We start from the raw sequence: 144,179 nt of genomic DNA, 5'->3' as shown, positions 1-144,179 counted from the left end.
ACTGAAGGCTCATAAAGCCCGGCAGGCAGCAGTCCTGGCCAATGAGTTTGCTCCCATTTATAGGTCAGTTTCCAAGGGGACAACCTTTCCTAATCACCCCGACAAATCCGAGAGGTACAGAGGGTGGGAAGGTGATAGAAGCCCATGCAGTCCTGGTAGGGGAAGTAAAGCAGGAGACACAGGGGGCCCTCCTTCAGCCAACAAGGAAGGTGCTATATGTAGGAGTGAGAGCCAGAGACCTGTGTACTTCCATTGTAATAAAGCAGGGCATTTAAGAGCTGACTGCTGGAAACTAAAGGGAAATCCTGTAAGGTTAATCAGGGCATACCCGCTCAGTGATGACAGGACCCTGATGGAAAGCACAGCAGAACAAGCTGTGGCTTTAACTGCAGTAAAAGTGAGACCCAGGAAGACTACTGCTGCAAGTGCAGGAAAATTTAATAGGATTCCTGAAGGTTATCAGCGTTTTGTGTCTGAAGGGAGAGTAACCCCATACCCCTGGAGTGGGGTCGGCAAGCCCATAGTAATTCTCAGGGACACAGGTGCCACGAAAATCCCTTTTACCGGGAAAAGGCATGACCTTTTCCCCAGAGAGTGCATTAAACTCCAGAATGGTAGTGAATGGTAATGGAGGGCAACCAATGCCTGTACCTTTACACCGGTGCACTTGGAGGGCAACCTAGTTTCGGGACCGGTGACCATAGGGATTGTCCCTAGTTTGCCCGTGGACGGGGTTGACCTGCTCCTAGGTAATGATCTGGTGGAGGCGAAGGTGATAGTTTCCTCAGTAGTGAAAGAGAGACCACAGGAGGTCAGAGAGACAGGGGAGTGGCAGGAGACTGTCCCCTGCAGTTTCCCTGCATGTGTAGTGAATCAGGCCATGATCAAACCAGCTCACCCAGAGGAGACTGAATTGGCACTGCAGGCAGATGACCATGAGGTCCATCTGTCTGACACTTTCTTTGGAAAGTTAGAAGACCCAGGGAATGAATTAAATGAATTTTCCCTAGCTGAGGCTCAGCATGCTGACCCAGTATTGAGAGAGTTAGTACAGGCTGCCCAGTCTGAATGTGGAGCCGAGGGAGTCCCTGATTGCTACTATTTAAAGAATGAGGTACTGATGAGGAAGTGGAGTTCTCCTCACAGACCTGAAAGCAAGGAGTGGACACTGGTTCACCAGTTAGTGGTGTCACAGATGTACCAGACAGAAATAGTAAGAATGGCCCATGAGGTTACCGTGGCTGTACATGTCAGTATACGAAAAACCAAAGCCTGCATAAGACAGCAGTTTGACTGGCCAAAACTCCACAAAGATGTGGTGAAGTACTGTAGGAGTTGTCACTTGGGCCAGGTTGAGGGGAAACCCCAACCTACAGTGAAATCTGCACTCCTAAGTCTTGTATCGATGTTTGGAGGACCCTCCAGCAGAAGGGTAGTGAACTGTAAGGGACCCCCACCAAGAACAAAAGGAGACAGATAGGCACAAGGCTGGCAAAAGTTTAGAAAAGAAAGGGGAAAAAGGGACCAAGAGGGCAGGTTAAAGGAAGTCTGGGAAGAATCCCAGATGAAAACCTGTACTGTCTGGTCAGACAACCCTGAAATATTTGAAAAATTAGACTCCACATCCTCCTATGTAAATGCACACATTAGAAGCACCCCACCAGAGTTGCTAGCAGCATTTATAGGAACCTGCAGGGACAAAGAAAGTCCTCAAGAGGGCAAAGAAACCATGAGGGTGATGCCTCACCTAGTCGAAGTGCCGCAAGGGAGTGCAGCAGAATCTGGACAAATACATGCATGCAGGAGTGTCCCAGAGGACAAAGGGAGGAATCAGCAAAGAATCCTTCCGACACAGTCAGGAAAAAGGGAACCAGCCATCCCCTGAGGTGAAAAGCCCTTGTATGACTCATCAAAGCACTGAAATAGAGTTCAGAGTGGAACCGCCCACTGCCGCCGCCCCTGAGCAGAACTCCAACCTAGGGCTAATTAACACTAACCCTCCCCCCCCCTTCAGACCTCAACAAGAACAAAGACAACTTAGGCAGTCATGGAAATGTGCAAACTGGGGGAAAAAACTTACCCAAAAACCACATGTTTATTGGGATGCCAGAAAGGGGTATTTAAAGCAGCACTGCAGCAAGAAAGGACAGGCTGTAACAACTGTTAGGGTTCTGAATGAATGAGAGTGATGCATATGTGTGTTATTGTCCTTATCTTCTCTCTAGTCCCTTTTAATTAAATGCTCTTTTTTAAAAATCGCATTTCATTCTACTGGGTGTGGAGGTGTCATTGCAGACCCCCACCTGCCAAGAATATGAACATTGATTTTAAACTGATGCTGGAGTGAAGAAATTACTTGTTTGAAGATCACCAGACACTTGGCTGGAAAAACATTTGCATACTAACAGACAGTGCTTGGAGTGACAAAGGAATATTCCCTGCTCCGATTAACCCCAAATGGATTTTGATCACCAGACATTGAAGGTGTAAGGAAGTGCATTCCAGGCCCTGCTAAGATGATACAATACACAGAGCCAGGACTGGTTAAACTAGCTGCATGACTGAACTAAACTAAACATGACTAACTGGCTGGTTCAGGTTTTTGAACTAGTCACAGGACAGTTTGAATTCAGAAGGCAGTGTGCAACTGAAGCTGAAGCTGAAACAAGCAAGTCTCCTGCCTGGCTGTCTCTCTCCCTCTCGCTTTCTCCCCAAGCCCCCAGACCCACGGAAGACACGTAAACCTCAAGAGAGAAAGGACTCCTACATTGGAACATGTTGAAGCGTGAACTGGACCCCAACAAATTGCAAGACCTATTTGCAACCAAAGACTCCACATGGAACTTAAAGGACTGTAACTACCAGATATTACCTCAAATGTTTCCCCTTCATTCCTTCTACTTTTTCTGTCTCTATCTGCATGTGTGTTTATCGCATATGTATGCTAGCGTGGTCACGTTGCATATTCGTAGTTGTTAACCGGATTAGAGTTTAAGATTAATAAACTTCTACTTTTCTTGTTTAAATCTAAGGAAACCTGTTTGATTTCTTTGCCTTATAATTGGAGCAGTGAACAAGGATTCACTAAGGGGGGGGGGGGGGGGGGGGTGCGCTAAAAACACAGTGTTTTCAAATTAAACCCTGTTACGGTTAAACCAGGCAAAGGCTGAGAGGGAACCCCTAGACCTCTTCTCACCTGGTCATAATAATATGCATACTTGATACAACAAGTGTGGTCTGAGATTCAGTGAGCTATTTTGTAACCTGGAAAATGTGCTGCTGATGTCATTTGAACTGAGCTCATACAGCACACTTGGTGACATCTAACCAATATTTATTAATTATCTTTATCTCTTTTGCTCTTTTTGACTTTTTTGGTATTCCTGTTCTTTAAGTCTGGCTCTTGGTTAGCAAATGCTACCTTAAGGATCTTGAATTTTAACGAATTATGTTCATTTTATCGATATACTATAGTTTGCAATTCCACAATAATTCCCAATAGTTTCGACATTTTGGAGTCAGTGTAACTTACTGCCTATGTAACGCAAGTTGGCATTAAAATCCCAGTTACTGAGCAAATCCAAGTGAGAACAAATATGCTTCAGCTACACACAGCCCTGGTTACCTCACCTATGAGCAGTTCTGGGCACCGCACCTTAGGAAGGATATATTGGCCTTAGACCAGTGCAATATAGATTTACGAGAATGATACCTGGATTCCAAGGGTTGATTTACAAGCTAAGATTACAAAGTGCTGACGTTGGGGCTCATGGTGGGCGAGGCTGGAAAATGCCTCTGGCAGAGGCCCGCCACGGGCCTCGATGCCGGGAAGGCCCAGCCCAATATTGTCGGCGGCAGTGAGGCCTCATGGCAGCCCCACCCCGCTGCTCAGCGACGGGACCAAAATTTAAATATGTTAATGTATTAAAATTAACGAATTAATTACTTACCCATTCCCGCCGTCCATTCCAGGGCGATATTGCTGCTGGTGGCCGGCACTCCCACGCCTTCAGATACCCATCCAGGTATCCAAGGAGGAACACTGGTGGGGGGGGAGCAGGTAAGTTCTTCAGTGCAGGGGGGTTGCTGCGGGGACCGGGGTCAAACTAATTTCGTTGGTCTAGGGGGAGGTGGGAAGGGGTAATGTTTAAAGTTGATGAACTTTGATGGGGGAAGGTCGGGAGCACATGGCAAGTGTTTTGTAGGGGGGAAAGGGCAGTTAATTACTTCTATGCTTATTGGGGGGTGGTGGGAGAGGGTCAGGATCACTTCAAATCATTACTCCTTTAAAAATTTAAATGGCAATGTGGGGCTCAAAGCCCTTTAAAAATGGCGTTGGCGCCTGCGCAGTGGAGCCTGATGCCATCGTCAGGGACAGACCACCCGCCCCTTCCACATCAGCCTGGGGGCGGGGGGGGGCGCGCAATCTTCCCCAGCCATTTAAATAAGCCACTGCGTTTAATATCACAGTGGCTCTGCGAATCATGGCGTCGGCAACATAACTTTCAGCCCAAAAACTGGGGTTGTATTCCCTGGAATTTAGAAGGTTCAGCGGTAACTCAATTGAAGTTTTCAAGATATTCAGGGCACAGATAGGGTAGATAGAAATAATTTCCATTGGTAGGGAAGTCTAGTACTCAGAGGAATGGACTAAAAGTTACAGTCAGGCCTTTCAGGAGTGAAGTTAGGAAACATTTTTACATGGTAGAAGTTTGGAACTCTCTTCCGCAAATGACAATTGATACTAAATCAATTGTTAATTTTAGAACTGATACTGATAAATTTTTCTTAGCCAGAAGTATTAAGGAAAATGGAGCAAAGGTGGGTATACGGAGTTAGGTTGCAGATCGGCCATAATCTCACTGGATGGCGGAACAGGCTCGAGGGACAAAATGACCTACTGCTGTTCCTATGGGCAGGATTTACCCGCAGGCTTCGGGACCCCAATGTCGGGACCAAATAGGGGTCCCAAGCCTGCACTTGCTGGCAGTAAGAACAGTGTTGCAATATTCCTGGAGACGGCCTCCTAATTGGCTGCCCGAGGGACGGCAACTCTGGAGCCTCGGCAGCCCCACCAGGACAGGTGCGTGCCACTGAGGCAGGTTGGGGACCGCAAGGACGCCTCAACATGGAGGCGCCCTTGGAGGCGTAAAATTAAATTCATAATGCGGAGCAGGGAAGGTGGAAGGCCCTGTGGAATGGAAGGGAAAGCCCTCCGGGGGCATCACTGGGGTTGCGAGGGGTGGCGATTTCTTCCTGCAGCCCCGAAAATAGGGCATGGAGCCTCTGGTTCGGATGTCTCCCCAGAACTGCCGCAGGCAGGCCTCCTCTGTTGAACTGGCGGGCTCCCCAAATGACGGGATGGCCACTCCACCACTGACAAAATGCCGAACAATCGCCCTAATTGGGTCCTTACGTATTTATATTGACTGCCTGCCTCTATGCAGCAGGCAGCTGATCCGCATCCTGGCCCACCTCTGGAAAACTTTCCCGGTGACAGGAACCCATCCCGACATGGCTGCCCCCTAATTTCCTGCCTCTCCCTGCCTCTGACCCCGTTTCCACAGGCTGGGATAATTCTATATTCCTAAATCACTTGTCTTATAGACAAGGCTATCTGGGAGGAGGACAGAAATTGGAAAATAATTCCACTTGTGACATTCGAAGATATATCCACATTCCATTTGTCTTCCAGCCTATGGAGTAGCCTATGGAGTTGCCTGTTCCCAGCATCAATTATTTCCCTCATCCCACCATTATTCATTGCCATCACCATGCATACTGATCCTTTGATCATTCATTCTATGCTTAGGTATATTGTGGGGTATTTATTATATTGTATGCCTTGTCATAACATCTAAAATATTCTGGCTCTAAGGACTATAGTAAAATGAGCCTGGAGTGTAATTGGATAGTTTAAACTTACTAACCAAAAAGTTTACTATCCAATGGAATCCAGCTGAGCAAATGAATTAAAGGAGGTTCTCTACTGAATAGTTAAGTTGTTTCAAGATATAATTATTTGCTTTTACAAGTATTGTGATTAATGGACCACAGGAAAAGAAATCTGCAACTTGAGTTACCGTTTGTTAAATAGGTTACTAAAATCCTTTTTTTAACTGGCTCAAGGAAAGAAAAGAATCCAGAGAATTCTATCCATTTTAATGCACCATAGGAATGAACTGTGCTGAAGTGTAGCTGTTGACTTTTCAGTAATGTGTAGCAGTTGAAAATTAAAACATATATGTAATATTTTGGGACATTAGCAGCATGAAATATCAAACCTTGTTAGGAGTCGAAAACCCACCCAGCAGCGGATATGGCAACGTATATCAAGGCTTAAAGAAAAATCACAGGGCTGAAAATTACTCTGTTGGTACAAGTTTGGCAACATTTAATTTATTTGCACTGAGTTCCTTCCTGAATTATTTTAAAGGATTAAGTAACTGATGTATTGCAAAAGGGTTAACAGCCCTTTAAAAACAACAGTGGAACAAATTTCGGACAACTATGTTAAGCATTCATAGGCTGGTATCTGATGGTATAATTTCACAGTGACAGAGTGACCCACTGGGTTAGCATGTTATATATTCAGCTCTGGTACCTGCATTTGAACATAATCCAGACTGGTGGGTTGAAAGTCTCCTTTCTCTGTTAACACTAAGAATCCATGTTGGATGAGGTTGGGTAATCTTACCCACTTCATCGTGGCTGTGGGTGCAGAGCGTAACAGTGTCCCTAAACTTCTAATCTCACTCTTACGGGCGGCGGGCTAAAAATTTTCACTTGCCCCAATTTTTTGGGTGCAGTGGTCACACTTCACAACCTGCCTGCATGGTTCATTGGAGGGTGGCAGCAGTAAACTTGTTGCTGGAGGTGGCACTAAGGAGATGAATATCTTGCCCCACAAGTTCGATTGAAGTGTGAAATGGAAATGTTTGACTGATATAAGATGCCATCCAAAATATTTTAAAACAACATAAAAATCATATGTAAACTGTCAGAGATTCAGACACATAATGGACACTGCAGCACAGAGGCATTCCCTCTGCCCCTCCTGTACGGTCCCCAAAGACATGGCCATATACAGCACTGGACTGGCAAAGAACTAGATGCACATTGACGCTAAAGGGTGATATTTTAGCACCACAGCCTCACAGCTCCAGGGACCCAGGTTCAATTCTGGGCACTGCCTGTGCGGAGTTTGCAAGTTCTCCCTGTGACCGCTTGGGTTTTCGCCGGGTGCTCCGGTTTCCTCCCACCGCCAAAGATTTGCAGGTGATAGGCAAATTGGCCATTGTAAATTGCCCCTAGTGTAGGTAGGTGGTAGGGAATATGGGATTACTGTAGGGTTAGTATAAATGGGTGGTTCTTGGTCGGCACAGACTCGGTGGGCCGAAGGGCCTATTTCAGTGCAGTATCTCTAAATAAATAAATAAATAGTTAGGCTGATTCTGGGCTCTTCTAGCAAGGTTTCATACCCCAGTGTACACAATTACAAGTATTTAATGTATTTTATCAAATACATTTTCCTATACTGGAAGAGACCTAAGAACAAACAGTTGTATGTCTAAAACAAAGAGATGGATAAACATAAAAATACAAGTATAAACAAAGAGTTAAGGTTTGGTGTTTCTTCCATAGTTAGAGTCAAGATCCAGTTAGTGTGGAAAAACTGAGAATTTTAATCATCGTTGTATTCCTTTAGGTGCAAATAGTCTATAAAATGCACTGAGTGTGGCATTGTCACCTCACAGAAGATTCATATATGTATTTTTCAAGGTAATTCTTAGATCCCTACTTACGTTAATATTTTCCTTATAAGACATCAGAATACATATTAGCCAAGCATTTCATGTCATCATGGCTGACGTCACACTGCCCAATAAATTATCACTTTCTAGGTGAGAATTGTATTGTCACTGCCAGTGCATAAGCTTATGTACAGAGCTCTGTTCCAGACCAGTAGATTTGTAATTTTTTAAGAGATTGCTTTCTCAAACATTAAAATAATTCTGTTGAAGCTTATAAAGTGACCTGGAGCATTTTTGAACTCAGCTTGACACCACACTGAAGTTGGACTGCGTTCGAATATCAAGCCCAAGTGTTGTGAGATAGCCTTCTTGAGGGGGTCTCACATTGCATGTTCGAAGTCAAACTGGGATTCTGACTTGTACATGCCTACACTTCAAAGGTACTTTGGTTGTTAAAGTGCTTTGGGACATCCCGAGGTCATGAAAGGCAAGTTCCTTCCTGCTTCCTTAATAAGGTGAGAGCGTTGGTATGTAAGCCCTTAGACCTCAATTCCTTCTTTTTTCACAGAAAAGTGGGTAGCGTAATTGTGTTTGTAGATTACAACAACAACTTGTGATTCCATAGCACCTTTAATGTAGTAAAACATCTCAAGGCATTTCATAAGAGCGTTATCAAACTAAGTTTGACACTGAGCCACCGAAGGAGATATTAGGATGCTTGACCAAAAACTTGGTTTTAAGGAGCGACTTAAAGAAGGAAAGAGAGGTAGAGAGGTATAAAGAAGAAATTCTTGAGTTCAGGGCGGAAGCAGCTGAAGGCATGGCTGCTAATGTGGAGCGATTAAAATTAGGAATGCGCAAGACGCCAGAATTGGAGGAGTGCAGACACCTGGGAGGGTTTGAGGGCTGAAGTTGATTACAGAGATAAGAAATAGGAGCAGAGGAGACCATTCAGCCCCTTGAGCCTACTCCATCATTCAATACAATCATTGCTGATGTTTTACATCAACTTCACTTTCCTGCCCGCTCCCCATACAGGTTGGGGTGAGGCCATAGAGGGATTTGAAAACAAGGATGAGAATTTTAAAATTGAGGCATTGCCGGACCGGGAACCAATTTAAGTCAGCGAGCACAGGGGTGATGTGTGAATGGGACTTGCTGCGAGTTACGATTACTTACAAAGAATATAATGTCCTTGTTGTGCTGATGCTTTGAAATTTTGCCATTCCTTTGTAGAACTAACACTACATCTGAGGTAGACTTCAAAAGTGCCTTCCTTTTTTAGATCATTCCTCACCCCAAAGCAATTTGCACATGTTTTGCTTAGTGGCCTTAAACAAAACATTTATAAAGATTTTTTCCTTACCCTAATTTAAAACTGGAACCAGACGCAGAGTAGCAGTGGAAATATACAAAAATTCTCCTATGGCTTTCTGCCAGGTTTTGTTCACGTGCTTACTCAGATCTACTTTTATTTTAAAGTTAACACCCAGAGGAAAGTATCCCCAAGTGCCTTAACTTACAAACAATGAGCCAGTAATGCCAAGCACAGTAACATCAGCTAGTTATTCACTCTATTTCTAAATAAACCACAGTTTTAAGACGCACCGTTGCAAAATTGACAAACATGATCTGATTCCATAATACTGGTGTTAACTTGGCGCTAATTTAATTGTGTAGTAACAGCAGGAATGTATGTGTAACAACATGTATTCTTATTACATGGAATATTTATTACTGTCGCAACTTCCCTGGTAATAAGGATACCTGGTGATGCGGCGATGATCTATCTGCATTGTTTCAGTTGCAAAATATGGGGTAGATTTCACAAAGTGCCAGCAGCACTTTGTGGAAATTCAGACTCGGAAGTTAGCAGGAGCAGGAATTTGTAAATTCCACCCTTGTATTTTGACATTCTGTCATCAGCCCAATATTCCTGTTACTCCTCCCACCACCCCCAGACCACTCTTCCCACCCCACTTCCCCCACCCCTCTACCACCATCATTTCACCTTCAGTTTAGATATTAGGAATATTGCACCTGGATTGGCGGGAGGAAGAGGGCTGACATAAATAAGAGGGAGATGCAGTGAGCATCTAGTAGGGTGTTTCCTTTTGCCTGGAATACTCAAATGAGCTTGCTGACCAGTGTGAAGGGGTCTAATCATTGTCCATCAATGATTCAGGGAAGGAGTCCAGTAAATGATTTTGGGATTAGATTCCTCACTGCAACAAAGAATGGAGATGTCTATTCCTCCCGTGGGAACCTGAAATGGCCGCTGAGACTCGGGTCATTAATATTGGGGGGGGAAGAGTTTGGGGCAGTGGGCTGCTGTGGTTCTTCCCATTGTGGGAAACTCAAGGCCAGAGTCAGAGAAACAAATTCTATGGCAGACTGACACATTCCATCCTGGGAATCTCATCCTTCCAGCGTGTAAACACAGATCAATGCCAGGAAAATGGAGAGTTCACACTGTCCATCAAGAATCCCTTCTTGGGTTATCATTCCAAAACAGTTAGTTATTTACTGGTGATCAATCAATGTGCTGTGTAACACTGGCAGCTACTTGCTGAGGCAATATGATGGTCTTACTGCCTCCTGTAGGTCCCCGCTGGCCTGCAAAATGCCCCCATGTGAATGGCACTAAGCAGGGCTACCAGCTTTCAGCAGCTTCTCTTTCAATGGCAAACTTCAAAGAAGTCACTGGCACTAAATGCAGCAAAACCCATAAATTTCAAATCTGCAGCTGCTCTACTGTAGAATGTCAGGAAATGGGGAGATGCTGCCAGGCGATGACATAATGTCAAGATGGTGCCAGGGCCACACACCACACAATTCCACATTGTAAATGGTAAAGATGGACATCTATTTAAAAGAAATTGAGGCCAAAAATAGTTCCAGCCTTTCCAAAGAGAGCAAATACTTCAGATTTATTTATCAGCCACTCCACTGTATAGAAGAAAGAAACAGCTGACAAAAGAAAAGGAAGGCAAAACAAATTTGCAGGTAGAAAATAAAGTCTGCAGGCAAGTGATGAAGCAACACAGCACCTGAACTTGTTTGATGGCTTGTGAAATGGGGGTGCCATTGCATGTATTGAGGGCAAAGCGAGTTTACTCTGTCACTCAAGGGCACACTCCCCAGTAATGTGCCTGGAAGGAGTCAGAGATGTAATGTATTCCTTGTTATGAGCATGCCCAGTGTGTGATGGCATCATTAAACATGTGATTGGCCATCTTGGTGTCTGTGTTTCTTTCCAAGTTCCTCCAAATATATAGGATTTGATGTTATATTTTGGGAGGAACTTATAAAGAGAGACACACACCAAGGTGGCCAGATCACATGTTTAATGATGTCATCACACACTGGGCATGCTCATAACAAGGAATACATTACAGAGTTCACTACCTGTGTAGCCTGGGAATAGATACTGAAGAAAATGGCACATTCAACAGTACCTTTTACTAGTTAGCTGGCCCACGTATGCATTCATGGGTTTAATAGAACAGATAGGGAGAAACTGTTTCCACTAGCAACACTAACTGTAGTGTTGACAGCCAGAGGACAAAAAATTAAAACAATGGGCAAAAGATTAGCTGAAGAGGATTTTGTTTTTACACAGCAAGTTGCTATGATCTGGAATGCATTGCCTATAATTGGACCTCTATTTAAAAGGAAAAATGTGCAGGCTGATTGGGAAAGAGCAGGGGAGTGGGACTAATCGGTAGCCGTTTCAAGAGAGCTGACACAGTGGGCTGATTGGCATCCTTTTGTACTGTATGATTCTACAAGGAAATCACTCGTCAACCTGTTGCACATTTACTGCCAGCGCATGTTAAGCACTCACACAACCTTACAGCTCTTTCACTGTTGATCATGCATACGCACAATCCAACAGTTGCACATTCAGGCTGCAATTTACAACTGAAAACCTTCACACTCACACCTTCAAAGGTCTTCACAGATACTTAGCTGCAAGGTCTCATACTGACACCAGGATGAGCTGCAGTTTGGACACATGTCTGACATTATGTATGTATGCCTTCAACTTTATACCATGCCAAGAACCCTTTCCGCTCCCATGACAAGATGATACTTAACACAAGGGAAGAGATCTGAACAGGAGGAGAGCTCAGAAATGACAAGCGAGGTAGACCATGCTACAGCCTGGAGATATGGTTCGTGTCTCCATAGCAGATGCAGCCACTCCAACTCTGGTGCCCCCTGGCATTCCGAGGCCCTATCTGCCCTCTCAGGTGGACGTCAAAGATCCCATGGCACTATTTCGAAGAGGACCAGGGGAGATATCCCAGTGTCCTGGCCAATATTTGTCCCTCAGTCAACCATCACAAAAACAAATTACCTGTTCATTGCCGTTTAAGGGAGTTTGCTGTGTGCAAAGTGACTGCTGTATTTCCTACATAACAACAGTGACTACACTTCACAAAAAAACTTCATTGACTGTAAAACAGTTTGGGACGTCGTGAGGTCATGAAAAGTGCAATATAAATGTAGGTCTTTTTTCTTTCTTTTCCCTCTTTTCTCTGGTACCAATTCAATTATGAAATATTAGAGTAGATTTCACAAATTAGTGCTCCCGGCACAGACTATGAACAACAAGAATGCACAGGGATTCGGGTAAAGGTCAGCACTCTCCTGAAGAATTCCTATCCATTCATTTTAAAGCCATTGTGCAAACTCTGCACCAGGAGCAGTAACTCATAGTCTATTTGACTGTATTTGGGGTGCATTGAAATTAACTGCCATCATTAACTTGAACTTGATTTGCCTAGAGACCCTGTGTCTTGCTCTGAAATTCCTTGTTACTCCATGATCATTTGTTTTTCAGGATCTCCTTTTCCAAATCCCCTCTTTTTGTTTTAACTCTTTACACTCTTAAGCCTTGTAAGGAGTTCAGTTACAGTCAGCTTTCCGGTGAAATTGCAAATAATATTTTTGGGTCAAGAAGAACATTCTCAACTGTACTGTTCAAAAAGATGCTGATCTTTTTTTTTCAAAAGTGAAAATAAAATTACAATAGTATTCAGAAAAATGGACAAAATCAAATGAGCAAAAATAACTGAAAAAATACTTGGAAAATGAAAATCCAAAAATGATTGGAAAAAAAAAATCTGACCCATTAAGAGCTCTTTCGTATATGAAGCTTTACTTTAATCTATTCCAGATGAATGAACAAAACACATACAGTGCAATTTATCCTAAACAGAGAGGAAATTGTATGGTGCTTCATTTTAACTGTACTATAACATTAAAATTGAATTTTGCAATAAAATTCATTATTTAATAGAGCAGGAGCTCCCTCTTTAGTACAAGTGAATAACTGCATGAATATAACAAAGGCAGCAGTTTTTTCCCCACAAAATTCCATCAACTTATCAAGAATCTCCACCAAGCAGACAATTATAGGTAAGTATAGTACAAACATTGACTGTAGTTTTCAGGTTTCAATAATAATTGATTAACCTACAGGTACAGATGGACATTAAAATGTTCAGAAACTTGTATACTTCCATTTACACAATAACTTATTGCGTCAAAATACCTCAAAATGCTTGACTTAACGAAATACTTTCGAAATGCAGTAACTGTTCATTGTAAGCAAACCTGACAGCCATTCTGGGCCAGTAACACCCCAAAACAAGCAATAAAATGAATAAAAACAGAAAATGCTGGAACCACTCAATGTAACTGGACCAGCCATATGAATACTGTGGCTACAAGAGCAGATCAGAGGCTGGGAATTCTGCGGAGAGTAACTCACCTAACTCCCCAAAGCCTTTTCACCATCTACAATGTATGAATCAGGAGTCTGATGGAATACTCTCCACTTGCCTGGATGAATGCAGCTCCAACAACACTCCAGAAGCTCGACATCATCAGAGACAAAGCAGCCTGCTTGATCGGCACCTTAAACATTCGCGCCCTCCACCACTGGTGCACAGTGGCAGCAGTGTGTACCATCTACGAGATGCACTATAGCACTTGCCCAGGCGCCAGCAACAACACCTTCCAAACCCCCAGCCTAAAAGGACCAGGTCACAGAGGAACACTACCACCTGCAAGTTCCCCACCAAGACATGCATCATTGTGACCTGTAAATATATTAATGTTCCTCCATTGTTGCTGGGTCAAAATCCTGGAACTCCCTTCCTAATAGCACTGTGGATGTACCTACAACACAGGGATAGCTGCAGTTCAAGAAGGCAGCTCACCACCACCTTCTTAAGAGCAATTGGGGATGGGAAATAAATGCTGGCCTTGCCGGTGATGCCCACATCCCATGAACAAATTGAAAAAAAGGTCAGGCTCTATCCGTAGAGAGAGTAGCAGAGTTAATGCTTCAGATCGATGAGCAGGTCTAATGATAGGTCATCGACTTGAGACTGGTTCTCTCTCCACAGATGCTGGTTATTCTGCTGAGGACAGCATTTTCCTTTTTTATTTCAGATTTCCAGCATCTGCAGTATTTTGCTTTTGTTTTGGTGAAGTGAATAACCAGCTAATCTGTTTTTTGGTGATACTGTGTGAGGAAAGAACAGAAAGCTCTCTGTTTCTCTTTGAATTGTGAGTCTAATGGCATTTTCATGTCCAACTGACTGGATCAGATGGATGGGACCTCAGTTTAATACTCCCCACATAGGTTAGTAGCTCCAGTAACACAGCTCTCCCTTGGTACTGTGCTAGAATGTCAGCCCAGAGCATAGATTCCGACCCACAACTTTTTAGACTCAGCAACAAAGGTGCTATTAAACAAGCTGAGCCAACATGCACTCACTGGCAAAGTATATTACACAACCCTTATCCAACTTGTGTTACAACCAGGTAAGGAAGGGGTCTCATGTTCCCCTCGAACCCCTTTCCTAGTTTGGCTGTAACAGGATTTAACTTTTAAAAGCATAGTGTTTTAGCTTCACCTCAGTGAGTCCTTATTCACTGCTCTCTAATTGTAATTGTAAATGAGCCAATCAGACAGGCTTTCTTAGGTTTAAACAAGAAAGATGTAGGTTTATTAGCCTTAACACGCTAACTCAGTTAAAATTACTAAAAATATGCGACACAACAACAGTAGCATGCATACACGATAAACACACACACACAAATAGATACAGAGGGGGAGAAAGAGTAAAGAGGGGTGTGGGTTTGGAGTATTAAATGGAATTCAGTTACTGTCTTTGGCTTGGATGTAAGGACCTTGATTGGAATTAAGTCTTGCAGTTCTCATTGGGGCCCAGTGCACATTTTAAAACTTGTTTCTCTGGTACTAGAAGGCTGCAGGAGTCTTCTGCCTTAAGGCTTACTGCTTCCGTGGGTCCCTGGAACTTTGCTGGAGAGAGAGACAGGGAGATTGCGGTGCTTTCTTCTTGAAGTTCAATTGCAGTCTGCCCCAAACCTTTCACAATTAAACAGTTCCCAGGTTGGCCATCAGGTTAGTCATGTGACCAGCTCTTTGTTTGAAACAGCATCGCCTGCGAGGGTTGTTGATTCAGACAATGGCTCTCAATGTCTTTTGATCATCATTATTGGCAAAACCCATCTCGCTAATTGAATCAGGAAGCATTCCCATTGTCTCTCTATGCAACTGTCTCTCAGAATGCAAATGTGCAGCCATGCTTTCAGCCATTCAGTTCTGTGGTCTTTTTAAACAAGTTATGTTCAATGTCCAGTAAAAGTTCAAGTCGTGTTCCATATGACGAAATTAATATGTTTCCATTTGGCAAGTGTGGTTTCCATCACACTTGTAAAACAACAGTTGTCCAATTCTAGACCACTAATAAAATCAATTTGTTAAATAATACCCTTCACAAATTATTACACTAAAAACAGAAATGCTGTTAGTTTCAGTTTCTCTCTCAGCCCTTGATGTGTCTCTCTCGGATAAAATCTTTTTTGGCTCCTTATTTTTCAATATATTATTATGGTCAATGCTCTTCTGTCCTTTTCTCTCTTGTTTCTAAGTTCCAAGTAGACATCCTACAAACTCTTTATTGCTCTCTGCAATCAAGACTCTACCCACCACCTCCTGCTTTATATTGTGTGCCCAGCACCTCAAATCTCTGGAACTCCTTACCTCTCCCAGACTTTTATTGCTCTTACAACCTCCGGGCTTTTAAAATCCAAAGTTAGCCATGCTTCATCAGTATTTTTCAATTACCTCAAATTCTCTATGACTCTTTTGAATCTTGACAGAGTCCTACACTATGGGACTTTAGCCATTCACTTAGGTTCACGAAATAGCTGCTCAAAGATTGGCCTACTAAAGACACCAGTTGCTGTTGTTCAGCCCCTGATGTGTCTGTCTGTCGTACAAATGACAGTGATAATGAATCCTAGTAAAAAGCCACCTTCTTATGAAAATATGCTTGGCAGGCTTTTCATTTGTTCTCCTACAATAAGAACATAACAAACTAAATTGAGTTTAAACATATTGACGTGCCTTTTGTGTAAGATGTCATCGAGATGATGATGATACACTTGGCTTCCTCGATATATGCTGTGTATTGACCCACCCACTGTGTTATGACACCTTACAGACTTGGTTGGACCCAGAGTCAATCCCCAGTACGTACTGTTAGTTCATCGCAACCTGAGCAGTTTATGTAGTGCTATATTTGGCAACTGTGCCCCTGACTGCTGTCCAATGACCCTTGCTACAAAGCTCATTTGTGTGGAACATCCTCTCCCACCTCATCTCCATGCATGCACTTGTTCCTTGCCTGCTTTAGGTCCTAGTTGGAAGTCCATCCCTTTGGGGAAGCTTTGGAAATCACAGAGCATGGTAAGGGCCGGGACCAATGTGGGTTTGTGTTCCTTTTCTTCTCTGTAGCACTTGGGAACTGAATGTACTTCAGAGGCTACGGAGAGGAATTTCAAGGCCAATGTGTCAGAAGAGGAGGAAAGTAAAGAGAAAATTGGGTGGAAAATAGCACCTGACTATTCTCCTTCTTTTCCCTCCCAAACAAAAAAAAATGACTAAACACATTTTTATGAAAGCAGTGTCATTTTAAGGAGCAACACCAGCAAAGATGGTGGTTTCTGTGGGTTGGTACTAAAGATCTGAAGGTGTTGTAGCTGCCAGTGAGGGTAATATGTAGTTGTTGAGGTATGAAAACTAAACCATTATACAGAGCAAGCTGGTAAGTATTAAATGCACAATTCTAAGTTTGGACTTGGTTCTGCAAACGTAACTGCAAGTCTTTCAATAATTAATCTTGTGTGAACTAACATTGCAATAACACTGCTGTTCTACGTAATAAGATTAAAACAATCAATCCCACTTTAGATAATGTTTAACAAGCTTGTTTTCATAGTGTCACATGCTACAGTTGTAACCATTGCTTTTTTTTCCCTGTGCAGCTTTTTCATGGGTGAACTCTCCAAGGGTATGCCTCAGCTGTTAATCAGTCAGCATTAGTATGTTTGCAATGATATTGAATAATTTGCATTATTAAATAATAGCTTGAACGTTCACCTCATTGTAAGTAGTGCATAGTGAGAAACTACTATTTATTTTGGATGTTCTCAGTATAATCCCTGGTACATTTAAAGGAGAGGGTTGTTTTATTCTTTCATGGGATGTGGGTGTCGCTGGCAAGGCCTGTATTTGTTGCCCATCCCTAATTGCCCTGTGTCATGTGAAGAAATGGTTCAGAAATGGAGTGTACAACGACAAATGGGTGATTAAAAACAGAAAAGGCTGAAAATGCACAGAAGGTTAATCAGCCCCTCAAAGAGGATGGGTTACCATTTTGGGTAACCCTTCATCAAAAAGCGCTGATATATGCCAACCGTTTCGCCCTGACATTGTTTTGGGGGCCTGGTTAGCGTGTAACTGTTTACTGAACAAAATCACTGGTCTCCCCGCAGTCTCTCTCCAAGTTAAGCCCAGCTGCTATAACATGCAGCTGTTTACCTCTGTCCTCTCACTGCCCTTGTCAGCACTAATAGCAGAGATTGCAGCTTTTGTATTCTGTCGATGGGCAACCCTCGCAACAACAGGAGTTGCCACCACAGCATACAAAAGCCACAGTCCCTGCAATTTGTGCCAAGTGGCACAAAGGGCAGAGAAGGGCCCAGTCTGGTGCATTAACAGCTAGACTCTGATAGATGCCAAACAAAGAGGGTGGCGGAAAATGGAAGAGGAATTTTGTACATAAGCATGAATGTTTTGATACTAATATCACACCATTTCAACCCTAGGCTTTTGGACGAATTAGTGAAAACTATAATTTGAAAATATTAAACTTTATCCAAATTCTTTCATTTCCGACAGGAATTTCCAAATTAATTTGCTATCCCAAGATCATCATTGTCCTTCTCTCTCTCTCTCTCGCTCTATGCGCCATCTAGTGGCCAGCACAAATCATCTTTCAAATTTCATAAATTCAGAGTTCTGTTATATTTTTGAACTTTTCAAATATTCAAAGGTGGTTTCATTTTTTTGGTGGGGGTGGGAGAAAGAAGATGATATTTTGTAGCCATAAAGATATATTGGAGATTAAATATTCCAGTGGTTACTAAATTTCATGTCCCAGGATGCAGATAATATGAGCATTTTTGTAGCATTGCCTCTGGGATGTATAAAAAAGCATATTATAGAAGTCAGTGCATTTCAGTTGGTGGCTTTATATGAGCCTCTGATTGATGAGAAATCCAATGTCAGTTGTTGCAGAGGTTAAAGGAGGAAAGAAGGGAGGAACTGTTGGTGAGGAAGTGGGTTTGGAAAGGCAGTAAACAATGAGGATTTAAAATGAAAGGAGTGAAAGACAGTGAGATGCTTGAAGGAGCTGATGTGGCCAAACGTGTAGGGGGAGAAGCCAAGACAACACTCAGCAATATAAGCTGCATCACCAATGCCATAGTTTGGGAAGGGCAGATGATGGAATGTGTAGGTGGACGTGTAGGCTTTGATGAGGACAAGAAAGTCACCTCCTTTAAGCATGGCTTCGATTAGTGGCAGAATATCAAAAGATTCATCCACAACGTGGCTCCAACTATTTCTTTGCTACTTTCACAAGTACTGGTTTAGAGGGAGCAGAGGAGCAACTGCTTGGGGAGGTCTCGACAGTGGAGTTACAGCCTACTTGTCTGCGTTTGCACTTAAACTACCAGATTAAATTTCTCACGCATCAGGAAGCCATCCTATTACTCACCACAGGCTCCCAACCCTGCAAGTGCAGGAATTTTGAATTTGCTGAATTTTAATGGGATGTCTGCACTTGCCGCTAAACCGGGTCCACCCATTGGTAGCATCAGTTCAGACTGCATGTTCATCTGAAGTCTGCTCCTCACTGTTTCCCATAAGCCAAAACAATGGTTATTTTACCAATAGTATGTTGGAATATGCAAAAAATACAATCTGTTAAATGCAAACTTTTTCTGCACATGCTTCCAATTGTTTGGAAAATGGTCTTGTGCAAGTACCCTAGAATATCAAGTCACTTGCAAATATAATTTATACATTGAGAGATGACAAAACATTCTTTATGCTGCAAAAAAATTTTAAAAATCCAATCCTAAAAGTTTTAGTGTAAAGATAACTACCATCAAGGAGATGATAGGAATAAAACTTATGATCACTAATAATGAGATAAATTGGAACTCCCTTTAAATACATGGAGCTGTGTTTACATTTTGAGAGTAACGCGAGTAAAATAAGAAGACCAATTTTGTCTCATTTATTCTTGTTTCCAATCAAGCTTCAATCTGTAAACAGTTGCTTGCTCTCTTCTTCTTCTTCTTCTTTGGCCTCCTTGTCTCGAGAGACAATGGGTAAGCGCCTAGAGCACTCCATTTGGTTCTTTGGAATTCTGGTTTATCCTGGTGCTTCCTTCCTTCAAATGTCTCAAAAAACCTGTGTCTTCAACTGTGGCATCTCATTCCCTTGTTTAAATTACAAAGTATTTACAGCACAGAAACAGGCCATTCAGCCTAGCAGGTCCACGCCAGTGTTTATGCTCCACACGAGCCTCCTCTCACACTTCTTCATCTAACCCCATTAACATATCCTTCTATTCCTTTCTCTCTCATGTGCTTATCTAACTTCCCCTTAAATGCATCTATGCTATTTGCCTCAACCATTTCTTGCGGTACCAATTTTTCCACATTTTAATCATTCTCTCGGTAAAGAGGTTTCTCCTGAATTTCCTATTGGACTTATTAGTGACTATCTTATATTTGTGGCCCCTGGTTCTGAGCTTGCAGGTTTCTTGTTGGGCATACTGCTCCAAGACAATTTATGCATGTGGGTTGCCACATTAAGAACATAAGAAATAGGAGCAGGAGTAGGCCATTTGGCCTCTTGAATCTGCTCTGCCATTCAATAAATCTTGGATGATCTGATTGTGACCTTAACTCCATTTTCCTACTTGCCCCCCATAACCCTTGACTCCCTTGTCAATCAAAAATTTGTCGAATTCAGTCTTGAATATATTCAATGACTCAGCCTCCAACGCTTGAGGAAGAAAATTCCAAACACTAACGACCCTTTGAGATTCCTCATCTCCATCTTAAACGGGAGGCCCCTTAATTTGAAACTGTGACCCCTAGTTCTTTATTCCCCCACGAGGGGAAACATCCTCTCAGCATCTACCCTGTCAAGCCCCCTCAGAATCTTACACGTTTCAATAAGATCACTGCTCAATCTTCTAAACTTCAATGAGTATTGGCCCAACCTGCTCAACCTTTCAGTTATGAAGATAGATTGGAGAAGTTAGGACTGTTTCCTTGAAGAAAAGAAGGCTGAGAGGTAATTTGATAGAGGTATTCAAAATCATGAGGGGTCTGGACAGAGTAGATAGAGAGAAACTGTTCCCACTCATGAAAGGATTGAGAACAAGAGGGTACAGATTTAAAGTATTTGGTAAGAGAAGCAAAAGTGACATGAGGAAAAACTTTTTCACCCAGCGAGTGGTGAAGATCTGGAATGCACTGCCTGAGAGTGTGGTGAAGGGAGGTTCAATTGAAGCATTCAAAAGGGAATGCTCTTATGTGCAAAGGAAGAATGTGCAGGGTTATGGGGAAAAGGCTGGGGAATGGAACTGAGTGAATTGCTCTTTCGGAGAGCCAGTGCAGACACGATAGGCCAAATGGCCTCCTTCTACACTGTAACAATTCTGTGGCTCTTTCCTCATAAGACAAACCCCTCATCTCAGAAATCAGCCGAGTGAAACTTCTCTGAACTGCTTCCAATGCAAATATGCCCCTCCTTAAGGTGACCAAAACTATACAGTACTCGACAGGTGCAGTCTCACCAATGCCCTGTACAGTTGCAGCAAGACTTCCCTACTTTTATACTCCATCCCCTCCCTTGCAACAAAGGTCAACATCCACTTGTCTTCCACATTACATGCTGCACCTACATGCTGAATTTTTGTCATTCATGTACAAGGACTCCCTCTGTACTGCAGCATTCTGCGGTCACACACCATTTAAAAATTATTCTGTTTTTCTATTCTTCCTGTCAAACTGGACAATGTAGTTCAATTCTAAAGAAAATTAAAATACTTTTTCTTAAATAAAACGTAAAAACTAAATGCTGGAAATGCATAGATCAGCATATATGTAAAGAAGGTGTCTTTGTTTAAATGAGTTTGAAACGTTTTGGGCACAAATCTCACTCCCAACATTTCCTGATAGCAGCTTGAGAATGAAAGCCAGAACTGTGAGTGAGAAATGGAGTTGAAGGGCCTGCAGGAGGGGAGGGACTGTTTGCAGTGGGACTCTTTGAGTTGGTGCGCTGATGTAGGAGGGAAGCTGGAAGGCGGCGGCACCTTCCTGTTCCGGCCTCCGCCATGAGCTTTGAGTGGCCCTGGCAGTATAACTTCCCTCCTTTCTACACGTAAGTCGCACTTTGATCGTTTCTCTCCCAGGAGGCGCGGATTTAGAAATAAAACTATAAAGAGGCGGAGAGTCAGAGGCTGTTCCCGGGGTTTGCGGCCGAGAGAAAAATCACTTCCGCGGGGCGGAGTTTCCCGAATGAGGAAATTGGGCGAAAGGAAAAAGAGAATAGATCTAGAAGCTTCTCCCCCTCCCGCCCCCATCTTGTGCCCCCCTGCTCCCACCCCCTGCCTCTTGCCCCGCCTCTTGGCCCCGCTTCCTGCCTCCTCCTCCCCCCCCCCCCCCCTCTGCTTCCTGCCTCTCCCCACCCCCCCCCCCCGACCCCGCCTCCTCCACCCCCCCCCCCCCCCCCCCCCGGCCTCCTGCTGGATGGTACAGCTCCCACTTTCCCCAGTGCTGGTACCAGTGCCCTATGAATCACAACCCCTATCCCCATGTCATTCTTTCAGCCATGCATTTAACCTTCTAATCTGTTTGTCCCTATGCCAATTTGCAAGTGGCGTTGGTAACAGTCCAGATTGTTCTGCTTTTTAATTTTGACCCTACTCTTCAAGTCTCTCAGCAGAACCTCATTCCTAGTTTGACATATGTCTTTGGTTCCAATGTGAACCATAACAACTGGATCCTCCCACTCCAAGTTCTTCTCCAACCTTGGCACCAGACAAGCCACACAACCTTCAGAACTTCCAGTTACAGCTACGGAGAGCATTATGTATTCCCTTGACTATGTACTATCCTCTACCACATTCCTTTTCACTCCCTCCACTTGAATGGTTTCCTGTACCACGATGCCTTGGACAGTTTGCTCATCCACCCTGCAGACTTTGCCCTCAGCCACATTGGCAGCAAGAACCTCATTGGATAAGGGCAAAAGCCGAGGCTCCTTCAACACTGCACCTGGCTGACTTGCAGTCACACCCTCCTGTTCCTGACCACTAACCAGACCTGCACCACTTCCTAATCTAAGCTGTGTGGCTGCTTCCTAAATAAAAGTGCCCAGATAACTCCCCCTCCCTGACGCTCTGTAATGTCTGCACCTGGGACTCCAGCTCACGTGAGCTGAAATTTCTTGAGATGCAAACACTTACTGCAGATGTGGTTTTCTAGGATAATGATGCTCTCCACGAACTTCCACATGCTGCTGTTGTGGCACACCACCTGCACTGCCATTCCTATATAACCTTGCTTTATTTATTAATTGAAGTTTATATATTTAATCAACTTTTTTTAAGTTTTTAAACTAATTACTTAATCTAATTTCAGTTATAGGTTGGTTAACTTGCAAGTTTGTCTGTAAACTTACCCCACCCCACCCCCACTGTACTTTAACATCACTCTGATTTTCTTTCTACCACCTCTCTCTGCTGCTGCTCTGCGCATTTCGTTTTAAATCTGGGACTTCTTCAGTCGTGCTCCTTGCTCTCCCGTGTCTCAGGCTCGAGGCAGCCATGTATAAACTATAGAAGTAATGTTTTGAATTATCTTTTTTTGTTCCAGTTCTTGCAGTACATTAGTGGTGTTGGAAAAATCTCTAACACAATTCATTGTTTTCAACATTGGTGGGTTGAGCAGGCTTCATGTACGTGCAACCAAGGATTTAAGGGAGTGCTTTAAAGGAGTGGTATAAATTAACAACTTGCATTCTTACAGCATCTCCAAAGTGATAAAATATCCCAATAACAGGTTGAACAACGATAGAGTATGGGCTAGTTAGTAGAGGCGACCCAGTGCATGATTGGAGGGATAGAGAGGAGCAAGTTGGAGGGAGAGCAATTAGGAGACTCACACATCTTGTAGATGTGACTAATAGTTTTTCTCTCTCTCACACATGCACCGTCGTGTATTCTGAGCTGATTTCTTCCTGGAGCCCCTCAAGTATCTGCCAGTTTCCTTGACAAAGTTAAAGACTATAAAATAAAGCAAATAAGCATATAGCTATAAAGCTATAGTAGGATTAGCACCTGATTCCTATGCTAAATGAGCACTGCACCCATTACCAAATCTTCTAGTTCTGCCAATATAATAGAACACGATTCTTTTTACACTCATGATCCACACTGTAGGCTGCAGAAACCATCAGATCTGTCACAGGATGCTGTAGGTTACTAGTCTCAACCAGTCACTCACTATTGCATTGATCGCTCCAGCTGTTAACAGAAGTGGGGGTTTAAACTTATTTGGCAGAGGGATGGGATACAGAGTGGAGGTACAGTAGGGGGTGATGTACAGTCAAATATAGAAGAGAAACTAAGTCAGTCTGGAAGGCAGAGCAAATATAGACTTGTTAAGGCACAAGCGAATAACGGAAGGCTGGATTGCATCAATTTTAACGCAAGGAGTCTTACAAGTAAAGCAGATGATTTGAGGGCGTTGATTAACACATGGGAATATGAGATTATTGCTATCACAGAGACATGGCTGAGGGAAGGGCAGGACTGGTCGCTTAATATTCCAGGGTGTAGAATCTTTTGGGGGGAGGGGGGGTGCGGGTGTTAACGGGGAGGTGGCATTGCACTATTGATCAAGGAGTCAATTACTGCAGTAAGGAGGGATGATATCTTAGAAGGTTCCTCAAATGAGGTCATATGGGTAGAACTTAAAAACAAAAAGGGGGTAATCACTTTGCTGGGAGTGTACTACAGGCCTCCAAACAGTCAGGGATAGATAGAAGAGCAGATATGCAGGCTAATCTCAGAGAGGTGTAAAAATAATAGTAGGGGATTTCAACTTCCCCAGTATTATCTGGGATAGTCTTAATGCAAAAGGCTTAAAGGGGACGGAATTCTTAAAGTGCATCCAGGAGAGCTTTTTGAGCCAGCACGTAGAAAGTCCTACAAGTGATGGGGCGGTACTGGACCTAACCATGGAGAATGAAGCCAGACAATTGGTAGAAGTGTCAGTGGGGAGCATTTTGGGGATAGTGACCATAACTCTATAAGATTCAAGGTCGTTATGGAAAAGGACAAAGATGGACCAGAAATAAAGGTACTGAATTGGGGGACGGCCGATTTCAATATGATAAAACAGGATCTGGCCAAAGTGGACTGGGAGCAGCTACTTGTCAGAAAGTCTACATCGGACCAGTGGGAGTCATAAAAAAGGAAATAGTGAGAGTTCAGGGCCAACATGTTCCCGTAAAGTTGAAGGGTAGGACTAATAAGTCCAGGGAACCCTGGATGTCAAGGGATATAGAGGATTGGATAAGAAAAAAAGGAGGCTTATGGCAGATTCAGAGGGAGGGGGATTGTGATACACTTGAACAAATTAGCATTGAAAGAGAGGAGATATTAGCGGGCTTAAAAGTGGATAAATCCCAGGCCCAAATGAGATGTATCCCAGGCTGCTATGTGAGGCAAGGGAGGAGATTGCAGGGGCTCTAGCACAAATTTTCAATTCCTCTCTGGCCACAGGAGAAGTGCCAGAGGACTGGATGACAGCGAATGTGGTACTATTATTCAAGAAGGGTAGTGGGGATAAACCAGGTAATTACAGGCTGGTGAGTCTAACATCAGTGGTAGGGAAACTATTGGAAAAACCCCTGGGACAGGATTAATCTTCACTTGGAGAGGCAGGGATTAATCAAGGATAGTCAGCATGGTTTTGTCAGGGAGAGATCGTGTCTAACAAATTTGATTGAATTTTTCGAGGAGGTGACGAGGTGTGTAGATGAGGGTGAAACAGTTGATGTAGTCTACATGGACTTCAGTAAGGCTTTTGATAAGCTCCCGCGTGGGAGATTGGTCAAGAAGGTAAGAGCCCATCGGATCCAGGGCAATTTGGATCCAATATTGGCTTAGTGGCATTAGGCAGAGGGTGATGGTCAAGTGTTTTAGCGATTGGAAGCCTGTGACCAGTGGTGTATCGCAGGGATCGGTGCTGGGATCCTTGCTGTTTGTAGTGTACGTTAATGATTTAGACATGAATATAGAAGATGTGATCAGTAAGTTCGCAGATGACACAAAAATTGGTGGTGTTGTAAATAGTGAGGAGGAAAGCCTTAGATTACAGGACGATATAGATGGGCTGGTAAAATGGGCAGAGCAGTGGCAAATGGAATTTAATCCTGAGAAGTGTGAGCTGATGCATTTTGGGAGGACTAACAAGGCAAGGGAATATACAATGGATGGTAAGACCATTGGAAGTACAGAGGGACCTTGGTATACTTGTTCATAGGTCACTGAAGGCAGCAGCACAGGTAGTTAAGTTGGTAAGGAAAGCATATGGGATACTTGCCTTTATTAGCCGAGGCATAGAATATAAGAGCAGGGAGGTTATGATGGAGCTGTATAAAATGCTTGTTGGGCCACAGCTGGAGTACTGTGTACCGTTCAATCGCCACACTATAGGAAGGATGTGATTGCACTGGACAGGGTGCAGAGGAGATTCACCAGGATGTTGCCTGGGCTGGAGCATTTCAGCTATGAAGAGAGACTGGATTGGCTAGGGTTGTTTTCCTTAGAGCAAAGAAGGCTGAGGGGGGACCTGATTGAGGTATACAGAATTATGAGGGGCGTAGATAGGCAGAAACCTTTTCCCTTAGTGGATGTGTCAATATCCAGGGGGCATAGATTTAAGGCAGGAGGTTTACAGGGGATTTGAGGAAAAAAAAGTTTCACCCAAAGGGTGGTTGGAATCTGAAACACACTGCCTGAAGGGGTGGTAGAGGCAGGAACCCTCACAACATTTAAGAAGTATTTAGATGAGCACTTGAAACGCCATAGCATACAAGGCTACAGGCCAAGTGCTGGAATATGGGATTAGAATAGTTAGGTGCTTGATGGCCGGCGCCGGCACAGACACGATGGGCCAAAGGGCCTGTTTCTGTGCTGTATAACTCTTAAGGTTGGAGTAGCTGATTAATCAACTCATATTTTTAAGAGTTTCACAAGCATGAAAGTATGTCATATTTTTGTTTTAAAAGAAGTACAAATAAACCCTTTAACAGTTTAATCACGTTAGTTATAAAAATAATTAACTCAGTTCTGGTTAAGCACTCCTCCTGGCAAACCATTGCAGCTGAATATCACCCTCTGTGCAAAGCAGTACTTCTGTCCTAAACTTGTCCTTCATAACCTTGAGCTGTATGAACCTTCTTGTTCTCCCCAGCATATCTGATGGTATTGTTTTGGGTCTACTTTGGCTGCCCAATAAGTATCATATACCTTTATAAGGGGTCCTCTGAGACATTTCTTCAGGAATTGTTTAGCATAGTGTTCATCATTACACTTCCCACTCACACTGTCATTTGGCCTCAATATTTTCTGCATTGCCTCTATAGATGTAACTGTACTGAAACAGATTGATGTGTGAATGTATTTACCTGTCAATCTTATTGCTGTCAGTTTTCTAAACTCTGAAGAGACAACAAACAGGAAGAACTTACATTTATATAGAGCCTTTAACATAGGAAACTGTCCCAAGGTAATTCACAGAAGTGTAATCAGACAATAATTGACACCAACTGCTGGAAAATGGGATTAGAATAGTTAGGTGCTTGATGGCAGGCACGGACACGATGGGAAGGGCCTGTTTCTGTGCTGTATAACTCTATGACGCTACCAAGCCAAAGAAGGAGATGCTAAGCCTCAAGGTTGATCAAAGAAGTAAGTTTTAAGGAGGGTCTTAATGGAGGAGAAAGAGGTGGCGAGACGTGGAGGTTTAGCAAGGGAATTCCAGAATTCAGGGTCCAGACTGCTGAAGGTACTGCTGCCAGTGGTGGAGCAAATGGCATAGGGGATGCACAGGAATCCTGAGTTGGAGGAATGCAGAGTTTTTGGAGGGTAGTAGGTCTGTTAAAGGTTACAGGTAAAGGGAGGGGCAAAGCTATGAAGGGATTTGAACACAAGGATGTGACACCATCAAGTTATACTACACTACTGTCCAGTCAGTGTAGTGCATTGCACTACTGCTGCCTGTGAAATTTCTGCTAAACTGGATGGGACAGTTAGCTATTACCCTACATTGGAAACTTTAAGGCTAGGTTTTCCAATTGCTCACTTAATTATGGTAGTGAGCAATTGAGTCCTACAGATTAAAAGGGTGTCTTGTTTCCAGTCTGAGTTGGCTAAACTCAAGTCAAGGCAGCAGTAGGGGTGCTACAGTTGACCTCAGGATCAGTGGGTTAGGGAGGGAAAAACCCTCCAGGGTTCCCATTTCTGATTGCCATCCAGCAGCTCTTGTATGTGGATGTCCAGTAAGTACAGAATCAGGCTTGTCTGCAGTTGAATAACCTGCCAGTATTATCTAGCCTCACACATGAAGAGTGGCCAAGATACCGAAGTTTTGGTTAATGCCCACGGAACTGTACTCCAGCAAAGTGTCAAAACCTTTAGGAGAGAAGGGAATTTTTTTATTTAAAACAAAAATTTCACTGATCTTTGCCCTTCCCTTTTTATATTCCTCCATCTTCTCAATGAGCCAAGTTGAGAGGCAGACTAACAGGGAACTCCACACACACCTATCATTGGCGCTTTGCACTTGGGGAGCTCGAAACTGGGCTACCTGCCCTACGACCTCAGGAAGGACACTTTAAGGGGGATGGCATGGTCCCCTGGGTCATTCTCTTGCCGAAGTCTACATGTTGCTTGGGGAGGGGTGGTGAGAGAGGGAATGTGAATAATTAAATCTCTTGCTATTCCTCTCACTTTATTGGGAAATGTAATTTTAAGGTTTAAGCAAAAAGAAGACTAAAAGAAACAAAGTCCAAAAGTTAACCACATACGTCAATGGATGTTAATTTTACCCATCATTAAGTCACCAGTAGTCATTGCTGCTTAGGGTAGGGATACTAAATATAGCTCGATTGCAAAAAAGAAAGAAAAAAATTGTGGATATTGAATGTTTTACCCAGTACTGGCAAAGATAGTAGGCAATCTTTCTTTTCAGCAGAAATATGCTAATTTGTTAAAGCAAACACAGCCTCTGTGTAAACATAGATGCAAAAACCTAGCAAAATTTTGGTGTTAAGGACAAGAATGTATTTGCTACTGCAAAACTATCCAATGCCAATTATTTTGTTTTTTAATCTCCAGTTTGATCTTGCCTTGTGTGAACCGTTGCTTGTACTGTTCGTGCCAGGGTGAGGTGGTAAGATTACTGTAAATCTTGGTCTATGATTAGCGGGGCAGCAAGAGGGCAGCTATACAGGTTTTTCTCTCCTGCTCCAGAACCAAGAATCCTAGTCAGATACAACAACTTACAAGAGAAACAGCATTCATTCCCCAATAATGTTGCCATTACATTTTACCAGCCAAGTCAATCCAAATACCAGTAAAAGTTAATGTTCTAGACAAGTATTAATCCTTTTCTCTTGATTTGGTGTTCATTGTAAGGATCAGTATGATAGGTAAAATAGTTACAAGCATGGAGATATAATAGTTAGGCTGGGATAGTGTTAGGGGTTAAATTGGATTAAATTACACTCTGGACACACTAGTGTAGAAGACCAAGAAGCTAAGTGTAGGATGAGTTGAGAATGGAATGCTAATTGCTAGATAGGCACCCACGCACCTGGAAAGGTGTGCAGGAAGTGTGAATGAACAATAGGTCTCAGTGTAATTAATATCCAGTGAGATGAAAAAGCAAAGATACTGAAGGCCAACCTCAGTTGATCATGTGTGTGGAATGACTGGAGAACAATGAACACCTAATTTGATATGTATGGGGTGGGGAGAGTGGTTTGCATGACAACTAATGCACTCGCATATTAACCCTGCACATTGATGCACTAGCTGCACGTACTAGGAACGTGTTTTCATGCTAACATTATGCTTACCTTTCATAATTGACCATATACAAGTACAGCACACTTTATTAACTCTTAAGTTGTTGCAGTCACTACTGTGAGTGGTCAGAGGATGCGATTCACAAAACCTGATGAGTTCTTGGTTTGTGAATGTAATTGAAGTTTATCTCATAAGCACTATATGTGCTGGGTTTGCATAAGTGCATTGATAATTAGAAATTATTAATCAGGTGTCTCACTATCTCTTGAATCCATGAGCCAGTATAAAAAGTGAAGGATAAGGATTAGCCTGAGCCCTACCCTCCTGTGCCGAACATTTCAATATTACATTTTTACTAATATTGATTAATATTATTCAACTGATACACTAAATAAACTGATACCTTGCTCTACGGCAGCGAGGCCTGGACAACGTATGCCAGCCAAGAGCGACGTCTCAATTCATTCCATCTTCGCTGCCTTCGGAGAATACTTGGCATCAGGTGGCAGGACTATATCTCCAACACAGAAGTCCTTGAAGCGGCCAACATCCCCAGCTTATACACACTACTGAGTCAGCGGCGCTTGAGATGGCTTGGCCATGTGAGCCGCATGGAAGATGGCAGGATCCCCAAAGACACATTGTACAGCGAGCTCGCCACTGGTATCAGACCCACCGGCCGTCCATGTCTCCGTTATAAAGACGTCTGCAAACGCGACATGAAATCGTGTGACATTGATCACAAGTCGTGGGAGTCAGTTGCCAGCATTCGCCAGAGCTGGCGGGCAGCCATAAAGACAGGGCTAAATTGTGGCGAGTCGAAGAGACTTAGTAGTTGGCAGGAAAAAAGACAGAGGCGCAAGGGGAGAGCCAACTGTGCAACAGCCCCAACAAACAAATTTCTCTGCAGCACCTGTGGAAGAGCCTGTCACTCCAGAATTGGCCTTTATAGCCACTCCAGGCGCTGCTTCACAAACCACTGACCACCTCCAGGCGCGTATCCATTGTCTCTCGAGATAAGGAGGCCCAAAAGATACACTAAAATAAAGGAATATTTGCAGTTCTGAAAAAAGTGCTTTATCATGTTGCAATGTCTCAAAGTGCTTCATATAGTGAATTACTTTTGAGTGTATTGATTGTTATGAGACAAAATTATGTGCATGTTTTTAAAGCGAGTGATGTTAAATTACTTGGACACCAGAAAACGTTTTGTTACCTGAACGGTTCTTTATTTTATTTTGGCCATTTCTAGACTACAGCCGAATGTTAACACCCAGCATAGGCAGCTGGCAGCATGGTGCTCACTGGTGCTCTCCTATCTGCGCTATCACAAGCTTTATACCGTCGATGTATTGGAAGCCCAAGAAAGCCCACTCTTCCACAATAAGAAGATCCAGCGTATCCTTTACTGTTGTCAGCCTCTGAGATGGAGGAATGTTAAACTTCATTAAATAGGATAGTAGACTTAGGTTTTTTTTTTTCACCTGTTGATACCCATTAGTTTCATAGAAACTTGGAATTTTGCAGCACAGCAGGAGGCCATTTGGCCCATCACAACTGTGCTGACTCTGAAAGAGATTAGTCCTGTTCTTTTGCCCTTTTAAAATATTCATCCATTTCTCTTCTAAAAACTATATAGGATTTTTTTACTGCTGCTTTTAGTATGGCATTCTGTGTCGTAATACACTTAAAAAAAAAAATCTGTGTATCCTCATTCTTTTGGAGATGATCTTAAATTTACCCCCTCTAGTTACCGACTCACCAATCAGTGGAAATAGTTTTCTCCAGAGTGCAATTCTTGGCCTTTAGAAGTCAACTAAAATGCCCTTATTTTCCTGTCTCTCAAGTCCCACTCCTTCCTCACAAATGTTCCTGGGGGGTGTGTGTGAGTGAGCTGTTCTTTTATTCCCCCTCTATGTGTTGGTTGTTTATTCCCTAGAATTCTTTCCACTGTAGAGTGACGTTCGTTAATAGTTAAACACTAGTTCCGAGTTTGAGTAGTGTGGGGTTTTTCACTGAAAGACCATAGTGACTGTAGGAAGAAATAATTTTCTTGTTATAAGTTACATTTGCTATTTCCTTTTTCTCCGCCTCTCCCAAGTTGGTGACATCAGTGGAGCACATTCACTTCATGAAGTGGCAATCCCAAATTTATAACATGATCACCTGCAACTAACAGCTGCCATTTTAAAAATAAGCCTGCACAAGAATGAAGAGGAAGTACTGTATTCCTCTGTCTAGTTACCTTGTCTTTTAACAAGATAGTAAAGAGAATGAAAAGAACGACTTGCATTTATATAGCACCTTTCATGACCACTGGAAGTCCCAAAGCACTTTACAGCCAGTGAAGTACTTTTGAAGTGTCACCTAAAATGTAGGGAAATGTGGCAGCCAATTTGCACACAGCTAACTCCCACAATATCAATGTGATGATGACCAGATAATCTGGGTTTTTTTGTGACATTGATTGAGGGATAAATATTGGCCCGGACACCAGGGGTAACTCCCCTGCTCTTCTTTAACATAGTGCAGTGGGATCTTTTATGTCTACCCGAGAGGGTAGACGGGGGTCTCGGTTTAACATCTCATCCAAAAGGCAAAACATTTGGCAGTGTAGCACTCGGTACCTCAAGTCCTGGAGTGGTTCTTGAACCCACAACTTCCTGACTCAGTGAGTGTGCTAACAACTGAACCACGGCTGACACCTGACATTGTCTGCTCCCTACACTCCTAATTTGACAGCTGATTATATTACTTAGCACTAGTAACATCCTTTTTAAAAAATGCAGGACTTCATTATGAATTGACTGCTTATAAAGACCTTGCTGTGAGGAGGTGCTTTCTGTAAATGGTAAATTTGTTTAAAGTTTTTGGGGAGTCATTTTGTGTTCATCACAGTGAAGGGTGTTACTTGTAAGGAGTGGGGCACTTTCAAATTTGGGGCATTCAACGTCAATATCAATCTCGGTACAGCGCAGTACTCTAGCCAGCCACATGTTTGAAACCCAGTTATGTATGAAGATATATTTTAACCACATTCGTGTTGACTCATCCAAGTTTGAATCCTTGAGCTGTTATCCTACAGCTATGTTAATGTTGAGCAATTCATTGATCCAGTTTATTCATTCCGAATGTTTTTCCATTATAAACATTCCTTTGTACTCTTCTTGTAGCACAGGTGCTCAATGCCATTTATCAATGTAGTTGCCTTTCTTGAACTCACTCCCTCTGTTGGATGCTGTCCTGAGTAGTGAGCAATACTGATCTTGTAATCAGTGATGCAGTGACATTATCTCATTAAAGTTAATGTCTGCTGTAACAAGACAAAAATCAGCAGTTTGTGCTGTCGCAGATACCATATCTATGCTGTATAGCTTGTCCCGGTGAGTGGAGCTTCCAGAGCAGGAACTTAATTGACCTCACAACTCCCCAATTCAATGGCACCACGTCTTCAATAGGACAGGTTAAAGGCTGTGCAGTAGAAAGTACTGTATCCTTATAGTGTGTTGTAAAATGGAATTACTTGGTGGAAAAAAACAGTTTTGCTGACAATAAGTGGGACAATGTTGACCAGAGCATAGTCAAGAAAGTGAGATATTTTCCCTTAACTTTGGTATAAAGGGAAGTTCCCCATAGAAGCTATCCAAGTTGTATTAGAAGAACTCCGGAAAAAAGGTTGGTGCACAGAGTAAAACCAAGTTTTAGGCATGTGCTTGTAAAATGTCTTCCGATTTCTTCTAAATTCAAACTAGATTTTTCCCTATAATGTTAACAGAGCTATATCAAGTGCTTCATCTCGGCAGATATATTATCATCTTTATGAATACATTTGTTTATTATCTAAGCTGCTCACTGGGTTTCCTGCTGATTCAGTGAGTACACATACCTCATGGCATGGTACTGGGTCATGCAGACTGAGATACTCCATGACTTATGCTGAGTTAGTTGATCTCAGCAAAGGCAGAAACAGGGTATTTACAATCGATCTCTGTGTGCCGAGCAGGAAGGCAAAAATCAGCCATTGCTCATGTGTGGAAATAAATGAGGACAGGATTGATTAAGGATCTGCCTTGATTATGGTGCCTTGCATGATCAAATAGTCTGACACTGGATGTTTAAGCTCGTGTGTGGTAAATAACTGCTTTGGTAAGGGACTTAGAGCACTGGCAGTACTATGCTTGTATTTCAATTTTTATGTATTGAATTTAATATCAAGAAATACGTAGCTGACAAATGTGTTTTGAAGAATATTTATCTGTAATTTGTTTTGTACTTAGGAAACTTAGAGTGGATTGATAAAAATAAAACTCGTTGTCTAATAATGTGGAGGAGACCAGAAGAGTGGGGGAAACTTGTGTACCAGTGGGTAAGAACTTGCTTTGCTGCATTCTTTTTTCATGTGTTCTTGTAACAAATTCCACACAGTACAGCCAACACCCTGACAAGTAGTTTAAAGAGCTTTTAAATGAAATCACCACTAATCCCATTTCTTTTGCTGCATTTGTTTTGTCAGTCTTGTAGAACAGGGTTTCCCAACTTAAAGGCCCGCTCGGGTCTGCAAATGAGACCCTACCTGAGCCCAACAGAACCCCATCTGACCCCGAGCCCGACCCGGCCCGAGTTCTTCCATTTTTTCTCGGCCCGACCCGACCCAACCTGACCATCAGTTAACCTACCTTCCGTTTTTCTCTTTGTTCCTTACCTGCACAAGCTTAAAATAACTGTAGCAAAACCACCTTTAAAGTCCAGAAAGTAAATTAAGATTAAAGTCACTTACCTGAGGGGTGATAGAGTGTGTCCGATCTGGACCGACCCGAGCGCTGGACCTGGAAGTGCGACCTGACCTGAACCCGACACATGTCGTCGGGTCCCGTTGGATTTGGGTTGGGTAGCAGGCCTTTACCCAAACTTGTGTGGTGGGGGGGGGGGGTACACGTTAGAATTTTTGTCTTACATAGGGAGCCGGTGAGACAATTTCGTAAGGATAAAGGCATTCAAAATTTATCTTACTATTAATCAAAACAACAACAAATGTGCATTTTTGTGAAGAAGCTTTAAATGAGAAGATTAATTTATTGATTTACTTTCTCATCACTATGTTGGACATTGATTTAGCGAGATACCTGCCATTTATTTGCTTGCACAAGTAGTCAATCTTTGCCTGCTCAGTTGATATGGCGATATGGAGTATCCCGGATAGATGTCCATCTGTCAGGAGTGATCCTGATCATTTTCTCTCTCTCTCTCACTCTCTGTCTCTGTTTCTCTCTTTCTGTCCCTGAGTCCCCCTCACTCTGTTGTCCCCCCCCTCGCTCTGTTGTCCCCCCCCTCGCTCTGTTGTCCCCCCCCTCGCTCTGTTGTCCCCCCCCTCGCTCTGTTGTCCCCCCCCTCGCTCTGTTGTCCCCCCCCTCGCTCTGTTGTCCCCCCCCTCGCTCTGTTGTCCCCCCCCTCGCTCTGTTGTCCCCCCCTCGCTCTGTTGTCCCCCCCTCGCTCTGTTGTCCCCCCCTCGCTCTGTTGTCCCCCCCTCGCTCTGTCGTCCCCCCCTCGCTCTGTCGTCCCCCCCCCCGCTCTGTCGTCCCCCCCCCGCTCTGTCGTCCCCCCCCGCTCTGTCGTCCCCCCCCGCTCTGTCGTCGTCCCCCGCTCTGTCGTCCCCCCCCCCCGCTCTGTCGTCCCCCCCCCGCTCTGTCGTCCCCCTCCGCTCTGTCGTCGTCCCCCCCGCTCTGTCGTCGTCCCCCCCGCTCTGTCGTAGTACCCCCCCCCCGCTCTGTCCCCCCCACCCGCTCTGTCGTTGTCTCCCCCCCCCCGCTTTGTCATCACCCCCCCCGCTTTGTCATCACACCCCCCACTTTGTCATCCCCCCCCCCCCCCCGCTCTGTCGTCCCACCCTCGCTCTGTCGTCCCCCCTCCCTCGCTCTGTCGTCCCCCCTCCCTCGCTCTGTTGTCCCCCCTCCCTCGCTCTGTTGTCCCCCCTCCCTCGCTCTGTTGTCCCCCCTCCCTCGCTCTGTTGTTCACCACCCCACTCTGTTGTTCTCCCCTCTTGCTCTGTTGTTCTCCCCCCCCCCTCGTTCTCTTGTTTCCCCACCCCGTTCTCTTGTTCTCCCCCCCCCCCGTTCTCTTGTTCTCCCCACCCCCCCACTCTGTTGATCTCTCCTCCCCCCCCCCCCATTTGCTCTGTTGTTGCTCCCCCCCGCTCTGATGTTCCCCCTCTCACTCTGTTGCGCCCCCTGTAATCCTCCCCCCCCCCCCCCCCGTTTACTCGCTCTCTCTGCCTCCCACCGCTCGTTCTCCTCTCTCTCTGTCTCCCCCCCCCCCCGCTTGCTCGCTCTCTCTGCCACCCTGCCTGCCCGCTCTTTCTGTCCCCCGCCCGCTCATTCTGTCCCCCACGCCCGCTCGCTCCCTCTGTCCCCCCACCCCGCTCGCTCTCTCTGTCTCCCCCCCCCCACTCGTTCGTTTTCTCTCGCCCTCTGTCCGCCCCCGCTCTCTCTCTATCTCTGTTCCCCCGCTCTCTCTCTCTCTGTCTCGCCCGTGCTCTCACTCTCTCTGTCGCCCCCGCTCGCTCTCTCTCTCTCTCTCACTGTCAACCCTGCTCGCTTTCTCTCTCTCTGTCGCTCCCGCTCGCTCTCTCTCCGTTACACTCGCTCGCTCGCTCTCTCTCTGTCGCCCCCGCTCGCTCGCTCTCTCTCTGTCGCCCCCGCTCGCACGCTCTCTCTCTGTCGCCCCCGCTCGCACGCTCTCTCTCTGTCGCCCCCGCTCGCACGCTCTCTCTCTGTCGCCCCCGCTCGCACGCTCTCTCTCTGTCGCCCCCGCTCAAATGCTCTCTCTCTGTCGCCCCCGCTCACTCTCTCTCTCTCTGTCGCCCCCGCTCGTTCTCTCTCTCTGTCGCTCCCGCTCGTTCTCTCTCTCTGTCGCCCTCGCTCTCTCTCTCTCTCTATCGCCCCCGCTCGCTCTCTCTCTCTCTCTGTCGCCCCCGCTCGGTCTCTCTCTCTCTGTCGCCCACGCTCGCGCTCTCTCTCTGTCGCCCACGCTCGCTCTCTCTCTCTGTCGCCCCCGCTTGCACTCTCTCTCGCCCCCGCTCGCTCTCTCTCTGTCGCCCCCTCTCGCTCGCTCTCTCTCTCCCTGTCGCCCCCGCTCGCTCTCTCTCTCTCTGTCGCCCCCGCTCGCTCGCTCTCTCTCTGTCACCCCCACTCGCTCGCTCTCTCTCTGTCACCCCCGCTCGCTCTCTCTCTCTCTCACTGTCCCCCCCCACTCGCTTTCTCTCTCTCTGTCTCACCCATGCTCTCGTTCTCTCTGTCGCCCCCGCTCACTCTCTCTCTCTCTCGCCCCCGCTCACTCTCTCTCTCTGTCACCCCCGCTCACTCTCTCTCTCTGTCGCCCCCGCTCGCTTTCTCTCTCTCTGTCGCCCCCGCTCGCTCTCTCTCTCTCTCTGTCGCTCCCGCTCGCTCTCTCTCTCTCTCTGTCGCCCCTGCTCGCTCTCTCTCTCTCTGTCGCCCCCGCTCGCTCTCTCTCTCTCCGTTGGCCTCGCTCGCTCGCTCTCTGTCGCCCCCGCTCGTTCTCTCTCTCTGTCGCCCCCGCTCGTTCTCTCTCTCTGTCGCCCCCGCTCGTTCTCTCTCTCTGTCGCCCCCGCTCGTTCTCTCTCTCTGTCGCCCCCGCTCGTTCTCTCTCTCTGTCGCCCCCGCTCGTTCTCTCTCTCTGTCGCCCCCGCTCGTTCTCTCTCTCTGTCGCCCCCGCTCGCTCTCTCTCTCTGTCGCCCCCGCTCGCTCTCTCTCTCTGTCGCCCCCGCTCGCTCACTGTCTCTCTCTCTGTTGCCCCCGCTCAAACGCTCTCTCTCTGTCTCCCCCACTCACACTCTCTCTCTGTCGCCCCCGCTCGTTCTCTCTCTCTGTCGCTCCCACTCGCTCTCTCTCTCTCTCTCACTGTCACCCCCACTCGCTTTCTCTCTCTCTGTCTCGCCCGTGCTCTCGCTCTCTCTGTCGCCCCCGCTCACTCTCTCTCTCTGCCGCCCCCGCTCGCTCTCTCTCTCTCTGCCGCCCCCGCTCGCTCTCTCTCTCTCCGTTGCCCTCGCTCGCTCTCTCTCTCTCTGTCGCCCCCGCTCGCTCGCTCTATCTCTGTCGCCCCCGCTCAAACGCTCTCTCTCTGTCGCCCTCGCTCGTTCTCTTTCTCTGTCGCCCCCGCTCGCGCTCTCTCTCTCTCTCTCACCGCCGCTCGCTCTCTCTCTCTCGCCGCCGCTCGCACTCTTCTCTCTCTGTCGCCCCGCTCGCTCTCTCTCTCTGTCGCCCCCGCTCGCTCTCTCTCTCTCTGTCACCCCCGCTCGCTCGCTCTCTCTGTCGTCCCCGCTCGCGCTCTCTCTGTCTGTCGTCCCCGCTCACGCTCTCTCTCTCTCTCTCTGTCACCCCGGCTCGCTCTCTCTCTCTCTCTGTCGCCCCCGCTCGCTCTCTCTCTCTCTCTGTCGCCCCCGCTCGCTCTCTCTCTCTCTCTGTCGCCCCCGCTCGCTCTCTCTCTCTCTCTCTCTCTCGCCCCCGCTCGCTCTCTCTCTCTCTCGCCCCCGCTCGCTCTCTCTCTCTCTGTTGCCCCCACTCGCTCTCTCTCTCTCTCTCTCGCCCCCGCTCGCTCTCTCTCTCTCTGTCGCCCCCGCTCGCTCTCTCTCTCTCTGTCGCCCCCGCTCGCTCTCTCGCCCCCGCTCGCTCTCTCTCTCTCTGTCGCCCCCGCTCGCTCTCTCTCTCTCTGTCGCCCCCGCTCGCTCTCTCTCTTTCTGTCGCCCCCGCTCGCTCTCTCTCTGACGCCCCCCACTCACTCCTCTGTCTCCCCAGCTCGCGCTCTCCCTCTCTCTCTCTCTGTCCCCCTGTCTGTCTCTCTTTCTGTCCCCTTGTTTCTTTCTCCCTCTCTCGCTCTGTCCCCGTGATCCTTTCTCTCTCTCTCTGACAGTTGCAGAGAGCGGGAATGCTCAGCAGAGCAGCAGGGGTGGTCAGTTTTTTTAAAAATCACAAGTCTGTTTCACAGCTGACAGATGTTGGGAGCGGGAGCAGCAGTTTCCCAATTTCGGACTGATTAGGGGCTTTCTGGCATTTCCGACTTTTTTTTCCTTAACAATAAGCTATATGAACAGCAACATATAAGAACAAACAGAAACTCATAGCATTGTGAAATTCAGAGGTTTTCAACAAGAATAAAATAACTTTGGAACAGAATTTATTTTCTTGAAGCATGACAATCCTAATATAGTTTTACGACAACATAATTTGCTGCAGTTTTCTTACTTTAGGATAAGTTCGGAAAAATTGTTCCTATTTTAAGTCAACAGATTGAGGTACGTCAGCACTAGGTAAATGGAACATTTTTATGTTTTTTGCAGCATCAAAAGAATGCACATAGACCATGCATAGAACAAATCTCACTGTACTCTGCCCAAACTGCACCAAGCATGGTATTTCCATTTCAAGCTAAATTAGGAAGCAAAAGAGAAACAAAAAGAATAAGAATGTAAAATTTGTGAAAAGGGAAAGCAATTTTGTACATGTTAAAAAATTGAGCAGTTTGTATATTTTTTCAAATGACTTAGCAGTGGTTAGCACACGGGTCGTTCACCTCTATCTGTGCCCCATATCCCACTAAATAGCACCCCACTGGATGTGATTAGCAAATTCTGCAAACTTGGGTCCACGATGACAGACAATCTGTCCCTTGACGCAGAGCTCGATGCACACATAGGAAAAGCAGCTACCACCTTTGGCCAGCTCGCGAAACGCACGTGGGATAACACTAAGCTGACCCTTAGGACCAAGTTGATGGTTTATAAGACCTGTGTTCTCAGCACCTTGCTGTATGGCTCTGAAATACGGACGACCTACAGCTATCAGGAAAAGAAGCTCAATAATTTCCATCTTAGCTGTCTGTGCCGCATTATGGGTATATCGTGGCAGGACAAAATCACAAATGCAGCAGACCTCTCAAAGAAGAGCTCCCAATTGTGTTGGCATTAATTAAATAGAGGCGGCTTCAGTGGATCAGACAGGTCTGCAGGATGGGAGACGGTTGCATACCCAAGGACCTTGTCTGGTGAGGTAGCTGGGGCTAGATGACCAGTGGGGCGCCCAAAGCTCTGCTTCAAGGATGCTTGCAAGCGCGACATGAAGGCTGTAAATGTCGACTATCACACCAGGAAGTCACTAGCTGGCGAAAGAGGGAAATAACACATCCTGTAGACTGGTGTGCACTACCACAACGACTACAGCAACTTGGCAACAGGCGCCAACGTCAAAAACAACAACTCTGGGTCACTTAGCAGCTTCATGAGAAGCACTTGTGGCAGAACCTGCCTGTCAAGGATTGGTCTTCACAGCCATCAGCAAAGGTGCACAAAGAGAAGACGCCTCACCTAAATGGATTGTTTGCTACATCTCCATCATCTTTCGTAGATGCAAGGATGCCAACCACAACTTTCACCTTTGGGAACAAACATCGTTGATTGATGATGAAAGGCTCCTCTCATTTTTGGATATAAGAACCAAAGTGAAATTAGTTTGAATAATCTCTCTCACCTGGTGAATGTAGCCCACAGCAAAACTGATCATGCTGATCTGGACAATTTGGCATTAAATTGTGAATCTCACCCTTCTTTGTAGCCCCTCTCAGTGTGAAATGGAAATGTCCAGTAAAAAAAGACTTGCCTATATATAGCACTTTATTATCACATACAGTTAATTCCTTTGAAGTGTGGAAATTGTTCTAAGCAAATGTAGCATGTGCACAGCAGGATCCCACAAACAGCAATGAGATAAATGACCAGTAAATCTGTATAGCTTGAAGGATGAATGTTAGCCAGAGAACTCCCTTTTTTTTAAGAATTAGGATGTTCAACATCCACCAGAATTTTGTCACATGAAGCTACTAAATGCCTGCAAAACATGACAGAATGTTACAGCTGTTTTGTCCAAAACAAAAATAGCCTTTGACCAATAATTTGAACATCAAAATGGTTTATGTATATAAATTGGCTTTAAGTGGTGATTTCATCAGTCTTTCATTACTTTGCAATTTAATGCCAATCCCAACAAAGTTAGATTACCTTAAATTTAGATGTAATTACCTTGATGTAGTTGTGCCTGACTGAACTTCCTGCACTAAGAGCCATTTATTTTCTTTAAAGCTGTTTATCTTGTGTATCAGTGTCTGGTATTGATGTCTTTTGCAGGTTTCAAAGAATGGCATGACAAACTCTGTATTTACATTTTATGAACTCTCCAATGGAGATGACACTGAGGGTGAAGGTAAGGTGCATTGATAATTACCTGTCATTAATTGAGCACAGGGAGCAATAGGCTAGTTTGTTTTCCCTTTTAATCGTTCTTGTTTTTCTCACTGCGTATATTCTGACATCTAGAATATAGAATTCAACCAAGCATCCTACCACAGTTGGAATGCCATCACTTTTCTGTGAACCCTTTTCATTGATAACTAAGCAGGTTCTATGTATCGTTGGCAAACTGGTTTGCCTACTTCTGATAAAACAAAGTTGCAACCACCTAATTGTATAAAAATAACCTATCCCAATGTACTGTTCAGACAACCCAGAAGCAATAGACCAAAGTCAGGAGTTCGCTGAATACGGAATTCTGGTTACAAATTCTTGTCCCATACATTTAGCTCTTAAGCTGTGCTACCATCGTACAATAAAATAAAAAGAAAAATTGGGTGTGGTTCATCAGTTTATTACCTAATTTAGAACCATAGAATTTACAGTAAGGGAAGAGACTATTCGGCCTGTTACATCTATGCTAGTGCTAGCTCTTTGACTAGAGTTGCCTGCTTTCCCATTTCCCTGCCCTTTTCTTGTATCTTTTTATATTCTTTCTCTTCCTGCACGTATCCAGTTCCCTTTTTAAATGATGCTGCAGTCTGTGCATCAATGTGGTGAAGGATTGAACATTTCAAAACCCTCTCAATGAAGAAGTGTTTTCTAACTTCTCTCTCATTCTTCCAGTGATAATCCAGTTTGTTCTCTTGTTACCATTTCATCCACCAGTGGAAACAATCTTTCTCTGTTTACACTATCAATGTTGGCAATCTATCAGGCATATGTTAGGATGGGCCATCCTCAGCTTTCTGTTCCATAACATTTCTTATTTATATTTAAGAATGTCATATTGCAAAATAAAATGAGGAATCTGTTTATCAAGCAAAAAAGGTCTGGACAGTTAGAGTGATCTCATGGGGATGAAAATAAGCTAATGCTGGAATCTGAAATAAAAATACCCAGCAGTTAGTGAATGAGAAAAGATAGGTAGCTGTTTTATGCTTGACCCTTTGCCAAAAGTGCCTTACTGATGAAAGATCAGATGAGGGTTTTTTTCAAATGCTTATGGGCTGCTGTACCTTTCAAGCAACTTCTGTCATAAAGAGCTTTCATGACTTGTGCTTAACTTACCTAATGAATTTCCATAGAATTATGTTATCAACAAAAATAATACCTGTGGTGAAAGGATGTCTGTGTTCTGTCCTTGCTAGAGTTCCATGGTTTGGAGGAGTGGCTTCTGCTACGGGCATTGCAGTGTTTGCAATCTGAGCGAAAGGCAGAGATCATCACCCTGAGTGACAGCAAAGGGGTCAAGTTCTTCTGATGGCATCCTTGCTGGTCTGAGCAGCTGCTGGAGACTTACACGGATTGGGTACATAATGAAGACTTTACAGTTGAAGACTAGCCCCCAAGGAAGAGCATATTAAACTGCAGATCTCCAGACACTAGACAGCACTGTGTCATGATATTAACTTGATTGTAATGCACAGTCTGGCTGTTTGCAATTGCAATCTCCTTTTTATTCTTCATCTAATCTTAATGCAATTATGGTTCCATGTACTGAGTGGAAAATGCAACATTACTGATTGCACTGTACTGATCCCTGTGTGTGCCAACTGAGAAAAACATTCAAAAGCAGAATATTTACACATAGGTGAGCAGTACAGGTACAGAATTAAAGCTTTACAAGAGGGGATTCAAGATATTGCAAACCCACAATAATATTTTTCCCTACTTTAATTGCAATTATGCCAGCTCACAGCTAAAGTTAAATGATTAAAATAATTTGCAAAATGGACCTGCATCCTTCTTAGCGTAATTTCAAAAAGCCTGTCAACCTTGCTCAGGGACAATGACAGAGATTAGTTTGTCCATTTCTCATTCATTCCCAGTATTCTTCAATCTGTATATCTTTTCTATGTAATGCAGTGTTTTTATTTTTTCTAGGTGTCTTATAAAGCATCAGATAGCAGACAATCCTCTGCCGATACTGAGAGTTATCTGTGCTGTCATGGCTTTGAACAGTAGAAGTTTTTTGATCAGATAATACTTGCAATTAGCCATTATAAAAGGTAAAATTATGAATGCAAAATGCAACATTGCTGGCAATGGAACACAAACCTCATGAAAGTGCTAAGCATTCATAACTATATATTGCAAGTTTGATCATGCAGGGAGGTCTCACCCTAGGAAAATATCTGGGGTAGAAGAAATGGATCCAGTCCCTATTCAAATTGGACAGACCTAGAATTTTCCGCAGTTGGTGGAATACTTCAAACATCGAAACAGAATAATGTTTAACTGTTGACTTTGGAATTATTTTTGACTTTCAAAGATTTCTCTTTATTGTTGCTTAATGATTTAACCTAGCTGCGCTGTCAGAAGTGTCGTCTTTCAGATGAGACGTTAAACCAAGGCCCGGTCTTCCATCTCAGGTGAATGTCACAGTTCCAACGGCACTATTCAAAGAACAGTAGCGGAGTTCTCCATGGTGGTCTGCCAATATTTATCTCTCAACCAACATAGAAAAAATGTGATCTAATTGCTGTTTGAAGTACCTTGCTGTGTGCAAATTGGCTGCCATGTTTCCTACATTGCCACAGTGACTAAACTTCTATAGTACTTCATTGGCTGTGACAGGCTTTTGGAAGTTCTGAGGTCATGAAAGGCGCTATGTAAATGCAATTCTTTTCCTTTTATTAAAGGACTAGCTTTATACATGTGGTAACAAGTTCAAAGTGAGAGAACCATTCTAATTTGGCTGTGGTTAGCTTTTAATTGAGATCTGTGCAAGTTGGTCCATGCAGTCACTTATGTCCCTTTTTGTTGACACGCTGTGATGGCAATTCAGATATATTCAAATATTGACGCTGATTGGTTAAGAATAATTCATCAAACGATTTTTTAAGTAGTTTCCTTAAATCAGTTTGAATTCTGTAGTTATTATGTGACCTATTGCATAAAATCATAGCTGATTTGTGCAGTAGCGTTGCTGCAGTATCTTTTTGAATGACTATACTTTAAACTTTGTTTCTTATTAAAGTCAGTACTGAGATAACTAAAAAAATCTATTTAAAAAGCTCTCTCAAAGTGAGTATTGTCTTTTTTTATTTCCAAAGATTTGTATTCAGATTAGCATGGGCATGAACTTGATGATCATTAACTGCAGGATGTTCAAACATTTCATCTTCATCAGTCATTTGATTGCATACTATGGCGTTCCATGGGTGATATATGAAAAATTATGATAGCAAAACACTGAAGTCAAAAGAAATCTGCCCTTCCACCCCCACAAATTTACAAATTAGCCATTTCAATTTTCTGCTCCATTTCAGGGGCTGCCTGCAGGAGTCAAGTGACCAAAACTTTATAGACTGATAGCAGGGCTCACTGGTTGCATGTGGATTGTGGGCAATAATTTGGCCACCTCTAATCCACCATGTTTGTCTGCATTCAATAGCATAGAGACAGAGAAACTATTTCCTCTGTAGCAGAGTCCAGAGCAAGGGGCATAGTCTTAAATTTAAAGCTAGGCAAGTTAGGAGTGAAATCATGAAGCACATTTTCACACAAAGGGTATTGGGAATCTAAAACTCTTACCCCCACCCCCCACCCCACCCTCCTCTCCAAAAGGCGGTAGATGCTAGGACAATTGAAATTTTCAAGACCTGAAATCGATAGATTTTTGTTAGGTAAGGTTGTGAAGGGATATGGAGTAAAGGTGGGTAAATGGAATTGAAATATGGATCACCCATGATCTAATTGAATGGTGGAACAGGTTTAAGGAGTTGAATGGCCTATTGCAGTTCCTATGTTCATTATCCTACTCATTAACTACATTTGCGATGGATATGTATTTCATTTGTTTGGACCCTAAAAATTCTTGAAATAATTTAATCCTAACTGGGAGGCTTTCATTAACTATTATTTCATTGAATGCTTTTCTTTGTCATAATCATAGAATGGTTACAGCACAGAAGGATGCCATTTGGCCCGTCATGCTAGTGCTGGCTATCTGCAAGAGCAACTCAGCTAGTCCCACTCACACACCTTTTCCCCATAGCCCTGCAAAGTTTTTCAATTCTGTTTGTTAACCGATTCCCTTTTGAAAGCCACGATTAAATCTGCCTGCACCACACTTACAGGCAGTGCATTCCAGATCCTAACCGCTCACGTAAAAAAATGCTTTCTCTCATGTTACCTTTGGTTCCTTTGCTAATCATTTTAAATTGGTGTCCAATGGCTATCGGCCCAATGGGAACTGTTTCTCTCTATCTACTCTGTTCAGACTCCTCATGATTTTGAACACCTCTATCAAATCTCCTCTTGGTTGTCTATGGAGAAGCTGGGACTGTTTTATCAATCCACATAATTAAAGTCTCTCATTCTTGGAACCATTCTCATAAATCTTTTCTGCACAGGCTCTAATGTCTTCACATCCTTCATAAAGTGTGGTACCCAGAATTAGACACAGTATTCCAGTTGAATATCTTCACAATACGTAAGTTTTGTCATCTGGAAATTTTTTTAATTGTGCCTTGCACACTCAAGTCAAGGTCATTAATATAGATCATGGGTCCTAGTACCGACCCTGGAGAACCCCACTATACACGTCCCCAACCCGCACCCCCACAAAGTCTAAAAATCAACCATTCAGCACTACTCACTTTCCTGTCACTCAGCTATCTTTGTATATGTTGCCACTATTCCTTTTATTCCATGGGCTTTAATTTTGCTGACAAGCCTGTTAATGTGGCACTTTATCGAGCAATTTCTGGACGTCTATGTGCACCACATTACACTCATCAACACTCTCTGTTACCTCATCAAAAAACTCAATCGTTAACTAAACACGATTTGCCTTTAACAAATCCATGCTGGCTTTCTTTAATTAATCCACATTTATCCATGTGACTGTTAATTTTGTCCCAGAATTTCATTTCTAAAAGCTTTCCCACCACCGAAATTAAACTGACTGGCCTGTAGTTGCTGGACTTATCCTTACACCCTTTTTTGAACAAGGGTGTAACATTTGCACTTCTCCAGTCCTCTGGCACCACCCCTGTACCTAAGGAGGATTGGAGCATTATGGCCAGTGCCTCTGCAATCTGATCCGGTCCTGGTGGCTTATCAACTTTAATTACAGCCAGCCTTTCTAATACCTTCTCTTAATTAATTTTTAGCCCATCCAGTATCTCAACTACCTCCTCTTTCACTATGACTTTGGCAGCAACTTCCTTGGCAAAGACGAATGCAAAATATTCATTTAGTATCTCAGCCATGCCTGCTTCCTCCATGCGTAAATCTCCTTTTTGGTCCTTAATTGGTCACACTCCTCCTTTTACCACCTTTTTACTATTCATGTGCCCATAGAAGACTTCTGGATTCCCTTTTATGTTAGCTGCCAGTCTCTTCTGTACTCTGTTTCTGTCATTTCTTTTTTCACTTCTCTGAACTTTCTATATTCGGCCTAGTTCTCACTTGTATTATCAACCTGACATCTGTCATATGCACCCTTTTTCTGCTTCATCTTGCTCTCCATCTCTTGACATCCAGGGAGCTCTGGGTTTGTTTGTCCTACCTGTTAACTCGTGGAAATGTTCCTCAACTGAACCCGAACCATCGCCTCTTTAAAGGCAGCCCATTATTCCATTACAGTTTTGCCTGCCAGTCTTTGATTCCAGTTTACCTGGGTCATATCCATTCCCACCCCATTGAAATTGGCCATCCCCCAGTTCATTATTTTTACTCTGGATTGCTCCTTGTCCTTTCCATAACTAATCTAAATCTTATGATACTATGATCACTGTCCCCCTGCTGTCACTTGATCCATTTGGCTCACCTTACTGCCCAGAACTAGATTGAGCAATACTTCCTTCCTCGTTGGGCAGAAACATACTGATCTAGAAAATTCTCCTGAGCACACTTCAGAAATTCTTCTCCTTTCTGCCCTTTACACGATTACTATCCCAGTCGATATTAGGATAATTAAAGTCTCCCATTATAACTACTCTAGTTTTTGCACCTCTCTGAAATTTCCTTGCAGATTTGTTCCTGTATATCTTTCCCACTGGTTGATGGTCTGTAGAATACACCCAGTAGTATAATGGCACCTTTATTGTTTCTTAGCTCCACCAAATAGATTCTGCCCTTGACCCCTCTAGGATGGCAAAGAATTAGAAATATGTAATTTTAAAGGTAGATAGAGGATGGATGAGGTGCTAAATGAGTACTTTGCATCAGTATTCACCAAGGAGAAGGACTTGGTGGATGATGAGCCTAGGGAAGGGAGTGCAGATAGTCTCAGTCATCTCATTATCAAAAAGGAGGAGGTGTTGGGTGTCTTGCAAAGCATTAAGGTAGATAAGTCCCCAGGGCCTGATGGGATCTACCCTAGAATACTGAGGGAAGCAAGGGGAGAAATTGCTGGGGCCTTGACAGAAATCTTTGCATCCTCATTGGCTACAGGTGAGGTCCCAGAGGACTGGAGAATAGCCAATGTTGTTCCTTTGTTTAAGAAGGGTGGTAAGGATAATCCAGGAAATTATAGACCGGTGAGCCTTACGTCAGTGGTAGGGAAACTATTAGAGAGGATTCTTCGGGACAGGATTTACTCCCATTTGGAAACAAACAAACTTATTAACAAGAGACAGCACGGTTTTGTGAAGGGGAGGTCGTGTCTTACTAATTTGATTGAGTTTTTTGAGGAAGTGACGAAGATGATTGATGAGGGAAGGGATGAGGGATGTTGTCTATATGGACTTTAGTAAAGCCTTTGACAAGGTCCCGCATGGCAGACTGGTGCAAAAGGTGAAGTCACACAGGATCAGAGGTGAGCTGGCAAGATGGATACAGAACTGGCTCAGTCACAGAAGACAGAGGGTAACAGTGGATGGGTGTTTTTCTGAATGGACGGATGTGACTAGTGGTGTTCCGCAGGGATCAGTGCTGGGACCTTTGCTGTTTGTAGTATATATAAATGATTTGGAGGAAAATGTAGCTGGTCTGATTAGTAAGTTTGCGGACGACACAAAGGTTGGTGGAGTTGCGGATAATGATGAGGATTGTCAGAGGATACAGCAGGATATAGATCGGTTGGAGACTTGGGCGGAGAAATGGCAGATGGAGTTTAATCCGGACAAATGTGAGGTAATGCATTTTGGAAGGTCTAATGCAGGTGGGAGGTATACAGTAAATGGCAGAACCCTTCGGAGTATTGACAGGCAAAGAGATCTGGGCGTACAGGTCCACAGGTCACTGAAAGTGGCAACGCAGGTGGATAAGGTAGTCAAGAAGGCATTCGGCATGCTTGCCTTCATCGGTCGGGGCATAGAGTATAAAAATTGGCAAGTCATGTTGCAGCTGTACAGAACCTTAGTTAGGCCACACTTAGAATATTGCGTGCAATTCTGGTCGCCACACTACCAGATGGACGTGGAGGCTTTGGAGAGGGTACGGAGGAGGTTTACCAGGATGTTGCCTGGTCTGGAGGGCATTAGCTATGAGGAGAGGTTGGAAAAACTCGGATTGTTTTCACTGGAACGACGGAGATGGAGGGGCGACATGATAGAGGTTTACAAAGTTGTGAGCGGCATAGACAGAGTGGATAGTCAGAAGCTTTTTCCCAGGGTGTAAGAGTCAGTTACTAGGGGACATAGGTTTAAGGTGCGAGGGGCAAAGTTTAGAGGGGATGTGCGAGGCAAGTTTTTTACACAGAGGGTGGTGAGTGCCTGGAACTTGCTGCCAGGGGAGGTGGTGGAAGCAGATACGATAGCAATGTTTAAGAGACATCTTGACAAATACTTGAATAGGAAGGAAATAGAGGAATATGGGCCCCGGAAGTGCAGAAGGTGTTAGTTTAGGCAGGCATCAAGATCGGCGCAGGCTTGGAGGGCCGAATGGCCTGTTCCTGTGCTGTACTGTTCTTTGTTCTTGATACATGTCACTTTGTTGTGATTTACAGAAAACAAAGGTGTAGTCCTGAGTAACTCAAAGCCACATAGATGGGGGTCATTTTTTTTTTTGCAGGTGGGTTATTTCCTGTAAGCTGTGCCTACCTGGTATGTAATTTGTTTACATCACATGTTCTGGTTTCATTATTTTAAAAATAAATGAAATATTAGCTCCTTTTATTTAAGACTTTGTGCTATGGAGTGGGAATGGTTGGTATGTCAATACTGTTAGTACTATAATTTGGCTTGCTAATGCTTTTGGAACTTAATCTATGATTATGGGTCAAATGAAAATGGTTTGGGAAACTGGGGAGGAACACCAAGAATGTTGAGAAAATGAAAGGGACAGACCTGTAGAAAGGTAAATCAAAAAACAGATGCACATTGGAGAGAAACATCTGATTTTTTTAAAAGGGCAAATAATTAGCTGGTGGGAAGGTTTGAGCTTTGCTCAATGTCTCTAGAAACTTAGGATCTACACATCTTTAGTATATTCCATATAGGTTTTTTGCTTTGTTTTGCTGATTTTGCAAATGTAGGATGTGTTGACTTTGTAGAACAAGATCATTTAGAAGAAGCTGCTAATCCATCAGGTGACATTAGTAAGTGATGCCAAAATGGCTAATGCACAAAGTAGTCCACATGTCCAAACTTTTGCATTCACTACTGACATCAATGTGAATGTGACATTGATGAGATGCTGCAGAATCCTAAAAAGTTACATATCATTAGAGGGGCATCAACCTGAGAAACAGGTCATACATATAAACATGATCATAGAACATACAGAAGAGGAGGAAGCCACTTATCCCATTGCATCTGTGCTGGTTCTAACTCTTCAACTGGAGCTTCCTCCTCTAATACCATTTCCCCATCTAATTCCATTTTAAATTGTCTTACAATCTCTGCTATAGTTGTCAGCCTTGGCTCTAGTGACTCTGAAACAGAAGGTTGGGGATTCAAGCCCCAAGCCAGAGACTTGAGCACATCATCCAAGCTAAAACTGAAGGAGTGCTGCCCTGTCGGAGTTGCTGTCTTTCAGATGAGATGTTAAACCAAAGCCCCGTATGTACTAACAGGTTGATCATAAAAGATCCCATGGCACTATTTGAAGAAGCGTAGAGGAGTTCACCTGGTGTCCTGACCAACATTTACTTCTTAACCAACATTTTAAAAGTTGATCATTCATTTCATTAGTTTGTGAGATCTAGTGTGTAAACTGGCTGCTGTGTTTGCTGGCATTATAGCAGTAACTACATGTCATTAGCTGTGAAGCACTTTGGGATGGTCTGAGGATGTGAAAAGTACTGTATAAGTGTTAGTTCTTTCTTCATGTTCTATCTAACAAATTCAACTTTAATTCTTCTAGAAGTAGTTATAAGTCCATACCCCTTTATTACTGATTCACCCATCAATAGAAACTATAGTTACCTTTTCAAAATTTTGAAAAATTCTATTAGATCTTATTAACTTTTGCTGTTTCAGGCAATAAAGCTGCAGTTATTTCCCCTCATTTTAGTGAATCTTTGCTTTATCCTTTCCATGACTCTAATATCCTTCTAATAATGGGATATCTGGAGCCACAATACTCTAATTCTGGATATACAATGTCTTGTACAAATTCAAAATCCTAAGTCATTTCACAGGAACATTCTCAAACAAAATTTAACAACAAGCCACATAAAGAGATATTAGGGCAGATGACCAAAAGTTTGGTCAAAGAGGTAGGTTTTAAGGAGCAGCTTAAAGAAGGAAAGAAAGGTAATGAGGTTAGGAGTGGAATTCCAGAGCTTAGGGCCTTGGCAGCTGAAGGCATGGTCACCAATGGTGGAGGATTAACATCAAGTTACAAATGGTGGTGATGGAGAATTAACATCGAGGATGCTGAAGAGGCCAGAATTGGATGAGCACAGACATCTCAGAGGATTGTAGGACTGTTCTTACCATACCCTGTCTCCTATCAGCTCAAACAGTAAAAGATATCACCTCAACCAGGCCATTTTAGACATTCTAGTTTGTTTATAAAATGGTGCATAAAAGTAAAAAGACACAAACAGCCTCTAAACAGCATAAAATATGTATATGAGAGAATTTCACCAGACTCTAGGAACAGAAATAGGCCATTCAGCCCCTCAAGCCAGTTCCACCATTCTTTTAGATCATCCCTCAACTCCATTTACCTGCCTTTTCTCCATAAGCCAATACACTTAACCAACAAATACACTTACCTATAAATCTCAGCCTTTTGACTCAACATCCACAGCCTTTTGAGGGAAAGCATTCTAGATTGTGCTTACCCTTTGTGAAAAAATGCTTTGTGTTCAAAAACCCCCACAAAGGATTAATACAAATTACTCAGAAACATTCTTCCTTATAGTCTTGGAATGTAGCAGTTCCTTGGGACAAATCAGCTGAGTTTTCTATTTTAATGCTACATAATCCAAAGTATTCTGTCTGAAATGTTACATGTAGAGTATGTGAGTAACAAGCTCCAGGAGTCTGATATGTTTTTGCTATAGCAGAAGATTATCAGTCAGCCTACGATACAATATTCCATAAGCCGTTGCTGTAAAACTAACCAGTCAACTATTTCCACAGACAGAGAAAGACGTAATCAATTGTAACTGCTTGTGTCCACCACATATTTCTCCTAGACCAGGGGTCTGCAACCTTTTTACCTGAACGGCCTTTTTAAAAAAAAAGAATTCCTAAAATAAAAAACTAATGGAAGTTACAAGACAGAAAATCAGCATTCCTAAACGAAATACTTGGCAAATTGCCAATTCTGGTAGAATGCATAATTTGCACACAAAATAAATAAAATACATGTGTTGAATTTATGTATCAATAGAAAAAAAAATTAAAATAGTCTTAACTTTGAATTATTGTTTTTTTTTACTTTTTTACTATAATTTTGTCAGTATAGTTATCTTTAAAACAATCTTTAACTTTGGCTATTCATTCTTGTAATTAAAGAAAAAAGCTTTTCATCGCACATTCAGAATAATTAACAATGATCGCAACCATAAAACCTATCCCTCGAATCAAAGGCATTAACTGTAACCATGATGTAGCTGTACCCACTTGAACAGGTTTATTTAGAAAATGATTTTTTCATTAGAATAATCATTTGAAACCGTAGTATAATGAATTTATCCCCACAATAAAAACATGACTCTTACTTTCCTTGACTTAATTTTTTTAGGCTTTTTTCATGTTAATGTGATCCAATTTGAAAAGATTGGCAGCTGCAAATAAGATATTAAAGAGCCACAGGTTGCAAACCCCAGTCCTAGATGAGTCTTTACATGTGGACTGCACCAGAAACCAGATTGATGTTATTTTAAACGGGAATTAACCTATTCATTTTAAGTGGGGTAAAGCCACTTGAAAACTGAAAGTAATTGAAAAACTAGTTAAACTGTGAAGTTGATTGGAAAATCTAATCTTATATCTCCCATCTGTCAAGCTGGTGACAGTAGTTTTTTTAACACAAGGCACAGGCCATCAAACCATTACCTTTACTGATCTATGAACAAATGGCCCTTGCACTATTTCTTGTAGCCTCTTTCGCCTTCCATTTTGTATCTCGCTAAGAGAATAGCCTTCATCTTGGATGTCAGCTACTTGAAACCAAAATAAAGGCAGAAATTCTGACTTTGTCACGGTAGCATTCCTATTGCTCCGAAAGATTACAATTTTGGTTTATCTTAGACACTCTCGATCTTTTACAAACCCATTACAAATTGGTTTTAATTTTGCAACCACTCCTGAAATAGAGATGAAAGCTCACCTGCTGCTGCAGAGATCAAGTTTGGGTTGGGTCAACTCCTGAGTTGCATTAACCTGCAACTCCCCACCCACAGAAATTGTGAGGCCCACGGTTGCCCACCAAAATGTGGGGGAGGGGGTTTCTAAACATCTCAGGAGAGAAGAGTGGGGGCTGCGGATAGAAAACCCAGGGTAGGGAATGCTTTAACTTTCCTTATGGGTTGCCCAGGAGTCTTAGAATCATAGAAAGTTTACAGCACAGAAAGAGGCCTCATGAGCAAACAAAAAAATGACAAAACAACTTTCAGGGCCTTGTCACGTCCCAATTCTCATCTGACCTGGTTGAGCATGACAGGGAAGACAGTGGGTTTTCTGCTCAGGGCATAGTTAAATTTGCAGTAAGAAGCCTGAGAACATCATTGGATCCCAATCTGCATATTGTCATGCCCAGTAAAGACCTATCATATTCCTACTTTTAAGATACAGCTTCATTCAAAGTAGACTTTTAAAAATTGACTTTACCTTTTACAAAAGATGGCCACCAAAGGTCAGGCAACCTGGCCTGTGTATTCGAACACAGCCTCACTGTCTGTTAAGGACCATAGGATACATTCCAGGCTAACAGGTGTCAATTACACCCATCCTGAAACCATCAAGAGACATTCCTGAATTAAATGGGTTCTTCTGAAACAAAGAAGGTGTGAAGTAGCCACTTCATAACAGGCTTACACTCAACCAGACATTAATGGATGGCCATGGATTCCACATTCTGTTCCATTGTGTGGTCACACCAGGGGAGACAAACCATGTGTCAGGTACCAGAAATGCTAATGATGAATTGTGACCTTGAAAGGTAACCCTCTGGAGACAGAGAGAGAGATGACAAGAAAATCACAGAAAAGCAGTCCAGCAAGACAAGGAAGGAGGCTTGCTGCTAATTTGACACTTCAACTTGCTACAGCAGAGAACTGAAAGTGACCACCACCTCCAGTCTGAAATCCTAACCAGCAGAAATGCACAAAAGCTCAACAAATCAAGACAACAAACAATCCAGACTTGCATCTTTAAAAGAGACTGTACTACTCAGAAGATTCAACAAGTTTATCATAAAACATGCATAGCTACCACACCTTGAACCCTTACCCTTTTCCTTCTATCTTCTCCTGAGAGTGCATATGAGAGGGAATGCATGCGTGAGTAGTGTTGTGAACATTTTGTGGAATGAATATTCAATAAATAGTTAATCTTCTGGTTTTAAACCTACAAGAAAACCTGTCACTGTCTGTTTATTTGGCAAGTAAAACACTCAGAGCTAACTCATCACTTTAAACAAAACACAATTGCGGTCAGTTGGGAGGTGAACAGTGGGAACCACCCACAGCCCTTACACCTGGCCATGACAATATTTAAAGGACCCTGCTGGCTTTGGGTAGACAAACCACTTAGCCGCCCTTGGCAGGTAGGGTTAAAATCCTCCCAAAGTCATTGAGAAAGGTGTTAAAATATGAAGACAAATATCTAGACAGGTGAAAATGTGTCTACAAAAAAAGGTACAGAATGCAATTAAATCTTTGCTTTCTTTGACTTTAGACTGCACACTGGTTTGTCTATTTGATGCTTGTACAGAATAAAATTCCCAAGGTCTGGGATTGTAACTATTGACCAAAAAACTGTTTGGCAGTTTCCCCTTAATATTTCATGGGCCTTCATGTGAGGGTTGTGTTGCACCCATTTTAGATCTGTTCATGTGCTGTGAGGAGCTTTTTTTTATTATATCAGTGAAATTAATAATTAATAAACATATAAATAATTAATTTGCAGGAGGGTTATTTAGCACAGTAATATTAATGCTATCAACAAATTGGCAAGAGTTTTTGGACTAAGGGCAGTGAACATCCCATAATTAGCTACTGAGCAAAAATGAAAAGCAAATGACAGCTATAGTGAAGTGCAAATAAGAGTCCATACCTCTTTCTGAATTGGGATGTGGGTAGGCAATAAATCATTTTGACAGGAGATAACTGTACAACACAATGCTATGCTGAATAATATATTTTCTATATTAGTGGATCCTTTATGATTAACTTTCACAAAAATACTGTTTTAGGATAAATATCTTTTTACTGTATGCCACTCCACTTTAGAAGTATATTTATTGTATGACAACTCAGTGTATCGACATACATTTTGGGGTTTGACATAATTATGGGCTGAATTTTACCAGCCCCTCGACACCATGGGTCGCGGCGGGCAGCCCGTAAACTTCTGCGGGGAGAGGCCCGACGTCAAGAAGGGCTCGCCGCGTATTACCGGCGGCGGGGGGTCCTCGTTGCGGCCCCCCCCCCGGCCTTCATCTAAATATTCAAATGAACAATAATAAGATGCAAATGAGCTTTCCTGCTGGCGGTGGCCGTCCCATGCCGATTTTATGGCCGCCAAACGCAACTCGCGCGACTTCGGAACCCCGTACGGAGCTCCGAGGCAAGAAACTGGTGGGGAGCGGGGAGAACTAAAATTATCAGGACGGCGGGGGAGCGCAAAAAGGAACAGGATTGGGTGAGGGGATGGTGGGAAGGGGTTGAAGGTTAAAGGAAAGAAAGATCGGGGGGAAAGGTTGTGATGGAAAATTTGATGTTTTATGTGAGGGTAGGACAAATAATACATGGATTATTCATTGAGGGGGTGGGAGAGGGGATTGGAAGTGCGCATAAAATTTTATTGCAATTTATTTAAAAACCTGCCACTTTACAAATTTAAATGTAAATGAAGGGCTTGAAGGCCTTTAAAAATGGCGCCTGTGCAGTGGCACCAGATGCCGTTGCCGGCGACGCACTGGCCGTCCCCTCTACGTCATCAGGGGTGGCTGCTCCGCCTCCTCTATTTTAAATGAGCCCCCGCGCATAATATTGCGGGGGCTCGGCAGCGGCACTTCGGTGTCGGAAGGCCGCTGCTTTTTGCAGCGCACTGATAAAATTCAGCCCTATGTCTGACATCTCCATTCAAATCTAGTTCAGACTTCTCTTTAGTTGTGTGAAATTACCATTCTCAATATGCAATATAACAACTACAAGCGGGCTTAAAAGTAGATAAATCCCCAGGCCGTTATGTGAGGCAAAGGAGGAGATAGCAGGGGCTCTGACACAAATTTTCAAATCCTCTTTGGCCACAGGAGAGGTACCAGAGGACTGGAGGACAGCAAATGTGATACCATTATTCAAGAAGGGAGAGATCGTGTCTAACTAACTTGATTGAATTTTTCAAGGAGGCGACTAGATGTGTAGATGAGGGTGAAGCAGTTGATGTAGTCTACATGGACTTCAGTAAGGCTTTTGATAAGGTCCAGCTTGGGAGATTGGTTAAGAAGGTAAGAGCCCATGGATCCAGGGCAATTTGGCAAATTGGATCCAAAATTGGCTTAGTGGCAGGAGGCAGAGGGTGATGGTCGAGTGTTGTTTTTGCGAGTAGAAGCCTGTGACCAGCGGTGTACCACAGGGATCGGTTCTGGGATCCTTGCTCTTTGTAGTATACATTAATGATTTAGGCATGAATATAGGAGGTATGATCAGTAAGTTTGCAGATGACACGAAAATTGCTGGTGTCATAAATAGTGAGGATGAAAGCCTTAGATTACAGGACGATATAGATGGGCTGGTAACTTGGGCAGAGCTGTGGCAAATGGAATTTAATCCTGAGAAGTGTGAGGTGATGCATTTTGGGAGGACTAACAAGGCAAGGGAATATACAATGGATGGTAGGACAAAGGAAGTACAGAGGATCAGAGGGACCTTGGTGTACTTGTCCATAGATCACTGAAGGCAGCAGCACAGGTAGATAAGGTGGTTAGGAAGGCATATGGGATACTTGCCTTTATTAGCCAAGGCATAGAATATAAGAGCAGGGAGGTTATGATGGAGCTGTATAAAATGCTAGTTAGGCCACAGCTGGAATACTGTGTACAGTTCTGGGCACCACACTATAGGAAGGATGTGATTGCACTGGAGAGAGTGCAGAGGAGGTTCACCAGGATGTTGCCTGGGCTGGAGCATTTCAGCTATGAAGAGAGACTGGATAGGCTAGTGTTGTTTTCCTTAGAGCAGAGAAGGCTGAGGGGGGACCTGATTGAGGTATACAAAATTATGAGGGGCATTGATAGTTTAGATAGGAAGAAACTTTTTCCCTTAGCGGAGGTGTCAATAACCAGGGGGCATAAGTAAGGGGCAGGAGGTTTAGAGGAGATTTGAGGAAAAAAAATTTCACCCAGAGGGTGGTAGGAATCTGAAACACACTGCCTAAAGGGGTGGTAGAGGCAGAAACCCTCACAACATTTAAGAAATATTTAGATGAGCACTTGAAACACCATAGCATACAAGGCTACGGGCCAAGTGCTGGAATATGGGATTAGAATAGTTTGGTGCTTAATGGCCGGCACAGACACGATGGGCCGAAGGACCTGTTTCAGTGCTGTATAACTCTATGACTCTATTAATAGAGCTGCAGCACGTCAGAACAAAGGAAAACAGTGCAGCTGTTGTTTTCTGTCCCATTTCCCAAGCATCCAGTTGCAATATGGTTGAAAGTTGGTTCCTGTTCTAGATTGCGTGCTCTGGAATACATTGCACAATGAAGTATGCTATTGCATGATGCGTCATGGGGTAGAAAGTGGTAATGTTATACAGTTTAAGATACATGAGGGAAAGAATTCCTCCTGTCGATATGTATAATGAGATTATTAGCCATGGCTCAGTTGGTGGCACTCTCACCTTCACATTAAAAGGTTGTGGGTTCAAGTCCTGCTCCAGAACTTGAGCACAACAATCAATGCTGCATCTCCAGTGCAGTACTGAGGGAGTGTCACACTGACAGCGGTGCCATCTTTCAAATGAAACAATAAACCAAGACCCCATCTACCCTCTCAGGTGGATGGAAAAGATCCCACAGTATTATTTTGAAGAAGTACAAGGGAGCTCTCCCTGGTGTCCTGGCCAATTTCTATCCCTCAATCAACATCACAAAAACAGATTATTTGGTTATTATCATATTTCCTTTTGTGGGAGCTTGCCATGCGCAATCTAGCTGCCGCATTTCCTACATGACAACAATGACTACGCTTCAAAAGTAGTTCATCGGTTGTAAAGCGCTTTGGGGCATCATGCGGTCGTGAAAGACGCTATATAAATGCAAGTCTTTCTTTCATAAGTTTGCTTCTGAGGATTTTGTCTGTTTGCTATTTCAAGCAAAATTAAAATGACAAAACACATGAATAATTTTAATAACTAGAAATACTGAATGGAACAAATCTTCAATGTATCTAAGATGTTGCTGTATGCACTCGATGAAATCTTACCTATTGTTAGTAAAGAAAAGGGAGCTTTTATTCCCTATCTGGTTTACTTATACCTTAATGCAGATGTTGGGTGACCAAAGTGGAAAAATGTTCTGCTGTCGAATACTGACATTCTTTATCTTGATGACCACAAAATTTCAACATCAAAAAAGTATCAACTATGAGTGAGGACTTTTTTTAAAACCAGGACAGATCCATGCTTGTGCAGTTTGTGTTCTCCCCTCTGTGTGACAGTCTATTTTTTTTCTAATTATAGAACTAATTAAGGTATTAAGAATTAATTAGTCAAATGTTTTCAACTACAAGTTCATGCCTTCCATGTCCCAGTGCGGCAACAAGGTGCTTTGCACAAACAAAATAAACTAGCAAAGGGTTGAATGTATAAAGCTAGAGTTATGTAATGACAATAGAACAAATCAACACCCATTGTGTCAAAATCAACAGAGTAATGCAACAGTCAAGTTGTGTCTATTAAAAATTGAACAGCTGTTTGCAACATGTACTGCCAGCCACATATTCATGAGATGAAGGGCAAAGCAATTATTGAAAGGTCACCCATGTTTAGAATTTTATCTTTGCTGGATACTAGATGCTTAACTTTACAACAGATAAAGCATAAATCCTCAATAGATCTTCCAAATCAACCAATGAAACCTAGACCCGCGCTCGCCCACAGTGAGACCTCGTGTCGCTAGAGGAGCCACGCAATTTCATTTTTGCTCAAAATGTTTGTATAATTGTGGCACCAGATGCTTCCTGTAACAATTTTCTGTAATATTTCTGTGTAACACCTCTGAGTCACACTTACTCATCACCAAATTCATTCGAGCCTAAAAATGTTTACTAAGTAAATTTATTCTACCACACCGTGATTGGATCATTCTTCCCATGTGATTGACTCTGACCCTGGTCCTGCCAGCCCTGAATCACAGTAAGTGAACCTATTGACCTTAATGAAACACAGATCTAGAAAGAAAGACTTGCATTTGTAATAACATCTTTTACGACCTCAGGACATCCCAAAGCACCTTACAGCCAGTGAAGTACCTTTGAAGTGTAGTCACTGTTGTAGGAAATGCAGCAGCCAATTTGCACAAACAAGCTCCCACAAACAGCAATGTGATAATGACCAAATAATTTATTTTAGTGATGTTGGTTCAAGGATAAATAATGAGCAGGACACCGAGGAGAACTCCCTTGCTCTTGTTCGAATGATGGCATGGGATCTTTTACGTCCATGTGAGAGTGCAGACCGGGCCTTGGGTTGTCTTGTGCGTAAGATGGCATTTCCGACAGTGCAGCAGTCCCTCAGTACTGAAGTATACATTTTATTTGGCATTGTATAATGTTCCTGTACTTATAAAACATTGCATCCACTGCCTTACCATAAGCAATACCACTGGAGGGTCACTATCAATTTATTAAAAATAGTAGATGAGTGCATGCAGATATTACTCTGCAGATCCCAAACTTATGTACAACTTTAAAATATTGTGTGCTTGTGAGCTTGGCATGAAACTGATAGGCACGTTCCATTTTTCATATTTCTTACACCAAACAACAGTTAAAACTAAATGATATGAGACTTTGTTTCCTTAACAGAAATTAGACTTTGTGGCCATAAAAGGACAAAGCACAGCAGAACAGCACATTGTGTTTTACATGGTGTAACATACTGTCCTTACAAAACAGCATATCATCCAATTAGCATAATCAACACCATTAGAACTCATGAGTATATAATAAACAGAAGGCAGAAATGATCAGAATGAAAGTACTTTCATACGTGACGTTAAAATATTATCTAAACTCCCTCAATGAGATCATTTTCTTGTAATCACACCCAGCCAGCCATTATTCCTCACATCTGTGAAATTATGCTGTGCAAAGATTATAAATGGACTAACGCTATCATTAAAATCGTAGATCAGAGAACTTCATACAGTTGAGTTAAATGTTTATATGTTCATCTTCACATGAGATTACATAATTTACTGCCAATTATTTATTATTTTATACTTACTATAAAATCTTATGATTATTGGATTTGTTGATTTTTCAGAAAATTACCTAGTGTTTTACAGCGCAGAAACAGACCATTCAGCCCAACAGGTCTATGTTGGTATTTATGCTCCCCACGACCTCCTCCCACCTTGCTTTATCTCACCCTATCAACAACATCCATATTTTGCCATGATAATTCATGGATAAATTTTCCTCTGCAGGCTGCAATGCAGAGCTCTTCTGAAGTTGACCAATTACTGTCCTAAATTGTTGGTAACTTTGTGATTTAGTAAAAATAATAACAATTCATTACTGCTTAGACGCAACCATTTAAAAAAAAATTTAAATGACCTTCCAAACACTGGTGCAAGTAGGCGGCCATAGTTTGCAAGGGGGACTTTAAATCAATGAATTTAAAATTATGCTTTTGTTTATTCAATGCTTCCTAACCCAAATAGGCAGTTTTGCTACTATTATTGAATGAGGTGCAATTATAGAATGATGATGCTGTAAATATAACCCTTAATTATAGTGAGGCAGTTTTATGCCAGTGTTTAATGTGACGCTTGTGCTGCATTCATTTTAGATCTAAGGCTTTCTATAGGTATATCAGGAATAAAAGAATGACTAGAGTTAGATTAGGGCCAATCAAGGATAGTAGTGGGAAGTTGTGTGTGGAATCAGAGGAGGTAGGGGAAGTGTTAAATGAATATTTTGCGTCAGTATTTACAGTAGAGAAAGAAAATGTTGTCGAGGAGAATACTGAGACTCAGGCTACTAGGCTAGATGGGATTGAGGTTCACAAGGAGGAGGTGTTAGCAATTTTGGAAAGTGTGAAAATAGATAAGTCCCCTGGGCCAGATGGGATTTATCCTAGGATTCTCTGGGAAGCTAGGGAGGAGATTGCAGAGCCTTTGTCCTTGATCTTTATGTCGTCATTGTCGACAGGAATAGTGCCGGAAGACTGGAGGATAGCAAATGTTGTCCCCTTGTTCAAGAAGGGGAGTAGAGACAGCCCTGGTAATTATAGACCTGTGAGCCTTACTTCGGTTGTGGGTAAAATGTTGGAAAAGGTTATAAGAGACAGGATTTATAATCATCTTGAAAAGAATAAGTTCATTAGTGATAGTCAGCACGGTTTTGTGACGGGTAGGTCGTGCCTCACAAACCTTATTGAGTTTTTCGAGAAGGTGACCAAACAGGTGGATGAGGGTAAAGCAGTGGATGTGGTGTATATGGATTCCAGTAAGGCGTTTGATAAGGTTCCCCATGGTAGGCTATTGCAGAAAATACGGAAGTATGGGGTTGAAGGTGATTTAGTGCTTTGGATCAGAAATTGGCTAGCTGAAAGAAGACAGAGGGTGGTGGTTGATGGCAAATGTTCATCCTGGAGTTTAGTTACTAGTGGTGTACTGCAAGGATCTGTTTTGGGGCCACTGCTGTTTGTCATTTTTATAAATGACCTGGAAGAGGGTGTAGAAGGGTGGGTTAGTAAATTTGCGGATGACACTAAGGTCGGTGGAGTTGTGGATAGTGCCGAAGGATGTTGTAGGGTACAGAGGGACATAGATAGGCTGCAGAGCTGGGCTGAGAGATGGCAAATGGAGTTTAATGCGGAAAAGTGCAAGGTGATTCACTTCGGAAGGAGTAACAGGAATGCAGAGTACTGGGCTAATGGGAAGATTCTTGGTAGTGTAGATGAACAGAGAGATCTTGGTGTCCAGGTGCATAAATCCCTGAAGGTTGCTACCCAGGTTAATAGGGCTGTTAAGAAGGCATATGGTGTGTTAGTTTTTCTTAGTAGGGGGATCGAGTTTCGGAGCCACGAGGTCATGCTGCAGCTGTACAAAACTCTGGTGAGACCGCACCTGGAGTATTGCGTGCAGTTCTGGTCACCGCATTATAGGAAGGATGTGGAAGCTTTGGAAAGGGTGCAGAGGAGATTTACTAGGATGTTGCCTGGTATGGAGGGAAGGTCTTATGAGGAAAGGCTGAGGGACTTGAGGTTGTTTTCGTTGGAGAGAAGGAGGAGGAGAGGTGACTTAATAGAGACATATAAGTTCATCAGAGGGTTAGATAGGGTGGATAGTGAGAGTCTTTTTCCTCGGATGGTGATGGCAAACACGAGGGGACATAGCTTTAAGTTGAGGGGTGATAGATATAGGACAGATGTCAGAGGTAGTTTCTTTACTCAGAGAGTAGTAGGGGCGTGGAACGCCCTGCCTGCAACAGTAGTAGACTCGCCAACTTTAAGGGCATTTAAGTGGTCATTGGATAGACATATGGATGAAAATGGAATAGTGTAGGTCAGATGGTTTCACAGGTCGGCGCAACATCGAGGGCCGAAGGGCCTGTACTGCGCTGTAATGTTCTAATTCTAAAAAAAAAATCTGTTAATGAAAGGAATATCTTTGTATTGCGTGAGTCAAATGAATGAATAATGATTTAGCACGAGGGCTAGTTAGCACAATAATGACAGTGTTATCAACATATTAACAAGCCTATTTGGAGTGAGAACGGTGAAGATCTTGTAATTCGCAACTGTACAAAAACAACCAACAAAATTATAGCTATAACAACATATACGGTAGACAAATTGGGCTTTGAGTGGGTAACAAATCACAGAACTAGGTTTACTTTTTACAGAAAGTAATCTTATGGCACTGCATTATTTGAAATAATATTTTTTATTAATTGTCCTTTATGATTAACTAACAAAAGTATTGTTTTATTATGCATATTTTTACAGTGTGCCATTAAGCTTTATCTATGACAATGCAATATTGTGTGTATCCACATATGATTTGGGGTTTAGCTTCTTTACAGCCATCTGGACTCAACATTGAGTGCAACAGTTTCAAACCATAATCACTGCTCCCATTTTTTTGAACAGCAGGTGCTGGTAATGATTTTGCTTTTGCCGTCTACATCTCCTATAATCCCATCTTGTGTTTCTTTACTTGTTCCGTTACCACCCCCTTTTGCCTTGCATCATCATCCCTTTGGTCATTTAATCTCTGCTACCTTCCACCTTATCACTGTCCTTCCCTTTTGTTCATTCCTCACCTCCCCCCTTTCCCTGCCTCTGTACCTGCTTAAGACTTGTTCAATTCTGAGTTTTGTCGGTTCTGATAAAAGGGTCAACAACCTGAAACGTTGGCCGGGATTTTACCCTCGGCGGATGGGAGCCGTCCACCGACAGAAAAGTTGGTGGCGAACCTGCTTCCACCTGGCCTGGGGATAAGACCTGTATTTTTCAGATTCCCGGGCTTTAATTGGTCTAAGGCAGGACTTCCACCCGCTTGAGGTAGGAAGTCCCGCCTAATAGAGCTGCCAGCCAATCAGCGGGCCGGCAGTTCTTAGTCCCAGCAGCGCCACCCGGAACGGGGGGCTTGTTGGGTGTTGGGGGTGGTTGGGGCATCTGGGGCGGCCCTCCGTCAGTCATAAGGGCCACAGCACCCCCCCCACACCCCCCAACCAGGACCTCAGAGAGCCGCCTGCTTTTAACAGGTGCTTTTCTCGGGCCTGGCCACCCGACCAGCCAAAGGTAAAATCCCTGTGGAGGTGGGCAGAGGCACTTAAGTGGCTGTTAAGTGGCCACTTAAAGACCTTGATTGGCCTGGGGTGGGCGATTCGTTTTTCACCGCCGCCACCCTGCGTAAAGTGGCGCCGGAGACGGGAGCGGGCTGGGAAGGGCCCCCCCGAGCCTTCTGCTCCATTTTATGCCCCCACCACCTTCCCGCTCTTTGTTGGGGGGGGGGGGTGGGGGGTGTAAAATTCCGGCTGTTAACTTTGTTTCTCCAAGATGCTGCCAGACCTGATGAGTATTTCCAGCATTTCCAGTTTTCATTTCAGCATCTGCAGTATTTTTCTTTTGTATAAATATTCAGCAGATGCTATTAGGATACTGCCGTTGGAATTACTTCCTTTTGAAAACTTTGATAGTTCTGATTTTTCTATTAATAAAGCAATCTCAGGTGACTCTGTTGGTCTTTTCTCCTGCCCAAGCCTTGAGCCTTCGAACTGGGTTTAAATCTTAGCAGACTTTCCTGTAACAGTGTTTTGAGAGCAGCTGCTTTCCCAGGAAACAGCTCACTGGTTTCTCTCTCTCTCAAGGCTGCACAGCTCTGTTCTTCATTTCAGCCTCCAGACCTAGGAAAGCCTGTCGAATTTATCCAGATCAACAGTCAATACTCGTTTGCCTTTTACAATTCTCAGAGTCCATAAGTCTGGCGTAAGCAAAACCACCTGAGCCTTCCTTTGTTTTCATGTGTTAAAAATTGCAACTCGAATTTGCATTTTAGAGCCCCTGGCTCCCTGTTTACAATCAGTGAGTCTGGGAGAGCAAAACCCATTGTCCTTTAGGTGTTGCACCCTGCTTTCAAAAGGGTCTTTGATCTAGGTTCCTTGTTTTCATGGTAACCAAGACCCTTGGCAAATCTCTGGGTAAAATTGGAATGAGATCATGTTGCCTTTAACTGTCCACTTTACACTGCATTAGAACTCAGTTTTTTTTAAAAAAACATAACCGTACGACAAAATCCAGCGTTTATAACACTACCCACTTACTATTTACATGCTGGTAGAAGATTTTTGGGTTCCCTTTTATATTAACTGCCATTCTATTCTCAGGTATGCTGTTTGAAGAGAAGAAGCAAGTTCTATTGTTGTCTTGAACAATATTCCTCTCTCAAATACCACCACCAAAAACAAATTAACGAGCAAGTCATCTCATTTGCTAAGATTAGTTGCTGTGTTTGCCACTCATAACAACAGTGACTGCACTTCAAAATTAATAATCCATTGGTTTTGAAGCTCTTAGTCCTCCAGGTGATATATCCATGTAAATTCTTTCTTTCTGCTTGTTACTTTATTAAAATATGTTCAGGGCCACTGGTTTACAGTGATTGAAAAAGTCAGATTTTAGTTTTATTGTTAGATGCTTAATTTTTTGTTGTTTTGTGGATTGCACTGCACAATTCTATCCATTGTTTCATACAATCAGGAAACCAATGGTTTTGAATACCATAATATAAGAGCAAAATACTGTGAATGCTGGAATTCCGAAATAAAAACAGAAAGTGCTGGAAATAATCAGCAGGTCTGGCAGCATCTGTGGAGACAGAAGCAGAGTTAATTTTTTATTTTTTTTTATTTTTTTATTTTATTTAGAGATACAGCTCTGAAACAGGACCTTCGGCCCACCGAGTCTGTGCCGACCAACAACCACCCATTTATACTAACCCTACAGTAATCCCATATTCCCTATCACCTCCCTACACTAGGGGCAATTTACAACGGCCAAGTTACCTGTCACCTGCAAGTCTTTTGGATGTGGGAGGAAACCAGAGCACCCGGCAAAAACCCACGCAGACACAGGGAGAACTTGCAAACTCCGCACAGGCAGTACCCAGAATCGAACCCGGGTCCCTGGAGCTGTGAGGCTGCGGTGCTAACCACTGCGCCACTGTGCCGCCCAGGCTGGATTTTACGTTAGGCAGTCGGGAGCTGGCCACCGACATAAAGGTCGGTGGCGAACCCGATTCCACCAGCCTGGGGATCTGTCCCGCATTTTACGCGTTCCCAGGCTTTAATTGTTCCAAGGCAGGACTTCCACCCGCTTGAGGGAAGAAGTCCCGCCTCATTGAACTGCCGACCAATCAGCGGGGCAGCAGCTCTTAGTCCCAGCAGCGTCACCGGGAGCGGTGGCCACTGCTGGGACTACAGCCCAGCAAAGGACATGGAGCCAGGAGTCCAGGTTATGTTTTGGTTGCCTCGCCAGGGGTAATTGGTCGGGCCCTGGCGAAGCAAGGGTGGTTGTTTTGGGGGGGAAGGGGGTGCATCTTGGGTTCTTGGGGTAGTTGGGGAAGTGGGGGCGGCCCTCAATCGGGCACCCTGTACCCGATTGTCAGGACCCCACCCCTGGGATGCTGAGAGGCCACCAGGGAAAAGCCTTTCCAGGCTCCAGGACGCCCACTTGCCACGTGTAAAATCCGTGTGGAGGCGGGCGAAGACCCTTAAGTGGCCGTTAATTGGCAACTTAAGAGCCTTGATTGGCCTGGGACGGGCAGCCCATTTTCTGCCCCACCCCGTCCGACGTAAAGGTGGGAGCGGATTGGGAAGGCCTTCCAGAGCGTCCCGCTCCATTTTACAGCATCCCCCCGCCACCATCCGGGATGGTGTAAAATTCCAGCCTATGTTTCAGATCTGTGATCTTTCACCAGAACAATCAGGTGTTGAATACCATCTGAATTACTTATAGACTATCAGAAATGAATGGCCAGGTACATTCTCACAATTAAAAACTACGGACACAAACCCATCTTTATTATAAGTGTGCGTTACCACCTTAAAACCATGTGTCCAATGGGTGTGGGTGCTGCCACCCCTCATCGTTTGGGTTACAGGGACCATTAAAACCCCCTGCCATAAAGCGCTAATCACCCTGTGGGCTGATATAAAGATGGTTATGGCCATGGAAGGAGTCACGTCACCTGCTAGCCTGATAATCAGCCAACAAATCCTTCCACGAACTCGCACTATTCTTCACGAGAAGACTGTGAAGATAAGGACACATCAACAGCCCTCAGTCCTCGGGTGGATCCTTGTCTTTTGGTGCCTTGAGGTGATAGTAGCTCAGTTTCCAATGAAGAGCCCTGGCACTGTGTGAGAACATGACATGAGTGGAGTGAATGTTCTGCCTGATAAAGGAGAACTTTGTCCATGCACTGGGATCCTGCTGTTTGTGATAATGCCTCTTCTGGCGGACTGCCTTGTTTTAAAGGGAGCGTTTCACTCCCTCAGCACTTTGTGTCCTGATCATTCAGCACTTGCAAAACAAGGGGAATTTAAAATGCTGGTCAAAACAAAAAGACTGTAAATTACTTTTCCTCTCCCTGCGATGGAGCATCGACTAAAATGCATTTTAAACAGACGGTGTGTGGAAGAGGCTGAACCTCCCCCTCCTCCAGGTATCACTGTACAGTGCCCGTCTCCCCTGAGCCAATGGGCAATGTGAGGAGGCGTTATTAACGCAGCGCCGGCTTCACACCAATATCAGGCGCTACTCGCCGCAGTGTTTTCCAAGTCCCTGGTTGTATCTCAGAGGCTTTTCAACGCAACTGGTTCAGAGACCCGTTCTGTTGCTGCATAAATTGCAAAACAGTTTACACCCCGGAGCTGCCTGAAATTAATAGAAAGGGAGAAAAAAAGAAAAGACTTTGAGCAGACGGATTGTTTTCGATGGAGCAGACGCAAAGTTTGCATTAAAGTAGGAGGGGAAACTCTCAAAACATGAGCCAGCAGCAGTGGTGTGAGTTTTTGTCAGGCTGAGAGGAGGAATCCGAGTCTCTTTAATTGCGCTTCAGGCAGGAGTTTTGATTTGGGAGTTTTGCTGCTTTAATAAAGAGGCTCCATGTCCAGCACCATGTCTCAGGCAGAGGTCGACCTGGCGGGATTTGGGCTGATCGCCTCCCCGCTGGACCTGGAGCGCTCCTCCCTGCTCAACAAGATGCAGAACCGGCGGCGAAGGAGGAACCCGTGCCGGTACCACCGGAAAGCCTCCCTGGACATCGAGCTGGGAGCTGACGGTCTCCTCCTGCTCCGCCGCCCGCTCCGGCCGGAGCCCCCCCCGCCGCCGCTGCTCCTCCCGCCGGATAGCGAGCCCCCGCCGGCGGGTGCGGGTCAGGGCGCCGCCAGCGCTCCGCCCCAGCGCCCCGAGCCGCTGGCCAAAGCGGCGGTCAACAGCTCGGACACCGAGGATGGCAGCAGCCCCCGCCTCCCGCTCAAGGACTCGGTGTCCGAGCAGCCCGACGACAGTAAGATGGAACCGGAGGAGAACGAGGTGGAGATGAAGGCGGTGGACACCTCGGCCGACGGCAGGTTCCTGAAATTCAACATCGAGCTGGGCAGAGGCTCCTTCAAAACCGTCTACAAGGGACTGGACACGGAGACCACGGTGGAGGTGGCCTGGTGTGAGCTACAGGTAATGGGGGCAGGTTATAGGGGGGAAGGGGTTGGGGGTGAGTGATGGATGGGGGGTGTATAATATGGGGGGAGATGGATGGGGAGGGGGAGATGGATGGGGAGGGGGAGATGGATGGGGAGGGGGAGATGGATGGGGAGGGGGAGATGGATGGGGGGGTGGGTGATGGATGGGGGGTGGGGGGGGGAGATGGGGGGTGGGGGGGGAGATGGGGGGTGGGGGGGGGAGGTGGGTAGTGGGGGGGGAGGTGGGTGGTGGGGGGGGAGGTGGGCGGGGAGGCGGGTAATGGGGCGGAAGATGGGCGGGGGGGCAGGTAATGGTGGGGGGAAGATGGGCGGGGGGGTGGGTAATGGGGGGGGGAGATGGGTGGGGGGCGGGTAATGGAAGGGTGTATGTGAGCTGCAGGTAATGGGAGAGGAGGGGAGTGGAATCTACAGCGGCATCCCAATCCTGTTTTATTACCTGGGGCACAGCGAACCTGAAATTCAGAAATGCCTGGCCGAGGCAATAATTCAAAGAAAGGAACTTTCACAACCTCAACATGTCTTTAGAGGCAGTAGTAGTTTTACAGTGTAGTCTCTGTTGTAATGTAGGGAACACAGCAGCCAGTTTGCACAGAGCAAACTCCCACAAACAGCAATGGTTAATGACCAGATCATGTTTTTAGTGATGTTCATTGCAAGATAAATATTGGCCAGGGAAGAACTCCCATTCTCTTCGGAATAGTGCCATGGGATCTTTTCTTCCAGCGCGGAGGGGACCTCGGTTTAACATCTCATTCAAAGCTAGTTCCCTCAGTACTGCACTGGAGTGTTAGCCTGCATCTTATGCTCTTGATTTTGGACTTGACCCCACAAACCTTGTGCATCCGAGGCGGGAGTGCTACTATTGAGCTACAGCAAAAGCCTAATGATTGATTCGTCTGCTTGTCTTATAGAGGAATGCTTAATGTACCATTTCCTCCGTGGATGGTTACAGCAGTATGGCATGCTTATTTTCCACTGTGCTATCTCCTGAAAAAATGGTCATACACCTTTAAACTGTTCTAGCAGTATCATGAAATCAGGAATGCAGTTGTTGCTGTAACATTTCCTGCCAAAAAATGACATGCTGTTCACACTTTGAAAACATGACACTGATGCTACATTAATACTGTAGCTATAGGTCTGTTCTACCCCCAGCAATAAAAATATCAATATTTAGACAGAGCAAGCAGCAGCTTTCACACCTGCTCTACATTGAAATTAACTACTGATGGGATTGAAAGATGCTAGAAGATCCACATCTCTTTCTCTCTCCCACCCCCAGCATTTCTAAATCTAGCTTGATATGACATTTGGGTTATACAATGTTGGCTCCAAGTGTTTCATACAGTATCTCTCAAATTCAAATATAAATACATCCTTACAGAATGGTAATCATTAACTAAAGCAGTGAGAATGAAGACCATATTTTTTGGGTCAGAGGGCATACTGACAATTATTGTAAATTAAGCTTGTGTGGCATTTGGAGGAGCATATATTGTACGGTGGGTCTGCTGGTATAGCTGTATGTACTAGTATAACATTACACACTTCAGGATCAGGGTGTTCTGTTGTTAACAGAAAGGGCTTCCCCTGTTCACTCGAACTTGTCAAGTGTCACCATTGGGTTAGGATATTATTCTTATGGTGCCTGGACTTGATTGTGGCATATTCATACCTTCCCTCTTGTGCTTATTTACTCACTGGATCTTTTCATTCCATCCCTAACTTCAAATTTGACAACACACTGAGACATAGAAAAACACCTATGTAGCTAAGTTATCAAAGTAGTATTTTTTGTTATAAAAACAGAAAATGCTGGAAATACTCAGCAGGTCATGCAGTATCTGGGGTGAGAGAAACTGTTAACGTTCCTTTGGTCAGAACTGAAAAAAGTTAGAGATGTGACCGGTTTCAGGTCATCCGTTAACTCTTGTTTCTCTCTCCACAGACGCTGCCTGACCTCCTGAGTATTCCCAGCATTTTCTGTTTTTATTTCAGATTTCCAGCATCTGAAGTATTTTGCTGTTGTATTAGTTTTATTTGTTAATGAAGTGACCCTATGACTTTAAAACCTGATTCACGCCAAGGAAGTGTATCTTGACAGGGTGAGGGTGAGAAATGATTTAAATCACCTAATGTGAAACATTGAAGCATCATTGGCATATACAATAATCATTAATACTTAATAAACCTATAGATCGCTTTATTTATAACAATTGTTTTATGCATGTGATGTGCACAAAGTATACACAAAGTAACTATGCAATATTAAATTTATTCCACTCACCCAGTGAGCTAAACTTCCCATTTCACCCTCTTCACACTTCTTCAAAGGTTATAAGAATATAGAACTAGCTGCCCTAAAAGGCCTTCAATGCAAAGTCAATTAATGTGTTCAAAAGGGTAGATAGATACTCACTCAGGAAGTAAGAATGTTGAGGAGGGTATTCTGGTTATTTTTAGTTAAAATTGAATTGCTTCTGCTTTTGGAAAAGAGACAAAAAGCTGGGTTAATTGAAATGGTTTCAATTAAATAGTGTCATAGTTTTCTGCACAGAAATGTAACTTAAATGATTGAATACAGAGAATTGGAATTGAAAGGCTGCGTGGCTAACAAAATGGTGAAGCAGACTTAATGTTCTTAATGACTTACTGTGATGCGCAGAATAGTCCAGATTTAAAAGCACATTTTCTTTTTGTTCACTGTACCAAAGAAAGTATTTAACCTAAAACAGTACTCACTTATTTGTTTAAGTTGTATTTAATATAATAAAATGTAACCGTACTCTAATATTTCAGTTTAAATCTCTAATTCAATCTTAGAACTCTGGTAAAATTAGAAATATATTTCAACACTAGGGAAAACAGAAAAAAGTGTTATCCGATAGTTTACTCCAGTTTCTCTATGAAAGAAAAACATGAAGAACATTTACTTAAAGACCGAAACACACATCATGAGTGTTTTAAGAAGGCTGCTGACTGGAAGTCCTGTATGGACTATTTTCACATTGAAAACACAGCATGTAACTGTTATATCAACAACCTCACTTTGGAAATAATATAGGCATTCATTCAGTATATTCTATAGAAAAATGTCCACATTTTATTTACTATTCAAGTTCAGTCATTTAAGTTCTATTTCTGTGTAGAAAACCATTGTGTTATTTAACTGAAACCATTTCAGTTAGCTCAGCTTTTTATCTCTTCTGGAAGGGATAAAGAGCAGCATTGGTGCAATTTTTATAGCTTTAAAAATAACCAGATTAACATATTTAATTGTAGTCCTTTTCATTGCTGCCAAATCGTAATGTTAGATCACTTGAAGTAGTTGTGAGCCAAGTAGCCTGTCAGCCGACTAACAAAGTGTGTAGCTTTTTGTTTCACACTGTCCTTGCCTAATGTACAGTTTTTACCATGAAGGAGTATTACGATCAATTGTTTAGATGTGATTATATTCCTGATTTATTTTGTAAAGCCGGTGTCATGTTTCCTGTTCTCTCACGCATGCCTTTCTGCCTGTTTAATGCAACTAGCCTTTAAAACATGTTGGTCACTTGCCAGATTGAGGTAAACTGAACAAATGCCCCCGATGTTACTTTTGTTCACTTTCAATCCAGGGTTCAAAGCCCGAAGGAGGATAGTATTATATTTATACATTGGTACTAAGGTCTCCTTGTAAAAGCTTAATCACCGTGGTAGCTAATTAGGTTGTGAAATCACATGTAAATAATTCACTTAAAATGCATGAGAGTACTTTATTAAGTACATCTGACCTATAAAATTGCCTTCCCTGCAATGTCTATTTACAGTGGAGCACTCCACAGTTTGGAGTATAAAATGCTGGAGCAGTTCCCTAACTAAGCTGAGGTATGGGGCGATGTGTGAATCAAGCACCACGGCCTTCCTTCTCATCTGCCCTCTTTCTACTGCCCTTTTCTGAGCAGCTACATCTAAGAGATTGATTGGGCCTTTCTGTTATTCATTGAACCCTAATTTTCCTGTGTTTATTTTATTTATTTATTTTTTATTTAGAGATACAGCACTGAAACAGGCCCTTCGGCCCACTGAGTCTGTGCCGACCATCAACCACCCGTTTATACTAATCCTTCACTAATCCCATATTCCTACCACATCCCCACCTGTCCCTATATTCCCCTACCACCTACCTATACTAGGAGCAATTTATAATGGCCAATTTACCTATCAACCTGCAAGTCTTTGGTGGTGGGAGGAAACCCACGCAGACACAGGGAGAACTTGCAAACTCCACACAGGCAATACCCAGAATTGAACCCGGGTCACTGGAGCTGTGAGGCTGCGGTGCTAACCACTGTGCCGCACTGTTGGTACAGATTCCAACATTCTGCCACACTTTTGTGCTTGCTTGAAGCCAGTTGCTTCCTCTACGTCTGCCCTGCTTAAGATGCATGAAGCCCATGCAGACAACCCATTAACATTTACTAAATTTACAAGCCAAATGTCTGATATTAAATTCAAGGCAGTTTGAAGATATGAAGGCTGTCAAGTACAGTGAACAAATTAATATGTAGACAATAAAGGCAATGTCCCTGGAATATCTGTACAATGAAGCAGAGGCCAATTAGACATTGTAGACAATAAAATTATCACTTTATAATAAATTTCCCCTCCCTGTCCTAAAAGCAAAACTTGGTAGTGGGTAACAGTTCTGTCAGATCAGTGACTGGAGCCAAATTATTATAGGCAGTATGGCAGGGCTCATTGTTTTCCATGGGAATATGAATTCCCATGCTTTGATGCTTTTTTTCAATCTTATGGAAAAATTCAGATTTTTATTTGTGAAAAGTGATGCATCGTCTACCTTGCTTTTACAATGTATTCAAAATGCTTAGATTCCTGCCCAAATTTACATCGATCGTGGACTACAAAGTTTTAATTTTCCAAGGACTTGTGCAAGTAAATACAGGCGAGCAACAGAACTGAAAATGACATAAAATTAAAAGCAATTTAAGGCTGCAGTTATGTTGTAGCTAACCAGCCAAGACCAGTATTTGTCGCCTACTGTTGGCAAGATCTTTATTAAAATGCACAATTACCTGAGTCTCACCAGCAACAACCAACTTCTATGCATGTGATATTTCCATGGCTGAGCAGAGCTCTGATCTCCCTAACAGAAAATATCCGATTCAAAGTTTTAAAACTGTCAGAAGGCACAGTTGACCACCTGGGCACTTTTTAGCCATGCAATCTTGTAATGGACTGGAATTATACTGCTGCTGGTATGAACTCAAACGTGTCAAAAGACGTCCCCTTGGTGTGGGGGTGGGGATGCTTGCTGTTTCCTTGGCTGTAATATTCTAGTGTGTCAGATTGGGACCTGGTCGTTTTTGTTATACTGCCACCTTTTACATCAATATTTTCCTGAAATCACTTCATATCAATGCGAAGGTAGAAGTGTAACTTTACCTTAAGAATGGGAGTGTAGGAAGGTGACATTTTTGCAATGGCCATATCACCATCACTTTTTGAAACTTAAGATTTTTTCTTCTATTATTTCACCCTCTTGTATCTGCTTTGTTGGAGAGTGGGAAAGTATAATCTATAAATATCTGTTCAATCTGCCGAGAAGGGCACTGAAACAACATAAGAGTTCCCCTACCTGGATAATTTTTCCTTTCTTTTGTCAGATGATATCACTTCATTCCTGATAAGACATTGGATGCGAGCGTTCAGTCAATACTGGGTTCAGAACCCGGCATCCTCATCCAAAGCTGATTTTTCTTTAACCTTGAATTCTGTACAAAAATAAAAGTGTTGACAATAGCTCTGTTTAAGCAATTATGGAGTTATGTGACAGTAGCAGGCTACAGAAAATTGGAAAAGCATACATGTCCCCACTGAGTGCACAGCATCAGTAGTGCATGGAGGTATTTACATATGCTACAAGAACAACAAAAAGTATTTTGCATATTGATCAGCTGTAATAAGATCTCACTAGTTAAAGAGCAATGGAGTTTTTATGACGTGTAAGTACAATAGAGATAAATAGAAGAGACAATTGAAAAGAACAGGTGAAGCAATTTCAAAAAGGAAATAAGTAACTGGCTGTTTCTGGAAGGTGCTCATTTATGTTCTTACAAGCTGGTTAAGAATAATCCTGGTCATTCTGTCCCCTCCCACCACTCCTGAAGCCTTCACTGTTGCTGGGATATGGTTCCATGAATGCCAGGCACCCTACAATAGCTAGCTTAAGTGACCTTTAATCATTTGTCAGCTGCAACAGTGACTGTCAGTGCGCTACTTCCAGTGGAGTGCATCACAGCCGAGCTCAATACCGTTGTCCCCACTTGATGTTCACATACACACACTTTTGCAGGTTTGCTTCTATAGCATTCAAGAACAGAAATCCTGGCTGATTTCCTCCACCCCCCCCCCCCTCCCCCCAGCTTAACCTAAGGCAACCGATCCCAATTGGAGAAACTCTTTTCTAGTGCTCCATTTGAAATCAGGTAACCCAAACCTGGAACGTTTCTGCTATTGCACTTTGCTGCTACTCTCAGTAAGTTAAACCTACTGAGTTGTCAAGAAACCCAATGCAGTCTTTTTTCACTCAATTTGTACTCTTCCATCAGCTCCCAAGACTACATATCTCCTGCATTCAGAAACGTGGGAATATGACCTTTTCCCAGTGGCATGTTAATAAGTAAATGCGTCCTTTAAGGGATGAGTTGAGTCAAGAGATTACAGATAGCTAAATTCTACACATCCATCTTTATAAATGAAGACTGTAGACAAATTAGTTATCCAGTTTGCCAAGAGGAAACAGGTAATTGTCAGTGCAAAAAGCTTTGTCTGGAGAACAGTGCATGGCTCCACTATTGTTTATACTATCATAAACTATATAGAGAAGATGCTTTTTGCATAATGATATTCCCTGATGACACCAAGGTATGCAGCTAGATGATGTGTATGTAGCAGACTGACTGCATTCAGCCTGATTGGGCAAAGGAATTGCAGATGCCATTTGATGTAAATAAGTGCAATTTCATGCACATTGGAGCAGGAAACTGGACACAATGACTAGATGCTATTTTAAGTAGTCTGATGAGACTCTGGTACTGGGCAAAGCCCATTTCTGTTGGAATTCCACAGGTGCCTTTTGTTAAAGGCTTAAAATTCCAGGGAAATGTGGCCACTCAAGCTGGTTACACAATGACTAGGCCTATTTCAGATAGGTCAATGGGAGTGACGGGGACAAACATGATTTTAACCCTTTGGCCTTAAACTATAAAGAAGGGCTTGTGGAACTTAGTTCTGTTTTCTTTGTAGTAAAGACAATTGAAATAGAACATAGTTTTGGTTTTTAAAAAGCTCAGGGACCTGACCATTGTAGACGTTGCTTCACATAATTGCAGAACTACAGGACAAAAACAAAAATCTATCCAACCTCAAGCAAGATTATATTTTTGTCCCACAGGGAGGTGGTAATGCAGATTAGACATCCAACAAAAACAGCCAATGCTGTCCCAATTGACTCCTGTTTTATAAAAAAAAATTGACAAGTATTTGGCTAAGAATGTGATCAATGTAAAATGACCAGGATAGAGATAGATGATTAAATACTTTGCAGAACATGATGGTTCCTATAATAAGAACAGATAATGCTAGAAAAACCCAGGAGGTCCGGCAGCATCTGTGAAGAGAGAAACAGAGTTAAAGACCTCTCCTCAGCTGGCTCCTATGCTGTGAGTTAAGTTATAGCTCATGGAATAAAAAGGACAATGGCAACATGGATACAAAATTGGTTGAGTGACAGGAAACAGAGAGTACTGGTTAATAGATGTTTTTTGGGCTGGAAGAAGGTTTGTAGTGGAGTTCCCCAGGGGTCAGTGTTGGGAACATTGCTCTTCCTGATATATTAATGACTTCGACCTTGTTGTACAGGGCAGAATTTCAATATTTGCAATGATATGAAACTTGGAAGCGTTGTGAACTGTGAGGAGGATAATCTAGAACTTCAAAAGGACATAGACAAGTTGGTGGAATGGGCGGACAAGTGGCGGATGAAGTTTAATGCGGAGAAACGTGAAGTGATTCATTTTGGTTGGAAGAACATGGGGAGACAATATAAAATAAAGGGTCCAACTCTAAAGGGGGTGCAGGAACAGGGGGACCTGGGTGTGGGTGGCAGGACAGGTTGAGAGCGCGGTCAATAAAGCATATCGTATCCTGGGCTTTATTAATGGGGGCTTAGAGTACAAGCGCAAGGAGGTTATTTTGAACATGTATAAGACACTAGGTCGACCTCAGCTGTAGTATTGCGTCCAGTTCTGGGCACCACATTTAAGGAAAGTTGTGAAGGCATTGGAGAGAGTGCAGAAAAGATTCATGAGAATGGTTCCAGGGATAAGGAGCTACATTTACAAAGATAGAAGTTGGGACTGTTTTCCTTGGAGAAGAGACGGCTAAGAGGTGATTTGCTAAAGGCATTCCAAATCATGGGCTTGGACAGAGTAGATAGAGAGAAACTGTTCCCACTGGTGAAAGGATCAAGAATGAGAGGGTGCGGATTTCAGGTCATCGGCAAAAGAAGCAATGGAGACATGAGGGAAAAACTTTTACATGCAACGAGTGGTTAGGACCTGGAATTCACTGTTAGATTATGGTGCAGGCAGGTTCAATCGAGGCATTCAAAAGGAAATTAGATAGTTACCTGAAGAGGAAAAATGGGGAGAAGGCGGGGGCAGGGAACTAAAGTAATTTGCTCATTCGGAGAGCCGGTGCAGACACGATGAGCCAAATAGTCTCCTTCTGTGCTGTAACAATTCTGTGATTCTGTCTGTTTAATGCAACTAGTCCAGAGTTAAATCATTTTAATTGTAATTTTAGATTGATATCCTGGAAATTTAGCAGTTATCTTGTGGTCAAGGAGAGATATCATAGATTTTTTACAGTGAACACTTTGCTCACAGCTCACCATCTTCATCAGGAATTAAACAAGCTGGACATGAGTCAAAAGCAAGTTATGATCAGTGGAAGAATGAGCTCAGTGGGATGAATGAACTTTTCTCACTGCATGTTCTGAATACTCCAGTGTGCAAACTCACTGATAGAAAATTAAGAGCAGAGGTGATTGGGTGATGTAATGGGTTAAGCCAAGGAGTAATGTATGTTCAGTTCCTCAATCCACTGCATTCCAAATTTCAACTGCTCGGCACAGAGAGAAACCAAGTGAAAGTTACAGGAGGGAAAGTAAATTGGAATTTGTCACCAGGATTTTGTTGCACACCTGCTAGTTTAAGGATAGTATTGGGAAAGGCCTGGGAGCAGGCTGTTGGCCACCCTCCTTTGTATGATAAGTACTGACCTCAAAACAAATGGAGGAAACTAAGCTTGAAAAAGAGCCGGAAAATAGAGTTCTGTAAAATTGTTGTCGAATAAATGAAAAAATGATTATTGGATAAATTTTAATCTTTGTTCTTTTCACCTGATCATACCTTCAAGGGATTAATGACTTGTGTCATTCGGTCAATCTTGCCTAAGCTACTTACTATTGAAATGGTAACGTTAAAGATGGTACCATTGAAGTCAGTTTAGTAAGAGATATTTCAGAATATGTGTCTTTAAGCATTAAATTTAAACAAAATAAAGTATATGAAAGTGGACAGCATATAGATATTTTGCAATGCAATAGACATTTTTTTGGAAAATTAATATTTGTTTTATTGAATTTATTTCCCATTCTCCTAATGTGCTTACTTATTGAGGTGAAAGTAGAAATGATACATACGTATATCTCTTAACAGTGCAAATGTTTCCTGTATTGGGATGTTTCTAAAGCTATCTAAATTTCATGATAGAAGATCACACAATGTAATGTGACACTCATTTTTGCTTCTGTGAAAGATCTTCTTTATAGAGCAGACTTGTATTAGTAATTCAGTGATGCTTGCAGTAACCATGAGCTCAGATTGTTCTGACACACACAGCTGTACCAAACCGATTGAATTTCCACAGCTTGACCAGAAGACAAAATCTGCTTTCGCCTGTTCGGCAATCATCAAACACTTCAGCACTACGTGCTTGTAGGATGACCTCTGTACGTAATAACTTGCATACAAAAATTTAGTTAGCTATTAAATACAAACTACATGGGAATGTGAAGTGTAATAGGTTAGTGAAATATCTTTGTGGCTCTGTATCTTCACTTTGGGTCTACCCCAAGGTTGCAGGGTAAAAAATACCTTTCTCTACCAATTGTATAATTCTTAATTAAAACTCAACTTAGTCCCTCACGGGCATTCATTTACATAAAGTGAAAATGATCATAATTGGTACTAATTTGCAACCAAAGTCAAAGGTGTCATATAGATGTCTAGTATATGAAATGGAAAGTCACACTGGAGTACTGTGTGAGTACTTTACTCTGTATTTAATCGTGCTGTACATAACCCGGGCTTGATGGAAACATGGGGAGAAAATATTCCATTCCTAGAATTTGCATTTCCAGCCGCAAGGAAACGCTGGAAAAGTGGATCATAAAAAATACAAACTGCAGAAAGAAAAACCACATATGTAATTCTAATGTAACTCACCTGAGTAGGAAACCCACAGGATAGGGTGCAACACTGGTTTTATACCCTGTCTGATTTTATACTCCATTGAAACAAGTGCTCCTTCCAATCCCGTGAGCTTCCCGCCCGTCAATTTAAGTTAAAATTACCCCCCAATCTCTCTCATAAGCAGAGATTACAATATTTGCTAGGAAATCTTCTGATGAGGATCCAGCTTGCCAACATAATCTTTATTTTGTGTTTTGAGGTCCTGTGAGGACCTAAGGACCAGTTATTTAATTTCCCAGTTCTTTTTCTATAGCCTTCCCAGATATAATAACATTTTGGAGCTTCTCCAGCACACAGTTGCTGTAATTTAAAGTTTAATAAATGCCACCTGGATGACGTAAAACTAAAATTTGTTTACATCATGAGCCGAGCCAACTATCTCTCAACAGTCAGACAGCTGAGTTATTAACTAAGAATAACGATGTTTATAGGAGCTTGTAAAATCTGGCTGCATGGAAAAGGTACTAATAATAAGATAAAACATAATTCTGGTTTGAATTTAGCATTTGGCTATTAAAATATTTGATATATCTTTCTTGTTTAATGTTTGCCATTCTTGAGTAGTTGATATAACATTCATATTTAAAATAATACTTTGTAAAAAGCTGACAAAAACACAAAATGAAGGTGCAGTTTAGAACCAACAGAATCGCCATTTTTTTTTTCTTTGTCCACTCCTTTGTTTAAATGACGGTGAGGGATTTCAATACTGAGGATTTATTTTTTTTGGCTTTGTGTAGCTAGTACCAGTGCCAGAAGCACTTAGTTTAAGCATAGCACAGAACAGATTAGATTTGAGATAAAGCTTCTAGCACTCTGTCTGAAAAATGCATCCTAACCCCAAAAAGTGTATCATTTTTATTTTTACTTGTAGCGATGTGTGAAATTGCTTTTTTATTGCTAAATTGTAGGCAAATTATTAAACAAATGGCTTTCATACTATTCAGATGTATTTGATTGACAGTCAAGTTCCATGCGTGGAAGAATTGTGCTCCAAATCCACTCTCTTGAAGCGTTCCATATTTTTCCATCAAGCAAGAACACGTGTTCTATTTTGTAACTCTGAATGTTTATTTAAAAGTGCAGGAAATCTGATGGTGTAGTGCATTGGAGAGCTGAATGCACTATAGCTTGGAGACATAGGAAGCCATTTTGTGCCCATCAGACAAGTTCCTAATCTCAGATGAGATTGGAATCCCTCATTCTTCATGAGGGTGAAAAAAAAAATCCAGCTGGTTTTGTTGGCCTGCGAGCAACTGGTGAAAGAGCAATATTTCCAGAAACATGAGAATGGACTGGCTTCTCATTCTCCCAGCTAGCCTTGGGGTATACTTTGGGGGAGGGGAGTAACCCAGCAGATAGGAGAATTAAGAACATGTTGAAGTATAATAAATATTTTGTTTCCAAGTTGCTTTTAAATACTGTGGAAAATCTCTTAATATGTTGAATTACCAAGGTAAAAGGAATAATGAATTAGAACTTGTTGAATGTCTGAGCTGTGCTTTTAATTAGAACATTGTTGTTGGGATTTGGGGGACAGATCTCAAGATATCGAATGAAACCCATCAAGAATGCATTTAGTTATTGTGATTGAGCAAATAGTGAGACTGTTTTATTTCATTCTGTGATTTTAATTAATCAACTATATTGCATTCAGATATTACAAAAAAATTGGCAAAGATGATTTCCAAGGCTGTTTATTACTTAAGATTATTTTCATGAAGACATTTAGTGGTTGTATTTGAGCTGTTGGTCAGTGTACACGAAGTTGCCTTTTGTAGACAGGAAATCACTAAAATTTGCAAATGTCAGATGTGTAAAGGTTCCTGTAGACATTTTCTCAATAGCCTTTGACTCTTTAATGATGGATTGGTTATTCTGGAGTCTCTTGGCCCCAAACAAAGTACAAATACAACCATTTCCATCAGTGGAGCACAGAGGAGTGGATATCAGCCTGGAAATGATCCAACACAACCTTAAATGATCCAACCAAAGCTATTCAATCCACACTTAGTCCACGTCAAAGTTAGTAATTTCTCTTAGAATAGTTGCTCCCTATTGAGTTGAATTGGCTCTACTATGTGTTGGAGGGTAGATAGTTACTCATGAGCTTCATACTATGATCTGATTTATGGAGATACATGTTTTACACAAGATGATCATTTGATTAGTTCTTTCAGATACAGAAGGTGTGATTCATTTTCCACTCCACTCAGTCCCCAGAACTGTTAACACAGAATCACAGAATTGTTACAGTGCAGATGGAGGCCATTCGACCCATCTTATCCGCACCGGCTTTCCGAAAGAGCAATTCACTTAGTGTCATTCCCCTGCCTATTCCCTGTAACCTTGCACATTCTTCCTTCTCGTATAACTGTCTAATAGCCTTTTGAATGCTTCGATTGAACCTGCCTCCACCATACACACAGGCAGTGCATTCCAGATCCCAACTGCTTGAAAAAAAATTTCCTTATGTCACTTTTGCTTCTCTTGCCAATTACTTTATATTTGTGCCCTGTCGTTCTCGATCCTTTCACGAGTGGGAACAGTTTTTCCCTCTGTCTACTCTGTCCAGACCACTCATGATTTTGAATACCTCTACCAAATCTCTCAATCTCTCCGCCTTTTTAAGGAAAGCAGTCCCAACTTTTCCAATCTATCTTCATAACTGAAGTGCGTCATCCCTGGAACCATTCTCGTGTATCTTTTCTTTACTCCCTTCAATGCCCTCTCCCCTTTCCTAAAGTGCGGCGCCCAGAAGTGGACGCAATACTCCAGCTGAGGCTGAACTAGTGTTTAACATAACTTCCTTGCTCTTATACTCTATGCCCCTATTAACAAAACCCAGGAAAATGGATGCTTTATTAACCGCTCTCTCAACCTGTCCTGCCACCTTCAATGACTTATGCACATATATGCCCAGGTTCCTCTGCTCTTGCACCCCTTTTAGAATTGGACCCTTTATTTTATATTGTCTCTCCATGTTCTTCCTACCAAAATAAATCACATCACACTTCTCTGCATTGAACTTCATCTGCCATCTGTCTGCCCATTCCTCTAACTTGTCTCCAACTCTTCTGGAGTTCTACACTATCCTCCTCACAGTTCACAATGCTTCCAAGTTTCATATCATCTGCAAACTTTGAAATTGTGCCCTGTACACCAAGGTCTAAGTCATTAATATATATCAGGAAAAGCAAGGGTCCCAACATTGACCCTTGGGGAATTCCACTACAAACCTTCCTCCAACCTGAAAAACATCCATTAACCACTACTCTTTGTTTCCTGTCACTCAGCCAGTTCCGTATCCATGTTGCTACCGTCCTTTTTTTATATCGCACCTTTCACAACCTCAGGACGTCCCAAAGCACTTTACAGCCAATTAAGTATTTTTGAAGTGTAGTCACTGTTGTAATGTAGGAAATGCTCAAAGGACGATATACATTAGCAGTTTGTCTGAATGCCAAGCTTAAATCTTTATGACTAAGTTAATATATTTTTAGAATTGACAAGTAGGGAATAAACTGAATTAAGGGAGGTGATCCTGTTACCTGTTAGTGACAAGGCTGCGTACTTTGTATGATTTATTTTCATGTAATATTTAGAGAAAGAAATGTAAACTAACCGTGCTAGTTTATTAAAATGTATGGTTATTAAGACTAACTCCCACTCCAGCCTCCACCGTAACTTCTAACTTAATCCACGACTGGGATTTTCAAAACCCCAGACAAATCAAGAAAAACAGGAATCCTGCTTCACATAAAAAAAAATACTGAGTAGTAATGATGCCTCTACAATTAAAGTAGTTCAAGTGAGCTCATTCCCTGATTTTGTGGCCTTTTCCACTATTACCCCACCCAATTTCAGGAGGGGGAGCAGAGGAAAATCCAGCCGAGTGAGTTGCCGTGAGAGGGTTTCTAGGTCCGGCTGATTGATGGCAAAAACATCAATGTTACATGGACTTTTTAAACTTAGTTTAATTATATGAAAATTAGTTTTGCAAGCCATGTAAAATTTTAAACAGTGCATTAATTTTGCAATATAGTAAGCCATCAGTTACCCTAGATCTTATAGTCACATTTCTTTACTAGAAGTGGATTGTATTAAAGTTTTACTGTTTTCATATTTTTACTCCGAGGCTAATCTTGGTTTAAGGGCAAGGAAGATTTCTGCTCTTGTCTGATTGGGTCAGAGCTTGGGATTAGTTTGATTGAGTATTTTGTGTTGTTTGGTTCAGGAAGATCACAAAGCTGCAAAGGAGAATATTCTATCAATATCAAATGACGTCTCAAGACATTTTGGAGCCTTTTGTGAAATCTTACTCCTAATGCAGTCTTCACCCTGTCCAAATGAGCATTGCATTAGTTAAGTGAAATATGAAGTTGTCACAATTTCAGAGCAAATGCCAAAAATCCTTTGTTCAAAACTGCATGCAAAGTCATGAAAGTTTGAAACTTTATAAATCAGTTTTTAACTCTTTCCCCACCCCTGTCCCCCCCCCCCCCCCCCCACCACCCCAGCCAAGATAAGGAGGCTGTGAGTACAGTAGCATGGTGGCGATACTGTACTATTAATCCAGAGGCCTAGACTAATAAACTTCAAACGTGAGTTCAAATCTCAACAAGGAAGGTTATGAATTGAATTCATTAATTAAATAAATCTGGAATAAACAAAACTAATATCTATAGTCATGTCCATGAAGCTATCTGATTGCTGTAAAAACCAAACTGTTCACTAATGTCCTTTAGGAAAAGAAACCTGCAGTCCTTATCTGGCCTAAATGACTCTGGACGCACATCAATGTGGTTGACTCTTAACTGCCCTGTGAAATGGCCTAGCATGAAACTACCTTCTGAAGGGAAATAGGAATGGGCAATAAATGTTGACCTTTCCAGAAGTGCCCACATTCTGTGAATGAATTTGAAAAAAAAGTTAGCTTGATTGTACTAGTTATGTGAAATATACTGGATGAATTATTTTTATAATACTTTCCGAATCTGCAGCAGACCTGAGGATCCTTATGGAGCACGGATACAGTAGGATCCATGGTGCTGCCAAGATTGCCATGAGCAGCCCACAGGAATTCTGAAGACATGCTTCAGGCACCTTTTTAAATCTGGGGAACGCTTCAGTACAGATCCACCAGGGTCTCTTGCATGGCTGGTTGCTTGCTGTATTCCTGCATAATTTTTCCACAAACAGGACTATTGATTAATGCCTTGAAGGACAGAGAAGAAAGTGACCAAGATCGTCAGGGTCAGTTGGCAGCTGAGGTCCTTTTATGAGGAAGCAGGAGATCCTTTTGCTAGCTGCCAGAGATCGATGTGCAAGCTCACAAGGGTCACGGCTGCTGCTGAATAATTGCTGTGTCCACCACTAAATCAGTCATGCCTTCATGGTTCCCCCTTATTGAACATGCCCTTTGGTATTGACCCTTCTGTCATTTGAAACTGTTTCTCTTTATTTACTCTATCTAAACCCTTTATGACTTCAAATCTCTTAGAACCCATATAATACGTTATACCATAAACATATACTTTTTAAAAATTAAATTATTTTTATTAACTTTATCTGTTTTTTAAAAAAAAATTATGTGTATGGTGATCACTTAATTCTCTATAATAGGTTTAGGGGAGCCACAGAAATTGTTGGCTGCCATCTTTTTAAAAACAAAATGCCTTTGTGAGGATGAAGAATTAAATCCACATGGTTGTTTGTATGGAAATAGAAAATAATCCGGTTGGCACAGACTCGGTGGGTCGAAGGGCCTGTTTCAGTGCTGTATCTCTAAATAAACAAATAAATAATTTATTGAGACAGGATTAGGTCTCATTTATTGCAAAGATCAGTATAGGGAGTTAAAGGGCTGAATTTAACTGGCACCGTGGGTCGTGGCGCAGAGGCCGGTAAAATTCCGCTGGGTGGCGCTGGACCCCGTTGCCGGGGACGCGGCGGGCCTTTCATCTCCATATTCAGATTGCCAATAAATGTATGCAAAATAACTTAAGCTGCCATCCCAAGCCGATTTTACGGCCTCCGTTCAGCCTTTGCGCACCTTCGGAACTCCGCATGGAATTCCGAGGCGAGAACCGGGTGGGGAGGGGAGAGGAATAAAATTCTCAGGGCGGGAGGGGTGGCGGAGCGGGGAAATCAATTCTTATTGGATGTGGGGACGGTGGGAAGCGGTTGAAGGGCATAAGATTGAAGGTTGGGGGGGAAAGTTCAGGTATTTGAAAAATCAGTTGATGGTCATTTCAGGCGATGAAATGATCATGGGGGGGGGGTGGGGGTGGGTGGGTGTTGGGGAAGGGCCTCCATCACTTATTTTTGTATTTAATAAAAATCGTTTATACCTTCCCTTTAAAAATTATAATTTGTAAGGGCTTAAAGCCCTTTAAAAATGGCACTGCGCCTGCGTAGTTGCGCCGGATGCTGTTACCAGGGACACGGCAGCTGCCCCCACACGTCATCGGGGGCGGGCACTCCGCCCCCACTATTTAAATGAGCCCCTGCACGAAATATCGCATGGGCTCCTCAGTGGCCGCTGAATGCAGGCACCCCACTGAGTTTAAAGGGCACTGAGGAGCCCTTACAAATTATAATTTTTAAAGGGAAGGAATAATCGATTTTTATTAAATATAAAAATAAGTGATGCAGGCCCTTCCCCAACCCCTCCATGGTCATTTCATTGCCTGAAATGACCATCAATTGATTTTTCAAATACCCGAACTTTCCCCCCCAACCTTCAATCTTGTATCCTTCAATTGCTTCCCACCATTCCCACATCCAATTAAAATTGATTTCCCCGCTCCTCCACCCCTCCCAGCCCAAAATGTGTGACATATGATTGAAATGGTCATTGCACATTTGAACGCTTTCATGAGACTGTAGGCAAGATGCAGTGTGTACTATTTGGATTTAAACAATCCTGTGGATTCACATTTCATTCCTGTGCAGAGATTTTCCACATGTTGCTAAGTGGAGAAAGATAGTAATATGCAAATTATAGAAAATGTTTTGTTATTGCCTGAAGTGTATTTGAGCTTCTGACCACATATCCACATTAAGACTGCCTATTTTGTCTTCTGCCAGATCGCCTGACTCTGCCCCTGCCTCAGCTCATCTTTTGCTGAAACCCTCATCTATGCCCTTGTTACCTCTAGACTTGCCTATTTGTGGTCAGTCTCCCACGTCCTACCCTCCGTAAACTTGTGGTCATTAAAAACTCTGCTGCCTGTATCCTAACTTGCACCAAATTCTGTTCATTCATCGCCCCTGTGCTCACTAAGCTACATTGGCTTTTCTTCTGTGGCTCAGTGTCAGATTTTGTTTTATAATTCTCCTGTGAAGTGCCTTGGGATGTTTTATTACATTAAAGGTGTCGTATAAATATCAGCTGTTATCATTTAGCACATTTTGTCTGCAGTTTTTTTTGGACTTCTTGTAGAATCCTAGTGAATTGAGTTCAGTTGCAGAATACTGTGCCCAGAGATTGTTAACTTAGCCATGTTTATCTTCATTCGTATTACACATATGGATTATTATTTTCGATCGCTATCTTATCAGAAATAGCGATGTAGTGGGCACTGAAATGACTCATTTAAGGGAACCGTTTTCTCCTGACCAACCATCCTATAAAATCATGTTTTTCTGATCCAGCAGGTAACAAATTTGCATCAAAATTTCTCTCACTCTGACATCCTTTTAAACATTGAATATGACCGTGAGGTTGAGTGTATTGATTTTGATTATATTAATGATTTTATCTCAAAAAAAAATTTCCAGTGCATTATTAACTGCTGTTGCATTGATTGCAGTTATATAAAGAGGAGTTTTGAAGGACAATGGATTTACCTCATTCAGATCATTCCTTTGATAAGAAATACTATATGCATTGTTAATCATTTAAACAGTGCCCGTTTACACCTGTAACTTAATATCTTGGGCAAATATATCGATGTCCTAAATAAATATGTCTTTCCATCCTCCTTTTGAATACCCATTATTTCTGTACAAGCAATCACTTTGGCAAGAACATCAAGTTCTGCTAAAGATGACGTGACTGAAAGTGATCAAAAACAGATTGTAGCGTTATACAGACAGCTTAGAAAACATGTGGACAGTAGTAAAATGACAAATCTGTTTTACTTAATCAGATCTAACCCTTTGGTTGTGGGATTGGGAAGTGGCAGAGGTAGGTGCACCCGGGTCTAAAGACTAAGTGGTCCCAAAAGTAGCTGCCAGCATATCTGGGATGAAAAACCTGAACTGGTTAAGAAATTTCCACCTCTTCAAAAACAGATCGCAGTAAAGATGGAGATTCCACAGGTGCCTTTATAACCACCAGTTCAAGGACTCTCTCCAGTGTGTACCAGGCTGTTGTAAAAGCTGAATTTTTACATTTTTGCACTGGCAGCAAGTTTGGGTTTTGAGTAGACTGGTTTGAATGAGTGCTAGTACCAAAAAACTTGAGAATTTGCTCAGTATCTCATCCCTTTGTTGTGTTGGAACAAAGACTCAAAGCCTGCATTTACGTTTTCCATGTTTTTCTAGACTTGGATGGCATCAGGGAATCATACTCATCAGCTTCTATTTTAGGAGTCACATTGCAGGGTATTTTTAAAACATCTTTTATGGGATGTGGGCATTTATTACCCATCCCTAATTGCCCTTGATAATTGAATGGCTTGCTAGGCCATTTCAGAGGGCACATTGCTGTGGGTCTGGAGTTCACGTGTAGGCCAGACCAGGTAAAGATGGCAGATTTCCTTGCCTGTACAAAAATTGCTGATTATTTCATAGCACCATTACTATTTTTCAGTTCCAGATTTTTGTTAATTAATTGAATTTAATTTCCACCAGCTGCCATGATGGGATTCAAACCTGTGTCTTCAGGGCCTCTGGGTTTCTGATTACCACTCTGCCAGTATTTCTCCCTATATTGGTTTTAATCTGTAGCAGATTTCTGGAAAGAACTTGTTTTCCAATTATGCAATGTACATGTTAGGAGCCTCTCAAAAAAAAAAAGGAAATGAACCATACTCCTGGCCCTGTAAAGCATTAGCACCAGACCTGTACATAGCTTTAATCCCATAGGTGAAGAATTTCCTATGCACAGAACTTTTAACAATTCCTTGTTTTGGCTGAGTGAGTGTACAGGACAATGAGTCAGGAAAACTGCTGACTTAACTCCCCAAACCTAGCATAAAGCACCCTAACGCTACTGGGGAGTAGTAAATGTGATCTCCATATGTGCAGCTGGCTTCAGACGAGCATTTTCAGAAGCCACAAATGCGCATACAACCCCAAAAATAAAGTTCACTGCACATCCAACATCTGTGCCAGGAAAAGCTAAAAAGTCAAATCAGTTTGCTTTTTATAAGTAATATTTATTATGAGTAATGTGACAGCTCTGCCGTGCCACTGAATATCTGGCTGTGGGTTCACGCATGTGATTTTCCACATGTTCACTTACTGGCAAATTCAATTGAAACTAAAGGCATCCTAACCCACTTGAGGTATTTAACTCATAGGAGAACAGGGAACCGTATTGCATGCAATTAAGGGAGATAAAAACAGCCATAAGATTAGCCAAGAGATCTGTGGAAAATATGATGGTGTGTAATTGTGTTAATAGCAAAATCTTTTTCAGCTATGTCAGAAGACCATTAAGGACTGTATAGGGCCACTAAAGGACAGATTAAAAATGATTCTCAGGTTATGGCAACGCTTCTAAATGACTATTTTGCATCAGTCTATAGAGGATCCAGATGAGGGGTGTTCATTATCGAATAGTATTATTAGCATTAACATGGATAGTAATGTCAGTTTGGATAGATTAGGAAATCTCAATATTTTTAGGGGTCCAGGTCTGGATAATATCCATCCATAGGCTGTATGAGGCCCATGCCCATATCTTCAATAATTCCCTTAGACTGGAAGCTAGCCCATGTAGTTCCTATTTTCAAAAAAGTGGGGACAAATAAGAGCCAGGGAACTACAGGCCTATCAACCTGACATCCATTTTTGGGTAATGCTAGAAAGGATCATAAAAGATGCTTTTATGATCACTGGGGAAATGAAGGGCGTCCATTAGAAATTCAAAAGTGGCTTCCAAAAAAAGTCATGTCTAACAAATTTGATGAAGGTTTTGGAGAAATCACTCGGGTAGTGGATCAGGGAAATCCAATAGACATTATCTCCCTGGAGTTTCAGAAAGCTTTTAGTAAGGTACCTCATACTAGATTGCTTCAGAAGTAGGAATCTTGTGTTATCAATAGCAATTTTAAATGTTGGAATAGGAATTGGCTCCAATCCCACAGCCAAAAGATTATAGATAACAGATGTGGTTCAGCTTAGAGACATGTTATTAATAGTGTTCACCAGGGATTGGTCCTAGGCCTGCTACTCTTCAAGGTCTTTATTAATGACCTGAACAGTGATGATGGGAGTATGGTCAGTAAGTTTGCAGAGACACCCAAATCTGTGCAAGGGTTAAGACGGTAGAGGAGTGCAATCAAATTCAAAGGAGATATATGTGCTAGAGAAGTGGGCCAAACATTGGCAAATTCCAGCTAATTTGGATAAATGTCGTGTCATGTATGTTTGCGGGGAGAAGTGGTTAGCTGTGATAGTCCAGCCATCATAGTGTGTGGCAGGCTTGATGAAGCAGCTGGTCTTTTCCAGCTTGTAAATTTTGTATGTTTGTATTTTCTTAGCCATGTCATTGTTACTCACTGATCACAAATCACCCATCCCCCCACATGGAAGAAATGGCGTTGAAGGGGAAAATATCCCCAGGTGAGTCCTCCATGTTTTAGCAGCAGATTCCAGAGTAGCATTGGTGGAAGTCTAAGAGGAGGGCATCATTCCCAACAAAAAAATAGTGCATGGCACATGGAGATCAAGAAGGGGTGGGAAGAAAAATACCTTCAAATGCGAGAGTCTCGCCCTTAAGAAGAGGATTTGCGTACAAAAGTAAGGAAGTCTTGTATAGAGCCTTGGTGAGACGGCACCTGGAGTATTGTGTACAGTTTTGGTCGTCTTGTCTAAGGAAGGATATACTTGCTACAGAGGACGTGCAATGAAGGCTCACCAGACTGATCCCTGGGATGGCGGGATTGTTCTGTGAGAAGAGATTGAGGAGTCTGGGCCTACATTCTCTAGGGTTTAGAAGAATGAGAGGTGATCTCATTGAAACTGTTATAGGACTCGACAGGGTAGATGCAGAAAGGATGTTTCACCTGGCTGGGGGAGGGTCCAGAACCAGAGGACACTATCCTAGAATAAGAGGTAGGCCTTTTTAAGACTGAGATGAGGAGGAATTTCTTCACTCCGAGGGTGGTGAATCTTTGGAATTCTCTATGCCAGAGCGTTGGAGAGGCTCAGTCATTGAGTATATTCAAGACAGAGATCAATAGATTTCTAGATATTAAAGATATCAAGAGATACAGGGATTGTGTGTGAAAATGATGAGGTAGAAAACCAGCCATTATCTAGCTGAATGACAGAGCAGGCTTGAGGGGTTGAATGGCCTACTCCCGCTTCTATTTCCTATGTTAATGTAAGAATTCTAAATAAATTATTCGTGCTGTGTTTTGTAATTGGCAAGTAGTGCTTCACTGTTTTAAAGTGTTAAAGGTGTTTACTACTATCATGCTAGCATATCAAGGGTAATAATTTCTGTTGTTATCATGTAGATCCTAAATGTGTTCTCCCAAATTCCACTTGCATTATTTTACTGGAGGCATTAACTCCCATTAAATTACTGTAATTTGGTATCAGTGCATCATGCTACATAGTGACGATGATAGTAATTTTTATCCTAGATTTTCATTTCATCTCAAAGTTGAATGTGGGTTTTTGCTTTTTTTTTTAAAAAAATGTACATTCTCATTCTTCCTCTCCCAGACTCGCAAATTATCAAAGGCGGAGAGGCAGAGGTTCAGTGAGGAGGTGGAGATGCTGAAAGGGTTGCAACATCCCAACATAGTACGTTTCTATGACTCCTTTAAATCTTCAGTGAAAGGTCACAAATGTATTGTGCTGGTGACAGAACTGATGACATCAGGGACACTCAAAACGTAAGTAAGAGCTTGCAGTCTGTTTTTATATGGACACAGTGTGGCAGCTCGAGTGACAAGCAAGTTGCAATGTGTGTGCTGGAGAGAAGATGCATGATAGCTGATAATTTTGTAAAAGTTATAGATGCATTTCTAAAGAAATTCCAAAATTAAGATCATCCCCCACATCACCTCCGCCCCCCAGCCTTTTAACCTCATCTCTTCTGAAGGGTCCTTGAGGTATCACAAGCCTCTGGCACTTTGCCCAAGTAGTCATTCTTTATATGTGAGTCTGGACAGTGAACATCACTGGGCTATTCAACTGCAGTGGGCATTACAGGTAAGAATGTGAATCAGCAGATGGAATTATGAACAAGTTGTGCCCCACAACTAGGACTGCTCATGGCCAATCACACCCCTTTCACCCCAGCTGAGACTTCCCAACTCGCCATCCACCAAGGATTGTACCTTCCTCTTCTCTGACCGTGCCACACTATGCATTGCATGTTTTCATTCAAAAACATCTATCTTCTTTAAATTAAAATCAATGGGAATAAAACTCGGGAAAGAGATAAAATGGGCTGCCGACTCTATCAGCTATTTTACACTATCGCACAAAGTCAAAATCTAACCCTCTACGTGCGCACACTAAATACAACTAAAAAAACACAGGATAAAAACCATGATGTAAATTACTGTTACAATATCCATCTTATTTTCTTCCCTTTTGTAATAACTGCTCGTGTTTTAGATATTTTAAAAAGCATTTTTTAACTTGCTTTATAACTTTCCTATCCCTCCCTATAATCCCTTGTGACGTTATATGTGATGAATGATGGCATTTGGTAGGATTTACAGTGTGCAATGTACCACAATATTGAATGCACTGACCCTGTGATAACCTTGGAAATTACAGTGAAAAAATTTGCTTCCAAAGCTGCAATGTTATTTTACTGCTGAATTTTCAGGTACCTGAAGCGATTCAAAGCAATGAAGAATAAGGTTCTACAGAGGTGGAGCAGACAGATTCTGAAGGGTCTACAGTTCCTGCATACACGGTCCCCTCCTATCATCCACCGTGACCTGAAATGCGATAACATCTTCATCACCGGGCCAACAGGCTCTGTAAAGATTGGTGATCTTGGTCTTGCAACACTAAAAAGTGCATCATTTGCAAAAAGTGTAATAGGTAAACACAGATTAAGATCTATACCTTGATTAATTGGATTAACATGGCGTCATGGTAGAAAGTAGTTTGTCAGTCTAATCCCACTTGTTGAGTAGAGTCCAAAGTACTAAATTTCTCTCCGATGTGAGAGTAATTGGCACTGATTTGGTAATCTCATTCAGAGAGAGCTACATGACGAATGAAAGTTTCATATATTTCTCACAATCAGTCTTGCAGTAAAAGAAGCCCATTTAAAGTTTGGGATTGTCAGCATTTCACCTAACATGACATAACTGGGAAAGGAACTGTTGATGCTGTCAATTGAAGGTTAAATAAATGGCATCTGCTGCAACTTTTCCTCTGAAGCTAGCATTGAAAGATTTGAATGGAAATTTCAGAGGTGTGTCCAGCTGCAGCTCTTGTTAGACCGCATGACGGCTCTGGAGCTGCGGCTGGACTCACTTTGGAGCATCCGCGATGCTGAGGAGGTCGTGGATAGCACGTTTAGCGAATTGGTCACACCGCAGATTAGGATTGCTGAGTGAGAAAGGGAATGGGTGACCAAAAGGCAGAGAAAGAGCAGGAAGGCAGCGCAGGTGTCCCCTGCGGTCATCTCCCTCCAAAACAGGTATACCGTTTTGGATACTGTTGAGGGAGATGGCTCACCAGGGGAAGGCAGCAGTAGCCAGGTTCATGGCACCGTGGCTGGCTCTGCTGTTCGGAAGGGCGGGAAAAAGAGTGGAAGGGCTATAGTCATCGGGGATTCATTTGTAAGGGGAGTAGATAGGCGGTTCTGTGGTCGAAAACGAGACTCCCGAATGGTATGTTGCCTCCCAGGTGCACGGGTCAGGGATGTCTCAGGTCGGCTGCAGAACATTCTGAAAGGCGAGGGTGAACAGCCAGTTGTCGTTGTGCACATAGGCACCAATGATATAGGTAAAAAACGGGATGAGGTCCTACAAGCAGAATTTGGGGAGTTAGGAGCCAAGTTAAAAAGTAGGACCTCGGAGGTAGTAATCTCAGGATTGCTACCAGTGCCACATGATAGTCAGAGTAGAAATGAAAGAATAGTCAGGATGAATGCGTGGCTTGAGAGATGGTGCATGAGGGAGGGGTTCAGATTTTTGGGACATTGGGACCGGTTCTGGGGAGGTGGGACGATTACAAATTGGACGGTCTACACCTGGGCCGGACTGGAACCAATGTCCTTGGGGGTGCTTTTGCTAACGCTGTTGGGGAGGGTTTAAACTAATGTGGCAGGGGGATGGGAACCAAATGAGGAGGTCAGTGGACAGTAAGGAGGTAGTAACTAAAGCCTGTAAGGAACTAGATAATGAAGTCAGCGTGACTGAGGGAAAGAGTAGACAGGGAGCAGATGATGAACGCAAAGGGACTGGTGGTCTGAGGTGCATTTGTTTTAATGCAAGAAGTGTAGTAGGTAAGGCAGATGAACTTAGGGCTTGGATTAGTACCTGGGAGTATGTTATTGCTATTACTGAGACTTGGTTGAGGGAAGGGCATGATTGGCAACTAAATATCCCAGGATATCGATGCTTCAGGCGGGATAGAGAGGGAGGTAAAAGGGGTGGAGGAGCTGCATTACTGGTCAAAGAGGATATCACAGCTGTGCTGAAGGAGGGCACTATGGAGGACTCGAGCAGTGAGGCAATATGGGCAGAACTCAGAAATAGGAAGGGTGTGGTAACAATGTTGGGGCTGTACTACAGGCCTCCCAACAGCGAGCGTGAGATAGAGGTACAAATATGTAGGAGCAACAAGGTGGTGGTGATAGATTTTAATTTTCCCAACATTGACTGGGATTCACTTAGTGTTAGAGGTCTAGATGGAGCAGAATTTGTAAGCAACATCCAGGAGGGTTTTCCAGAGCAGTATGTAAATAGTCCAACTCGGGAAGGGGCCATACTGGACCTGGTGTTGGGGAATGAGCCCGGCCAGGTGGTTGAAGTTTCAGTAGGGGACTACTTTGGGAATAGTGATCACAATACCGTAAGTTTTAGAATACTCATGGACAAAGCCGAGCGTGGTCCTAAAGGAAGAGTGCTAAATTTGGGGAAGGCCAACTATACCAAAATTCGGCAGGAGCTGGGGAATGTAGATTGGGAGCAGCTGTTTGAAGGTAAATCCACATGTGATATGTGGGAGGCTTTTAAAGAGAGAGGTTGATTAGCGTGCAGGAGAGACATGTTCCTGTGAAAATGAGGGATAGAAATGGCAAGATTAGGGAACCATGGATGACAGGTGAAATTGTGAAACTAGCTAAGAGGAAAAAGGAAGCAGACATAAGGTCTAGGGGGCTGAAGAAAGACGAAGCTTTGAAAGAATATCGGGATTGTAGGCGCAATCTGAAACGAGGAATTAAGAGCGCTAAAAGGGGTCATGAAATATCTTTAGCAAACAGGGTTAAGGAAAATCCCAAAGCCTTTTATTCATATATAAGGAGCAAGAGGGTAACTAGAGAAAGGATTGGCCCACTCAAGGACAAAGGAGGAAAGTTATGCGTGGAGTCAGAGAAAATGGGTGAGATTCTAAACGAGTACTTTGCATCGGTATTCACCGAGGAGAGGGACATGACGGATGTTGAGGTTAGGGACAGATGTTTGATTACTCTAGGTCAAGTCGGCATAAGGAGGGAGGAAGTGTTGGGTATTCTAAAAGGCATTAAGGTGGACAAGTCCCCAGGTCCGGATGGGATCTATCCCAGGTTACTGAGGGAAGTGAGAGAGGAAATAGCTGGGGCCTTAACAGATATCTTTGCAGCATCCTTAAACACGGGTGAGGTCCCGGAGGACTGGAGAATTGCTAATGTTATCCCCTTGTTTAAGAAGGGTAGCGGGGATAATCCAGGTAATTATAGACCGGTGAGCCTGACGTCCGTGGTAGGGAAGCTGCTGGAGAAGATACTGAGGGATAGGATCTATTCCCATTTGGAAGAAAATGGGCTTATCAGTGATAGGCAACATGGTTTTGTGCAGGGAAGGTCATGTCTTACCAACTTAATAGAATTCTTTGAGGAAGTGACAAAGTTGATTGATGAGGGAAGGGCTGTAGATGTCATATACATGGACTTCAGTAAGGCGTTTGATAAGGTTCCCCATGGTAGGCTGATGGAGAAAGTGAAGTCGCATGGGGTCCAGGGTGTACTAGCTAGATGGATAAAGAACTGGCTGGGCAACAGGAGACAGAGAGTAGCAGTGGAAGGGAGTTTCTCAAAATGGAGACGTGTGACCAGTAGTGTTCCACAGGGATCCGTGCTGGGACCACTGTTGTTTGTGATATACATAAATTATTTGGAGGAAAGTATAGGTGGTCTGATTAGCAAGTTTGCAGACGACACTAAGATTGGTGGAGTAGCAGATAGTGAAGGGGACTGTCAGAGAATACAGCAGAATATAGATAGATTGGAGAGTTGGGCAGAGAAATGGCAGATGGAGTTCAATCAGGGCAAATGCGAGGTGATGCATTTTGGAAGATCCAATTCAAGAGTGAACTATACAGTAAATGGAAAAGTCCTGGAGAAAATTGATGTACAGAGAGATTTGGGTGTTCAGGTCCATTGTTCCCTGAAGGTGGCAACGCAGGTCAATAGAGTGGTCAAGAAGGCATACGGCATGCTTTCCTTCATCGGACGGGGTATTGAGTACAAGGGTTGGCAGGTCATGTTACAGTTGTATAAGATTTTGGTTCGGCCACATTTGGAATACTGCGTGCAATTCTAGTCGCCACATTACCAAAAGGATGTAGATGCTTTGGAGAGGGTGCAGAGGAGGTTCACCAGGATGTTGCCTGGTATGGAGGGCGCTAGCTATGAAGAGAGGTTGAGTAGATTAGGATTATTTTCATTAGAAAGACGGAGGTTGAGGGGGGACCTGATTGAGGTGTACAAAATCATGAGAGGTATAGACAGGGTGGATAGCAAGAAGCTTTTTCCCAGAGTGGGGGATTCAATTACTAGGGGTCACGAGTTCAAAGTGAGAGGGGAAAAGTTTAGGGGGGATATGTGTGGAAAGTTCTTTACGCAGAGGATGGTGGGTGCCTGGAACGCGTTGCCAGCGGAGGTGGTAGACGCAGGCACGATAGAGTCTTTTAAGATGTATCTAGACAGATACATGAATGGGCAGGAAGCAGAGATACAGACCCTTAGAAAATAGGCGACAAGTTTAGATAGAGGATCTGGATCGGCGCAGGCTTGGAGGGCCGAAGGGCCTGTTCCTGTGCTGTAATTTTCTTTGATCTTTGATCTTTGTCCCCCTCAAACAATTAAAATCACTATCCTACCTGTTCAAAGAGCATTTCAACCTATCGGTAGCCATAGTCTGCTCTGAAGGGGTGACCAGCAAAAATGAAGTGATAGGAAAACCAAACAAAATGGAGGCTGTAGGCAAGTGATAAGCAGTCCAGCATCTGCTCCTTTCTTTGTGGTTGCTGAAGTGGCACTGGTGTTGCATGAGGTGGTTGGGAACACAGTGCCCCTGTTTATTACTTCAGAGTGCCATCCTTATTGGTCAGCATTGCAGCATGTTTGAAAGGAAGCAGCTGGCAGTTTCTGTTGTTGCCCGTGCCAGCCTTGATAGTGCGTGTTAGTTGCAGGTGCCACTGCAGCAGATAGAACAGATGTACCTCTGGCTTTGTGCTGACCTGGAACCCCTGAAACTGCTTTCTCATGGCCAGGGCCTGCAGGAGTGGTTGATCATCTTTCCACACTCAATCACGTATCTGTCATTAAAGTTAGTTAAGCCTGTATAGAGCACATGTCATTAGGCCTACAATGTCTTTGGAACTGGGGTTTTCACTAATTCTCTGTCCTCGCCTATCTGTAGATCCAAGTATAAAGCTACTGGTAGGTGGGCACAGAGCACTTCTGGTGTAGCCTAACTTACCTTGTATCCGTTGATGCTTCCCTTATTTTTTTTTTCCCTCCAAAAAGGATTCCCAATTGGAAACCCATTACACTATTATTGTCAAAAATAAAGCTATTCCTTAACAATCACCACAGTGTCTTGTCACCATCTAAATCAGAATAGAAAAAGAGAACAAAACACAAAAAAGCAGGGTTAAAATGGCATGAAAATACTGAAAGCAATAATCAGATAGTGCTGTTCAAATCCAATTCCTCGTATTTCTGTGCCTAGCAATATTGTCCACTGTTAATGGGCAGGAATGTAGATTAATGGGTGTGAGCACCCTAAAATCCAATTTCGGTCTAAATAGCATAATGGGGAGCTGACTTCAGCATGATGATTAGGTTCCTGCCTGTTTCCTAAACTCAAGTAACATTGAGCTGGAAATAATCCATGATGCACAACATTGTCAGAAATCGAGTGTGATGGATTTATGCTCCATTTTTTTTCAATCAGTAACATCCAATTTATGCAATATATCCAAGAGCATGTATTAGCAATTGGAAAATATGCCCCTCCCCCAAGTGCCAACATCAAACAGCTGCAATAGAGAGTGCTTTATTAAAGCTGGAATTAAAACTCAAGGTTGGAGCAGAGGGAGCCCGACTTGGCATTTTGTCTGTGCTATACCAGACCTAGAAGTGAATTCAGTTACTTAAAATACACGATTATGTATTCATTCTATTAACCAAAAGCCAGGAGGGATTTGGTGTGCAGACAAGGAAGCATTCAGGTGCAGATTGGCTGTGCTCAAGCTAAATGTTTAAAGTTGTTGCACACGCTCCTTAGCAAAAGTCAACAAAAGTATGTGGTTCCATAACTGTTTAATCTATTGCTAAGGAATGAGAATAAGAACTGTTATCATTTTGACTAAATATTGCATAGAAACAGCACCAATAAAGACTAATGGACAAACTGGATGGACGCCATCGTTAGGCGAATATAGATATCCGCCTTGGCTCAGTTGATAACACTTTTGCCCATGATTCAGAATGTTGTGGGTTCAAGTCCCATTCTAGGACATTCCAGTGTAGTACTGAGGGAGTGCTGCACTGCCGGAGGTGCCCACTTTCACATGAGACGTTGAACCGAGGCCCCTTCTACCCAGTCAGCTAGACATAAAAGAACCCACAGCACTATTTTGAAGAAGAGCAGGGGAATTATCCCTGGTGTTCTGGCCAATATTTATCCCTCAATAAACATCACAAAAAAAACAAATTATCTGGTCATTATCACATTGTTGTTTGTGAGAGCTAGCTGCTGTGTTTCCTACCTTACAACAGCGACTGCACTTCAAAAGTACTTCATGGACTGTAAAGCACTTTGGGATATCTGGTGGTTGTGAAAGACGTTATATAAATACAAGTCTTTTTTTCTTTTTCTTTCAATGGATGAGAGCAGAGGGTTGATTTACTGAGAACAGCAGATCGCATAAACCATAAACCAGAAATGAATGTGAGAAGCCAACAGTGATAGCCAAAAGCCAAGAAAGAAAAAGCTGAAAAGATCAACATAAGCCATCAACAATATTCACAATCTTGGAAAGAAAGCATAAGTTAGCAATACAAACTGGGAAAGTGAGACAAGAGAGAAAAATTAGCAGCAAGAGACAAGCTGGCAACAAAGGCCTCCGTTATAATATAGCCCCTTATTTAAATTTAATTCAGTGTTTGTAATATTGACATTTTTAACTACTCGGTAAGCATCTCTCTGGTAAAAACTAAGTCAGTTTTGGAGGAGTCAGGAGGACTGTAGGTGCAGATATTGGTTTAGAGATCTGCAATTCATGTTGATTGAATATATTTGAAAGAAATCATTGACATCTGCAAAATGTTAGCATTATAAACTCTAACAGGGATCCTACCCTTCCTTGTTTTAGGTACTCCAGAATTTATGGCTCCTGAGATGTATGAAGAAAAGTATGATGAAGCTGTTGATGTTTATGCATTTGGCATGTGCTTATTGGAAATGGCGACCTCAGAATATCCATATTCAGAGTGCCATAATGCAGCCCAGATCTATCGCAAAGTAACAAGCGTAAGTAGAAACCTATTTTTAATTTTATTAACTTAACAATGACATTCCTGAGTGAAACCACTTTACAATTTGCAAGCAATGGTATTTACTGCTGTTCTATATTTCCCTAACAAGTATTTCTACTCCTCAAGTAAGTATGAAAAACCCATGCCTTTATATGACACATTATAACGCCACTCAGGACAACCTAAAGTATATCCCATCCAATTATATATTTTTAATGTGCAGTTACTGTCATTATGAGGCAAATGCAGAAGCTATTTTATGCATGGAAATGAGTCAAATGACCAGTTAACCTGTGTTTTATTTTGATGTTGCTGTTTGAGGGGTAGAATGTTGGCCCAGCTACTGGGAAACTCCTTGTTCTTTTTTGACACTGGGTCTATTACATCCACCCAAATAGACAGGCTCAGCATCTGTTAATATTGCATTCAAAAGAAGCATCTGTAAACGTGGGCCACTCCCTTAGTACTCCTCTGAAGTGTTAGACTGGATTAAGTACTCAAGTTCTAGAGCGCGAGTTTGCACCCAGGCATCTAGTATGATGACCTATTCAATTATCAACCATTGGGTGTGGTTTTCCTAGTGGTGGTTCCAAGGGAGATGGCGACAGTGAGTCACAGCATAGGTGCCACATTGGGGGAGTGCAGGAATCGAATGCTCCCTACTGTTAATAAAACACAATAGATGATTTAAGAGTAAAATAAAAACCAAAAATGCTGGAAATACTCAACAGATTAGGCAGCATCTGTGGAGGGAGAAACAAAGTTGACTTTTCAGGTTGACCTTTTGTTAGAACTGGAAGAAGTTAGAGATGTAAAGGGTTTTAAGCAAGTAAAAAGGTAGAGAATGGGGGGGGGGGGGATAAAGAACAAAAAGGAAGGTCTGTGACAGGGTGAGAGGCAGGAGAGATTAAATAACAAAAGGGATGATGGTGCAAGCAAAAAGAGATGGTATTAGGACAAGTAAAGGAAAAAAAAAGGCTGTAAATGATGCCCGACCCAATTTTAAGCAAGCCTCGGTCTTGGCCTTCGGGAAGTTGTTCTAGATTTGCCACCCGCTTTGCATTACTTTTCAACAGAAGACTAAGTTCCTGGACATTGTCACCAATACTGTAATAGGCATGAGTAGATCTGTGATAAATAGTTAGGACATGCTATGGGTTTAGATTTCCGGAGGTACGAGGGCACCTTTTTAAAAAAAAAAAAATTGTTCTTTGTTTAATTATCCTAGTTAGAAATAGTGTTAATCAGTTATGTTTCACCTCCTGCTGAAAGTCAAAACATTTTCAACCTGTTTGGCTATATTGTGCAAGAGGTAAAATGTTAACATGTGTTTTCTGGAACATAATGGAAACATACCCATGGCTACATTGTTAATGATTTCAAGCCAAATATTCCCCTGTTAGTTGTCCATTCAAACATTCCTTAAACCAAAGCAAATTACTAACTTTGAAGTGAATGGAAAACGGAAAGGCGTTTGTATAACAGAGATGGAATAATCATCCAGATCATGTTTGAAAGGAGGGACTGAATGAAATTGAGGAAAGTCAAGTAAGATGGTATGTTTTAGAAAGAATTAGGAATCTCAGACAGGCCAGTCGCTCCTAGATGATGTTGATCCTAGGGTTCTCGGGGAAAATAGGATATGTGCTGTGCAAGCTTCTTGCTGATATCTTTAACAGCTCGCTGGAGTTGGGGACAGTTCCCTTATACTGGAAGAAGGCTAATGTAGTTCTGATCTTTAAAAAGGCAAATAAGATGGATTTATAGACCCATTAGCTTGACATTTGTGATGGGGAAGGTCATTAGGGATGCACTACATGTCTACTAAGACAGAGAAGGCCATAGCAGAGACAGTCAATCTGCCTTCAGAAAAAGGAGGCCTTGTCTTACTAATTTGATTTGTATTTTTGAAGAAGTTACCACAGTAGTGAATGAGGGAAATCCAGCATGCTATTGTCTACCTTTTGAGAAGTTTCTGCATAAGAAGCTTCTCTGCAAGGTTGAAACCTCAGGTGTTAGTGACAATCTGCTGTGCTGGATTGAGAACAGGCTGAAAGCCCATTGACAGAAAGTGGTTGTAGATAGATTTGGATCTGATTGGAGACCAGTCACCAGTAGTGTCCTGCAGGGATCGATGTTACAATCACTGTTAATATTTGGGCACGGCGAACGGTTAATTTCCGCCCCACATTAAAATCAGTCCCATAGAGTAGGAAAAATGGACATAGTAACATGTTGGTTTGGGCAGAGGGAGAAAGAGAATAGCCTGCCCATTAGGTAAGTCTCTCAAGCACTCCAGGTGCTCACAATAGCCATCTGGATGCCAGAACATTCTGTTACGACCAGATGAGAAAGGTGTCAAGGGGTCCCTCTCAACCTTCACCTGGTCTTACCGTAACAGGGTTCAATTTTAAACACATCGTGTTTTTAGCTCCCCCTTGGTGAATCCTTGTTCACCGCTTTCCAATTATAAGGCAAAGAAACCAGCACAAACAGGTTTTCTTAGGTTTAAAGAAGAAAAGTTGAAAGAAGAAAAAGTTTCTTAAACTTAAACTTAAACTCTAATTCAGTTGACACCTAAGGATACACGACGCACCCACGCTAGCATGCATATGCAACGCACGCGCAAATAGAGACTGAAAAGAGCAGAAGAAAAATAAAGTGGAAAAGTTCGAGGCAATATCTGAAGTCTTTTTGTTACGGTTCTTCGAGCTGCTGTAGAGTCCTTGATTGTAGGTAGATATTGCATTTCATTGGGGCTCAGTATTCTTAAATCTTGTGCACTGTAGGAGACTTTTCTCTCTTGGGGTTCATTTGTCTTCAGTAGATTCAGAGGCTTGTGAGAAAGAGATGGGAGCAGACAGGAGAGCTCTTCTCAGTCCAGGAGCAAACAGTCTTTGAGTTCAAACTCTCTGTGGCCAGTTCAAAAAACCCTGGAACTGCCTGTTAGTCATGTGACCAGCTGGTCCAACCAGTCCTGGCCCCTGTGCATCTCCTCAGCAGGCTCTGGAATGCTCTTCCCCACCCCCTCACTATCCGGTGATCAACATCCGTTGTGGGTTGAATATGTCAGGAAATGGACCTTTGTCTACACAAGCACCATCTGTTAATGTGCAGATGTTTTTTCCAGCCACAGCTGATCTGTTCAAGTCATTTCCTCACTCCAGCAATAGTTCAAAATTAATGCCCATATGACAACACCAATATGCCTCATTCTTGACAGATGGGGGTCTGCATGACAATTGTCAGCATCCACTTTTTAAAATATTTGTTCATGGGAAGTGGGCGTCGCTGGTGAGGCCAACATTTGTTGCTTATCACCAGTTTTTCTGAAGGGCAATTATCGGTCAATCTGTAGGAATGGCTGATCTCAATTGGGACACATACACATCTGGGAGCACAGCTTGAATAATATTGTGTCATCTGTTGTCAATTTGGGAATAAAGGAAGTGTATTTGAAGTTTGTTGCCTGTTTATGTCCGACTGTACAACATGCACTTTTAGGGAAGGGGGTCATGTGAATCTGAGCAAGTTTTTGGATCAATTAGTTCAGTAATGCAGTGATGTTTTGGCCTAATATCTTTGTACGCTGTTCTACATATTTGTTTCAGGATGTTTCAAGAGTTCTGGAAAATGGCCAACATCAAAGTACCACTAGTTAATGATGCTGAACTGTTTAGATGCCAATCTGATTATATGTCTTTGACCTTACTGAAATTTGTACTTGCAATATATGGTCTGAGTTACTGAGAAGAAAATGCAGTTAAGACTGATTTAATTTTCTTAAAAGCCGCTAGCACTAGCTCATGCTGGAATAAGCTGACATTGATATGCAATAAACAGCAAGACTGTAGGCCAGTTACTCAATTCTCCTTGATTAGATTACTTTGTTGGAAAGTTTTGGAGGTTACATGATCAGCTCATTTCCATCTGACTGGTTAAACTGAGACTGTGCAATGGACTTGTCCCCAGTTTACACCTGACATTTTGAAGAATGATGCACATTTTCATTATGAGTGCAGCACTTGCTTCAGCATTTGCAAATAATGTGGCTGCAACACTTTGGTGTTTGTAAGGTCTTTAGTCAGCTTCTGTTTTAATTTTCTTTCCTGGCAACTCAACATCGTGCTTATTTAGCTAATAACTTGCTAAACTATATATAACCACACTGGGTAGAAAAAGACGTGTAAGTAAATACTTAATTTTCTAATCAAACAAAAGCTTTGTCCAATTTGGAATTTATTTTAAGCTAATTAGTCTGTAGTGTATAAATACAGCAGTAAGTGCTCACCACCTTCTCCATGTAGTTTGGAACAATCGCACAAAATGAATTAATACTTCACAGCTACAGCAATGAGCTATTACAAACACAAGTTGTGATGATCGAATGTGACTTGATTTGTAAAGTTACTGAACTTGTTTACTTGGTTTTTGTGGGATATAATTAAATGCATACCATAAAAAAGTTACCTAGTTAATCATTGCTACGCACCACACTTTACCCATTTGGTTGCACTTTGTTTTAGACTAAAGGCTACTGCATGTGTTTTGTTTTTCTGTAGGGCGTTAAGCCAGCCAGCTTTAACAAAGTAAAAGTCCCAGAGCTCAAAGAGATTATTGAAGGATGCATACGCCAAAACAAAGATGAGAGGTAAGAATCAGCTCATCATTTGTCTGGTGACGTAGGTTAATCTTGCAAATAGATAGCAAGTTCATCAATGATCTGTGAACTGTCCCTCCCAGTCCCATATAGCCAGCTAGGATACAGGCAATTTCTAATTCTTTAATTAAAAAGACAAATGTAACAGCATTGTATGGAGAGAGATTTAGGCAGTTTCCAGTTGGTACTAGAGATGTATGTACTTGCCAATTGTATGCATTCCATTTATAAACCTCTTTTAAAAGCCAAGTTAAATGTCAATATTTAATTTGATTCCTTCTCAATGGGTTGTTATATTCTTGTTCTGTTTTAATGCAAGGTTTAAAAAAAAATTGATGATTTTTGTGCTATAACACAGTGATTTTGTACCTAGGTCCACGCATCTGACTGGATAAGCCCATGGCGCATGTGATATTGGGTCTTGGGCCTCATTATTATCGAGCTGTGGATACCTAATAGGTGTCGCCAGGTAGCTTGCCAGCTATAAGGAACCAGAGATCAGAGTGGGTGGTGAGTTGGTGGGGTAGGGTAATAGGGTCAGGGGAAGGGTAGGGCAGTCGGGTCAGGAAGGAGTTAGCGAATCAGAAGGTAGGGTAATCAGGCCAGGAAAGGGGTGCAATAAGGGAAGGGTAATGATGGCTGGGATAGGGTGGGTAGTGGTGATCAGTTGGGGAAAACAGATGCTGGGATCGGAGGAAGGTAGGGGGTTGTGGAGGTGATCAAAGGAGGGGAAGCAGCAGCCATTGGGGGAAGGGCAATAGTGGCAGGGATCAGGGAGGCATTGCGGCCTGTATGGTTTAAATGTGGTGGTCGGGGTGCGTCGTGCCTGCTTTGTGTTCAAGTAAGTGTGTTTTAAAACTCTTAATTTATTGATTGCAGCCTGCAGAGGACCTTTTAAGGGCCACCTGGAGTCAGCTGTGTCCACAGCAAACCAGTATTACAGATGGGGCTTCAAACAGGTGTTGGGCCCCTTATGTGAAAATGAGAAGGGATTATCACCAATCTGAGGCAGAGATCCCGGATGCCAATTTATTTGCTTACACTATCGTGGCGGGTGGCACATTTCCGACTGATAGTAAGCATGCCTGTCCTGCCCGCCATATTGGAGGCCTAGGAGGCCAATCAACTCCTGAAAAATGTATGCTGCACGAGATTAAAAGCATGTCCACCACTTTGATTTGTTCGCACCTGAGTCCCCTCTGCATCCCCATTTTGAAACATAGACTGTAGGAATGTATTGAAGCCTGCACGCTGGTGCATACTAATTCATTTTAACTGCAGATCAAGGTACAAGGAGATTAATTGAACTGTACCATTTTTGCCTCCCATTCCAATACCTTTCATCTGCACCTTCCTGTTATCATTGCCAGATAGTAGATCTGTAATCTTCAGTCTTCTTGCAGAGCCTTTTATTCGGAGCACTTGAAGATGAAATTGCTCTTCTACTTGCCTAAAGGTCACCTAAAGTGGGAGGGAGGGCTACAAATTGCATAACTACAATCATATAATTGTAACAGCAAGACCTTGGATGCTATCAAATCACAAATCTAGAAAGGGATAGGAGCTGGAGTATGTATGGTGACATTGTAAATGCTTTAAGATTTTCTCTGTTTGTTATTTCTATTATGAACATTTTCCGAGAAAGTGAATTCATTATGAGCCTTTTTAAGAAGGACTAGTGATCACAATGCAAGCTAAAATTGCGTGAAATGTTAAAGTCACCCATAAAAAGTTTGCATAACTTTGATCCATTTTTGAAATCTTGTTTCAGAGAGATACCTGGTAGCAGTTCACTTTTAGAATGCTGAGATGTAATTGCTTTACCTTTTTATTAATTAGTTAAATAGAAGAGATATTGGTTGCAAAAGCGAATCTGAACGTGCTTGAAGTCATTTTTTATCCATTTAACCAAGAAGTAGTAACCATGTTTACCCAAATTTTCAAATCTCTAAATAATGCTGAAACTCAAATATTTGGGAAGATATTTAATTGTCAAATCCATCAACTGGCTTAATCCCAGCGTGCTATTCTCTTTTTGAGCAGGTACACCATTCAGGATCTTCTTGACCACTCATTCTTTCAAGAGGACACTGGGGTCCGTGTAGAGTTTGCAGAGGAAGATGATGGAGTAAAATCTGCCCTAAAACTCTGGCTCCGCATGGATGACTCAAAAAAGCTCCATGGCAAATACAAAGACAACAAAGCTATAGAGTTCCTCTTTGAACTGTATAAAGATGTTTCAGAGGAGGTGGCACAGGAAATGGTAAAGTTACCACTACTTACACATATACATAGTTAACATGCAGAACTGAAAGAAATGTAGATTTTCTTTGTTGGGTTTGCATGAAAATGTCCAAAATATCTGACTTTATTTGATCCTTTTTAGTTGATTTATGTGCATTTAATCCAACACTTTAGATATTGGATTTAAACATGACTCTTGGGCAAAATGTTTTTGAAATAGTTCCAGCTAAAAAAAAAATCGTGAATAATTAGTAAATGATCCAGCCACTATTTCATTTTTGCTTTGTCTGAAAATTTCCATGGAAGTAGAAAGATTTAGTTTTTGACAAAATTATGACAGCCACCACTAAATTGGATAATTGGCCTTCATCTAGCAAGACATTTGCACAGGATTATGTTGGGTTTTTTTTTTAGTACTTATTCCATGTGACAACACTGCTGACAAAGGCTAGTCTTAGTCGTTTTTCAGATAGCAGGTGTGAAAACTAGGTTATACAACCTTTTTTAGCATTTTAGAATTTCAGAAAAATAATCTTCACTCCATCAACATTCCTCAATGGTTAATATTCCTCAACATAATTCAACACATGTTTGCCTCTACTCTTTGTTCATATGTTAAGTCTTGAGTCAGCTCTGCAAATGGTTGAGCAGGTTTCTCCAGGTAGCACCTGGCTCAGAGAGGTCTCTGGTTCAATTCACAAACTATCTCACTTTAGCTGATTACAGCCAGGGTGTTTGTAGTTATATTGCAATTGGTAAATTGGCTGTAAATTCCCATTAGCAAGAAACCGGCATGAAGCTCAGTACAATTCTTAAGTAAATATGATTGAGGAAATTCCAAACCATTTGGTCGCACCCAAAATAAAGCTTGTGCAATGAGACTAGTCCCAAACAATCAAATGCTCTAGGTTGAATAAAATCAGGTGGTCAGAATGAAAATGATGGTATTGGAGATGAGCTGTAAATGCTCCAAGATGAACTTTTTTAAAGGAAAGCCAACCTCACATCATGAACCCAGAATCAGATACAGGATTTAATTTTATATAACAATAAATTCAAGTTCGAAATGATGTGAGGTAAGTAATAAATTTTTTTTTTCAATCATGCGTTCAGTGAGTCTATTGGATCCACCTTTGTTTTGAGGAAGTTGCTTGGTTATGTGGGGGTGGGGCACTCTGCTGGTAGTTGGATAGCTCTAACTTGATTAAAAAGAAGTTGCACTTCATATAGATAGAACCTAGCTCTTATGGAAGAGTACAACTGTGTGATTTGTTGAGGCCATTCCCCTATAAAGTGAATTATGTTAACGCTTATTTGGATATGCAAACAAATCATGAAGATTAAATGTTCCGGAGAGATGGGACTCTTACCTTTTTACAATGTCAAGATTTACAAGAATGTTAATCTCTTTGCATTTTTGAGCTCTGCACTTGTAAATGATTACTTGGAATTATAAACTTGAAGTGCTTGCTTTGAAGCCTACACGATGAGTGATTGCTATCTATACAACCTTAGGAGTCATAATCACTGAGCCCATCCTGCATTCATCCAGTAGGGGGTCACCAGATACCAATCAGGATTAAGAATCCCAGTCAGTTTCCATTTTGCCAGCTCAGGGACTACAATCAATGTCACACACCCACTGGTCACTGACCTGAAACATTAACTCTGCTCCTCTCGCCACAGATGCTGCCAGACTTGCTGAGTATTTCCAGCATTTCTTGTTTTTATTATCACACACCCACTGATTAGCTAACTGACCACAGACCAAGGATTGAATCTGAAATCATCCTGGTCTCTGCAGCTTGATGCTACGACACCATATGCTTTTATACAGTATGCCAATTTGCTCCTGTCATGAAGGCACAGACTTTTGCAAGGGTACAGTTCCATAGGCATTGACAGCCCTCTGATTGCTTGCCCAAGTGACTGTGTCTGTGAGCTTAGACAGCATGCATCAGTAGGCTGTGCAACATGCCATGTATCACTGCTGATCCCAGCTTGGTCGTCACCCAATATCAACACACGTGCTTTCCAACAGGAGTCATATGGCACAGAAGGAGGCTATTTGGCCCATCTAAACCATGCCAGTGCTGCCCAAAAATCAGCATCAGGAACCTTGGCCAATTTTTTGCCCCTTCCCTAGCCGAGAAGCACTAAGGCCTACTGTAATGTTCCAGCTGAGATATGTTGACTCAACACAAATCAAGAATCGAACCTGGATCTTGTAGCCAGTTTAGACCCATGCAACACAGCACACTAAAACAGCACAAGCCTGCTGAGCATAATCAATTGTGGAGTCTCGAGGAACAAAGATTACAGTGCAGATAATCTCAGTTTCTATCAGTTTTATGTACATATACTATCTATTCATTGAAGACGATAGATGAGCAGTATCATTCTTTTAGTGCTATTACACGTTGAATCCAATAATGTCAAAAGATACGGTGTAGAGATATTTCACTTCGTATTCAGAGAAGTACTGTTGCTTAGAATGTAAAACGTGAGATCTCTCAACTAAATTGACTTTTATGTATAGCCCACAAGGGGAGACTTGGTATGTTACCAGAAGATCAAAAGTGTGTAGATGTGAAATTAGTTTATCTTCTGCAAAATTTTGTCCTGCCTGCTTTTGAGTGTGTGGTGTATCTCTTTTTGTTAGGTAACCTTGGGTTTTGTGTGTGAGGCTGACTACAAATTAGTTGCAAAGGCCATCAGAGATCGTGTCACTGAGGTCAAGAGAAAACGTGAAAGAAATCAACGTATGCAAGAGGAACTGAAGAAAAAAGAGCAAGAGAAAAAGAAAAAGATTTATGAACTCTTGGAAGAGTTAAAGCTGCCTCAAGACACAACAGAAAGTGCACCTGGAGCTACTCAACTCTCCCAGTCTCCAGCTACCACAGGTCCTACTGAGATCCTGCTGAATCCTCCATTTCCACCTGAGCCCGAGGAGCCAGAGGCTGATCAACATCAGACTTTTCGCTATAGAAATACTAACTATTCTTCAGCTACATGTAAGATTGGATTGAAATAAATAAATACATTTCAAATCATTTTATTCTCTTGAATAAATAGGTAGCTGGAATCATCTCATCTTGTGGCTCAATCCTAGACTAGTCATACTCTAAATGGACCCACATTTTTTTTTTAAAACTGTATGGGACCAAGCTAGGGCATTTGGGGGATAAATTCACCATGGACAGAAAGGCCAAACAGGTGGTATAACACATGCTGACTGCTACATGGCCCAGCCGATATTTAGTTTCATTGACATAATTTTGTATCATGTTGTTTCATTTCTAAATAGTGCTTAGCACTATTGATTTATTTAAGGTTCTGTCAATTCTGAGTTTATTTCTAAGCACAAACGGCATAACGTTTTATTTCACTACTGATTGTTAGCTCTGGTTTCCATGTATTTTCCAGTCTTTGTTAGGTTTCCTCATGTGGGAGTTATGCAAGCCTACTTCGGTTTTCAATTTTTCCTTCTTTTCGAGGGGAAATGTCTTGACTGCTTCTGTGTGATCCCCGAAAGAATTGGGGACTCACAATGCAGAAAATCTCTAGTGCAGTTTGAAATCATTTCCAAAGCTGGTTTTAAACCACAGATGTATTCACAGGTTTGCTGCTTAATAGCGTAATATACTTACTAGGAAAACTTCAAACAAAACTATTAGTATTGGGCCACAAAAAGATTAAAGATGGTAATTGCTTGTGGATATTTTGCTTTTCCTATCTGTGATAATGTAGGAATAGATGTACAAAAAACAAGTGTGTTTTTTCGTAAATTTTTATAAAGTCAAGTAGAGCAGGATATTGATGTTCTAACATACTGTACCACAAAGGGATACCATTGTCAGTTCATTTCTGGCATGGGAGTTCCTGTATCATGTAAGGAATACACGCCAAGTCATCTAAGTAATAGATCACAGGATTCAAATTCTTGGTGATTTGAGGCTAACCTAGATCAGATCCGATGACATTGGCAGGGCGTATAATTAGAAATATTACCGTGCATTCCTTTGCCACAATATTTTCAGTCCATTACAAACCTATTTTCCAAAGAATTAAAGTCTATATATATCTTTTGGATTTTCACCAGTTTGATGCACTACATTATGGGCCCATTACAACATAAAAGGTAACATTTTCTGCTCCACTGATTTGGAGTTTAGGGTTAGATATTTTATTAGGTGTGTCATTGAAATTCACCTAAACATTATCAGAATGTTTATTGTATTCTTGGTTAAAATGTAACACAAGAAGAATAAAATTGATGTAATCAAGGCCATTTTGAAATCTATCGTGTTCATTGTTTTCTCTGTGTTTCTAATTAGCTGATTGCGAGACTGATGGTTATCTAAGTTCGTCTGGCTTCTTGGATTCCAATGACAGTTTGCACATGGCTGGTCAGTTAACACCTAAATCTGGAATTGGACTCCAGTTTCCAGCAGTAAGTGACTGCCATGCAGCTGTAAACTCATGCACTTTTTCTTTTAGACAGTGTGAAGTTTTATGAAAGTAATGCAGTCCTCTGAGCTAATTACAAGAATAATATTTAAGGAATTTTGTTTGGTGGCATCCTTTTCAGTCTGTGCAGTTGCATTTTGGTAGACTTGGGTTTATTGAAAGGCTCGTCTAAAGTTCCAGGGCAGTAAGTCAGTGTTATAGGATGCTGGGGAGTCAGCCCAAATCAGTAGATTCCTACAAATTCATAGAGATTTGAGCTATATGCTTCATTTTGCACGTCCTCTCAATTTTTATTTATGAATAGTTATATCTATCAAATCTTACCATTTGATTTCCTATTAGCATATTTTGCAAGGTAACAAAAGTAGATTTACTAATTGGTTTGAAGAATGCCTTCATGTAGTGTACCACATAATTTCAAAAAAGGTAACCATGTGCTATTTAATTAAAACTACAATGAACGATTACAATTTTTTATTGGAAAACCAAGATGAAGTAAATAGTGATGACACCAAATTTTCAAGGGTTTCAAAAGTCAGAAGATTGTAGAAAGAAAGAAAGACTAATGGAGCTATGGAGTTTTACAGTACTCATGCCCTCGACTAATAATTTAGAGTAAGAGACAGTCTTGATTGCAACACATGGGAATGCAGAAAGAATGAAAAGCATATTTGAAAGGAACAGACTTTGAAAGTTCTGAGCACTAAGGCTGTGTGATTTGAAGGAAGTTGATGAATGTAGAGTGGTTAGAGTTGGATGATTTAAGGAGGCAATTATATAAAGAAGAAACAGGGTGAGAGAGAGGACAGAACCCAAGTGAACTTTTGTTAATGGAAAAAGAATTTGCAAGAAAACAGAAGAGCCGTGAAAATTGTGTTGGTGGGAGGAAATGTGAGGGTAGTTTGGTTAGAAGTGTGCAGTGCCAGATCTTGTCAAAGGCTTTGAAAATTTTCAAGGCAATAATTGTTCAGAACAGTGTTCAAGGACAGAATTCCCAAGTACATAACATATATCAATAGTCGAATAGTCTTGCCAAAAAATGTACTGCCAATCATTGTTTAGGCTAGGGCTCCTGAAGTAAAGAGCATGTTCCATAACTTTAGAAAGTACTGATTTTAACAGGGTGAACTCTGAAGTGACAAGTAATGCCTATTTTAATATTTTACAAGATAACTAATATAGGAGAAAAAATGTTGTAAACATCCCAAACTCCACATATTTGGGTTAAATTTTCATCTTGACCCCCTGAGCAGTAATCTGATGGAGCAAAGCAGAGCTGATCATCTGTCTGTTGTAGTACTTGTCTGATTTTTATTTCATTCAATGGAATGAAAGTCAGGCCAGTTGTACATCGGGTGGGTGATCCTCGCCCCTCCACCAGCTTACTGTTCAGTTCTTTAGTTTCCGGTCACTGAAGCTATTTTTTTTTTTAGTTTGTTTGGTATGGTATCTCAATAAATGTTGCATAATTCTTATTCCCTTTTGTGTCTTTCTATTGCAGAACATTGCTGTAACCATTCCCTCAAAACGTCATTTGTCTCTTCACAGTGGACTAAATTCACCAGTTGATAGGTAAATCAAAATGACTATAAACCATAAACTCAAGATTCAATATTTCTTTTAAATTTTTAGTCAACTTGTATTCCAACTTTTATATATCTAATGAAGGATAAATGTGTTCATTCTCTGACTGGCATTTAAATTTGCCAGTCTGTAGTGTGTAACTTACACTAATTCTTTTCTGGACCACAACATGCAGCTCTACAAAGGAGTTAGAGACACCTATATCAGAAAGGGTGGAATATTTGATCAGATTTTTTTTATGGTGTCACAAGAAAATGATTGTACCATCATAAAGAATTTATCAACTTTTGTGGAATAACAAATTATGCAACAATTTGTACTTGCAACATTTAAAATAAATTTTACTTTGTCAATAAATAACTTAAAAGTCAAAATGAGACCAATTTTTCCAATAGCAAAACCTTCTGTTCTATGAAGGATTAAATAATTGGAGTGAAAGAATTGGAGTTCTGCAGCCACTTGGGCGACACATCAATAGTTGAGATTCAGTAACTTTATTTAAAGGATAAATATCATGAGTCATTGAAAACTATAAGCATTTTACAATCTGACCATAAAATGTGTTATTTTATAGTTCCCTTATCTTTGCATGCATGACATGTGATGCACTGAAATTTAGCTCTTTTAACCTTTCCCTCCCCTAGTTTGGCTCCATTGTTTTGTTGCATTGCACCTAGTACATTGGCTAGCATTTGAGGAGATTTGATTTTTGATTTAGATTTAGAGATACAGCACTGAAACAGGCCCTTCGGCCCACCGAGTCTGTGCCGACCATTAACCACCCATTTATACTAATCCTACACTAATCCCATATTCCTACCACATCCTCACCTGTCCCTATATTCCCCTACCACCTACCTATACTAGGGGCAATTTATAATGGACAATTTACCTATCAACCTGCAAGTCTTTTGGCTGTGGGAGGAAACCAGAGCACCCGGAGGAAACCCACGCAGAATTGAACCCGGGTCGTTGGAGCTGTGAGGCTGCGGTGCTAACCACTGTGCCGCCCAAATCTTTGGCAGTAATCTCCAGGAGTAAGGAGCTCTGGGATGAGAACCTACAGCCATTGTCTGAATAGCCTGTAACTATTGGGTTAAATGAAACACTTTTTAAACAAGAGTCCAATAATTTGGACTTGCTTAAATAATAGTACACATTTTTTTTAAAGTCTCAATTTAGTAGTGCATGCAGAAATTGAATGGAATCACACTTCTCTTAAAATGGAATTACTACCTTCTCATAGTGAAAGCATAAGCACTAATCTTCCATTATTTGCTTAACCTGTAAAAGTAACATTGAATTTTCATTGGTAGCATGTTCAGAAATTTTTCTCTCCACTAGATACGACTGAACAAGTTGATGGAAATCCGATACTGTACTTGATATTGTTAGCTCTGTTTTTGTTCTGGTTTGTTTTATATAGTTATGCTTCAGATGTTGCTTCTGGAATGAGTGATGGAAATGAAGGTCTATCTGCAGGAGAAGGATCAACAAAACTGCCAGTGAAACATATATCGAGCAAACTCATTCGTAGGCGTGGCAGATCCAGGCTACGAATTCTTAATGTAAGTATTCCTCAATTCGGCCAGGTACTGTGCCAGCAAAAAATTGCAGCACAAATGCTAAGGGGAATTTATTTTCCCCAACTTTTACTTTCTCACACATTCATACAAAATTCTTCCCTTCACAATGTGGTACAAAGTTCGTGTTTACTCAAACATTGTAAAGGAAAGAGTGTTGCCCACAATAAGAGTTACCCACAGTAAGAGTTACATAATCTCTAGAGGTAGTTTCAGGGATGTTACACTGGGCCTTTATTAATAACAAATACACATGTTGATGTAAAATGGGCCTGGGATATAACTGCACATTTATAGTGAGTATCATGCTCAGTTGCTGCACTTTGTGGGACTGTTGCACTGCAGACTTAAATGCAAGTAACAGGAGTAGTAGTAGAGGTAGAAGTTGGTAGGTGTTGGAATCATAGAATGGTACAGCACAGAAGGAGGCTATTTGGCCCATCATGCCCTTGTCATGTCTTTGGTAGAGCTCTCCAATTCATCACACTCCCCTGCTCTTTCCCTATCACCCTGTAATGTTTTTTTTCCTTCAAGTATTTATCCAACTCTCTTTTGAATGTTACTATTGAATGTGCTTCCACCACCCTTTCAGGCAGTACATTGCAGATCATATCAACTCAGTCATTGCAGGACCGAAGGAGGCCATTCATCCCATCGACTCCAAGCTGGCTCTCTGTAGAATAATCCAGTCAATACCATTCCCCCGTTCTATCCCTATAGCCCTACAAGTTTATTTTGCTCAAGTGCCCATACAATTTCCTTTTGAAATCGTTAATTGTCTCTGCTTCCAGCACCCTCGTAAGCAGCATGTTCCAGGTCATTACCACTCACTGTGTAAAAAAAGTTCTTGCTCACATCCACCCCTCCATATCTCTTGCCCAAAATCTTAAATCTGTGTCCCCAGTCCTGGTACCACCAGCTATTGAGAACAGCTTTTCTTTGACACGTTTTAGATAAGGTAGACAATCTTGTACATCTTTATCAGATCTCCCCTCAACTTCCTTGTTCCAAGGAAAACGACAGTAGTTTCTCCAGCCTAACCTCGCAGCTCAAATCCCTCATCCTTGGAACCATTCTGGTAAATCTCCTCTGCACCTTCTCCAGGATCTTCACTTTGTTTATAAAGAAATACTTCCTCATGTTGCCTCTGGTTCTTTTGCCATTCATATTAAAGCTGTGTCCTCTAGTTCCTGACCCTCTGCCACTGGAACCAGTTTCTCCTAATTTACTCTACCAAAACCATTTATAATTTTGAACATCTCTATCAAATCTCCTTTTAACCTCATCTGCTCTAAGGACAACAACTCCAGCTTCTCCAGGTATCTAAAGTCACTCATTCCTGGTACCGTTCTAGTAAATCACTTCTGCACTCCCTCTCAATAACCTTGACATCCTTGTGAAAGTGTGGTGCGCAGAATTTAACCCAGTAATCCAGCTGAAGCCTAACCAGTGTTTTTATAAAGGTTTTGCATATCTTCCTTGCTTTTGTACTCTCTTCTACCAATAATAAAGCCAACGATCCCATATGCTGTTTTTAACAGCCCTCTCGATTTGTCGACACTTTCAAAGGTTTGTGTACATACACACACAGGCCTCTCTGTTCCTGTGCCCATTTTAATATTGTACCATTTAGTTCTTAGTATCTCTCCTTATTCTTCCTACCAAAATGTATCACTTCACACTTCTCTACACATCTATCTCACCAGTCTGCCTATGTTCTCCTAAAGACTGTTCCTATCCTCCTCATTGTTTACTACATTTGAGTTTCATGTCATTCACCTTTGACATTATGCCCTGTATATCTAAGTCCAGGTTATTATATATCAGAAAGAGCTGTGGTCCTAATACCAACCCTCCAGTCTGAAAAACAACTGTTGAACTCTACGCTCTGCTTTCTGTCCCTTAGCCAATTTTACATCAATATTGTCACTGGCCCTTTAATTCCCTGGCCTTTAATTTTTCTAACAATTTTATTTTTTTTATTTATTTAGAGATACAGCCCTTCGGCCCACCGAGTCTATGCTGACCAACAACCACCCATTTATACTAACCCTACAGTAATCCCATATTCCCTACCACCTACCTACACTAGGGGCAATTTACAATGGCCAATTTACATATCAACATGCAAGTCTTTGGCTGTGGGAGGACACCGGAGTACCCGGCGAAAACCCACGCGGTCACAGGGAGAACTTGCAAACTCCGCACAGGCAGTACCCAGAATTGAACCCGGGTCCCTGGAGCTGTGAGGCTGCGGTGCTAACCACTGCGCCACTGTGCCGCCCAGAAGAAGGGCTCGTCTGGGATTTTGTTATATGGTATTCTGTCAAATGCTGTTTGAAAGTCCATATCAGCATCAACTGCACTATCTTCATCCTGTTATTTCATCAAAGAATTCAGTTCATAATGCAGTTTCTTTCAAGGAAATACCTGCAATTGATACAGTTAGTACAGATCATACTAGCTGTTGCTGTCACATGTTGCGCATGCTCATTGTTAATAGCTTCCATTCCCGCTGCAGATTTCAGACAAAGGAGATCGAGTTGTGGAGTGCCAACTCCAGACACACAACAACAAAATGGTGACATTCAAGTTCGATTTAGAAGGAGACTCTCCTGAAGATATTGCTGCAGTTATGGTAGGTAAAACATGAGAAAGATCTTCTTTAGGAACCACTAGGCATGAAATCGGTCTTCAGCAGTGGCGATAGAACAGTGGTTCTGAAAGTGTGGTCTGCAGACTACTGGTTGTCCGCGAGGGTCCTCCAGGTGGTCCATGGACTGGTCCAAAATGCAAGATGTGACCCTTCATCAGAAGGGTCACTGACCCAAAACGTTAACTCTGCTTCTCTTTCCACAGATGCTGCCAGACCTGCTGAGTGGTTCCAGCATTTCTTGTTTTTGTTATTGTAGACCTAGCTCCATGTCCTCAGCTGGGCTGCAGTCCCAGCTGTGGCCACTGCTCCCGGCAGCGCTGCTGGGACTAAGCGCTGCCGGCCCGATGATTGGCAGCTCAGTGAGGCGGGACTGCCTCCCTCAAGCAGTTGGAAGTCCCGCCTCAGAATAATTAAAGCCCGGGGACCCGTAAAATGCGGGTCGGATCCCTGGGCAGGGCGGAAGTGGGTTTGCCACCGACTTTTATGACGGTGGCCAGCTCCCGTCCGCCCGACATAAAATCATAAAAGTCTTTTCCCCTGCTTCCTATGAAATCAAGCAGTGCTGTTAGTAACTCTATAAGGCCTTAATATTATCTACATATAACCCTTGATTATAAATTTACAACTTATTTTTTAATCTTGCCACCTTTTTTATTCTCATCTATTTCTTCTCCATTTTTATTTTGTTTGTCATTTGTTTGCTCATATTATACGCCACAATTCAGCTGAGTGGTAAAGTAATCAACCTTTTCCACCCCCCCCCACCCCCCCACCAAGTTTCTGCTCACTGTTACTCAGAGATGTATAAAAATCGCTTAGGAAGATTCACGTATGGATTTGCTCAACCATTAAAAGTTAAAACTGCCAATATAATGCTGATTGCGTTTTACCATGAGCATCCTGCAGCCAAGAGAGCAGCTGGCCAGCCCACTCCTAAGCCTCTGATCTCAGTCAGACACTAAAAAAAACATCCAACAGCAGTCTGGAGACAACACTTACAATTCCTTACCTCACAGGAAAGTGCCAGGCCTCCATTTGCTGTCTCCTTATGCCACTGTAGTCGTGATCTGAAATTCGAGAGCACGGAAGAATTGAACAACTTTTATTTTGGGAGTTATTTCTGGAGGGTCCACATTGGCACAACAAAAAAAAGCATGCCAGATTGTAAACTGATTGTAGTTTTGCAGTACATTCAAACTATCATTCTTTTATGAAGTAAAGAGAAAATGCTATGACTATTATTGAAATTATGACCAAAAAAAATTGAATGTCAGTCAGATTATCAAAGTGTTTAGTTGCAGCAGTTGAATGGAGCATTTAGGATAATATAGTAATTCTGCAAATGTGGGGCACTCCAAAAACATGTGTTAACTTCTCTTCGCCATGAACGGTAAATCTGCTTTGTAGAGGTGTGGACTGAAAGTACTGTGGCATTTTCAGGTCAATAGGGAGTTCATTCTACTATCCGAGCAAGATGGTTTTGTCAGCAAGCTGCAAGAAATCATACACAAAGCAGAGGCTATGTTAAAGAAGGATATTCATGGGGATCATGGTACCGATAAAGCTAGTAAGCAGCTGAGTACTACCAGTTCCCATGGTTCTCAGGTAAGGAGCACTCTAAGTTTTTTTTTATTACTTTTCTTATGAACCAGTGTAACAGCCCACCTCCTTATCTCCCTTACTACCTGATCATTCTTTATCACATCTTGCATAACAAACTTGATATGTTTATTAACATATTGGGGAGAGAGTCCAGTTACCAAGCTTCCCTTTATTTGGCTGATGAATAGTCCTTCTTTTAACTTCCATAAATTTATTTTGGCTAAGTTTATTTTTAGACTGTGTAAAATTGAGTAATAAAATAATTAGGCTAGAAATTACTAATGCCAATAGTGGTGCAGTAATGCTTAAAGTATGTTATGATAAACAAATATACATCTACATATTAAATGATGGACAGAGGAATCTTGTATGAATGCATTAAGTGCATGTCCACTAATACCAGCAAAAGTATTTTGTAGCTTAATGTGTTTCAGCTTGTATGGCCTGCAAACTATGCATACATGAAACCTGCTAACTGATAGGTAAATACTATAATGCTAATATGCTTCTAGGCAGTTGAAAAGTGGCTATCCTGTTAAAATTGTCCTGCCTAGGTTCTGCAGTTTGATCATTTTACAGATTAATATTTTTCTGTAACCTAAACAAGTGACTAACATTGGCCGTTTATAAATGTAATATAAATATGTGATATAGTCTTGTGTTTCACAGGAAGAAGAAAGGTTAAACCAGGCACCACATTCCACATTATTGTCTTCAGCAGGGATAGGTAAGCTACACAATTAATGCCTTTTTTTGGTCTGCATTGCAGAATTGGCCTTTATATCTATTATACCTTTAAAGTGGTATTTATGCTGAAGTAATTCTGTTTTGTGGACTTGTATCCACGAGGAACTGGGTTGACAATACTCAAACTCATTTCACAAAAGACCTTGTCAGCTGACTTAGATTTCATTCTCCCAGTTTAGGCTGAATTCAAACTCAGAACTCTGAGATGAAAACACGGGCCAGTTTTGCCATTTTGCAAACACGGTCTGGTTGGGTACGGCCTGTACCTTGCCCGTTGCGAGCAGCAGAAGGGACATGTTTGATACGATCCGCCAGTCTTTGGGACATACGGCCTATATACCTAGCATGACACTGGCATTGAAGTTCATATATCACATTACTCGTTATTAATACACAGGGCCCTGTTCTTTGCAGACAGAAAAAGTATGTACAAGCATTGCGCCTGTTTCAGCTAAACAAAATAAGTGACAGCCATTCGCTGGTTCATTCCTCAGGGCATTGCCTTGACCAATCAGAGTCAAACTGCCTGGTTTAAATTTCAAACAAAGCTTGGCAGTTAACTGTCAGTCACCATAAACTGGTGCATTCTCCATTACAATGCCTCTACTAATCAGAGTTCACTTGACAACCAATCAGCACTCTCTTCTCATACAGTATAAAGTTGTTTTCCCTTACATTGGTATTCTTGTGGATTGTCCTGATGAGTGCAAGATTAAAAGCTTGAACAACATGTCTTTATTTTCAGCAATAAGTCTAATTCCTTTTCGAAAGTTACTATTGAATCTGTCTCTACCACCCTTTCAGGCAGTGCATTCCAGATCATCATAACTAGCTGTGTGTAAAAAAAAAAAACAAGTCCTAATTTCCCTCATGGATTTTTTTTGGCAATTATCTTAAATCTGTGTCCTTTAGTTACTGACTTTGCAAAATATTTTGCTCAGCTTTGTTACCCCATGATACATATTATCTGCTGATGAAAGGAATCGGGACTAAAACAAAAAGAATATTATGTTGATTTGCACATTTTATGCTGCACACTGATTGTGCCAGAATTCACACTGAATGGAATGGTGGCTTATTTTAAATAAATGTGAACTTTTAAAGAGGTCAAATTATCAAAATAAATATCAGTTAGTATGAATCACATAATGATGATGTCAAACTATCATGTCACAACCCATTTATTCTTACCAAAGTAAACTAATATTTTTCTAAATATGTTTTTCTAATAATCCCAAATATTCGATATTACATTAATGCCTACATACCCTGAGAACTATGTTTAAGTCTAACCTATTGTCAGATACATAAGTAATGCTAAGGTGTTCCTAGACACATTATACTGTTGAAGCAATACAGCATTGACATTTACAGAACAATCTATGTTTCAGCAAATATTCAGTGAGGTCTGAACAAAAACAAATGCCCTGAGGTTTGTCTATAAATAGTTCATAAAATTAATCATCACACTATGGAATGGAAAGGGTTCCAATTAAATCATACTGCTCTGTCAAGCAAAGTAAAGAAATAGAAACAGAAAGTGCAGGACAGGCAGCATCTGTGGGAGTTAACATATCAGGTCAATGATGTTTCCTCAGAACAAGCAAAAATAAAGAATGGGCATGAATGAGTCTTCAGATGATAGGTTCACAGATCCCCACTGAGTTTAGAGGCCAGTAATAGAATTCTATGCAACACATTTATAACAAACAGATGAAAATTGGTGTATTTTTAAATTTATCTAATCTATATTAATAAAATTTAGAAGCACATTGACTATTTAGTCTCTGACACTATTGAAAATTACAATTATTGACTGCATTGGTGGTACATTTTGTTTTCAGTATAATATGGTAGCAGTTCTTTTCTTGGACTGAAAATAATGAAGAAATTGAGATCAGTTCTGTGGCAGAACATCGGCATAAAACAGACAGAATTGCAAAGATTGTCAGATAACTATGCCAGCCAGTCCTCGTTGCTATGATGTATGATATCGAGTTGCAGTACATACCTTGTTCTGTTTGTTCTATGTTAGATGGAGTGAGTACTTCTCTCAGTCATGTGGTAGAGTCCACAGCAAGGAAGTTTCTGGTCAGCCCTGTTCCTGAAAATAAGCTGCCAGATCCTTTGACAGTTAGCTCATCAGCTGAGCCTTGTATCATCACCACATCTACAGGTATGAAAGCCTTATAAAACCAAACCTCTATATATTAAATATAATGCCAGAGTGAAGATTTCAGAATGATCTGTTTTTTTCACATGAATGTATTGTTCTATTATAGCTTTATGGGGAATCTGAAATTATATAACTTCCTATAAATGTTGGGCAACTGTGCATCAGAACTGCAAGCACTTTGGTGAGAATTGCCTAACACAGTATTGATCATGTTGTAGGGACTAAATTATGGTAATTATTATTGATTTATTCTTAAAAACCCATGCTGCCAAGAAAAAAATGTATAATCCTGCGCCAAATAGCATTATGTGGACTCGATTTAGTCATTTTGTGGCTAGTTCAGTTGTCCCTGATATTTCAGCTAGTCAGTATATGCTATTTAAATCCCACTGAGGTTAGAGCACTGAATGGACCTAAATTGGGATGCAGTTCATCATGTGGTAGTGAGCGCAGTAGGAATGACCGCATAAGTAGCAGAGTCCACGCTGATATTTTTATTCCTTTTTGTTCTCATCAAGGCAAATCATGTCAACACTAAGCTTTCCATTTTGGGCAGCTGGTGCCAGCGTCATTTATTCCCAGATATATTATAACGAGATGCTTACTCATTCATTAAGTGTCCACTCCAAACTCAGAACTCTGTTACACTAATGTGACCTATTGTCATTCCCTGCAAGATCCATCCAGCAGTCTGAGTGGAATTTCAAATTTCCTGGCAATTAGTGCCAAATTGGAAACTACTTTTTACAGCCTTGAGATTGCCCAAACTCATTTGACTTTTGTAACCTTACAGCCACCATGGAGGGGGTTTTGGACCTTATGCCCATTTTTCAGGAGGAAAATGGGGGCAGAGGTCCTATTTAAGGATCCAACTACTGCCCATGCCTGAACACCGTCGAAAGCACGCTGAATGCTGTATTGGTTTGGGTGCTGCAAAGGCATGTAGTGTCAGCCTAAAACAGCCGTTGGGTTCCTTGAATATCTAATAAGGGGCTGAATACCTGTTTTAGCACCCATTTAGGAAATCTGTTTGTCTTGACTGGAGCTGATGTCAGGCCTGCTCCAAGGAGCTGACAGGAACAGGATGTCTCCTCCTGGCTTCACAGTGCTCCCATTCTGGGCCCCCTATCTGATCAACCCCACCCCTACCCCCCCACAAAGACCTACCTGAGGGCTACTGACGGTGGTGCAATGGCTCGTCATTCATCCTAGCGTCGCCAGTGAGCTGCCGGGGATACATAATGGGCATCGGCAGGTCATCGGTATTGTTAAAATGAAGCCCAAGAGCTAAAGTCTGTTGGCCCTTGGGCCTACAAAATACGGCTCCGGGATCATTCCCTGCACCCACTTTGCACCAGTAGGATGGTACGAACCAATTCCTACTGCGAGCTTTGTATCCTCTCTGTTTGGGCTGGATTCAGTTCCAGGTCCAAGAGGTGAAAAATCAACATGTAACTCACTGCACTACACCTGTGATGTTTAGTAAAGGCTATAGAATCTGAAGACAAAAAATTCCAGAAACATTGGGCTGAATTTTAGTTCCAGGGTCCCAATGCAGGCAAAATTCCAGGTCAGGAACCCAGTGATGGCCATGCCCAGACTCTTGGAGATTTTCGATGATGCGGCCAATCGAGGTCAGACGAATTAAGGATGGCGGGCAGGCTCTGCAGCCAAGAGGGCCAATGGGAGTGCCCAAGGCTCTGGATATCTGGCAGCCTCACTGGGAGATGTGGGCGCTGCCAGTGGACGTGGGGGACCACGAGTGTGCAAGATGGAGGTGCCTTCTGAAGACACAAATTGAACAAATTATACTGTGGCCACAGCAGCCAAGCCGTCACTGCGGAGGGGTTCCCTCCACAGGATGGTCTGTGGCCCTCGCAGCCCAGTAGAACCCAGTTGGGCTGCTTTGCAGGACTTACTCCGGCCCTCCCTGGCCTGCCACCAGGAGGCCACCACTATTCCATCGACAGGCTTCAGCCGCATCAGGGGCAGGGGGGTGGGGGCGTTCTAGATGGCTTGTGAAGAGTGCCCTCAGTTGGCTCCTTAATTAGCCTAATTGGTGCAGGTAGCTATCACCCTATAGGCTGGAAGTGGGAACATCCTGACAGACTGGCACGCTAGCTGGTGGCAAGAAATTGCCGGCACGCCCGCCTCCACTTCGGAGTGAAAATTCTGTACATTCAGTCGGCATCTGTGGCAAGAGCAGATTACTTAACATTTCCACTGTGGACCCTTTTTGGTTCTGGACCTGAAACTGCATTTTCTATTTTTATTAATAATGGCCTAATTGTCTTCACCAGACTCGCTTAAACATCCAATTGCTTGTTTCCTCCTATAGTAACTGTAATTAAAATGTATATTTTCCTGATAGTACGTTCTGAGAGATAACAAAAACGGCTCTTGGTACAAGCACCATATTAAACTCGAGTGTTTTGTATGTGGTTTTGCTAGGACTTTGTGAACTGGATGAACCTGTTATTTTTATTTTCCTACAGCTTCATCAAATGTATTCTCCCAGCCCAGAGCAGCATTGCAACCAATTTTAACAGACCGTACATCAGTAGGAACATTGAGTGCTACAGCACTTTCCAATCTTGATCCAATTCCAGCCTCTGATGATGCACACAATGGAACTGACCTGTTTATGTCTACATCATTGCAGAATTTTAAGCCAGGGTTAACGTCTCTACCTACTGCTACGTGTGGTTCAAACACTCTTCTAAACATAGCACTGAACCAACAGGGGAGTCCAAAATATGCTGCCCAAAGAGAATTTCCAACAAAGGAAGCGGAGAATGTTGGCAAAAACATACCACAGGTGTTACAACCACAAAGTAATAGCTGGCCACCAACTTCACAGCCTTTGTCCCTCCTGGCTGATGTGCTATCGTTGATGTGCATGAGTCATCTGGCCCATACAATCCTACCGAGCACTCCTTCACAATCTCCAGTGATGTCCCCCAGTCGCAATGTCTCTTCTCCAGTCTTTCCACCAATCAACATTTCCAGGTCACCTCATCTGTCATCTCCAGAAATAAATATTGGACAGCAGCCAAATAATGCTGAAAATGGTAGCATGAGAAGTCTAGAAGGACAGCTTGGATCATTTTTTCCTGAATGCAGCAGATCTCATGAGATACTCCAAAACTTCAGCCATGCGCCGGGAACATCAAGTTCTGAGCTTGGTCGCATGGTCTCATCAAGCCCAGAAACTGTCTTCAGTCCAAGAGCTTTAGATATCCAGGATATCCCAAACCAGAATGTAGCACCTCCTACAAAAACTTTCGCACCGATTTCCACAGCAGTACCGGCCATTAACATGTGCTCTCCGTCATCAGCAAACCCTCCATTTTATTCTCATCCCAGTCCGATATTTGATCTTGCAGGTTCCCTTCCACCACCACAGAATGTTAATCTAGGAAATTATGTGAATACTGGTTTCTATGGCAGCACATCAGTTTCACCTTCCGTGCCTCAAATTATTGTCACAGATCATATAAACGCCTCCACGAAAGAGCTAGAGAATGCACAGTTCTCAGTAAGTAGAATTGTTAGTAAGTACAATTGATTTAGAATTCTATAAACTAATCTCTGTAATTTCTCATGCATAATTAAGATAAGTAATTCCCCATTATAATCTGTAATGCTATATTACCATTTATTCACTGACAATGGCTCATAATTAAAGAGAACAGTAGCATAGCAGTTATGACACTAGACTAGTAATCCAGAGACCTTGGACTAATGATCGAGACACAAGTTGAAATTCCAGTTTAGCAGCTGGGGAATTTCAATTCAGTTAATAAATAAATCTGGAATAAAAAGCTAGTATCAGTTGTAAAATCCCATCTAGTTCATAAAAGCTCATTAGGGAAGGAAATCTGCTGGCCGTACCCAGTCTGATCTATATGTGACGCCAGATCTACGATTATGTGGGTGATTCTTAACTGCCTTCTGAAATGGCCAAGGAAGCCATTCAGTTGAGGGCAAGTAAGGATAGGGCGGCGCAGTGGTTAGCACTGCAGCCTCACAGCTCCAGCGACCCGGGTTCAATTCTGGGTACTGCCTGTGTGGAGTTTGCAAGTTCTCCCTATGTCTGTGTGGGTTTCCTCCCACCACCAAAGACTTGCAGGTTGATAGGTAAATTGGCTATTATAAATTGCCCCTAGTATAGGTAGGTGGTAGGAGAATATAGGGACAGGTGGGGATGTGGTAGGAATATGGGATTAGTGTAGGAATAGTATAAATGGGTGGTTGATGGTCGGCACAGACTCGGTGGGCCGAAGGGCCTGTTTCAGTGCTGTATAAATAAATAATAAATACTGGCCTTGCCAGCAATGCCCACATCTTGCAAATAAATAAAAAAAAAAATCATGTTTATTGAAATGACAACAATGCAACATTTTAATAGTCAGTTTGGTTACACCAGTGCCTTATGAATCAATTACATTCAGAATTATATTTTAATGAATGTGCTGTAAAAATGAAAAATAATTATGTTGCACAATTTTGATTTACATTTATGTGAAACTCTTTAACAGTTGCTGGATATAAGTAACAAAAATATATCATCATTGATTATAACTGAAGCCTTAACATCACACTCGGGAAAATCACCATTGCCTGCTATTACTGAGGGTAAGTAACCACTACAATTGCAATATGCTTTGGAAAGTTGCAGTGCTTTATTTTTTGTGAATTAATTACTCGGCGTTTTCAACTTCCAACCAATTGCTCCTACCGTTTGATTCTTCCTTTCATTCATAGTTGGTGCCATTTGTAATTTCTGCGATGGATCAATAAAGCGACAGCAATATTTTCCCCAAATTTAAGAAACATAAAATTAGCCAACCAACCAATGTGGTATGGTTTATTAGCAATCTTTTTACTGAAACAAACTAATTTCAAAATAATTATGAAACTAAATAAGTACAGCACCCGTTGCTTGTTTGTTCGTTTGTGCCATCTTCTTCCCAGAAGGTTGACTGTCACGGATCTCCACCTCTCTCGGTCCTGTGCTGCCCTTACACATTCTGCATAGATCAACTGCATCCAGTCCATTATATCCGTCATCCATTTTCTTTTCTGCTTCCCTCTCCTACGTTTTCTGTCAACCTTTCCTTTCAATAATTGTCTCTGTCTACCTTCTGCTCTAATGATGTAATCAAAATATTGTTCTGTCCTAGATGTTATGCACTAATTTACTCCTTTTTTTTTTCTCCAGCCATTTCCAGTGCTTCCTTATTAGTCTTTGTCTCTGCAGGATATGCAGAACATCCTCCTATATGTCCACATCTCGAATGCATTCAGCTTATTCGTCTCTTTGATTGTTGTCTGTGACTCCAAAGCATATAACATAGATGACAAAACATAGCACCTCAGCATTCATTTCCTAAGATTCAGGTTCAGTTTCATTAGCACATCCTTCATTCTGGTCTTGGCTCTCCTTAATTCTCCTTCGGGTCTCACAGTCACATCTCCCATCGTCTGTGATTATCTGTCCGAGGTATGTGAACCTTTGCACTTGTTCCAGGGAGTGTCCATTTACGTCAATTTTCACTTCCGGGGTTAGATCTCTGTTTATCACCATTGTCATGGTCGTCTTCACATTCATAATCCATATTCCACACTCCTTGTTCACTATTTCCTGTAGTGCCTGTTCTGACTCTGCAATCAGTGCAGTGTCATCTGCGTATCTCAAGGTGTATGGGGCAGTATGTGAGTAGTGATCCCTTTTCACCCTTGTCAGCCACACATCCATCACAGCATGGGTGTGGACAAGGATCACTGGTCTCCCACTGCCTTGCAACTCTTACTTCAGCTTCCAAGGAGCTGATTGTGCACGCCAGCGGGCACACCCTTGGACCTCTCCTCGGCTGGTGTGCTAGACTAAGTGAAGGGTAACAGCAGCTTCGTAAGATGCTGTACAAGAGGCGTCACCCTTTTTCAAGTGCATGAATCCTGCACCGGTGGCTGCGGCAGAAGAACTTGCTATTCAGAGTCAATGGCTCAGAAGGTGCAACAGCAAAACATCCATACAAGGCTAATTTCTCATAAATATTTCGATATATACTTTATGAAGGAGGAGCAAACATGTTAACATTATTCTGAATGTTTTTTTTTCTTTTTGGTCATTATTAGCTGGAAATTCCTCAATGTGCCACATTTATCTTATAGGCAAGATAGAGGCTGCAAACCTTTGCATGTGGTATATGTTTAAAGTATATTGGAATTTCTGCCATATGTTTGTGTTTATGATCTTCCTGCCAATATGTCCGCTATTCCTGGCATCCTATATCGGGCAACACCAGGCACTGAGTTTAACTTTTAATACTAGCTATCCATTAATACATTTCTGTCTATTTTAATAGTGTTAACCTGTATAAAATAAATAGTGGTGTAGCTACAGAAAATTCATTTCAATTTGCCAAAGTACAGGTAACATTACAAAAACAAGTATAAGGGAAAATAGCAATACAAGACTGTTTTCTTCTGTTACTAATAGTGTGCTTTGTAAACACTCCTGATATGTAAGCAGTGTCGTTGTCCATTGTGCTGTGATGCAAAGTTGTGGGGATACAGTTTCAGATGCATTTTATGTCTGCAAATTCCAACATGATCACTTACTAATTTTGGCCATCACGTCAAGAGAGGGTACAAAATAGAAGCAAGCAGTTACCCTCTAGGAAGGAGGAAAAGTTGGACAGCAACTGTGCTCCAACCATTTCTATGCAGCTCCTCATGGTAAATCGATTAGGCATGGTATATGGAACAGGGGGATGTAATAGAGAAGAAAAAAACTTTTAAAATAAGCAATAAACATGACTAGAATAATAAAAGGTAATACACAAGCTTTGCAAATTATGTGTAATTGTTTTGATGGCACATTAGTCTCTAGAGGATTGGCCAACCATTTTGGGCAAATTGTAAAATTAATCATACTAGTTACTTTAAGAAACTTATGAGTTAAGAAATGTTCTTTTCTACATTTTAATATTACAACAGTACAATTTTTTGAAATTCACTCCTGGGATGTGGGCATCGCTGGCTAGGCCAGCATTTATTGCCCATCCCTAATTGCCCTTGAGAAGGTGGTGGTGAGCTGCCTTCTTGAACCGCTGCAGTCCATGTGGTGTAGGTACGCCCACAGTGCTGTTAGGAAGGGAGTTCCAGGATTTTGACCCAGCGACAGTGAAGGAATGGCGATATAGTTCCAAGTCAGGATGGTGTGTGGCTTGGAGGGGAACTTGCAGGAGGTTGTGTTCCCAAAAATCTAAAGGAAAAGCATTTAAACCATGTAACTGGAAACAAACAATGATGTATTTTAAAAGCTAAGATACATTATTTCAGTATGCAAAAGTAAAATCATCAATTTCTCCCTTCACTGTTAACGTACTGAGTAACAGGTTCTCTTATTTGCTGGTGTTTGTGTGAGTAGAAATACTGATCTCATTAGTTGTAGCCATTAGCAAACATCTGTAGTCCACGAAAGAAACCAAGACTAATATTAGAAATAAATTAACCTTAAATGATACTTGAAAACAATGAATCTGACAAGCTCCTGAGTTAATTTGCACAGAATGGGATGTTTTGTACATTCACATATCTTGATGTTAAAATCAGATTGATCTTATTGGAATCGATCGACTATTACTGTCATAATAGTACCCTTCAAATAATGTAAGTGGATAGTTGATGGAACCGAAATGACATTTATTTTTTTTAAATGTGTTATTTTTAAACAGGCAGATATATATAACATATTTTGCAGTCAAAAATAACCCCATGCATGATTTGAATCTAGATCTGGAAAAAGGTGATATAGCAAGGTAATCAGTTTGATTATCAGGTTGGAATAGGAAATTATCATAGTTTAGTGGTTACAGCAGTGAGACAGGAGGTGCTATATGAATCCCGCCAACTAACTTGCCAGTCTTCTCACCCCATCAACTTACTGATCAACTAGCAAGCTGATTAGGTGAAAAATCTGGCAAGTGAGTTAGCAGGATCTGTTCAGTGAGGCGCAAGATGGAGGATCACTCGGCTGGAAGAATAAGGCTTCAGAGTCAGGGCTGTCAGTAGCTGTATGCTGGGGCTGGAAGAGCAACTAGGCAAGATGTTGGCTCAGTTCAGGAAATTGGAGGAGTGAGCTGGAAGAGCCTGACCAGCAAAATAACGGGCTGGAATGCTTCAATAATGCTGTTTTGTGGATTCAGTGCTCCAACAAGATTAGTTTTACAGTTTGTTATGACCAGGTGAGAAGGGGTCTAGGGGTTCCCTCTCAGCCTTTGCCTGGTTTAACTGTAACAGGGTTTAATTTTAGAAACTATGTTTTAGCTCCCCCTTCAGTGAATCCTTGTTCACTGCTCCAATGGTAAGGCAAAGAAATCAGACAGATTTCCTTCGATTTAAACAAGAAACGTAGAAGTTTATTAATCTTAAACTTTATCCGGTTAACGAATATGCGACGTGACCACACTAGCATGCATACACGATAAATAAACATGCAGATAGAGACAGAAAAAGTGGAAAGAATAAAGGGGAAAAGTTTGAGGAAATATTTGTTAGTTGTTTACTGTCCTTTGAGTTCAATGTAGAGTCTTTCGTTGCCAGTAAGTCCTGCCTTTCGTTGGCGCTCAGTTTACGCTACAACTTGTTTCGAGATCGGAGTCTTTTCTCTCTCAAGGTGTACGTGTCTTCCATGGGTCCGGTGCTTGGGGAGAAAGCGAGAGAGAAATCCAGGAGAGAGGCTTGCTTGTTCCAGCTTCAGTTGCTAAACTGCCTTCTATATTCTTTTCTGCGTGGCGCAAATAAAAACCCAAGTTGGCCAGCAGGTCAGTCATGTGACTGACTGACTGGCTTAACCGCTTCTGCGTTTGTGGATTGAATTGTCTTAGGCCCTGGAATGTGCTTCGTTACACCTTCAATGTCTGGTGATCAAAATCCATTTGGGTTAATTGGAGCAGGGAATCGTCCATTGTCACCACAAGCAGCGTCTCTTAGTATGCAAATATCCTTCCAGCCCAGTGTCTGGTGATCTTCAAACAAGTCATTTTTTCACTCCAGCAACAGTTTAAAATCAATGTTCATATGACAAAATTAATATGCTTCATTCTTGGCAGTTGGGAGTCTGCATGACAAATTTTTTTTCTAAAGAGAGCAGATGTCAGAAAATCTGGAACTAGCCTTGTATTTAAATTGCCTCATTTTAGGGGGAAAAAATCCAGTTCATGGAATAGTAAAAACTAAAAACATATTACAAAACTGTTTCTATTTATTACTTCAGAGAATAATTAGATTTTACATTCAAATTACATGTGGATAATATGAACATGATTGACTGGCTGATTCAATGGATTTTTTGTGCTATTCAAGAAAAACTGGCAGAATGGGTGGAAGTAAATTGCTTATGTTCTGAGAATACTGTTGTATGAAATATGATAAACATTCAAACATATTAACATTTTTAAAAACGTTTTGCAGAGTCCAAGAATTTTCAGCAATCTGGTTCAGCCCAACCCCATACAGTAGGACGCTTTGAGGTTTTGAAAACTCAAGATCGAATCAAAGAAGTTTCTCAGCTGACAAATCAGGATGACACTAAAACAGGAGATCAGTTGATTCCAGGCAACTGCACTTCTTTGAGACCAACTATGACTCTCAGGGAATCAGTGTTGGACGATGGAATAAGTATTGCATTAGGAAATCAGCAAGACAGCAACTCAGTGTTGGACAATGGAATAAGTATTGCAGTAGGAAATCAGCAAGACAGCAACTCGGTGCCAAATTCGTTCAACCCGGTTGTGCCGTATTCTTTAGGAATTTCTGAGGTTGCTGCTGGCAATCACACTCTAGATAGTAACAAAGTAATGGTCAGTTCAGGAGATGAAAAACAAAATACTGATTCCAAACTATCAGATGAGCACACTGATTCAGTCCCTGTGCACGGATGGATTCAATATTCACGGTCAACAGTCTACATAAGCAGTGACGATTCAGAAAGTGATGGCGATGAGATATTTGAAGAGTTGCAAACTCTGAGGGAAAAGTAAGTTATGGCTATGAACTATTTGCAGTTCGTGGTGCAGTACCCAATTTTATTGGACCAGAATTTATATTTTGAAAGATGTTTTATAAAGTTAAGTTCAAACCTGCCTTGCATTTTAATTTACGTAATGAAATTTTAATTCATTTTTTGTTTTTGGTTACTGATTTTTCAGTAAAAATCAGTCATACTAAACTGCTATTTTTTCTATCAGTCTACCATTAGTTGAGATCAGTACTAAATATATATGCTAATAATATATATTAGCAGATCTCCCATGGAGTTGTCATGGTACGTTGCATGATGGGCTGTTTTATAATGGCGGGGTATTATACTGATGTAAAATGTAGTATGGAGCTCTGTTTTAGTTGCATTGCTGTTTGGTAAGATAAGTTTGGGAGGTGATCAAATTTCCAGTTGCCAGTCAAAAAAAAACACCCATTATTTGACTGCCTTCACTTCTTTTTATACTTTTGACTCTTTGAAGTCTGACATCTGAAATGTAATGTGCAAAATCCAAATTTTCCTGTTGGATGTGTAGGGCCATTGCTTGCTTACATAGAGAGATAATGCATTTCCTAGGAGTTGGCATAGTCCTGTGAGATGCAAGAGGAGGAAAAATCCTTCTCATTTTATATGACATGGCTTTACGATTCCTAACATGATTTCTGGTTGAATGGCATGAACAATAAAAAGTTATGCTGTTGTCACAATTCTCTGTGTAGAGGCAACAGCATCCTTATATTTCAGTAAAAACTGGCTGTGCCATATCAGTAGGTAAACAGACTGATAAAAGTACAAATATAAACTTGGAAATTGGTTTTGCTGAAACCAAAATAGTCGCTGAAGTAAAACCAGAAAATGCCAGAGATGCGTAGTAGGTTAGGCAGCATCTGTGGAGAGAGGAATGGAGTCACTGTTTCAGGTCATTGACCTAACATTGGTACTTGAGTCCATGTGCAAAATCCAAATTTCCCTACTGGACATATACAGAGGGGGATAATACATTGCCTGGAAGCTAAGCTAAATTTTGGGACAGACAAAAGGCCAACAACTGAAGCGTTAACTCTGCTTTCCTCCCCACAGATGGAGCCTGATCTGCTGAGTATTTCCAGCATTTTCCTGTTTTTATTTAAGATTTCCAGTATCTATGATATTTTCCTTTTTGTTTTAGTGGCTGAAGTATTTGTGTTAATTCAACAGACATATGGCAGAGGTTCAGAGGTTGCAGGCAATACAGAAGAAAGAGATTGAGGAGCTCTACGAAAAGATGGGCAAAGTACCTCCTGCTGGAATAGTATCACCAGCTACAATCTTGACTGGAAGGCAAAGGCGTTTATCTAAGGGGAATTTTAACCAGTCCCGTCGTAACAGCCTGCAACGACTTGAGCCTTTACAGCAAGCAGGTATCTATAATAACCTAGTGAACAACTACATTTTATGACAAGAAAATTTACTTTTCCTTGATATTTTAGAGCTTTACATTGTAAACACAATTACATCTAATTTTATTCAGTAACCTAAAAAATGAAGAGACCAAAAATGTTTAATCATTATGCATGAATGATACAAAATACATTTGTAAGAACACAGCACAGATAGAGGTTAGGAATGGCATTCAACAAAACTTTTGTATTTATGTAGTACTTTTATCGAAGCAAAACATTCCAATATGCTTCACAGAAATATAATCAAAAACTAGAGGCTGGGCTAAGATACCAGGAATGGTAACCGAAAACTTAGTGAAAGTGGTGGATTTATGGGGAGTTTTAAAAGGGGTAGGGAGGCAGAGAGTTTAGGTAGGCAATCCTATAGCAAAATGGCGAGGGGGAACGCAGTCAGATGAACAGAAAATAACAGTGAGATGTAGGGTAGGGAAATGTCGAGCTTGGAGGAGGTTACAGAGATATGGAGTCATATGGCCATGAAGGGATTTAAACAGCAAGATGTGAATTTTAAATATGGGGTGTTGAAGATATGGGAGCCAAAATAGGTCAGCATGAACAGGTGTGATGGGTGAGTGGGACTTGGCGCAGCTTAGGAAGCAGGAAGCAGAGTTCTGGATGAACTGAAACTTACGAAAGGTGAAGGATGGCAGATTGGCCAGGAAAGTGTTGGAACATTTAACTTATAAAAGCTCATATAAAAACCCTAGTCCTCCAACTCCATCGCAGTATCCAACTGTTTCTTAAATGATTTTGGAATTTTGTCTCCACTACTGCACCCATCAGTCAATTCCACATGTTGATCCAAGTGAAGAACAGCATCTTGACATCAGTCTTAAGTTGCTGTTTATTAGTTTGAACATGTTTCTTTGCTAACTTTCATTAGTTTTTATAGTTTGAGATACAGCACTGAAACAGGCCCTTCGGCCCACCGAGTCTGTGCCGACCATCAACCACCCATTTATACTAATCCTACTAATTCCATATTCCTACCACATCCCCACCTGTCCCTATATTTCCCTACCACCTACCTATACTAGGGGCAATTTATAATGGCCAATTTACCTATCAACCTGCAAGTCTTTGGCATGTGGGAGGAAACCCACGCAGACACAGGGAGAACTTGCAAACTCCACACAGGCAGTACCCAGAATTGAACCCGGGTCGCTGGAGCTGTGAGGCTACGGTGCTAACCACTGCGCCAGTGTGCCGCCCATTATTTAATTTGAAATAATGTTCCAGATTATTACACACCGTTTCAGTGTTTACTTCATAGGAACATGGAAATTAATGGAAACTTTGTTTACCATTAAGTGTTCCCTACTATTAAGTTAAATATTAAGTAATTTGAAATATTTAAATATTAATATTACAGAACTCCTCCCTTGTCATTCTGACAGCTGTAGATAACAGATTTATCATCTGTGGTGCTCCACAATCAGCCAACACGAGACTCAATTTAAATAAATATGCCAGATAGCCTGCTTTCCTTCCTTGAGATAAAATGCATCAATACATTTTGACACACATAAATAATTAAAATATATGGGAAAATATGATCAATCCTGGCCCATCCAGATACGATTCTATCACTCCTTTACCACAGACATAAATGCCGAATAGTGTAAATAATAGCAAAATGGAACACATAGTTGAGTTAAGCAATCATATGAACTCTTCACTATAAAGGACTGGAATACTTTTTACACTCAGCAAGGGAGACTGAATGGGCCATTGTACCTATTATGTGTATTGAATCTCCTTTTTAGTACAAAAGATCCATTGATTGACTTGAGATCTTTATAACATTTGGAAAACATTTTGGGATTACATTCTCATTACTAATTAAATGGACTTTATTTTGGATTGGCAAAATTATTGTGCTGAGTATTTTTATATGGTGTGTACAGTCAGAATCAAATCAGATGATTACTTTTTTCACTCATTTGAGCTATTACGAGGTTTGATCACAGCTACAATTTTTGAAAAGATTGTATTTTACATGCAATATTCTAATGATAAACCTGCTTATGCTGAATGTCTGCAGGATTCAGTAGAAGAAATTCCTTAACTGGCAGCTGCAGCTCACAGGATCAACGGCAAACACCGTCTACTGTTGGGGGTTACTTTTCCTAAGGCTTCTAAATTGTGCTCAAAGTTGGTCATCAGAAACTAAGGCACTGCATAATAAATGGAACAGAGAAATGCATACTGTTCCAGCTGCAACAAAGATCTGTCACTGTTGTATCTCGAGTGCATGACCTGCAGAAATCGTCCATTGTTGGTAGATTTATGGATCCAATGCTGCAGTTAACCATTTGGACTTGATTTATATGATGTAAACAGTCAGCACTATAGCCATTTTCATATAAAAGTCTTGATTTTATGTAAATCTATGACCTTCAGACAGATGTTCAGAAATATTCTGCATGATCCCTATCAGGAATTCTATTATAGTAAGGGATGAAACATCCTTTACCATTGTCACATCACATTAGGATACATAACTACAATTTGTTTTTCCTTCCAAATACTATTATTTCTGGAAACAGTAAAATACATAACAAGGAAATGCATCAGCACAGTTTAAATCAGATCACATTCTCTGGCTTGACAATACTTAAACTGTTTCAATCAGGTACAAAGATCTATTTTTGTTACTGCTGATAGTTTATTAAAATATACTATTCATGGTAATTTATTTTTAAGGAAATCTGATCAAATCAGATTTAAAATCAAATGCAAGTAAATGGATTAGATAACAATATCTTTTTTGAGTAAGTTTGTTAACCCTGCAATGTAAAGGCAACTCCGAATCAATGAGAGTGCTATGTGCTAAGCAACCAATATAAATCATATGTATTTTTGTATTGAAATATATCCTTCCATTGTCTCACTGTTTTAAAAAAAAACTATTAACTGTGTAAATATGTGCGTATATATATATAGCAGTGTTCAAACAGTAAATTGTAGAAGGATTGTATTGATACGGAGATCTCTAATTTTAAAACAAGATATATAAGCAACTCTCAATGGAAGGTTTAGTGTAATCTGTTGTAAATGATTTCAATGCATTAATTCTTCTACATACACATTACATGCCAAAGAATTATTTTATCAAAATATATTTAATTTTGTAAAATATTTTGTAGTACGAATCCCAAAACCGACTGATAAATATACGAGTAATGCAAAAATATTATCTATATTTGGACAAGATGTTAGTTACTAAAAGGATGGTGACCTTCTAAATCCTTATGGTTCAGTTTATTGACTGTAAATGTTCTCATCTTATGGGAAGTTATATAAATTTCACACTTCATAATGGAAATTGAATTTTGTATAAATTATTCAATAATGCCTTTTGGACTATAATGTCTACTTTAACAAACTACAAAACATTACGCTTGGCATTTACCTGCAACAACTTTGAACCAAACAACATCTTTGTTTTGGGTCAACCCTTTTGTAACATCACAAATGTAGGCAAGTCACTTAAAATAAATGTTAATGTAAGTTTTCAAACCTACTAGGACTAAAATCACAGGACCAGGACAATTAAGGTGTCTATCAAGCAAGAGTGATACCAAAAAAGCTCTTGTAGAACTTCTGCAGATTACTGATGTAAAATAGGTATATTTTCTTAGTGTGCATTTAATTTTACTGCTTTCCACAAAATAATTAAAACTTCAGTGTTGCCGTCTATTTCAATAACACCAGCTTCATCAGTCCTTATTATCTCTAATTCTCCCAGGTAATAACTGTATGAAAAAGATTGCAGACTGTACCTACCTACTGTGACACAAAGGCAACCATGTTAAAATTGTGGGGTCGGTTATTGAGTTGAATCATATAACTGACCATGTGCTAGAGCTCCTTTATATGTATCAGGATGACATTAAAGGGGGAAATTTTCCTGGCATGCAGGGTATAGCAAAATCATGAACATGTTTATAAATGCATGTACAGTATTTAGACCCAGTGGAAAGGAACTATTCCCCATTTCCATATCCAAGAAATTTTACTATATCCTAACAATCTACTGCAATTATGGTATATTCTAAACATTAAATGAGTGAATCAGTTATTTTTCTGCCATTTTTGGTAGGTGCCTTACCTCACAATTTATTTAAAATAATCTCCACAAAGGTTCTTAAACATAAAACTATTAATTATTTCAGTTTGTAGCTAAAATAAAACTCTCCATCTAAATTAATGTGCATTAGTTGAGCAATATCATTTTAAAGCTATATATGACTTTGTAGCTGCGATTCTGCACATTTTGGGGGGAAAAAATCATAAACCACTATGAAAATTGTACAAATAGCATTTTGCCTTAAATCTACAAAATGTTTCTGAATATATTCATATGTGAGGAAGACTGTGCAATAAATTGCCTGATTTACTTGTGTAAAAATAATGCAATTATTTTCTTGAATGTAATGCTTAAAAAGCATTTGGGTTTTTAACTTTAACTCATAATCCACAGAATACAATGCTAGAATTGTTTAAATATACTCTATAATTGATGTATTCACCAATGAAGGACATGTTCAACACCAAAATATTTCAAGTTTCTTTAGTTCATTATGATTGTAAAACTTGAGAATTGTTCACCTAGTATCTCAATTTTAGCAGGAATAGCGTCCCACTTCATTCAGTGCTGTAATAATCCTGAGGGATTGGGCTGTCGAAAGGTTAGGCTGTGGGTCTTTCCATCTTGGCGGGGCGGAAGCAGAGAGGGAAACTGGCCATTTGAGCAAAAGACCGGTGGTAGTTTTAAGGAAGAGACAAAAGGCTTATTGCTGTTGTATTGTTGCACTGTACTACAGTTCCCATTTAGTATTAAATATATGCTTTTCTCTATATAACTGGCTGGAGTTTATTTGAAAGATCCTGTTATATAATGCTGTACACAAGTCCCTACTGCCTGTATCTTAGCTTGCACCAAGTTCTGTTCACCTATCACCCCTATACTCACTGACCTACATTGGCTTCCAGTCCCACAACTTATTGATTTTTAAAATCTTCATCCTGATTTTCAAATCTCTCCATGGCCTCACCCCTCCCAATCTCTAACCTCCTCTAGCCCTAAAACCCTTTGAGATCTCATTAAACAGAGGGTGTGGAGAAAAAGTATTCTTAATTTGACCTTTTGGAAGCTAAAGTGTGATGAAATATATAACATTGTATAAAAGTAGTAATGATCACTTGCAAATCTTGCCATCACAAATGTTCCATGAATTAGCCCATTGATATGTTTGTGTTTTAAGACACAGGTCACCTTGAGCAACATAAAATGTTATATATAGATATAAACACTTTATGCATTGTTTTAATGTTACATATTAACAATATACATATGAAGGAGAGCCAGTCTATCCATCCAGAAACAACCTATACTTTGCCATCATAACATCCAACTGCTGAGTGCAGGATTATTGTCTCTACTATCTTACCTGGAAGACTATTGCATACAGTGATTACTGTGAAGAACTTCCTCATATCACTCCTAATTGTGCCTTTGCTAATTTGAACTTGTGCCCCTCTCCTACTGTCATGATCCAATTTGAAATTATGTCTGGATGTATCTTTTTCCATGCTTCTTACCATTTTGCATAACTGAGGTCCCCTATTAAGGTTGAAAATCTTTTCGTGACTCTGATACTGGCGATCAATCTCATCACTTTTGTCTCCACCTCCAAGACACAAACATCTCCTTCGTGTCTCAGAAACCAGAAGTGGATACAATACCCAGGATATGATACGAATAGAGCACTATACAGATTTCTTTTTTCCTGTAGTCATGACATTGAAAACATGAACCATTAAAGTTTATGCTTTCTCTAAATATCTATATATCATTTTTACACAAGGAATCATGTTAGATTTCACAATTTATGAAGATTTATTTTACAATACAGATTTCAAGGCTATGGAATTAATAGGACCTGAAATACAAAATCATAATTTTGTACGATTCTTTTCAAACCTTATAGTTGGCAAGAATAATTATAATCAAAGTTCCAAATTTTATTAATAGTGCATCAAGTCTATGCATTCAATGTTGCCATACATTACAGCGGGTATCACAAGTAATGAATTTAGTAAATTATACATTTCAGCTGCACTGCCACAAAATTATTCCTAGATCAAGGCAGACAGTGACAGAAAATAAAAGCCTCTGTGCTCTCTGGGAAAAATGTGCATCTTGATCCAGCATGTTGAATTCTTTACTACATAATGTTCAGTTTGACCAATCCTAAAGCAGCAGCACACAAGCTGTATAAACTAAGTTTCAGTTTACTGAAGTCTTGGAATCATTTCTTGCTCTAATACCTTTGGCTTCGTCTTCCAAGTCATCCAAAAAACGTTCCTGTGACACTGAATAAAATGTGTATCCATCTAGAGAGATTATTAAGGAAATATATATACATCTGAACAAATCTGTTCAAAAGCTAAAGCTTTGTTGTAAATCAAATTTTGAAATAATGAAAAAAATTCCCCACTACTGTTCTGTGGCTAAATAAAAGTCAAATATATGGTGCATTTAGTTATAAGTCATATGAAAATAACTTGTTGCACAAAGTCTTAACCTCTGCAATTTCATAAATAAGCAAAGTGGAGAGAGAGAGAAAGAAAAACTTTTTAAAAATGCTGAAAATTATAGATCTGTTCTCGGAGAAAAGACAGGTAACTAAAGCCTCACATCTCAGGGATCAACTTACTGAATCTCTCTGTACTTTCTTCCATGCTGTTTTTAAAGCACAGCTTTATCGATGTGTTCCTCGCGCTGTTAAAGGTTTGTGTATCTGAACCCAATCCTTTTAAGGTTTTACCATTTATTGCACAATTCCGCTTATTCTTCCCATGAAATTTACCTTACATTTTTCTGCATTACATGTCATCTAACATCTATCTACCCCAGCTACTAACATATATATGATCCCTGAAATTGCACAGTCCTCTCAGTTAAGCATGCTCCCGAGACTGCAGATTCTTATCTGCAAATTCTGATATCATGCACCTATACCCTAGATCAGATCATAAATTTGCATGATATCAGAATTTGCAGATAAGCAAGAGGGTGAGACGTTATCGGGGGTAGGTGGAAATGTGGAGTAATCAGTTCAGCCATGAACTTACAGAATGGCGGAGCAGGCACGAGGGGCCGAGTGGCCTACTCCTGCTACTAATTCATATTCATATGGAAGGATATAAACTGTGGTGTCTGCTAGCAGTCGTGTTAGGACCATTCCTCACATATTTATGTGAGTATGTGTATAATATATATATATATATATATATAAAAATATACACACACAATGGGGAGGAATGGTCCTAATACGACCGCTAGCAGACACCACTGTTTATATCCTTCCATATGAACATATGAATATGAATTATTAGCAGGAGTAGGCCACTCGGCCCCTCGAGCCTGCTCCGCCATTCTGTAAGTTCATGGCTGAATTGATTACTCCACATTTCCACCAACCCCGATAACCTTCCACCCTCATCAAGAATCTATCTACCTCTGCCTTAAAAATATTCAAAGACTCTGCTTTCACAGCCTTTTGAGGAAGACAATTCCAAAGACTCACGACCCACAGAGAAAAAAATTTCTCCTCATCTGTCTTAAATGGATGACCCCTTATTTTTAAATAGTGACCCCCAGTTCTAGATTCTCCCACAAGGGGAAACATCCTTTCCACATCCACCCTGTCAAGACCCCTCAGGATCTTATATGTTTCAATCAAGTCGCCTCTTACTCTTCTAAATTCCAAGCCATAAAGCTTTCATTAAGTACCGCTCTCCTGTTCTTCAGCTAACTTCATACCCGTGCTGCCACATTTCTTCTGTGTAATTTAATTTTAGTAATAAGCCTCCTATGTAACAACTTAAATACATTTTAAATAATTCAAATATACATCTACCATATTTCATTAATACACTCCATTACTTCCTCAAAAGACTCCACTTAAATATCAAACATGACATGCCTTTTACAAATCCATCCTTAATTAACAACTTTCAATGCAAATATTAAATTCATGCCCTAATATAGCTACTCGAAGCTTACCCACTACCAATGTTAAGCTGACTTCTCTATGCTATGTTCCTTTCTTGAACAAAAGGATTCCAATGGCAGTTCTCTGGCACATATACCATCTCCATGGACAATTGAAGGATTGTGGTCATAGCTACATCATCACTGACCTCCCTCAACATTCTAGGATCCATGCCATTGGGGCCCAGTACATCTGGTTTTCACCAGTCTTCCAGTGTTACTTCTTTATAGTTATTCTAATAGCTTCATACTTCTTCAATCCCACCATACCAATCAGTTGTAAAATTTAAATAAAATACCCTTTCGTATCTCTACCGTTCTTTCATTCTCTGAGGAAATTTCTTTCACCTCGATACAGCACTCCCTTTTTTCTGGCTTTTTTTTTGCATTTTATGTGTTCATACAATCCTGATCTAGTTTATTTCAAGCTCCTTGTCTTTCTTTCTTCCTACCCTTGACCTAGTTAATATTTTACTTTCCTGATATATTTTCTATACTCCATTTGATTTTGTACTAGATTTGTCATATTCTCTTTACTTCAGTCTCAGGCTAATTTTACTTTCTAGAAACATCCAAGGATCTCCAATTTCTGCTGCACTCCTTTTACTACTTCTGGGAATATATCTAGCTTGTACCCCAATCATTTCATTTGACATTTCCCCTTATTTGCCAACAGTCCTATCTGCAACTTTTTCTTTCCAATTTATCTGGACCAGTTCTATTTTTTTCCAGTCACTGTTACCTCTCCATTTTTTATATCAAACCCAATTATGATATGATTGCTATTTCCTAAATGTCCCCTTACCCTTATATTACCTTCTTGTCCCATTTAATTTTCTGGGTCTAGATCCAGCACCATCACCTTCCTTGTATGAAGAACATACTAATCTAGAAAGCAGTCCTGGACACATTGTGGGAACAGCTCCACATCATTTACAATAGAACAGATAATTAAAGTCATTCATTATCATAACTGTTATTTACGTCTTTTTCTCTAAATGCCTTAACTCACACCAAAAATATATTTTTCATTGATCCCCATTTCATCTTACATCTAGTGGTATAAAAGGATCTTCCATTAATACTGCAAACACCTACTTAATGTTTTGTAAATAAGAATGCAAAGCCCCGGTCTTGCTGTATTCATACCAGCCCAAAGCAATTTGTGCCTCCAGCTCACCAATACTTTGTGCATTGATGTACATAAAATTCAAATTTCCCTCTGTCCCAAACTAACTTGCTGTTTGTAATCCCTCCTCCTTCTGACCCTTTTCTATCCCCTTTGTCATTTTTTTCTTTCCTTCCTGCTTGGCCATCTTTTATTTGTCTTTCCTCCCTACCATATTAATTTAAACTTACACCCACAGCACTTATTATCCTGCTAGCAAAGACATCAGTTCCAGCCCTGTTCAGGTGAAGCCCTACCATCCTGTAGAACTCCCAGCATTCGTCCCAAATTTCCCAGCAGTTACCACTATAGCCACTTATTTATACCCCCTTACCATTTCTATACTGACTAGTGTGTAGCATCAGGTGTAATGCTTAAATTCTGAACTGTGAGAAGTTAGGAAAGACTCCTACATGCAAAGTGTGGTAGAAGTGTGAAACTCGCACAAAAAGCAGTAAATACTTGCTGATGGACGGCCGTCCATGTCTCCACTTTAAAGACGTCTGCAAACGCGACATGAAATCCTGTGACATTGATCACAAGTCGTGGAAGTCAGTTGCCAGCGTCCGCCAGAGCTGGCGGGCAGCCATAAAGGCGGGGCTAAAGTGTGGCGAGTCGAAGAGACTTAGTAGTTGGCAGGAAAAAACACAGGCGCAAGGGGAGAGCCAACTGTGTAACAGCCCCGACAAACAAATTTCTCTGCAGCACCTGTGGAAGAGCCTGTCACTCTAGAATTGGCCTTTATAGCCACTCCAGGCGCTGCTTCACAAACCACTGACCACCTCCAGGCGCTTACCCATTGTCTCTCGAGATAAGGAGGCCAAAGAAGAAGACTAGCTCAATTAATAATTTTAGCTCGGTCATCGATAGATTTTTGTGTTAGTTAAGAGTATTAAGGGTGGATGGAGTTAGGATGCAGATCAGCCATGATTCTCATTTAATAGCAGAACAGGTTCCAGGGACTGAATGGCCTCCTCCTGTTTCTATGTAATTAAGAAAACTTGAGACAAATTCTGCTACTGCATAGAAATGGTCCACCACACAATTTCATTTGATCACACAGTCTGTTAATCAACAGCCAAGCAACTATATCTATAAAGACGCCCAAGCTAAATGATATAAAGCCATACTTAAATCTCCACCAAAGCATTAAACACGTTAGAAGGATACAGATGCCCAAGACAATGGCCCCGATAGTTAAGCCTGTAAACACATTCCTCCCGCGCCGTTTCTGCAGTTTTTTTTGCCACTGAGCCAACTCCACTTTCCGCATGAACTCAATCTGTTCTGTTGTCAGATTGTCCTTCTTCGGGTTTATGCGTTTAGCAAACTCCGAATCTCCAGGCGAATTCATCTCCGCCATCTTTCTAATGGCCTGCGGAAGAGTAAGTACGGGGGCTGAAGAGGGCGTATGAAACCAGCAACGCGCTTTGTTCCAATTCCTTAGTTTCATCATAATTGGAAAAAGAGGAAAAGATGTATCCAGGCATGAAATAACCCCAGATACGGGGAAATTACACTTTCCTATTTCAGTAATTACAGAATGAAATATCACCAGAAATCATTTTACATATTTTTTAAAAAGATATTTGCAGAGTACAGCCAACAAGTATGGCTTAAGGAGTGTCTTAAGGGAGGACTGCTGAAGAGGTTTCGGGAGGGAATTCCAAACTTGGGGCCAAGGCAGTCCAAGGGGCAGTTCACAGAATCACAGAATTGTTACAGCACAGAAGGAAGCCATTCGGCCCATCATGTCTGCACCAGCTCCCCGAACGAGCAATTCAATTAATGCCGTCTCCCCATAACTCTGCACAATCCTTCTCATATAACAGTCTAATCCTGTTTTGAATGCTTCAATTGAACCTGCCTCCACAGTCGCTAAAGGTGATGTGATGTAAATTAGGGAAAGGAGGCCAGAATTGGAGGAGCGTAGAAATCTCAGAAGATTGTAGCAATAGTGAGGGCCATGGAGGGATTTGAAAACAAGGATGAGAATATTAAAAATTGAGGAATTGTCAGACCAGGAGCCAAGGTCAGTTGTGGAGCACAGGGGTGGTGAGAGAACAAGACTTGATGGAAATTAGGATGCGGGCAGCAGAGTTTTGGATAAGCTCATGTTTATGGAGGGTGCAAGGTACGAAAGATGGGTTCAGAGGTGTAAATGGTTACAGGAGAATCAGAAAAAATGCAGGGGTGCAAGCACCCCACTGGCTGTGTGCTGATGAAGGATCCACCCCAAGCATAAGAAGAATTAGAAGCAGGAGTAGGCTATACAGCCCATCAGGCCTGATCCACCAATTGATAAGATCATGGCTGAACTTCGACATCAACTCCACTTTCCTGCCCTATCCCCAAAGCCTTTGATTCCCTCAGTGCCCAAGAATCTGTCAATCACAGTCCTGAATATATTCATTGACTGAGTATCCACAACCCTCTGGGGTAGAGAATTCCAAAGATTTACACCCCTCCGAATACAGAAATTTCTCATCTGTCCTAAATGGACAACCCTTTATCCTGAAACTATAAACCCTATTTCTGCAGCCAGGGGAAACAGCCTCTCAACATCTATGTCACACCCTCTACAAATTTCCACTCCTAATGTGATACCCCTATTCAAGAAAGGAGGGAGACAGAAAGCAGGAAACTATAGACCAGTTAGCTTAACATCTGTCATTGGGAAAATGCTAGAGTCCATTATTGAGGAAGAAATAGCAGGACATTTAGAAAAACATAATGCTATCAAACAGAGTCAACATGGTTTTATGAAAGGCAAATCATGTTTGACAAATTTGTTAGAGTTCTTTGAGGATATAACAAACAGAGTGGATAAAGGGCAACCGGTAGATGTAGTATATTTGGATTTTCAGAAGGCGTTCGATAAGGTGCCACATAAAAGGTTATTACACAAAATAAGAGCTCAGGGTATTGGGAGTAATGTGTTGGCATGGATTGACGATTGGCAAACACACAGAAGGCAGTGAGTCGGGATCAATGGGTCTTTTTCAGGTTGGAAAGTCGTAACTAGTGGGGTGCCAGAAGGATCGGTCCTAGGGCCTCAACTATTTACTATGTATATTAATGACTTGGAGGAAGGGACAGAGTGTAGAGTATCCAAATTTGCTGACAATACAAAAATAGGTGGGAAGGCATGTTGTGGAGGACACAAAGAATCTGCAAAGGGATATAGATAGGTTAAGTGAGTGGGCAAAAACTTGGCAGATGGTGTTCAATGT

General features: G+C 41.7%; 3 protein-coding genes across 5 annotated transcripts; 2 read left to right on the top strand and 1 right to left on the bottom strand.

Moving 5' to 3' along the window:
* Nucleotides 1-21,503: 21,503 nt before the first annotated feature.
* vps25 (vacuolar protein sorting 25 homolog) lies at nucleotides 21,504-42,423 on the top strand. Its single transcript, XM_068013404.1, has 6 exons — nucleotides 21,504-21,612; nucleotides 30,588-30,733; nucleotides 32,957-33,010; nucleotides 33,613-33,701; nucleotides 40,524-40,599; nucleotides 41,837-42,423. The coding sequence occupies exons 1-6, from the start codon at nucleotides 21,566-21,568 to the stop codon at nucleotides 41,947-41,949; spliced, it is 525 nt and encodes a 174-aa protein (XP_067869505.1). The 5' UTR covers nucleotides 21,504-21,565; the 3' UTR covers nucleotides 41,950-42,423.
* A 24,058-nt stretch (nucleotides 42,424-66,481) lies between these two features.
* On the top strand, nucleotides 66,482-136,581 carry wnk4a (WNK lysine deficient protein kinase 4a). 3 transcript variants are annotated; one of them, XM_068013405.1, is made up of 19 exons: nucleotides 66,487-67,680; nucleotides 90,218-90,390; nucleotides 91,338-91,558; nucleotides 98,336-98,493; nucleotides 103,061-103,149; nucleotides 105,199-105,421; nucleotides 108,065-108,416; nucleotides 109,740-109,855; nucleotides 111,374-111,444; nucleotides 112,883-113,024; nucleotides 115,561-115,677; nucleotides 117,136-117,300; nucleotides 117,967-118,024; nucleotides 120,080-120,220; nucleotides 122,716-123,758; nucleotides 124,762-124,858; nucleotides 129,704-130,268; nucleotides 131,469-131,671; nucleotides 133,758-136,581. In XM_068013405.1, the coding sequence occupies exons 1-19, from the start codon at nucleotides 67,111-67,113 to the stop codon at nucleotides 133,844-133,846; spliced, it is 4,593 nt and encodes a 1,530-aa protein (XP_067869506.1). In that variant the 5' UTR covers nucleotides 66,487-67,110; the 3' UTR covers nucleotides 133,847-136,581. The 3 variants fall into 3 exon arrangements, with proteins under 3 accessions (XP_067869508.1, XP_067869506.1, XP_067869507.1); XM_068013406.1 differs by having other exon boundaries at nucleotides 66,488-67,680; nucleotides 105,202-105,421; XM_068013407.1 differs by lacking the exons at nucleotides 129,704-130,268; nucleotides 131,469-131,671; nucleotides 133,758-136,581 and adding an exon at nucleotides 125,445-125,726 and having other exon boundaries at nucleotides 66,482-67,680.
* A 1,013-nt stretch (nucleotides 136,582-137,594) lies between these two features.
* coa3a (cytochrome C oxidase assembly factor 3a) lies at nucleotides 137,595-142,336 on the bottom strand. The gene is made up of 2 exons (XM_068013408.1): nucleotides 142,117-142,336; nucleotides 137,595-138,115 (listed from the first exon to the last, which is right to left on the bottom strand). The coding sequence occupies exons 1-2, from the start codon at nucleotides 142,307-142,309 to the stop codon at nucleotides 138,009-138,011; spliced, it is 300 nt and encodes a 99-aa protein (XP_067869509.1). The 5' UTR covers nucleotides 142,310-142,336; the 3' UTR covers nucleotides 137,595-138,008.
* Between the last annotated feature and the right edge of the window lie 1,843 nt (nucleotides 142,337-144,179).

The sequence above is a fragment of the Heterodontus francisci genome, chromosome 33 (assembly GCF_036365525.1).
Source record: "Heterodontus francisci isolate sHetFra1 chromosome 33, sHetFra1.hap1, whole genome shotgun sequence".
NCBI lineage: Eukaryota > Metazoa > Chordata > Chondrichthyes > Heterodontiformes > Heterodontidae > Heterodontus > Heterodontus francisci.
The sequence above is the reverse complement of the archived record's forward strand: the minus strand, read 5'-3'. Positions and strand labels throughout refer to the sequence as shown.

Bases quoted from the DNA above. Each gene is read 5' to 3' on its own strand.
- vps25 (XM_068013404.1), top strand. From the start codon at position 21,566: ATGAGCTTTGAGTGGCCCTGGCAGTATAACTTCCCTCCTTTCTACAC. The intron at 33,702-40,523 runs GTAAGAACTTGC...TGTCTTTTGCAG, and splicing joins GGAAACTTGTGTACCAGTGG to GTTTCAAAGAATGGCATGAC. The intron at 40,600-41,836 runs GTAAGGTGCATT...TGTCCTTGCTAG, and splicing joins AGATGACACTGAGGGTGAAG to AGTTCCATGGTTTGGAGGAG.
- wnk4a (XM_068013405.1), top strand. From the start codon at position 67,111: ATGTCCAGCACCATGTCTCAGGCAGAGGTCGACCTGGCGGGATTTGGG. The intron at 113,025-115,560 runs GTAAGTATTCCT...TTCCCGCTGCAG, and splicing joins CCAGGCTACGAATTCTTAAT to ATTTCAGACAAAGGAGATCG. The intron at 123,759-124,761 runs GTAAGTAGAATT...ACTCTTTAACAG, and splicing joins TAGAGAATGCACAGTTCTCA to TTGCTGGATATAAGTAACAA.
- coa3a (XM_068013408.1), bottom strand. From the start codon at position 142,309: ATGGCGGAGATGAATTCGCCTGGAGATTCGGAGTTTGCTAAACGCATA. The intron at 138,116-142,116 runs GTATCCTTCTAA...TAATCTCTCTAG, and splicing joins GGCCATTGTCTTGGGCATCT to ATGGATACACATTTTATTCA.